The sequence below is a fragment of the Denticeps clupeoides genome, chromosome 20 (genome assembly GCF_900700375.1).
Source record: "Denticeps clupeoides chromosome 20, fDenClu1.1, whole genome shotgun sequence".
In the NCBI taxonomy this organism is placed as follows: Eukaryota; Metazoa; Chordata; class Actinopteri; order Clupeiformes; family Denticipitidae; genus Denticeps; species Denticeps clupeoides.
Window position 1 is genome coordinate 12,478,411 of NC_041726.1, and position 128,198 is coordinate 12,606,608.

General features: G+C 41.9%; 10 protein-coding genes and 1 long non-coding RNA gene across 14 annotated transcripts; 9 read left to right on the forward strand and 2 right to left on the reverse strand.

Moving 5' to 3' along the window:
• The first annotated feature begins 2,860 nt into the window (after nt 1-2,860).
• On the forward strand, nt 2,861-8,522 carry LOC114770116 (C-type lectin domain family 4 member E). Its single transcript, XM_028963768.1, has 6 exons — nt 2,861-3,069; nt 4,068-4,181; nt 5,167-5,328; nt 6,215-6,357; nt 6,487-6,602; nt 7,216-8,522. The coding sequence occupies exons 1-6, from the start codon at nt 2,943-2,945 to the stop codon at nt 7,382-7,384; spliced, it is 831 nt and encodes a 276-aa protein (XP_028819601.1). The 5' UTR covers nt 2,861-2,942; the 3' UTR covers nt 7,385-8,522.
• A 2,445-nt stretch (nt 8,523-10,967) lies between these two features.
• gnb3b (guanine nucleotide binding protein (G protein), beta polypeptide 3b) lies at nt 10,968-16,229 on the forward strand. Its single transcript, XM_028963765.1, has 9 exons — nt 10,968-11,221; nt 12,034-12,138; nt 12,245-12,390; nt 13,218-13,281; nt 13,491-13,647; nt 13,962-14,028; nt 14,112-14,313; nt 14,506-14,722; nt 15,280-16,229. Exons 2-9 carry the CDS (start codon nt 12,082-12,084, stop codon nt 15,384-15,386), a joined length of 1,017 nt encoding a protein of 338 aa, XP_028819598.1. The 5' UTR covers nt 10,968-11,221; nt 12,034-12,081; the 3' UTR covers nt 15,387-16,229.
• Nucleotides 16,230-17,605: 1,376 nt separating this feature from the next.
• On the forward strand, nt 17,606-21,411 carry tpi1a (triosephosphate isomerase 1a). The gene is made up of 7 exons (XM_028963775.1): nt 17,606-17,799; nt 18,627-18,750; nt 18,851-18,935; nt 19,027-19,159; nt 20,182-20,267; nt 20,461-20,548; nt 20,805-21,411. Exons 1-7 carry the CDS (start codon nt 17,688-17,690, stop codon nt 20,921-20,923), a joined length of 747 nt encoding a protein of 248 aa, XP_028819608.1. The 5' UTR covers nt 17,606-17,687; the 3' UTR covers nt 20,924-21,411.
• Nucleotides 21,412-22,712: 1,301 nt separating this feature from the next.
• eno2 (enolase 2) lies at nt 22,713-32,321 on the reverse strand. Its single transcript, XM_028963736.1, has 12 exons — nt 32,183-32,321; nt 30,031-30,116; nt 29,817-29,912; nt 28,908-28,966; nt 27,352-27,421; nt 27,069-27,202; nt 26,038-26,260; nt 25,751-25,948; nt 24,862-25,063; nt 24,616-24,724; nt 24,447-24,505; nt 22,713-23,530 (listed from the first exon to the last, which is right to left on the reverse strand). The coding sequence occupies exons 2-12, from the start codon at nt 30,113-30,115 to the stop codon at nt 23,461-23,463; spliced, it is 1,305 nt and encodes a 434-aa protein (XP_028819569.1). The 5' UTR covers nt 30,116; nt 32,183-32,321; the 3' UTR covers nt 22,713-23,460.
• A 1,290-nt stretch (nt 32,322-33,611) lies between these two features.
• Nucleotides 33,612-34,619, reverse strand: LOC114770137 (uncharacterized). Its single transcript, XR_003743315.1, has 3 exons — nt 34,544-34,619; nt 34,337-34,432; nt 33,612-34,029 (listed from the first exon to the last, which is right to left on the reverse strand). It is a non-coding gene; the product is annotated as an uncharacterized LOC114770137 (long non-coding RNA).
• A 935-nt stretch (nt 34,620-35,554) lies between these two features.
• LOC114770125 (cell division control protein 42 homolog) lies at nt 35,555-42,232 on the forward strand. 2 transcript variants are annotated; one of them, XM_028963779.1, is made up of 6 exons: nt 35,555-35,588; nt 36,591-36,695; nt 38,285-38,357; nt 39,243-39,352; nt 40,833-41,030; nt 41,641-42,232. In XM_028963779.1, the coding sequence occupies exons 1-6, from the start codon at nt 35,562-35,564 to the stop codon at nt 41,728-41,730; spliced, it is 603 nt and encodes a 200-aa protein (XP_028819612.1). In that variant the 5' UTR covers nt 35,555-35,561; the 3' UTR covers nt 41,731-42,232. The 2 variants fall into 2 exon arrangements, with proteins under 2 accessions (XP_028819612.1, XP_028819613.1); XM_028963780.1 differs by lacking the exon at nt 35,555-35,588 and adding an exon at nt 35,683-35,752.
• A 5,067-nt stretch (nt 42,233-47,299) lies between these two features.
• Nucleotides 47,300-66,660, forward strand: chd4a (chromodomain helicase DNA binding protein 4a). Its single transcript, XM_028963671.1, has 41 exons — nt 47,300-47,416; nt 47,526-47,529; nt 48,041-48,188; nt 50,228-50,346; nt 50,780-51,028; nt 51,277-51,395; nt 51,499-51,773; nt 52,247-52,374; nt 52,567-52,696; nt 52,787-52,956; nt 53,130-53,369; nt 55,586-55,789; nt 56,388-56,599; nt 56,949-57,080; nt 57,311-57,410; nt 57,668-57,859; nt 58,176-58,376; nt 58,490-58,627; nt 58,816-58,937; nt 59,368-59,541; nt 59,666-59,807; nt 59,881-60,012; nt 60,398-60,515; nt 60,694-60,818; nt 60,903-60,995; nt 61,096-61,234; nt 61,576-61,745; nt 61,829-62,006; nt 62,114-62,200; nt 62,273-62,364; nt 62,444-62,577; nt 62,666-62,810; nt 63,608-63,776; nt 63,881-63,993; nt 64,063-64,270; nt 64,611-64,670; nt 64,782-64,937; nt 65,025-65,133; nt 65,224-65,356; nt 65,505-65,700; nt 66,026-66,660. Exons 1-41 carry the CDS (start codon nt 47,412-47,414, stop codon nt 66,205-66,207), a joined length of 5,943 nt encoding a protein of 1,980 aa, XP_028819504.1. The 5' UTR covers nt 47,300-47,411; the 3' UTR covers nt 66,208-66,660.
• A 2,918-nt stretch (nt 66,661-69,578) lies between these two features.
• Nucleotides 69,579-78,237, forward strand: hcn3 (hyperpolarization activated cyclic nucleotide-gated potassium channel 3). Its single transcript, XM_028963706.1, has 9 exons — nt 69,579-69,797; nt 70,149-70,672; nt 74,630-74,837; nt 75,091-75,315; nt 75,512-75,673; nt 76,261-76,479; nt 76,714-76,860; nt 76,950-77,190; nt 77,303-78,237. The coding sequence occupies exons 2-9, from the start codon at nt 70,161-70,163 to the stop codon at nt 77,476-77,478; spliced, it is 1,890 nt and encodes a 629-aa protein (XP_028819539.1). The 5' UTR covers nt 69,579-69,797; nt 70,149-70,160; the 3' UTR covers nt 77,479-78,237.
• A 1,050-nt stretch (nt 78,238-79,287) lies between these two features.
• ndufv1 (NADH:ubiquinone oxidoreductase core subunit V1) lies at nt 79,288-85,520 on the forward strand. The gene is made up of 11 exons (XM_028963720.1): nt 79,288-79,360; nt 80,806-80,926; nt 81,018-81,100; nt 81,940-82,110; nt 82,215-82,398; nt 83,363-83,552; nt 83,722-83,934; nt 84,163-84,329; nt 84,509-84,590; nt 84,746-84,891; nt 85,199-85,520. Exons 2-11 carry the CDS (start codon nt 80,807-80,809, stop codon nt 85,274-85,276), a joined length of 1,434 nt encoding a protein of 477 aa, XP_028819553.1. The 5' UTR covers nt 79,288-79,360; nt 80,806; the 3' UTR covers nt 85,277-85,520.
• A 919-nt stretch (nt 85,521-86,439) lies between these two features.
• znf576.2 (zinc finger protein 576, tandem duplicate 2) lies at nt 86,440-90,345 on the forward strand. Its single transcript, XM_028963753.1, has 5 exons — nt 86,440-86,483; nt 87,439-87,585; nt 87,688-87,803; nt 88,322-88,465; nt 88,719-90,345. The coding sequence occupies exons 2-5, from the start codon at nt 87,459-87,461 to the stop codon at nt 89,472-89,474; spliced, it is 1,143 nt and encodes a 380-aa protein (XP_028819586.1). The 5' UTR covers nt 86,440-86,483; nt 87,439-87,458; the 3' UTR covers nt 89,475-90,345.
• Nucleotides 90,346-91,111: 766 nt separating this feature from the next.
• On the forward strand, nt 91,112-119,973 carry kmt2ba (lysine (K)-specific methyltransferase 2Ba). Of its 3 annotated transcripts, none has more exons than XM_028963667.1 (37): nt 91,112-91,461; nt 95,807-95,870; nt 95,999-97,756; nt 97,828-98,018; nt 98,102-98,191; nt 101,687-101,846; nt 103,241-103,454; nt 103,693-103,757; nt 104,720-104,968; nt 105,711-105,802; nt 107,037-107,456; nt 107,906-108,019; nt 108,468-108,614; nt 108,865-108,957; nt 109,139-109,256; nt 109,440-109,553; nt 109,669-109,856; nt 110,464-110,559; nt 110,758-110,868; nt 111,022-111,083; nt 111,453-111,565; nt 111,672-111,736; nt 111,842-111,976; nt 112,073-112,231; nt 112,377-112,494; nt 112,656-112,734; nt 112,827-112,987; nt 113,413-113,565; nt 113,650-115,981; nt 116,371-116,469; nt 116,576-116,694; nt 116,823-116,954; nt 117,056-117,308; nt 117,409-117,516; nt 117,599-117,682; nt 118,013-118,142; nt 118,218-119,973. In XM_028963667.1, the coding sequence occupies exons 1-37, from the start codon at nt 91,159-91,161 to the stop codon at nt 118,491-118,493; spliced, it is 9,165 nt and encodes a 3,054-aa protein (XP_028819500.1). In that variant the 5' UTR covers nt 91,112-91,158; the 3' UTR covers nt 118,494-119,973. The 3 variants fall into 3 exon arrangements, with proteins under 3 accessions (XP_028819500.1, XP_028819502.1, XP_028819501.1); XM_028963669.1 differs by having other exon boundaries at nt 107,346-107,456; XM_028963668.1 differs by having other exon boundaries at nt 97,831-98,018.
• The last annotated feature ends 8,225 nt before the right edge of the window (nt 119,974-128,198 follow it).

Consider the following 128,198-nt stretch of genomic DNA (forward strand, 5'->3'; position numbering starts at 1 on the left):
GATATAGAACGATAGTGAAAGTGTTTAAGACACTCTGAGCAGGTGGGAGAGGGAGTGTTACAGAGCGGAACCACAAATCACCGCTCTTATCCACATCTTTTCCAGTAAGCCGCTCTGTCACCCCGGGCCTGCTGAATAAGGTTACGGTTAAAGTTTAATTGCATTTGTGGCATTGCAGTGTGCATTTGGACTTGTGAAGTTGTGTGTACTGCGGTGCGCACAGCGGAGCCACCGAATGAGAGTAAACTCATCACGCTGAGGAGTACATTTTATCAGCATGTTTATTAACTGATGCTCAAGAACATTTTGATATTTCGAGAAAAATGTCAGAAGCACGTCATCAGGTTAAGGTCACTGAAAGCAGAGATAACATAGGGGATTACTTGGGGAACGTTTCTGCCAAATTTCCTAATTTCTGAGATACATTTTGGCATAATATTTATATTTTTTGTAGCATAATCATGTACCAATCATCCAAACATATCACTTGACCCAACCTTCAACATGCTCCTACATCATGGATATATTATGTTCATTCATTCTAATTATACAAAACCTTACTCAGCTCAAACCTTATCAGAACAAATGTAGAATGAAAACAAAAAAAGCATAATCCAGAAAACCACAGGGTCACAAGTTCAAACCCCACTTACTTACTGTATTACTCCAGACACTGGAGTGTCTCCACAGGGACTGTCCCTGTGACTACTGATCGTAAGTCCCTCTGGTTAAGGGTGTCTGATAAATGCTGTACAGGAAGATCCGGGCTTGATTTAGAAAGGGCAGGTCTGGAAGACTTCAGAACAAGGAGTGAAATGCCACCACCTGTTTGTGGCAAGATGGAACACTGCCGCCTACTGGCAAACACCCATTCATATGTAAACCACAGCAAGGCCTGTCAGGTGGAATTAAAAAGCCGATCATATACAGGTTGTGTAGTGGTTTTTAAAATATGAAAAAATTAAAACATTGAATAAATAACAATAAACATTTGAATTCTTCAGATTTTCCTGAAATAAACACTGATAATGTGACTATTTGCCTGATATTTGTCTCCATCTGCCGTTGTGACTATGCGGCTGCATTTCTGAAGTCTCCCTTTACTTTGAAGGGATGCCAGATGAAGCGATTCTCTGCACATGCTTTAGCAAACTACATTTTTGCATTATAACTGTAATGACCTTTTATTAATTTTTATTTTTTTGTCAGGTGTTCTGCTTGTAAGTTGCAGCTTGTGTATGATGCAGTTTCTGGTGAGAAACTCTGTCTAAAGCCTTTGTCCAAGTGTGGCAAATATAGGGGCCTATATTCACTTTGCACTGAACTTGCTCCTTTATGGTTTTATAGTGATGTGTTTATTTTTACACTTTTCATTTGTAATATTTCACATGGATGATGCAGCACTCGGCTGCTATCTGTAAATTATGTATATAAAACCAAAGACATAGAGGTCCATCTTATGATGAGAGCTGCAGCCAAGCTCATGGTCATCTGGGTTGGAACTGCTGAGCAATAAAAAAAAAGGTCCTGTGTTCATTTGGCCCAAGATCTGACTGCTCAGATCTTCCAGTGTAGGATAGGAGATTCAGGAGATCTTCTGTGGTGGTGAGCGCCATCTACTGGTCTGCTGAAGTAGCAGCACCAGTGCCAGTAGTGGTTCTTCTTCTGCGTTGTGTAATTTTTTTATTTCGTTTCTCGAACCGCAAATGATGAGCTGACACCAAGAGATCTGCTGTGCCACGTGTATTCTCTCACAACTCACGCCATGTGTCCAAGAGAACTGAACAATAACATAAAGTATTTACAATTTATAATTCTGCATACCTGTACAAAAGGGCACATCAGAATATCAAATATCACACATTGCGTCTTTCTGCACCTCTCTACAATATACAGTATTATAAAAACATAAACAAAAATATTCACAAAATAACACATACAAAATATTCTTAATATGTACATAATTTAAAATGAAAAAAGAAATAACTTTTTGCACCCCCCACCTCTCACAACTCACGCCATGTGTCCAAGAGACCTGAACCGGGTCTCCAACCCACTAACCCAAGGGCGCGGCCACATCCAAACAAGTGTCGGGGGGTGATCAAAGTTTTATAACCCACATAACTTTTTACAATAACCATAAATTGAACAAACAAAAATACAGAAACATATTTCACATAACCAGAAACATTAACACACTTCAACATTCTACAATTAATTAAACACCCAGATTGTCATTATAATTCCCTCACCCACACCAGAATACAGTTAACCAAAATAAAAATCTTTAGAAAATAAGAAAATAAAAGATACAAAGCACACATTTAAAGAAATATACTAATAAATCATATCACTCCGGCACACCAGGGATGCCAGTAAACCCACTGGAAATGTGGGAGTCTGTGGAAGAGCATCCATCCCAACCCCTCCATGTCACACCACAACAGGACAACGAGGGTCCTTTTGTAAAAGGCACCTTGGTGTGGCAGGTAAACACACTACTGCCCACTCTGCAACATACTCATTAAATGTATTTACATTCATATTTAGCATGTATGTGTTTGCATGTCTTTTTTTTTTTATTTCACATTTACATATATTTACATTTATAAATGGAAGTAATACTCTGCATGAACTTGAAGACTGGCGTTTTACATCAACTGTAAGAACAAAAGTTAAGCTTTTAGAGGTCGAACATGCTCCTGCACGTGTGTAGCTGTTTTTTTGGTTTGTTTAAAGTTCTGTAACAGGCCGTGTTGGTAATGCTGAACCTTTTGCTCTGAGAGAGAAGTTGCGAAACATCTGGCCAGGATGATCCTATATCAGCCAATGAGAAAGTGTGCAGGCCCTTCCCCCCATCCCCCTGCTCGCCGCAGGAACCCAGTGCGGTAAAAGGGCTCAGCGTTATTCGGGGTCGGGACGACTCTCCGCTGGGGTCCAGCATGTCTCTGTCTGCAGGTGACTCGGACTCGGTCAGGTTCGGGGGGGCGTACAATCGGCTGGACAGTGCTGATCACGATGGAGCTCATCTCACCAGGCCAGATGTGCAGCAGCACCGCAGTGGACGAGGTAAGGCAGAATTACCGAATTAATAAAATGAATTTAAACAGAACCAGTGCTCTTTCACCGTGTAAGGTTCCTTCACAGGTTGCTTGGCAACTTATAACAGCACGTTTTCACAGAGTTCAGGTGATATGGGGTCTCAGATGCCAGGTTATTGGGTATTTTAGCTACTACTGGAGTGACCAATCAGATAATGAGAATGTAACGGCCATTAAAATGTGCCTGTTTTTACCTATGAGCTAAAATGCCCACGTTTGGCCTAAAATCAGAGCAGTATTATCCACTGATGGTGCAATGTTTGATGGATGTTGACCAGAATTGCCCAAAATGTTTATTCAAAGTGATGCCATTAGTTGTGGAAAACCAGTTGCAGAGCATCGCAGTCAATGGTCTGGTAATTGGTTAGGTTTCCTTGTTTTGTTGGTTTATGATCTAGTTGGTGCTGAACTTGCATGATACAATAAGTCCCGACAGCCACCCTTCACAGACTATCTCACTTTACAATCTGAATGAAAGTCAAGGGGGGACGGACTGTAGGTATTCTTATAGGGTGGTAGTAGCCTAGTGGGATAGACATTCGCCTATGAACCAGAAGACCACAGTAAAGTGTCCCTGAGCAAGACACTTAACCCCGATTGTCTCCGGGGGGGACTGTCCCTGCAACTACTGATAGTAACGTCGCCTTGGAAAAGGGCTTCTGGTAAATGCTGGTGGGATCATACCTTATACCAGTTGTTGATGCTGTGTATGCAGCATTCATCAGGAAAATTCAATATTATTCCACATTATAATATTTTCCATTGAACAGCACAACCAATGGGTTTGTGTATTTCTCTGAGAAGCCTTACCATAGGCTACGCAATGGTATTGATGTTTACTGATTTGCCATAATGGTGGCACACAGGGCATACAAGTATTTCATCATCCCACCAGCATGTATTTTATCCAGAAAACGTGAGGTGAAATGATGACAGCTCTCTATTGTCCATTTCTACTTTCTACAGGATTTGTCCTACCATCCCAAAGCATCTCGAGACAACCTTACAAACTGGCCACAGCATGTCTGACCGCCTTCAGCCTCATCCTGCTGCTGACCCTGGTGGTTGTGAGTCTACAGTGTGAGTTGTTCTGAATATTCAGTGGTAATTTGTTGTGTCTTTGCAAGTTCTGAAATGTAAATTCTGAGTATAAATAAAGAGATACCAGGTACATTAGGTACCACGTAGACATTTTCTGTCTGGTAGTGATCTAGTGGGTTAGACACTTGCCTATGAACCAGAAGACTACAAAGTCCCAGGTTTAAACCTCACTTAATGCACCGGTGTCCCTGAGCAAGAAACTTAACCCTGAGTGTCTCAAGGGGGTCTGTCCCTGTAACTACTGATTGTAAGCCGCTCTGGATAATAAGGGTGTCTGATAACTGCAATAAATATGTAATGTAAATATACATTTGAAGAATTGCTTTTAGTTTAGTATGTTTGGTTTATTTGAAGCACAATTTGAGCATCTTTGGATGTGGCTCTACTTACCTGATGAAAATTCATCTTTGCAGACATGTTTGCACATGTAATGTAATTACGAACAGAGCAGAAATGCAGACTCGTGGTGAACTCACCCAATGCAAATAAACCCGCTGGTCGGGTTATCAGGTATAACTTTCTGCAATCAAGTCAATCAAGCTTAAATCGCTGGAACTGGTGAACTCACAATTAACAAAGTTGTACATGAACTTGTGAACTTCCTGATTCTTAAATACCAGGAGAAGACAATGTTCACATGGTCTCTTCCTATAAACATGGCATGCATGAACCCATTTAAATGCATCAAATCTCAAAATGTATATTTCATAAAACATTGAAATATATAATAAAATTGAAAAATTATTTAACCCCAAGACCATATAAAAAGTATAAAAATTGAAAGTTAGCTTTAAAAGGTAGCCAGGTATAGCAATCTTCTCTGTTGTTCCTTTTTATATATAAAAAAAAGCTGTAATTAAAATTTTTTCTTAAGATTTAAGAGAGAAAAAATATGAAAATGACATTTTTTTGCTGATGGTGGGTGGTTTAAATATCTATTTTGTTTTGCTTCCTCTTTTTACAGATAGAAATGTTTCCAAGGACAAGCAGAGCGCTCTTTTCCACAACTCCACTTCTGCTCAGAGTCAAGGGCAGAAGCTGGAGGTGAACGTGACGGCTCTGACTGAGTACATCAAGACGCTGGCGAAACAGAGAGATGAGCTGCAGAAAACAGTCAAGACACTTGGTTGGTAGATGTGATGGAGTGGATCTGGTGTATGTGTGAAATAAGTTGTTTTCATGGTGAAACACTGTGTGATCAAAGGTTCAAAATTCAAGCAACTAAATTACTTTTCGCAACAACCCCCTTAAAAAGCAGAATACACATAATAACAATAGAATAAATACATTCAGAATACTACCAGGACAATACTACCATATCTGTTGGTTTTCATTGATTTTTGCATGGATCGATGTGAGGAGCTTAAGCAAGTTGTGCCCAGGATGAGTGGGGTCCTTGATGATGGTGAGGGTGCTTTTCACACAGTGAGTCTTCCATCTTAGGTGCAGACTCATCTGTAATAATTCTCTCTATAGTACATCTGAAAGTGAAGTGATTGTGAAACACTGCAGCACAGCACACGGTGACACAATGAAATGTGTCCTCTGCATTTAACCATCACTCTTGGTGAGCAGTAGGCAACCATGACAAGCGCCCGGGGAGGAGTGTGTGGGGAAGGTGCTTTGCTCAGTGGCACTTCAGTGGCACATTGGCGGGTTGGGATTCGAACCGGCAACCTTCTGAATGCACAGTCCCTACGTCCCTAACCGCTAGGCCACCACTTCCCCATAACTCCACCACTTTGTCTAAGGTAAAGGTGCTGTGCTTACTTCCACTGAGGTGTTGCCAGGAGATGTATGTGATGGTGACACCAGCTTGGCAGTGGTCTTTGCTCTTTTGGTTATTTCTTATATGTAAATGTATTCTTATTATCTGCAAAAATAATATTAATGTTTGAATCATGGGTGGATTGATGTTGATGGGTGAAAAGTGTATGGAGGAGGGGGAGGGGGACATCTTCGAAAGCTTTGTTCATTGTAATTAGAGTAGGGTCTTTTTTTTTCCATTTTAGAGAGGACCTGCCTTCCTGACTGGCTTCCATTTGAGGACAGCTGTTACTTCATCTCCACCATGAACAGGATCTGGAAGAACAGCCAGGAATTTTGCGCTGAAAGGGGTGGACACCTGGCGATCATACACACTGCAGAGGAACAGGTATGGGAATATGTGTGTCACCAAGACGTGTTTCTTTTGTAATTCGAGTACATTATAATGGAATCATTGTTTATCATCATTTGCTGAGGTGGAGATGTTACAGCATGTGGATTCTCACTTGTTTTGTAGACTTTCATCTGGAACCAGTTAGTTCGAGGCCACTGGAATGCTTACTGGTTTGGGATATCAGACGAAAAACTTGAGGGGTCATGGCAATGGGTAGATGGGACTGAACTGGTTGGTGGGTAAGTGACAAAATGACACATAAACACATACCAGTCTGGTATTTCAAAAGACATTTTAAGAACTTTACTGGCCTGAAAATGAGAAGACCCCACCCCTTCTCTAGTATGATGGACATAGAAGGGTGAAAACGATTTTATCTATCCCTTGATGGTTATCAGCAATTTTTGTATATGAGTAACCATCAGTAAACATACAATTTACTATTAATAGACTATTTACACAAGAGTACGCAGTTTTAAGGTCTTTGCCAAACTAGGTTCTTCTTTTTCTTCTTTTTTTCTCATTTGCTTCTAATAATAAACTATGTTCAAAAAGGAAAAATGTATGATTCTCTCTTCTGCTTTTTATTTAAAATGGTCTCAATGGTTAAAGGGCTTCTTCCTGGATAATATGGAATGTGACAAAACATTGGACAAACTTGTGACTGACATTTTTGGAAAATTGAATGAATGACGGACAGGCTACTATTAGTCAGAAATAGTCTTGGATTGCCTATTATAGCACCGGAGAAATACATGACCTGTTAAGTATATATTTTTGAAAAGCTCCTATGTAGATAAAACAGGGGCTTTAATGAGCTTTAAGATCTGTGCCATGTTCTGTATGTTTTAGGTTCTGGGAGGTGGGTGAACCCAACAATCACATCAATGAGGACTGCGGCTACATTGTGAAGACCCAGGTCCTGAGCCGCAAACCAACAAGCAGCTGGTATGATGCACCATGCAGCATGTCCTTGCCCTTCATCTGTGAGAAAGAGGTCCCATCTAAAACAGCAGTGTAAGCAAAAATAAAATACCTCCAATGCACCAATGCTGCAACGTATTTTGTCTGCCAACATTCCAACATTCAACATTCCTGTTCACAAAATGCTTATTTTTCAGTTCTTGTGTGGACTGTACATAAAGTGAAGGCTGGATGCCCTGTTGTGTCATTTAATTACACAAGGATTTATGTCATATGTAATAAATTGTTCAGGCAGTGTTCCAACTGCATACCATCACATCAATGGATATCAATTGTACATAAAACATCATCTGATAATATTTTTTTTTTATTAATCATGTTGTTAACCTTTTTAATTATATCATAATCATTACTAGATCATTTTGGTTAAGTTAATTGTGTTTGTGCACATAGGATACAGATATACAGTATGTACTAGGCATGGGCAGAGATTTATGCCAGTAGAAACTGAAATTGAACTGAATATATTTTAACCTGAATTGCACACTGAAATTGAATTGTACAAATTGAATCTGAATGTATTAAATTGCATCTGAATTCCAATGAAATTAAAACTGCATTTTACATCCATAAAAATTGTAACGCAAATTCACTTCACCAAATTCAAATTCAGAATTGTGTGACCTGCACAATCCGGGTCCTTGAGAAAAAGCAATCAAGCTCAGACTCCCAATGCAGCTTATTTCCAAGTTGTGAATTTTGATATTAGTAAGTTCTATAAAGGACTATGCATCATATTTTCTATAACCCACTACTGAGGGATGTCACCTTCATGGACAGAATGACCTCCTGAAGATGGGCTGTGCTCCAAACCAAGCTCTCATGATCTCACCTCCTAGACATTTGATTGGCTTACCTTCTCACACCTAGCACATGACCTTGACTTAATGATCCCATTGTGCATTAGGGAGAGAAAATAGTATTTAATTAACCCAGTTCCTACAGTTCAAGTAAATAAATCAATAGCTTGCAACTATAAAACGCAACAACAAATTGAATCCCTTTGCACATAATGTAACAAATCTCTTTGCCAATCATTAGTTCAATTAGTGTGCAATTGGTACAAAGTATAAAAAAATATAAATCTGCCTGAAACTACATTACATGATGGACCAATTAATGAGAGCTTTTAACGTCTGTCCTAATGTTAATTAAAAACATACGTTGGGATGATATAGAAATGTCTCTCTATGACTCCCTCTCTCCATCTCTCAAGATCTTTTCAATCCCTCTTTCAGACCAGCATACTGTATTTTTTTCAAGGTGGTGCTGAGGGTTGAATGAGTTTCAGACCACGTTCTTGCTCCTGCTTCCTGAGCTCGTTATCATGGAACAGGAAGTCGCGTAGCCTGCTTCTGTCACAGTCTGTTAGGCTGGATTAGGTAGAGGTAGATGATCGACAGCCAGAGGTTCCAAAGGAGAATGATGAGTGTTCTGCTTATTGTTTCAGAGAGTAGTGATTGTTCTGTGCTGTGAAAGGTCATGTGACACGGCTATCTTGTCAATATCAATACGTTTTCTTGTCTTCTTGCAGGGGAATGAAAGTATTTCAAAATTTCTTCTGTCCAGCAAAATCAACAAATTTGACATTACGTGTTTCTGCTGTATTGACATGAAACAAGTGTTAAACTTAAAAATACATAAGGAAATCAGAAAAATACTGATTATGATATGTAGAAATATGGAAAGGATTAAGGAGATCATCATTAGGTGTGGGGGCAGGGTGTTTTCACTAACTGATAGAACTGATTGGTTTTCAATGGGATTAAGCACTGTAATTTATTGGTATTCAAAAAAATACAAATTGGACCCGAGGTCACCTCAGTGCAGCCTTAAGAGACAATCATCTCTATGATCAGAATCAGAACCAGGTTTATTGGTCAAGGAAATTAGTTCAGCCATTGGAGTCTCTCAAGCAACAAATGCAATAAATTATATATAACAAAAACATTTTAAAAAATCATACAATTGGCTATATACAATTAAGATCTTATTTATAGGCTTATACAATTTGCAAATTGTAAAGGACATGACACATAGTGCATAAAGTGCAATAGTCAAGAATGTATGAGGAGTGTTGAATGTATGAAATTAGATTAAAGTAGTATTACAGATATGGAGCATGATATAATCAGAGAAACTAATTAGCAGTCATATTGAAACTTTCCTTCCATCTCCTTCATATGCATGCATTGCTAATGTTTAATAAGCATAATTTATTTGAAGGTTTTCAGCACTTGATAACCATCTTTGATGTTCAGTTTCATCTCTTGGTGTACACAGTTACGTTGTACATATTATTATTCTCTTTGGGAATAATAGAATTAATTTCCTGATCTGCTTTTTAAATATGTAATTGAAAAGGTCAGGGGTCAAGCTTTTTCGCCATAATCCATAATTCTTTCCAGAAACCAGGCCTTAATCAAATCCAAAGGTTGCTTGACTGTTGAATACAGTTCCATGGCAACAGCACGTGGGCAGAGAGAGAGAAATGTTGGCTAGTGGCCTCTCCCCGTCTCCACCCCCTTTCCACTTAGACTCCGCCCCAGTGCACATGTCTGCAGTAGCTTGCTGCATGAACCTCTAGCCAGATTACTGTCAGTGAGCATCCTGAACTGCACCGGTCATGGCTGCCTGCATGAGGAATTCATCTCGTCTTCATGAAATCGGTGTAGAACTGTTCCCTCCATACCCACAACCTGTTTCTGCTGCCCCTTCCTGCCACACGTCTTCACTGTGTTTGATGGTGACGCACGTTCGGATTCACCTGCTCTAAATCCTTAACAGGATTGCAGATTCCCCGGATATCCAATTAGATCGTGATTAACTGGGCTCAGCTCATTAGCTCCCACAAACTAATACAACCCCTCCAGCTCAACCCCAACACCGAACAGCCCACAACCCACGACAAAATTTCATTTCGTTATTCCGTTACGACACCAGTGATGTCATAACGAGTTAACATCCTTCACTTCCATTTTCTTTTTTTTTTATTTATTTAGTTTTTATTGACATTCTGTATCAATTGTTACATGTACATCTATCTTAAGTATTAATCACAAAGTATCAACATGAATGCCTGTTCTCCAGAAATAAAGAACATTAAAAACAAAAAAACTGTAGAGGTTTGGTCACTGCTATATATATAACATATTATTGTCTCAGGTTAAGCAAATCAATGTCCGGCCTGTGTGGTGTTATGTAGTCTATCCATTTCTTCCAACGTAAAACAGTTCACTTCTCCATCCTGCATATAACCATTGTGATGTCCATCCACATGGTCCATTGTCCACCAAACACAAGTTTGGTGTAAAAGTCTCTATTATAATCTCCGTTTTAGTGTTTTTCCTTGACTGTCCATCTGAATTCTTGTCTTTAGTGCTTTAGTCTGATATCATACTCAACTGTAGGCCTCCTTGGTATCTACACCATTCCGCTGTACACATCTTACCACATCGTTATTCCCTTCGTCCTTTGCTTTCCTCACCTGCTTGTCTTTTGACCCCATAACCTGCTTTCCTCCTCCAATCGGTTTACCTGCCTCCCTTCGTCTTGCTCTCCTGCTTCCCCTCCTCTCTCTCTCACTCCCTCCCTCCCATCACCTTTTTTCTCTTTCCCTCGCTCCCTCTGTTTCCATCTTTGGGCTTATCCCTTCATCCCTGATCTCCTTCATCCCCTCCAATCCTCATCTGTTCCTCAAAGGAGGACTGGGGAGAGAAAGAGAGAGTTTTTCACAGGTAAACCACAGCCAGTCGGTGGGGAGAAAGCACAGGAGGAAGAGAGGGATAGCGTGACAATCCTGTGGATAGAGGAGTGCAAAACAGCGCTGAAGAGGAAAAAGGACTGGAATTAAAGGCCCACTGTCAGAAGAGAGGTGAGAGATTTAGTTTTTTTTTTTTTTTTTCGGCATTTCACCACACTTCTCTGGCACAGTCATTGTCACGCTGATTTTGTTTGTGCATTGGGTAACCTAACAATATGCAATCGTCAGCAAAAAAGCAATTCAGATCAGTTTGTTTTTTTTGCACATTTCCTTTTTCTGTTATGCCTCCTCAGCATAAGGGGACATTCGTTGGTTCCAGTAGGCTGTAGCTCCTCTAGCAGGAGCCTGAACTTCCTTCATCGAACTCACTGGTGGAGAGTCACCAGGGATGCTGAGTTAGCATCAAAGATGCAGTTAATGTCAAAACTGCTTCGTCCTTGCTTCTGACAACTGTCCCTCCCCCACTTCCCAACACAGTGTCTCTGGTAACTTATATCAATAATTCAACAGATATTATACTTTTTTTTAATTGATATAAATGAACTGCTGCAGATTAGTTTTGTTGGTTACAAACTTCGTCTTCAGCTGGAGGTTTGCAATGTAAAATGTATCAGAGACCATTGAAATGTCTTTTGACATTTTGACACAGTGGCCCATCCATATCAAATTTATAAGCTGCTCTATTTCTCTCTCTCTCTCTCTGATCTAATGGTAAAGAGCAGTCGGTAATCGGATGACAAGAGCTTTGATTTTTAAGGCGTCTGTCCAGGCTCCTGCTGTGGCTTTAACCCTCAACTACGCGCTCCTAATCCCCCTCCTTTTCCCATCACTCGCATCACCTACGGGAACCTTTTTTCTGTTTTCTGACGTTGTGAAGGACCTGCAGAAATATTATCTACCTGGTTTTGTTCTGTCCTGGCCAGCTTGTCTTCAGTAGTTTCTGTGAGTAATCAACCTTACCAGTCATTGCCATGGGTGAAATGGAGCAGATGAAAAAGGAGGCCGATGGCCTGAAGACGCAGATTGAGGTACATGGACATTCTTCACAACTGCACTATTGGAACTAACACGCTAACTTCATGCTGTCAGCGCTACAGCTAACAATATTTAAATATCTTAATTTTAATTTTAAAGGCCGCCCGCAAAGCGGTTGCAGATACCACCATGTCAGCAGCGTCTGCGGCGGTGGCCCCAGCACCTCGGGTCCAGCTGAAGACCAGAAGGACGCTGAAGGGACACCTGGCCAAAATCTATGCCATGCACTGGGCCACAGACAGCAGGTAATGAACTGTGATTCCCCAGATGCATTAAAAAGTCAATCGAAATGAGGTCAAGAGGTCATTTTTGTCCCCATAAAAGATCTAATGTTTCCACAAACTGAGCCATACGTAGTCTTCAAAGAGTTATGAACAATAGAGAACAATGTTCTCTTTGGTTCTGCTTCTTTTAAAAATAGTGTGTAGGACATACTTTTATGTCTCTAATTTCTCTAAAAATGTTTAGAGGAATTAAAATCCAGGCAATTCTATTGTCTTCTAATGTGTTTCAGAGCACATTAGACTTTGCAGTTAATTGACTCTGCTCTGTGCCTTAAGCCATAGGCCTAATCTTGTCTTGACTAGTCTTGAGTTGCCTTACAGGCTTCGGCTAAATTGTGGTCACCCTTTAATGCCAAGTTGGATCAATTTAAAGGCTCAGGTAGACTAGAATAGCTTGAGCAAGCTGCAATTTCTCAAAGAAAAAGGAGAATTCAAATTTATTCTAAAGTGGGAATAAAGGTGCTCAATGTAAAAATGCTATTATTTCTTTCAGTGAAATTATATTCCCAAATTAGTCAACATTGCCCTCACCTCCGCTCATAAAATAGAGTAAAAACATACCAGCCTTTCATGTAGCCCCATGGGTTTGAAAATACCCATGGTGCAGTAGACCAGAATCCTTTTTAACGGATGAGGTTTCCAAAAGACAAGAAACATGCTCCAATATTACAATTCTGAAAATGTATTGTATTGAAAATGTGAAGTAGTATAAATTGTATGTGTTTCACTATACATAAAACTCAGCAAAAATTGAGGTGGAGCTGCCTGTTTTTTTTTTTTTCTCCCAGACTAATGGTCAGTGCCTCACAGGATGGCAAACTCCTCATTTGGGACTCTCATTCTGGTAATAAGGTAATAATCTGCACACAAACCACCATACACTGAAAAAAGTCTAGAAATTACTACTAAGGTCTCATATTAAAATGGGTTAATTGAATAAAATAGAATGCATTTTGTTACATATAAAAGTATAGTATGTATAAGTAAAAAAATTAATTTCAGAAGTGTACATTCAAACAGAATGCAGAATGTTAAGGGCAGTGTCCTTGTTATTCCTGCAGATAAATGCAGTTCCCCTCAAATCATCATGGGTGATGACCTGTTCATACGCCCCTTCTGGAAATCTGGTGGCCAGTGGTGGTCTAGACAACATGTGCACCGTCTACAACCTGAAGACTCCAGTCGTGAAGACTGTAAAAGAGCTGGATGCACACACAGGTATTTGGTTAAATACTTTTGTATCCTAATTATTGGAGAGGGGAATTTCAGAGCCTTACCATATCAATCCATTATCCAACATTACACATTCTCAGTGGCCCCATTTATAAAAGTTGCATGTATCATAAACCAAATACAGAATAGTCCCGATAACAGTTTACCCTAATAACTCTTTATTATATTAAACTTTATTTAATTAATGCAGTGGCTACATGGAATAAATACATGGAATGTTTACATTTGATCCAGAGCCTATTTTTTGTCAAGAGCTTACTATGGATGTCAAAGGTCATGCATTTACTGATGCTTTTCAGGTTATCTGGCCTGTTGCCGTTTCCTGAGTGACAGTGAAATCCTCACGGCCTCTGGTGACACCACCTGGTACGTCGGGTGTAACATGTTCTGTCATTCAGGTTTTTGCAATCTAGCAGTGGCACTTATTTCTCTCTGTGTCTATCCCTCAGTGCTCTGTGGGACATCGAGTCTGGGAAGCAGAAGACAGTCTTTCTGAACCATGTGGGCGATTGCATGTGCCTGTCACTGTCTCCTGACATGAACACATTCATCTCCGGCGCCTGCGACTCCCTTGCCAAGCTCTGGGACGTCAGAGATGGCACCTGTAAGCAGACCTTCCAGGGACACACAAGTGACGTCAATGCCATTTCGGTGAGTCACATGGGCCTCTGACCACTGACCATATTTAAAGGGCACAGGGCACAGGCAAGGTAGCAAGAGGGCTGTAGAAATATAAGCATTCTAGCAACAGTGCAATGACCATAAATTAATTTTTTTTTTAATATTCACAATTTGAAAATAATAGTGTGTACGTACACTAAATCCTGCATTCTCACCCCACAGTTCTTCCACAATGGCAATACTGTGATCACAGGCTCAGACGACTGCACTTGCAAAATGTTTGACCTGCGTGCCGACCAGGAGGTCATTAGTTACCAGGATGCTCAGCTGAACGCTGGCGTGACGTCACTGGCCCTGTCCGTGTCTGGCCGCCTTATGTTTGCTGGATATGATGACTTCAACTGCAACATCTGGGATACACTCAAGGGCGAGAAAGTTGGTTAGTAAAGAAGTTTGGGTATCTTTTTTGAGAACATGAGCGAGTGTCCGAACAATAGATGGGTCAGGTACAGAGGAGAGCCAGTCAGATGTTTTGAATTGATTTAGTCCCAAGAAAGAGTGCTTTGGCCAGGTAAAAGATGACAGTAATCAATCAAACCTCAAATTCTCAAATTCTTACACAACACCATCCATTGGACTTTGTGCCATTAACTGGTGTTTAGTAATATGATATATGATGGCTTAAATATCATATAAAATTTTTAAACAACGACTGTTGTTCTAACAATGTCATCAATCTGAGCTACTCTAATAGGTTATGAGATTAGAATAGAATAAATTAGCCAAGATATCTTGGGAGCTATTTAGTAGGATGCGTCTCCTTATAAAGTATGATTAAGTGGGCTTAAAATTAGATGTACATCTGTCTATAAAACTAAGGTGTTTTAGTACCATTTATCAGTACAGCTATTTCTAGCGCAGTCAGTGCTGTTTATTTGTGGCCTGCATGCAGTGTGTCTCACTCCATATCTTCCTGCTGTCCCTCCCTCCCTTCAGGTGTGCTATCTGGCCACGACAACAGAGTGAGCTGCACTGGGGTGCCTCCTGATGGCATGTGTGTCTGCACCGGATCTTGGGACAGCTTCCTCAAGATCTGGAACTGAGCTGTTCCTCCAGCAACAAGCTGAGCGCAAGGGAGAGGGGGGATGAAGTGGAAGGGAAAGGGGGGTGTGGGCGGAGTCGGAGAGGGGCAGAGATGCGAGTGTGGGAGAGGGTGGTGAAGGAGGCCTTCTCTCCTCCCCCCTCCTCCTCCTCCTCCTCTTCCTCTGGAAGATGAAAGTGAATGGGACTTCTTAAACGCATTTTCATAAGAATGCCACAAAATGATATAAATGCTACAAATATGATGATGACCATCTTTTTAAAAATATTAATATAAAAGTATATCTGAAAATGGTTAATTAAGGATCATTCTATAAAATGATATTTTATTGTATTTAATGTAAAGACGATAGTTTTTTGACAATAAAAATTGAAGAGAATTATGTGGAATAAAAGTTTAGAAATGTATTATATATTTTTTTTTTCTGAGATAAGATTTAAAGCCCAAAACAGATAGCAAAAACACTGTCCAGAATATGTATTTAGGTAATTCATTAGTGCACAGACTGAATATAAAGTGCTGTTTCGAAGCACATGCTCAGTTTAAATGTGCAACTGCAGCACCGCAGGAGACATCTTGGTCCATAATGACGCTGTTGGACAAAACTGGCTGCTGCTTTCCTGTTGGCTAAAATATAGTATATATTTCACTGCCCAGAGGACACTCAGTACTTAAACTAGTCAGCTAATTTTACCCATCGTCCATAACTGATCTGCTCCATACAAGTTCCCCATAAAGGATTCTGTTAATATTTCACAAAAACTGCCTCTCTGTAAAATGCAACGGTTGTAAAAAAAAAAGAAAAAAAGAAATGTTTCTAATAAACATAGAATTCTGCAAACTACACTGGTGTTGATTTATGACCTATATTAATATTAATAAATATTGTTGGTTGTTTTATGTGTTTCATTTGTGATGCTATATGTTCTCAGATGCATATAAGCAGGGCTCAGATCGCATTGCAACTTTTGGGATAGTTCTATTATCTGGTGTCGTTCTACACTATCAAAAAAAGGTCAAAATGTGATGCTGTACCACTGGGTCAGGGCATCTCCAGAAATATAGGTCATCTTGGAAGGTTCCCAGTATGAAGTGTATCAACCAGAGGTGGTCCAGTGAAGAATAACTGGTTAACTGGTGACAGGTTCATAAATCTCTTAAAATACGTAACACTGACGTAACAGTTAATTGTCATCCTGTTTGTCACCATATTTCCAAGTTGTGAAGTACCATCATGAGTTGAACAATTCAAATCTGTGACTCAAAAGTATCAGGGATAATCTAATTGTAAAGCTTATCTATTACTGTTTTCTGTGCACAATGGCACGCTTTGATATTAATTGACTGTCAGCACAAATGTTATTATCAATTAAGTTAAAGGTTCCCTGACATTATTTTTTTTTTGCTTTTATATCGTTCTTAGTGGTCCCCTAATACTGGATCTGAAGTCTCTTTACGAAATTCAGCCTTGGTGCAGAATTACAGCCACTTTTACCCAGTCCCACAATGAGATTAGACAGGCTAGGGGAACTGATATTAATGTTAAATCTGCTCACATAGTGAAATTTTCATGTCAGAGGACATTTATATGAAAGTTTTTTTCTTTTGGTTTATTTAAAGTAGTTGTTGATTATTTTAGATAAAGTATGAATATTTAGTATATTCAGTTTGAATTGTTATACTTGATCATGGCATGGCAGTTATGATTTATCACCAACGCCGTGTCACTTGGCACTTGTGACAATCTATATATTATTGCTGGCCGTGCGAAGCTTTTTGTGTCAAACCTTAAGTAATGTTTGATCTTAATATTATCAAGCGTCTGTTGAGTGTGACGGAGTATTTTGATTCGTAGAGACCTCGCCTCAGGGAATGTCTTGGACCCAGGACACCATCAAAAGCCAACATAGTAAGCAGGAGGTTTTAATGTTGTGGATTAGACAAATCTAAAGAATCTAGGTAATTATTAGCCTTTAATGTATTTAACAGCTTTTGGAACAGCTTTTGTGGAGTTTACGTTCATGATTTGGATCTACCTGCGTTGACCCCCACTAGTGCGCAGCTGTTTACCGAGTCCGGGAGCGAACAAAGTGACGAAACTCTGCTCCTATTGGCTTGTATCTCTCGTTTGGCCCGCCTTTGTGTAGAAAGGAGCCATTCATTAAATGGCACTACACTGCTGCGCCAAATGATTGGTTAGGGTGCCAGGGAAGGGGCGTGGTTTCTGCTCTAGATTCATCGGACCGCTGTACGAGACCGCAGGCGTGTTTTTTCCCGTCAGTTGTAGCTCAACGTTGCGATAATGTCGCCGCGCCGGTTCTTCGTCGGAGGAAATTGGAAGATGAATGGCGACAAAAAGAGTCTCGACGACCTCATCACCACCTTGAACACAGCCGCGCTCCACGACGAAACGGGTAACTTCCACGTCACTTGTTGTGTCCCGGGCTGGTCTACGTGCGGGGACGCGGCCTCTCTCTCATCCGCGCACCGGCGACAATGACATCCTGACATTGGCCATCCGGTGCTCACAATTCACCTGCTGTCAATAGCATATTCTCATTTTAAACATCAGGAAATATATGCAAAGGCTGATATTTTAGTTGTGATTTTTTTTTGCATAAAAACCATCAATATCAAGAAACTTAATATAATATATAATAATATAAACGTATTATCTATCTTTAGCTTAATATAGACGATACACTGTATTTTTTTTTTAAATAATGTTAATATTATGACCTGGTGCTGTTTAGAATGGTGAGACGGAGCTAAAGAAAATGAGATAATAGCAGCATTTATTATTTAGAATATGCATAATGTCATGAAGATGTTGCTCAGGAAGGAGGTGACATAAAAGGGGCAGACCATGCGGAAATACGTTTATTAAATAAACTTCTCTTACCCAAAACCGGTGAAGGTTCGGTGCTCTTCTTCAGTAACAGTCCATCAGCAAACAGGCCGAACCTGAGTGGAACCCCTGCAGCCCTGCCTACAGGCCAATAGAAGGAACAGCAGAAGAGTAGGACCAAAACGAGAGGGGTGTTAGTAACCACAGGTTCAAACCCCACTTATTACCATTGTGTCCCTGACCAAGACCCTTAATCCTGAGTGTCTCCAGGGGGGGACTGTCCCTGTAACTACTGATTGTAAGTCGCTCTGGATAAGGGCGTCTGGTAAATGCCGTAAATGTAAAAACCGCTGGCCTCCTGATACAAGACAGATCGGGTGCTTTTGTCAACAGAGGTGGTGTGTGGAGCCCCGGCAATCTACCTCGACTTTGCCCGATCCAACCTGGACCCCAGAATTGGTGTGGCAGCACAGAACTGCTACAAGGTCACCAAGGGAGCCTTTACTGGAGAAATCAGGTGACCTTTTTTTTTATAAACTATCTTCCCTAGCGACTGTAAGAATCTCGTTTTCTATTTGTTTATGACGCTGCAAATGTTTTTCGCGATCTTTCCCCAGCCCTGCAATGATTAAAGACTGTGGAGTGGACTGGGTGATTCTGGGCCACTCGGAGAGACGTCATGTTTTTGGTGAGAGTGACGAGGTACGTTCACACCTATGCAATTCTGCACAGGAGCCTGTTTGGTCTATGGTGTATGAGTTTTTCTAATTCTGTCGCCTGGACCTGTTTGTAGTTGATTGGTCAGAAACTGGCACATGCTTTGGAAAGTGATCTGAGCGTGATCGCTTGCATTGGTGAAAAGCTGGAAGAGAGGGAGGCAGGGACAACAGAAGAAGTGGTCTATGCACAGACCCAGGTCATTGCGGGTTAGTAAAGTCCAATACTCAATAGTAATAAAAATTACTTCAGCTAATTGAAATTAGTTAAATGAGAAATGAAAATAGTGCAGTAAGTATTTACAGGCTGATTAGGAATTCAAAAACATGTAAATAATTAATATGTGTAAAATTCTGTGTTTTGTGTCAAGTTGCTATCAACATAATGCATTTTATTGACCATTTGTTGACCATTTGACCGAACTGAAAATGCTTTTGTGCCTGCAATACCAAGTGAGGTACAGTGTTACGGAATTTAATTACAATAAAAAAACATTACAGTTACTGGTGTACTGTAATTAAATGACTTATTGAAAGATTGATTACAATTTTAGTTACATCTTATTATAGTATTAAAAACCGTGCCAATATGTTGTAGGATCTTACAGTAAAGTTTGGCAGTAGTCCATGTTTAGTACTGCTGTAAAGTAAACTCTGTCAGGTTACAAAATTTCTAAATGGTTAACAGTTAAGAATATGGAGTAGAAGATAGTGGGTAATGGGGACTGTTACCCACGGGGACTGTCTACGGGGACTGTCCCTGTAACTACTGATTGTAAGTCACTCTGGATAAGGTCATCGGATAAATTCCATAAAAATGAATATATATTCATAATTTACAAAAGTAATCATAAAGTAATCAAATGTAATTAGTTACATTACTTTTTATATAGTAATTGAAATAGTTATACTACTATTATATTTTAAAAAGGGTATGTTGTAATTGTAAAAACATGAGAAGTAATCTTCTTAACACTGCTATATCTTTATAGGGACCTTTAAGTGAATGTGTCTTTTACAATGCATTGTATTCATGTGTTATTTAATGACAGGCTTAATAATTATCTCTAAAAAGTGAAGCAAATTCAGGAACACATTACTGATGGTTCAAATGTTAAAAATGTGGAGAACCAGAGCAGTGTTAAAATGCAACATGTTGATACATTACTTTTTTTATTATAAAATAATTGCTTCTCCAATCTGAGTGAAATTTATTTTAATTTACATTACAGACAATGTAAAGGACTGGAGTAAAGTAGTGTTGGCCTACGAGCCAGTATGGGCTATTGGCACTGGCAAAACAGCTACACCTGAACAGGTAAGATGCATTCTGATTATCAGGTATCAGCATCTGTTAAATGCTGTAAATGTAAATGTAAATATTATTCAGTTAGGAAACAGTGAGAAATGAAATGGTTGATAAAACAGAAGGAGGAAAACTTAATTATGCATTCATAGGCATTTATGATGTTGAGGTAATATTTAGATTTTTTTTTTTTTGTCGTTCCCAGGCTCAGGAGGTGCATGAGAAGCTGAGGGAGTGGATGAGGGCCAACATATCTGAAGCTGTGGCTGATTCTGTGCGCATCATATATGGAGGTAAGAGGAACATTGATGCCTGAGCTTAATTCTTTTTAAGGATAATTCAATAAATTGCACTAAAATAAAAACAAAATGTTCTTTTGCATAGATTTTCTCCATAATTTCCATAATTTTCCTTAATTGCAAGACACAGTTAGAATGTGACCTGTTGTGCTATGCATGTTTTTAGAATTTGATCAATAATATTAATCCAATTGATTTATATATGTTTGGGCCAATGTAAGTTTATTGCTGTCCTTTTGCTCTCTCTAAGGCTCTGTAACTGGGGCAAACTGTAAGGAGCTGGCCGCCCAGTCTGATGTGGATGGCTTCCTGGTGGGTGGGGCTTCCCTCAAACCTGAGTTTGTTAACATCATCAACGCTCGTGCCTAAGATGGAAACTGAGTTCAGGCATGGCACTCGTAGATCGCCACACCCCTTTCACCTCTGACCTCACCTCTGAGTTTTGTGCATGTGCTTTTGTGTGAAGGTCGTCAGTTTCTGTTTCTCCAGAATGGGTCAGGTGAGGTTTTAACACCTAACTTATAGAACTAGTGGCTTTCTCTATTAACAGCCCTGTTATATACATTACAACTGAGGTAAAATCATAGCAGTGTATGCATATTAGCAGGATTTTTATTGTGAAATGCAGGTAATGACTACTGTTCTCATGCACTCAGGCACTTAAATGAAGAGAATTTTAACACATAAGATATTAATACATAAAATGTGACTACTTTCCTTTGCTATACCTTCACTGCTTTTGCATGTTGTTGTAAAGATGCTGAAATGTTTGACCTGATCCCATTGGACAAATCATACTTTTTGAGCAGTTGTGGAAGAGTCCACAACTACTTGAAATAAATGGACTACCAACATCACTTGACTGTTCATTCATTGTCTCTTTCTGTTTCCTTTGGTTAAAATAATATCTTCTTCAACTGGGAATAGAACACATACAGTAGAGTTGGTGGGACACTGGATTTATTTAGACACAAAAACTGACATGCTGCAGGATGCTTTGTCAAATGAAACCAGGCCTGATCTTGATCTTGGAGGGATATACATTTATGTAGAATAGCTGGATGGTCTTCACCTGATCATATGCTTGAAGGGAGTAAAAATGTCAATGATATGTATATCATCACTCTCTCTATAGACAAGCCTTGTGTCGTGTGAGGTATATTAATATGGCCCTATGAGATTATGGCCTGTTACAACCACGTGTCATGGCTGAAGAGATTAATGGATTAATTTTGATTAGAATATTGCTGAAAATATAACAAATAAATGTTTCAGTGTGTCATGTGCGTTTGTGTGATAGTGTTCATTTATATAATTATATGGCTAACTTTATTGTCCTGGAGAACATGGGGATTACTTCATGTAAGTGTTCTATAACTACAGAAACTACAGAAACTACAGAAATGGATGTGCTTGGGTCCCTCTTTTTGGGACCTCTTTGGAGCTCACATTTTCTTCTCCGGACGATCAATTTTCCAGATGCCCCAAACAATCGTAAAGGGGCTTCATCAGAGAAAATGGCTTTACCCCAGTCCTCAGCTTTTTTTTTTTTTACTTTTTGCAGAATATCAGTCTATCCTTGAGTTTTTTCTTGGAGAGAAACATTAGTTGTGGCAATAGCAGCAATATCCTTGCCCGTGAAGCCCTTTTTATGCAACGCAGTGAAAACAGCATGCTTTTCGTTGCAGGTAACCATGTTTAGCAGCGGAAGAACAATGATTTCAAGCATCACCCTCCTTTTAAAGCATCCAGTCTGCTATACCAACTCAGCCAGCATGACAGAATGATCTCAAGCCTTGTGCTCCTCAGCACTCTTACTTGTGTTAATGAGAGAATCACTGAAATGATCTCTGCAGGTCCTTTTATGGCAGGGCTGAAATGTAGTGGAAATATTGTTGGAGGGGGTATTAAGTTCATTTTCATGGCAAAGAGGGACTTTGCAATTCATCTGATCACTCTTCATAACTTTCTGGAAAATATGCAAATTGGCATTATAAATAAATACTGTGCATACACAGTATATGAAAAACAGAATTTGTGTCATTCTCAAAACCTTTGGCCATGAATGTATAAGTATTTATAAAACCTCATAGAAATATGGACATTTTTCTTTTCGCTTTTTCTTTTCACACATCACTATAAATAAACAGACAACCCATGAGTTTCAAGATGAAAATTTTAATTTCAGGCTTCTTCAATTGTTATTACTACTTTTGTACACGGTTATACACTACAGGTAGAGAAAACAATGAAGGAAGGAAGGAAATTGGGGAGGAATGCAAGCATGGAGGAACAGGCGAAAAAACTGCAATCATAGCAACAGCAGGAGGCCGGGGGTCGGTAGAAGTGTGAGGTTAAACGTGACAAAGGAACAACTAGAAAGAATGGAAGGAGATTGTGGAAAGAGATTTAGAGGAGAGAAAGTGCAGTTGTGAGTGTGTGCATGTGCATCACATATGTGTGTGTGTGTGTGTGTGTGTGTGTGTGAGAGAGAGAGAGAGAGAGAGAGAGAGAAAGAGAGAGAGGGTGAGAATATCAGTCAGACTGTAAGCATTTATTTCCAGTCAGGAACACAACCATCACTGTCTCACCGAATCCGTCTCTCTTTGTTATTTTTCTTCCAACACATTTTTGTGCTTCTCAGTTCATATCTACACCCTTTTCACTCCATTCACAGTTTCTGACTTCTGTCGCCGTGTCAGTCTGTCACATCGGTGCGTCTGTCCACTGGGAGTCACCCTGGTGCATATGGCCTACATTGATCCTGTGCATAATTTCTTTTTCTGTCCTCCATGTCTGTCCTATTCTGTGAGGTGTGTAGTGCATATTGTTTATATGTGAAATCTGTCGGTCCTGTGCATACTGTCTGTCTGTCTGTCTGAATGGATCTGTTCAGTGATGCACCATCACAGGGCGCTCGGATTTCGGAAATTGTGGCCAGCGAACCGAGCCTGGTCACCCAACTCCTCCTCAATCCTAAAAAGAACAAAGATGAGATAACACTGATCATGTCCGTGCAATTTGATCTGATGGCACAGATCAAATTATTATCATGTGAATACACAACATGACATGACATCTTCTAAAGCTTCTCACTGACGGTCTCCCAGCAAATGTGACAAATTTACATTTACAGCATTTACCAGACGGCCTTATCCAGAGCGACTTATAATCAGTAGTTACAGGGACAGTCCCACCCTGAAACAAATTAGGGTTAAGTGTCTTGCTCAGGGACACAATGGTAGTAAGTGGGATTTGAACCTGGATCTTCTGGTTCATAGGCTACTAGGCTAGTGGGCTACTACCACCCATTACCCATTTCCACCCATACTACTACCAAACCATTAAAGCCACAGGAACCCGCAAAAAGCCCGATTTGAACACTTGAAGACTGAGGTCAAGTGCTGCGAAAGAAATTTGACGACACAGTGCTGAGTTCAGAATACGTATTTCACGAGCGCATAGAGGAAAGTGCAGTGTAGCAACTGCGCTAATCCGGATTAGCATGAGACGATTAGAACACCACAAGGCATGTTCTTCACCGCCTGACAGAGGGGGGTCGACTAAAGACATTGTTCTTCTGACTAAAGGTCCTGTTTCTTGGGTATCCATGCTCGTAGCTACCAGTGAGGACACCTAAGTCATCCTTTCATCAGTTCAATTTGACCTGTTCATGAAAAAAATTATTATTCGTGCTGACATTGGCATTTGGAAATTTACCTTGAGGGTACCATCTATGCAAACGAGGCGACGCAGATCATTTCAGATAATATTTCTTGCATAAATGCATTGTTATTGTCAAAGCAATTCTAAACTGCTGAACGTATGTGTATGTAGCATGACCTACACTGCTGAGAAATTTATAACGCACATGATAATTTCAGATAATTACCTCATTAACTGATTATATTTGGCCAGCCGCTCAGATCTGCATGGTGCACCAGTTTTAATCTGGAAGACAGAAGAAAATTTACCACGCAGAATGGAAATCCGCCATTCATATTTACATTTTTTGGGATGAATAAAGAGAAGCGTCTGTCTGTCTGTTTGGGGTCGTTTACCTGTCCAGTACAGAGTCCAACAACTAGGTCAGCAATGAAGGTGTCCTCTGTCTCACCAGAACGATGACTGACCATCACACCCCAGCCATTGGCCTGAGCAAGTTTACATCTAACAGAATGCAGGAGAAATTGAGCCAGGTTTTACCAGAACACAAGGGTTCACCAAGGTGGGAAAAACAGCAACTGCTAAGCAAGGATATCCAAGGAATATTCAAGTTTAATATTTAAGATAAAATTGTTTCTTACGCTTGAATGGCTTCGGTGACTGTGCCGATTTGGTTGACCTTGAGAAGCAGGCAGTTGCAGGCCCGTTCCTCAGCAGCCTTCTCTATCCGCCGGGGGTTAGTCACTGTCAAGTCATCCCCAACCACCTGGATCCCCATGGAGGCTGTGAACCTTGACCATCCTGGCCAGTCATCCTGGTCAAAAGGATCCTCAATGGAGACCACTTCAAAACAGAGAAAATAGTGGAAGGAGGTGTCAATCAATATTAAACTATGGTTGTTGAGATTGAAATGATGACCTAAAATTGAATGTTTCTTTATGTGTTAAGAATATAATTTGATATATTTTAATTTAGGTGTCTCCAATTTGATTTTATGCAAATTAGTAGTAATAATTATTTATGAACAAATTTCTAATTAAATGCAGATTATCACCCTTCCCTGATGTAACTAATATGGCACAAATGACCAAGAAGAGGGGGGAGCAAAAGAATCAGTCCAAACAGAACAGTGACTTTGTTCATCAGAGGGCTTGGTTTTGTTTTTCCATGCATAGAAAAGTGCGGGTTAGTTAGTAACATTATTCACTCTCCATCTGTCTATCATGAGCTATATGCCTTATTATGGGATAGATTTAATTCCTAGTGTCTTCATAACTCATTGAAATCTTCATTGGCACTCTAAACTGATTTGCAATCTCTGATTCCTTAACATCTAAAACACGTTTAATTTGAATATTATTTTTTTAGATCATAATAAATTCATATTGTTTATGGAATGAGGGCTTTATAAACTAGTCAGGGGTTTTTAATCAGAATAGTGAATAGTAATTGGACAAATACCCTTAACCTGACACCCAATATAAAATCTTATGCAATGTAAATGTACGAGAGCCTGGAGGCACTGTCTACCTGGATAGTCATTGACAAAGCCTTGGTAGATCTCAGACAGCTCCTCAGCAGTGATGTACCTCTGAGGGTCAGGAGGTGATTTGAAGTCCAGGTCATATTTGCCATCGCGGTAAAACTCTGACGCGGCCACATCCATTCCAACCACTACCTTCTCTGTGAAACCAGCCTTTTCTATAGCTGTCTTCAACAGTTCCAGGGCTGGGAGAGAAAAAAAGAGAAACTGCATAAAAACCCAAACATTTTGACACAATAACAGGTAAAATATGTACAGACACAAGCATTTATACCTTCACTGTTCTCCAGGATATTGGGGGCAAAGCCACCCTCATCTCCCACATTGGTAGCATCTTGACCATACTTGTCTTTAATAACGCCCTTCAGTGTCTGGTAAAGCTCCGCCCCAATACGCAAAGCCTCCCGGAATGACTCCGCCCCAACAGGGAGTACCATGAACTCTTGCATGGCAAGTTTGTTCCCAGCATGAGAACCACCATTTATCACGTTAAAGGCCTGTTGGAGAAAGGAGGGGCAGCAATAGAATGTAAGGAGAGATGTGCATCACATGTTTTTTAATTGTAAGATGCCTGAATGCTGTGCTTGGACAAAACTGGATCAGAAACAAGACATACTTATCAATCAGCTCATAAGTGAATTCAGTCATGGACCCATGCCCTGCTTGACTGAAATAAAACTCTGTTTAAAATCTGTAGTTTACGACTCAGGAATGCCTATCGCTGCCTGAAAGGGCTTCAAATAAAACCAACCTCTGGGTGGTAGTAGCCTAGTGGGTAACACGCACGCCTATGAACCAGAAGACCCAGGTTTAAATCTCACTTACGACCACTGTGTCTCTGAGCAAGACACTTAACCCTAAGTTGCTCCAGGGGGGGGGACTGTCCCTGTAACTACTGATTGTAAGTCGCTCTGGATAAGGGCGTCTGGTAAATGCTCTAAATGTAAATGTAAATGTATTTATTTCAGATGAATAGTGTAGTGAGAGAGCATTTTATTCTGTTGATGAATTATAGCAATTTTTATGTTTAGATATCGAAATTGAACAGATTTACTAATGGACCTGTTTTGCTATGAACAGGACAGCAAAAAAACAACAAAAAAAAAAAACATTTTTTCTGTATGTCTGAGTTATGGTTAAGTCATTATGCAATAATGTTATCGCATTGCATTGTCATTGCGTTATTTTGATATGAATAATTGGTGATTGTATTCACATAGCACTTCTATAATGAAGCAACACAGAGTCATTAACTTGATATAGTAAAATTATAGGAATGGAGACGGATAGTAAAATACACTTCACCGGAACTGGAAGCACTAGCTCTGTATTCCCTGCCAGGTCAGCAATGTGGCGGTACAAGGGGACTTCTTTTTCTGCAGCTCCAGCCTTGCAAATGGCCAGTGAGATGCCCAGAATTGCATTGGCCCCAAACTGAGCTGTGGTAAAAGGGACATGGGGGACAAATCAGATATGCTAATTTAATTAATTAGCATCTATACAATTCACACTCTTTACAATGAAGAAGCTCCATGGTGTTGACAGGAGTCCAGAAAGGGACGGATGAAAAACAGATGATATCACGCACACTTGTTTTCTGTGCCGTCCATCTCGATCATCAGGTTGTCTAGCTTCTCCTGCTCCTCAACACTGATGCCCTAGGCGACAGATACATTTTGACTGTCATTATGGGCTGCACAGATCCAGCTTTCTCAGTTCCGATACGATACCTGGTGTTTGGAAATTGCCTTCTAAATACCAATTCAATAAACTGTCTTACTGTCAGGAGGAGGAGACTGGGATTACTCTGTTATGTTTAAGGAAACATCAGACTTTAATACTTCACTTAAATATTGTTTACTTTACTTGTAAGACAGTTTAACCTCATTCAATGTGTTTTATTATTTTCATGACCATTTATGTTGGTAGATTCTCACTAAAGGCATCAAAACTACAAATGTACACATGTGGAGTTCTGTACTTAACAAAACGTACCTGGCCTCCACAGTCACCGGACCTGAACCCAATCCAGATGGTTTGGGGTGAGCTGGACCATCAAGTGCTAAACACCTCTGGGAACTCCTTCAAGACTGTTGGAGAACCATTTCAGGTGACAACATCTTGAAGCTCACAAGAGTGTGCAAAGCAGTAATCAGAACACCACATGTGTTCATTCATAGTTTTGATGCCTTCAGTGAGAATCTACCAACCTAAATGGTCATGAAAATAAAGAAAACACATTGAATGAGAAGATGTGTCGATATACTGTATGCACTGCTTCAAACTGTCCATTTTTTTTGTTTTGCCGAACATTTTTCTTTGACATTGTGGTTCTGGATGTGCTTTATTAAGTTGGTCGGCTTTTGCTTTGCAGTGCTGCTGCCACCCCTTGAAACACAAACTGCTGGTGGCAGTGGAACATGTGTAGCAAGCATGAAGTACTTCCATACTGATTTTATTGCTGAAAAAACTAGACTTCAACTGAATAGTTATCAATACTCGATGCGGTTGTTTGAATCATTCTCTGACCAGTATCCGATACTCGGATCAGATCAGTGCATTCCTACTGTGGACAGTTTTACAGGCGTTAGCGGACTGATTGATTTGATAATATTATCTGCTAGCAGTTGACAGATCATATTTTTCATTAACCATCAGTACACACAGCATGCAACCATGTACACCCAACATACATATGTTATCAGCATATTAAAGCTATTAGTAACCATGTGCATGTGCTTGTGTCATTCCTCAAATTTGCTAAAGGTACATACATGCACCAGTCTGCCAGAACATTAAAACCACCTGCCATACAGCTTCTGAAACAAATCACATCGAGACATGGGCCTAAAAAGACCTCATAAGTTTCCTGTGGGTATCTGGGACCTTTAAGTTATGAATATCTTGGTAAAGGAGGTCAGAATTTGAACCTAATTCTCACTTGGTGCCAGTCCTTGACAGATGCCATTGCAAGGAATGTTCATCTGTCCATGGCTTTAAAGCTGTGCCTGATCAGTGTATATGGAAGGGATTGGCAACAGATGGGATTAGCAGGTACTGTTCTGTGCCTCACTATGTGAGATGTCCTGGCACCATCACTGTCATGTGACTGCCAAAGCAGAAAAGAGCTTCCTGCCCACTTACGGAGGCCACAAGAGCCGGTGCTAGGGTGTCATTGATGTGACCGACAGCCTTCAGGACACCTGAAGAGAAAAAGGGAAGGAGAATTTTACCATCAAATGTTTTGATGTCCATCAAATTAAAGACCTCACTTAATGAAAGTCAGTGCCTTTGTGCTAAGTCCCTTTCTTCTTCCTTGTGAAGGGCTTGTCTGTTCACTTTTACCCTCATTTCCTGCCTTTTTGGATATTTACCTTCTTTGGTCTGTGTTTGTGTGATTGTCAATTCTGCCATCTACCTTCTGACTCACTGAATGTTACAGAATTCCTCAACTAGGAAGCATAATACCATTTGCACCAGTAAAATAGTTAAACTAATAAGATCTCCATGTATAATGGTACTGGGTGATTCTCTGGAAAATAAAACAAAAAAAATTTCTGTAATAAAAAAAATATTTCTGTAATATTCGCACTTTTACTTAATATTTAAGATGGGTACTCAAGTAATATGGAACATCATTTAATTTCAATGTATTTTAAAAAGTATGGGTTTGGCAGAAAACGATTTCAGAAAACCTCTCACAATGTACAATTTTGACTAATTTCAATGGAATTCAAGGCAATTTATTATTGTAACGCATATATATAGTCTCACCATGTCACAGGAGGGGTTTTAAATAGTTCAGAAGGAGGAATTAGTGAGCTGTCAATCATTAGTCTGTTTTTATAAAAATATCATTAATTTGTCTTCTAGGTGTCTGAAAATAGTAGCTACTATCTTTCCTTGCAGAAACAGAAGTGTTTTTTCATCTATTTATTTACGGAAACCCTGAGGTCGTCCCATGCACAACATCTGTTACAGCAATTTGAAAACCAAGCTCCAATTGGTCAAATTTCAATGACTTTTATTGATAACTAACGTCCAGATGCTCGCCTTTTCCTTTGTAGCGACTCTTGTCTCCATCTCGCAGCTCCAGAGCTTCATAAATGCCTGTGGATGCTCCGCTGGGCACAGCAGCCCTGAAAACACCTGATGGAAATGAAATAATAACAATAATTGACGTCCTTATGACAACGTGTTCTCTTCAGTTTGAAATAGATTAATCACATTCATCTTTTTTGCAAATCTTTTGTATAAATGGATGCACCTTTCTCGGTCCGCAGGTCCACCTCCACCGTGGGGTTTCCCCGCGAGTCCAGGATCTCCCTGGCAATGATGCTGACAATGGACATCCTGTATTAAAGAGAAAAGAGCAGAAAACACTGCAGGTTTCTTATTTTGTATAATGGGCCCCTGAGCACCAGTACCGGGATACTTTTCCTCTCAAAGACCATAATTGTGTGCAGTGAAACTGTATCCAGCGGGAAGAGCTGCAGTCCCTGTGAGATATGGAGCTCTTTGTCTGCAAGCTTGTGAGCTGCCTAATTTTATACCGGATTGCACTCGAGTCGTTCTCTCCCAGGAGATGTTATCATTCTGCATTGAACCAAGTCCAGACTGATTAGGGACAGGGTCCACGTGGTACAATGTTCTGATGACTACCTGGACATTGTCCAGACCACCTTCTAGGGACCCAGCCGTTAAAAACCTGTCTCAGGGTGTAGTATAACCATATTGCAATTCCTCTGAAGACTTAAAAACTGACAAATATCTTGTTTTCATTTTATTATTCATTGTTACTTTTTTTTTTGTTTCCCTGCTGCCCCTAAACAATTATTTAATTATCAGATTTATATTTAAATCAGATTTATATTTAAAAACTACTAATTTGAATGGATTTGAATGTGTAAGGTACATTCCAAGATAAATTTTAGAAATTCCTCCTACAAGAATGAGTGATGTTATTTCTGTATTGATTACATTACAATGGTTCTCAATGAGCACCACCTCTCCAAGTAAAGGCATTAAGATACAGAAATATAGGCCTATTTTTGATTAGTTTAAACAGGGGGCATAATATTCCTAATAAAAAAAAAACGATTTATTATTGACTGTCATTTACTGTCAATACTGCAGTATAATACACAGCAAGTGGGGACATTAACCACACTAAATTAAGTAACTAAATCAGGAATAATGACCACTCTGCTTTTAAGCAAATTTAATGTGTTTATTGCAGTGTACCACTAGAGGGAATCCAAATACCAACATTTTGGGAACTAAGGTTCAAGTGCATTTGTTCTTCTTTTGTTTTTCTTTCATTTTTTTTGCAGGGAAGGGAGTTTTATTGAACTGGGTTCTGAGGTATAATACACAGACAATAGCCAGAGTGCTTTAATGGGTCTTTACTGCCAGAATCTTCCAGGACTGGGCAGAGCCAGAGAAAATCCATCATTAACCACCATCATTTCAGCAACCTTGGCCGGCGACGAGCCCACCGAGCAAAACCTCCTCCCATAAATCCACCAGCAGTCAATCCGCAGTGGACCGAAGCCTGCAGCTACATTATTAAAACAGACGGATGGACAGCGGCGCCGGAGCGGCCCTCTCCACTCGCCCCGCGGCCCCCAAGATGCAGCTGCTGCCGCATCCAACCCCTGCACTTCGGCAGCTTTTACTAGCGTTGCCGTGGGTTACGTAATATAGCAGAGACACGCGTCCTCGCTACCTATGTGGGACTGCAGCAGCACCGCGTCGTCAGCAGAAAACCAGGGGGAAGGAGGCGGTGGTGGTGGGTGGGGGGAGAGGAGGATGAATTATTAAGCTCACTTTTGGCCGAGCAAGACGCCCGTTCTGACAGACGACGGCAGGTATCAAATAAAATAAAAGCCGAGCCTCTGATGTCTGATGGGAGGATGTAACATAATGCAGATGGTGGTGTTTGCAAGAAAAAAAAAAAGGGGGGGACCACAGATTGCACCGAGCATTTCACACACACCAACAGTGACATAACATACTGTCCTACACACATATTAGTGAAAATGCTCTAGGGCACTGCAGTGCACGTACACACACACACACACACACACACACACACACACACACACGTATTCCCTCCTCATTCACACGAGAGACATACTCTCCTCCACACACACTCCTGCTTTTATTGTGAAATGCAACACACACAGCCGCTCGGTGCCGGCTGACGTTGACGGAAGAGTAAATACCTGCACCGTAGCCGCCCGCATTCTGTAGCATCACCTCCACCCACGCCTACGCCCCCCCACCACCACCAACCCAGCACCGTCTCCCAGGACCCTGACAATTCCAGCACAAAATCATGCATCCGACATGAAAAGAAAAGCGAGGAGGAGGAGGAGGGGGGATGAAGGGAGAAGGAATAGATTGGCGAGAGTTACCTGCTGTCCTCGCTGTCGTCAGTGTGTGTGTGTGAGTGTGTGTATGCGTGTGTTGCCTCGGAGGGCAAAGCCAGAGAATGCTGGGGAGAGAGGAAGAGGAGGAGGGAAAAAAACAGAGAGGGGGAGAGGAGAGAGAGAGAGAGAGAGAGAGAGAGAGAGAGAGTGAAACGTGTGACAGAAAGGGGCGGGATGAAAGGGTGAGTCAGAGGAAGATGCTGAGAAACGGGGGAAGAGAGGACGGTGGGGAGGGAGGGAAAGAGGGAGAAGAGAGGAGGGCAGGAGGAGCAGGTCGAGGGGACTGATTAATGAGCGGGAGTGTAAAATGACGGAGGGAGAAAAAGACAGGGTGCCGCATCTTTTACCAAGAAAGACGGGTAAAAATAGAAGTTGAGGGGAGGGCTGGGGGGGAAAGTGGGTCTTTCTGGCGTCCGAGGTCAGAATACAGCACGTGTGGTTACGCAAGATCTCCCTGCAATTCACATCACTGCATCATGTGGCGTATTCCACAAAAAAAGTACGTTCGGTGGTACTTTAGAGGCAAAAACACATGACTCGAACAGAAACCTGTAGAAAATATTGCAAATCAATGAAGAAATATTGATGTAGTCAAACCCGCATTTTCTGATTCGCCAGGTACCTGACTAGTCTGAAGAAGCTGATTTCTGGTTGTATTGCGAAAATGTTCTGATATTAAAGTGACAACATTATAACTGTTGCTGAAAATGGGCATCTCTCTTCATTTACGCTGATTTTCCGTTCATTAACAGCTAATTCTGGCAACCATTGTCATTTACAACACTAACAATGTCTGGACAAGACTGGATGAGGACATTTTTGAATGACTTGTATGGATGCATCTACAAGTTTCGTGTACATGGAAGGATAAGAGTCTCTGTGTGTCTCAGCACAAATGTCCAAAAGCTGGAGGGCAGGAGATGATCTATAATTAAACAGCTATGGGATTTTAATGGGATTACCTTATGGAAGCAGACATAGGGATGTCCTTGGCCCTACAAATGAAAAGACACAATTGCAGATAGTGGGAGGGAGAAACTCCCTGAAAATAAAGGCCAAATTCTGAGAAAATATGTCTTCATATATAAAATGACTTTATCTGAATAAGTTAGGGCCTGGTAAATGCTTAATGTAATTTTAAACCGTGAAATCATTAAATCAATGCCATTTTCATCTTTCTGGGTTCGTCTTTTCTTTCATTTATGCTAATAAAAAGTGCAGTAAAGTGCAAATGAACAATATAATTTCTACCAATATGGCAATAACTTCAAAATATTGTTCCTGACAACATTATTCCTCTTGAGTTCTATTCTTTTGTTTTGGGAATGGATCCCAAATAAAAGACAACATCGCTATTTCCATACACATTTTTAGATTAGGTCATTTATTCGCGCTAGTATGTTACACACGGAGGGCTTCAGTCATGTCTGTGATTGAGTTCATTGTGTTTAGTTCTGCACAGTATTTGGAGGATGCTGCGGCATGCCTCATGGGACTGGATGATGGTATTTTTGTTGTGTGGTGGATGACTGACAGGGAAGCTGTCCACCACCTGTGTCCTCTTGCGTCAATCGTCTCAACCTTCCTCGCGTCTCTTGCCGAGTCTCTTTTCACAGTCTTGGTGCTGATGCCCAAAATAAAGGACTGTAACATCAGAATTTTAGGCGTTGGTCTGAAAAATGTAGCGTTTTTATCTCGTAGGAAGGTGCCTCGATGGGTGAAGTAATCGACGTTGAGCTTTTCTGACAGCCAGGGGAGCTCAGCTTTTCGTCCTGGGGCAGTGGGTGAAGTCAAATGTCTCTGTGGCACAGGGGGCTGCAGGCTGCATGATGCTGTAAACACACAGGAGCAGTGATAGGTCAAGGAGAGTCAAGTCAAGTTCAAATGAAGTCATCAACAGACACTGTTGATGCTAAGGACATTTAACTTTGAGCTGCATCACTTCTAAAAAAAGCTTGATTAAATACTATGGCATTAAATTCAATATATAATAAAATGTAATGAAATATAATATAATATAATGAAACAATGTATGGTTTTCACTTGTGTGCCCCGTGCATGACAGACTTATTTCTTTATTTCATCACATTAAATATTTAAAATGGACAACCCTAATTATATTTTGTTAATTCAACTCACTATGAGCTCTTGTCTCAAAACAGCACATCTGGTTCCAACATATATAAGTTCAGGGGTCTCTCTGCATTGAGATCAAATTAAACACTGTAGACTGACCTGTGTAAAGAAAAGGAATTTTCACTTGATATTGAACATGTGCTCTAAAAATAACCAAATAAACAAAGAGGTTCTAGAATTTTGATAAATAGTCTGACAGTTCACCTGTACCTGCAATGACACCTTCAAATGTAGTCATCAGTTGTTCTTAAACTCATGAATTTCCAGCCTGAAAAAAATGAATTTCACTTTCTGCAGTGACCATAATTAACATTTTTATTTAATATTATTATAGTACTATAGCACTATAGTAAAAATATATTCTAACACTTAGATGCACTTTGTAGCGTAAGTTTAATAATAATTTTGTGTAGGTTGGACCGCTTTATCACTGTTTCTCCTGTTCCTGCCTAAATTGCAGAGCTGCGCACTCCAGCATGGCATCGCTTCAGAGAAGGGGCGTGCTGACAGCTGTTCTGACGGTTAGCGCTCTTTAGCTGGGAGGATGGGGGGGTGAGTCACGCTTGAAGGAAGACTTCTGAGAGACACTGGATCTCCGCCCACTGCGCCGACATCCAAACCGGCCACATATGGAACTGGCCAGATGCTCTCTCTCCATCCCAAGTGACTTTACCTCTATTAGAGGTGAACGTTTGGCTGAAATTACTGACACTTATACCTGCATATTTCTACAGATGTTAATATTTATACAACAGAATCAGTCAGTCATGGTGCAATTGATTTGTAATGCATATGTTAATCATCTCAATCATGCCACACATGGTCATGATGGTCTAAAACATATTTCTAAAGGTATTATTAGCTCAGTATCAAAATACATTATAGCAGATTTTGCAAGTTCCTGTCTGTTATTGAAAATCTTTTTTATTGTGCTGATTGCATAGATAAAATTGAGAGAGATAATGAACTAAAATGTGAAATAAATACAGCTGAATCAATGTTCTTGAGAGTTACATTGACATGATTCATTCATAAATTCATGTATATATTTTTGTGCAATAGTGCACATATTTTCACATGTATGCCAGTGCTTGTAGCTATTTTCATGGTCCATGCTCAAAATGAACACGCCCATGCTTCCTACTGGACCAATGAATGTTTCTGTGGTGCGGCCTTTGCACCAAGCCACGCCCCTTTTGTAAAATGCTCTCGCTGCCGGGACACCCGTATGTATCAACGCCTATTGATAGAAAAGGTGAGTCGTCTTTTTAATGAATGGCCTGCTGAGGGTTAAAACTATTTAAAAAATGATTTATTTCATGAGTTGCATTAATATTTGACTGGTTTTCAAGCCTGTTTGTGTTCAGATGATTTTGCCAGTATTGAGGAACTGCCATTGTTGTCAGTGACCATAATAATGTGAGTTGTATGTCTTAAAAATACAAATATGCAGCTAATTAGTAGATTTATTTTTGTGGTGCAACAAGAGATGATAACTTGATGGAATGCATGTTTCTGCAATGTATTTCTGAACTGTGTAAAGAAATTTGGAGCATCAGTGTTTTCTTATTCAGGAGATTTGGGGGGGAAAACTGACGTTTAGCACACGTTTGCAGGCTTGGAAAATAATAACAGAATAAGTCCTCAAAACAGGTCCTGCATATGCACAGAAACACTATTTCTGTTGTGTAACCATACAGAGTAGAAGTTATACAATGACAGGTACATCATGTTCCAGTTCCTATGTTGGACATCCCATAAAACAGGACTTTTCAGTACCATCATCTGACCTCAATGGTCAACCTAATTTTCATTCTTTAACCTGTTGGACATGTTTATGAAGCATCATGTCTGTGGTATATGATCCACAAATATGCAACTTGATGGTAGATAATAAATTGTGGTTTACAGTGGATATCCACAGTCCACTTAGTGTAAATTATGAAAATAAGCTCAGCCAAGGCTGGGCTCCTGCCTTTTTTTTTACCTTATTAAATATGTTATTAACTTGCATGAAAACACAGCATACAGAAGTCATGTGACAATTGTGTCCTGAATTGTTAAAATCAATTCAGAGGTCACAAGATCCCTGAGCACTTGTACAATAAACACAGTGTGATCATCTGATGGCTCATTGTCTGTGTGGCATTTTTTTTTTTTGCCGTATTTAGCAAACTGCCCATTTGGCCACGGCTTCCATTACGTATACTTCTTCATTCACTTTTCTATCTACTTCCTGCCTTTCCTTTATCACTAGATGCAGACCATAAAGTGTGTTGTGGTTGGTGATGGAGCAGTAGGAAAGACCTGCCTCTTGATCTCATACACAACCAACAAGTTCCCCTCGGAATATGTGCCAACGGTGAGATTGCCAGAAAACAGTCTAAATGATCTATGGCGGCCACATTTTTATTTTATTTAGGTTGGATAGTACAATATGCAATATGCCAGTGGTAGGAGATGCTTCTTGACACTATAAACACTATTTGATCATAGTGTGTTTCTGGACTGATGTATTGTCATTAGTCATCCATCCATTTCCCAAACTCTCTGTGAGACTTATTGCAGGCTAATTGCAGGTTAATGATAAAATTATATTAATAGTGCAGTGATTGGCCAAGTGATGCATTTCACTTTCTGAAGACAAAACTGAAGGGACAATGCCCCAAGGACAAGCAGGAGCTGAAGACAGTTGTAGTAGAGGCCTGGCAGAGAATCACCAGGGATGTAACCCAGTGGCTGGTGATGACTATGCCTTCCAGGCTACAGGCTGTAATTGACTGTAAAGTATTAAAGGTCCACTATCATGAAAATGTCACTTTTTTGATCATATTTAACATTAATAAAAGTTCCTCAAACCTGTCTATGGTCCTGCAGTGGCTAGAAATGGTGGTATGTAGAAAGAGTGCTTTAGCCATTCTGCTTTGCCATGCAGAGAGTGGCAGCTCAGACAGTCGGGTCTGGAATTTGTCCCTTTATGTCGTCATAAGGGGAAAGGTCCAGTTTCTCATGCTTTTTCAGTACAGAATTAGGGGACCATTAAGACCGATATAAAAGCAAAAGAAAACAATTAAAGTCAGGGGACCTTTAAAAAGTTAAAGTTTGATTTATGATTAAATTGTCCCATTACTTTTGGTGTCTTAATAAATAGGGGACACATGTACAAACCGTTTCTGACCTGAAGAAGAGGAAGTTAGTAACAGTATGACCATTGAATAACCTAATCAAATCACAAATAAAAAAACACAGTTCAATAAACACCATATAAACCACTGCTAATCGTCTTTTTCTGTTTCACTGTAGGAAAAAAAATGTAATTATCATATTTACATATTTACATCTGCGTCTCATAGTTCTGCATGCTGACTGTGGGGATGTTACGCATAATGTTTTTGACATTTGGCGTAGTAGCAGTTTGAGGAAAGGTTAGCCTGCATCTTCCCAAAGGAGCAGTCAGCAGGTATTTTTCACTGAGTCAGGTTTCCTTTTCACCGAAGTGAAGAGCGCAGCCTAAATTCTCATGAACAGCTATTTTGGCAGGCATGGCATACATGTACACTTCATATTTGTGCCTTTGTTGAGTACCAAATACACTGAACTAGACGTATTTTATTTAAGGAGGTGAATGCGGTTGTGATAAACCCATATGAAGGCTAATTAATTTGGCCTGTACGGGTTTGCTTAATGCATGAGGACACCGTATATAATCTTACTGTCAGTGAGGTTATGCACAGAGACATCATTCCCCTGAAAAACTGGGTTATGTTTCACAAATGTGAAGTAGGCTAATTGGGATCGGCAGTAAGCGGGAGACGGTCTTCCAGTCAGGAAAATTACCCAAATAGAACAAAACAGAGCACCTGTGCTCTCATGCTGCGCTGGGAAGAAGCTCTAAAGAACCGCATTCTGTTCCCTTCTTCACCTTCATCTGCCTCCCTTTCTCTCTGGCAGGTCTTTGACAACTACGCAGTGACAGTCATGATTGGAGGGGAGCCGTACACCCTCGGCCTGTTCGACACTGCAGGTAGGCCAGAGTCGCGCAGCCCCTGTTGCTTCTTAAATAGCAAATAGCTCCATGAACGGAGGGAATGGAGGAGGATATATAGCAGATATGGAGGGAAATGGAGGAGGATATATAGCAGATATACTGACAGAAGGTTTAGATCGACCAGAATGAGGAAGTAAGGCGCGGTCAATCATCACTACGGGCTGCTCCCGTTTTAAAATTAAATCGTCCGGGTGTTCCAAAGATTTACACACCAACAAAAAGGGCTGGAGGCCTCCATTCCAATTTCTCCAGCACCATGAAAACCAGACCTATAGTTATGTTCTAACATATGCATAACAGCGCAAAGCCTGCCATTATCCCCCAATTTGCACATTTTAGGGAATGTCAGGTAAAAGTCCCAGTGTTCGATGTGACAAACCAATAGTATTATTCTTCACAGTAATCTAAAATACAGTGTTGTATTGCACCATACAGAAACATCGTAAAAAACAACAGCTAAGATTGCAAAAATGCACTTCTTTAAAAAACAATGTAGAGTTAAACACTGCTCAAGCATTTAATCTGAAATCAGTTCTCTAGTTTACTCTCAAGTACACAGGACGTACATATAATATCTAATTTTTCAGAGCATGTGGACCATTTAGTGGAAAATTCAATAGTGCTCCTTGGCTATGCAATTAGCAGCCAGGATCAGCTTTCACATAAACCAATTGTTTTAAATCTTAAAATGGGAAAACTGCTTGGAAAGTGAAGTGAATTGAATCAGCTGAACTCCGAATGGCCCTATTGTCTCCAGAATCATTTAATTCTTATAGGTTAGACTCATTAAACTGAGGAATGCGAAGGCTGAACACATTTCCCATGAGTCATTGTGCGCCTGCACTCTAACACCTTTCTCAGGTCAGGAGGACTACGACAGACTGCGGCCGCTCAGCTATCCACAGACCGACGTTTTCCTCGTGTGCTTCTCCGTTGTGTCACCCTCTTCATTTGAGAACGTTCGGGAAAAGGTGTGGAAGATGGGTTTGGGGATTTTCCTTGCATTTCTCTTGGTCACCCATGTGCATGACTAAGGCCAGTTTTGGTTAAATGGCCTTGTTTTGGCTATGGTGGGCTGATGCCCTAACCTGGGTGAGTCCCAGCCCTGGGTACAACGTTCCAGGAATAAGCAGTGATAGATTGTGAGTTAAGTGGTCTTCTATTGGTTGCTGTTACTTCCTTAAATATAACTCTTACATCAGAAATAGGATAAGGGACCACATTCTATGACACATAAAAATGTCCCCCGGTTTAAATAGGTTCATTTTCAGTAAATCATAATCAAAGTATTGTTCTCAGTAAGCAACTGTTATTTTTTTCGAACTGGTGGACATTATTTTCGAACTGGTGCCAAGTGCAGCACTACATTAAGTGTGGGGCTTGGGCACTAATCTAAGTTGAAAAGTGTCCTCGGGATATAAATACACAGATAAAACAAGATGCATTGACCAGCACAGGTCGAAATAGTTCTGAATTAGGATGTAGTGTGAGTAACATCTGTCATTCATCAGTTATTCATCAGACTTATATAATCATATAATGTGTTCTGGGTGACAGACATAATTACACACCAACAGAAAGTATAATTAGTTTCTAATTATACTAGCAATGGACTCTTTCTTGTTTGTGTAAATCCTGAGTACGCCTTTGAACTTAAGGTAGGGCAGTGGCGGCCTAGCAGGTAAGAAAATGGACCAGTAATCTGAGGGTGGCACTGAGCAAAGCACCGTCCCCACAAACTGCTCCCCGGGTGCCTGTCATGGCTGCCCACTGCTCACCAAGGGTGATGGTTAAATGCAGCAGACACATTTCATTATGTCACTGTATGCTGCTCTTAAGTGTTTCACAATGACGCTTAAGTTTCACTTAAGTGAACAAGCCCCATGCTTAGTGCATAGCAGTCCACTCACCACCAGTTCAGTGATAAAGTCATACAATGTGTCCATAATTATCTACTAATTAAAACAAGAATTAAAAGAACAAAATCAGACAATGTAAAGTGAATGAAAAAGTCATCGACCTACCCTTATCTACAATTAGAGCAAACCTAAAATGTAAATTTGAATTTTGCTTGACTGGAGCATTGCCCAGTGCATACAAATACTGAAGAAAAAAACCTTGGAGTAATAGGAATATAACATATACACAAATATATACTGCACTACCACTGTGTCACTTAACATCTCTGTTGCTCCAAGGTGACAGAAATGTAAGTGAATGTGAACTTAAGTTATTGGCTGGTGGTGGCCTAGCAATTAAGAAGGTTGGAGGTTCAAATCCTAAGCCTTTAAGGTGCCACTGAGGTGCCACTGAGCAGAGCACCATCCCCACACACTGCTCCCCGGGCGCCTGTCATGGCTGCCCACCAAGGGTGATGGTTAAAAGCAGAGGACACATTTCATTGTGTCACCGTGTGCTGTGCTGCAGTGTTTCACTTGTCCTTTATCTCAGTGGGTGCCAGAGATCTCACACCACTGCCCCCGCACTCCGTTCCTGATAGTGGGGACACAGGTGGACCTGCGAGATGACACCAACACAATAGAGAAGCTGGCAAAGAACAAACAGCGGCCCTTGATGCCTGAGACCGGTGACAAGGTTGCACGAGACCTCCGGGCTGTGAAATACGTGGAGTGCTCCGCCCTCACGCAGGTAAGCTAGAATAAGATTATTAAGATTATACCTGCCCTAGAAATGTTTTGTACTAAAAAGGTCTGTGTTCAGAATGAATGAAATACCCACAAAAATGATGTTAGGATTATACAAATCTGTAATTCTGTCAATAATGTGTGCCCTAATTCTAAATTGAACTACTTTTATTACTGGTTCAGAAAATCATAGATTAAATCACAAAAATGATTTTTTTCACATAGGAAGAATTTAATTATTTAATCAGCATTAGAATTAAAGTAAGTTCTGATGTTAACAACTGAGGTTAGGCGTATTTAAAACCCAGATAAAGACTAATATCTATCGACCTATTCTTGAAACCTACTTGTCCAAGTTGCAGTGGTGGGAGGCTGGAGTCAAGATGTCTGTGCCAGCAACACTATTACATGAGGGATAAGGGATTATGTCATTTCAATATTAATTATGTTCATTTTCTCAGAAATTTTATTAGACGATAACAATATTAGCCATCGAAGAGAATCTGGATCCTGGGATTAATCCTGGTATCCGATCACCATCAAATTAATTTCAATTCATTTGTCATTGTGAGCCTTGATCTTGTATATTGCCTTTTTTCTGACATCTCTTTCAGAGGGGTCTCAAGAATGTGTTTGATGAAGCCATCTTGGCTGCTTTGGAGCCCCCGGGAAACAAGCACTCAAGACCATGTTCCCTTTTGTGAAGGAAGATGACAATAGATGAACATTAAACCTATAGAACATGGTAGCAACAAGAGGAGGAATGACGGGAGGGGATGTAAACGAAGTTTATAATATAACAAATAGGCTAAAAAAATATATATGTTTATTAATATAACAAACATGATCATTACATTCAGGAACAGACAAGCATAAGTGCCAAGTGACCTCTCTACTGCCTCTTACAGGCCACCGACTGACTTAACTCCAGCATTACTACTGCTTTAAGGAGCTACTGTGTACTTTTGATGCATTATGTGTATTCTGCCAAATAACAAAATATGGTATTTTCCATATAACATCTCCCACTGACTAAAATCTTAATTACTGTTGAATGTATATTTAAAGAAGGTACATAGTATATGTACTATACTATGTATATGTGCAAAGCATAATGGCAATGTTTATATTGGATATGTTAATATAATTCAGTAATGTATTAATGTATTCAATTTTAGAGAGGCAAGGCACCGTCCCCACACACTGCTCCCGGACACCTTTCATGGCTGCCCGCTGCTCACAAGGGGATGGGTTAAAGGCAGAGGACACATTTTGCTATGTGCACCGTGTGCTGTGCTATGCTGTGTATCTCAATGACTTAAACTTTTACTTAAGATGTAATGCCTAATCTGTCTGTATACAACCTCAAACCTCTAATTGTTTGCATTAAAATGTACTTACAGAGAGAAACCTCTGGGTCCAGGTTTTGGGGATGTAATAAACCCAGTAATAAAAAAGGATTCGGGAAACAGACACTTGGAGGGCTAGAGTGGGTGCTGGGGTTTGAGTGGTCCTCGCAGCCACTATTGGGTTAACTGAAGCCATTCATGAACACTCTGCAAGGCCGATTCTACTTACCTCTTACTACTTACACTTCAATCCAGTGAAAGGTGACTTTACCTAATATAAGAACATAAGCCCCACAGCCACTCTCTAACAAATTTGGAGTCTGTGCAATAAAAAGGTCTCATGGTTGGTTTCTTTACTTATATTAATGAGGACTGCACTAAAGCGGAGCTTCTATTCTCTTTCAAATATAGGCTAAAGGGTCAGAGTTCCTCCTAAACTTGAACAGGTGCACTGAAGGTTCTACCTGCCTCCACTGCCAACAGGAAATTGCCAGCAGGGGGAGTTATACTATTTGTTTTTGAGTGAAGCTCAATCCTCTGACCTACATTCATATCAAATGGATGCCAGCTTCAAACTGCAGTGCAGAGGGAGCATTTAAAAAAAAAAAAAGCAGCAGGTGCTGACTATTGGTAAAAAAAAATGTCTGAATTGGAAACAAAATGAACGTGGGATCCCTTAAAATTATCAGATGTTAAAGATATCGCATGTGTTTATCATTTATGTGCATTGTGACATCATTGACACATGCGTATTTAGTGGTGTAAGACGGAAATAACTGTGTGTAGGTGGTCATTCAGCGCATGAAAGGCGGATCCCATCACCATCCCGGCAGCTACACACGAGCTTTGCACCCACACAAAAATCATTTTCCTCACCTAAAACAATGCTTTGTTGCAGGCTGGGCACAACGTGTGAATTTAATCGAATTTAACAGGTGCAGGACGCATCTCTTATTTCCGGTAGATCTCCACAGTACGGGAAGGCTGTGGTTTTCCATTTATGGGAGTTGTTGCGTCATCAGCATGCTGATAGAGACGAGGATTTTAACTCTTTGTCTGAGAATCTGTTTTCTTACAGCCCTCTTGAGGGAAGAAATTGTGGCTGTCATACACAGCTGAGTATAGTAGTACAAGCCTGATAATTGAACAAAGGATGAGTGGGAGAATTGAGTAGTAAGAAACAGATGCACCGCAGTGTCCATTAGAAAAGGAAAAAAAAATCAATGAAGTATCTGTCAAATCTATCTTGCCATTGTCCCTATGTTGTAAAAAATTAAATAAGCAGAGTGTTACAGTCAACGGCAAAATTCATCTTTTTAAAATGAATTATTTAGCACTGAGGTGTCCTCGAGACAGACGTAAGATGGTTATCAGGTGCGCTATGGATATTAAGGGGCTTGGAGACGTGTGTGACGGCCATCAGTGTACGTCCCGCACGGTCCCTGAGTCACACTGCTTACTGTTTATTACTGAATGGCCATCTGACCTCATTAGAAGTGTGTTGCCATTGGTAACAGCCCGAGGGGGAGGGGAGAGGAAATGGAAATCTGATCGCTCTCTTTTTTCCGCCCCTCTTTCTTTATATATATATATATATACATATGTACTTTTTATTGTTTAACCAAATACCATATCCATATGCTGAATATGCCTTGCATCGCCGGCTGGAATGCATCACAATTCACACACCTCACACATGGCAGGATGTGTTGCGATGTACAAAGAGAGCACACATATTTGCACCTTGGTGAACAAAAACATATACAGCCATGCACACCTTGACTACAGATAGATCAGAGAAGATATTATGGGATGTTCTTTGTTTTGTCACAACGTGTCCTGGGTCAGAATGGCAAGGAAGGGAAAGGAGTGATAAATGTCGACGTGTGTGTGTGTGTGTGTGTGTGTGTATGTGCACACAAAATAGCAGACACCTATGAGAGGGACCAGGGGTATTTGGTCGCCGAGACTAACATTTTGGGTACCGGGACTCAAGTTCACCGGCGTCTGCCAGGTCGCCCATCAAATACACCATGCAGGCAGACAATCTGCATCCCATCATTCAATGGGCAGATCTGGCCAGGTGCTGGTGAACATAACTTCTGTATGGGCATGACGTCAGTCTGGTCACAAAATGAATAGTTAATGAAGCTCAGTGTTGGTGTTGACCGGAGAGTACAGAGGCAGAGTGTACAGTTCAAGTGCACACAGCACGAATTAGCACCCAGGAGCACTCGCTGATTATTATGGGCTGGCGGGGGGAGGGAAGGCGTGTGGTGTGGTTTGTATGTGGGGGGGGAGTGTTAGTCTGACTTATTATGGGATGTCTACGTTGTTCGGTTGGGGGAGGGGTGAAGGCGGGGAAGTGGTGGGGGTGGGGAGGAGAGGGACTGCAAAAGAATATTATGGTCTGTCTCGGGCCTGCCTTTAGCTTCGTGGCTCTTGTGTCTGCACACCAGCGTCATGGATTCTAGGTGCGTGTGTGTCAAAATGCATGTATGTTATGTCTCCATAGGTGAAGCCCGGAATTAAAAGGAACAGTCTACTGGCCAAAGCCCTGCAAAACTAGCTCATCCAGTTCCAAGTGGGAAAGAACAGTGGAGCAAAATGCCTCGTAACGTATGCTGATATCCTGATGTCAGCTCCACCAAATGAACCACTGCTGTCGACTTAACATATTAAACCGGTTTAATATTTAGCACTAATATTAATAGTAGTATTATTATTAGTATCATTTAAATAGTGGGTATAAACGTAGTTGGTTAGTTGTTTAGAATTATTAGAACATTGTATAGCCAGATTCAGCTAATAAATCTGTACATGACAATTGGAATTTTCACTCAAATTTGATCAGTGTAGAAAAATCATACGAGAAGCATAATATTCCCCCCGGGCTCCCTATCAGCATTTCGTTGGTGTCTATCTACCACTCTGCTTGCTTTGTCCGCCGCCCGCTTACTTGCAGACAAATTTCTCTCCAGGATTTCTGGAGAAAAACGCAGACTTCTTTCACTCGCGTTGTTTGGTGGGTTAATCAATAAACTGTTACTGCATCCATATGCTTTGTTCTGTGTATCTGTCGGTCGTGTATGTCAGTTGTCCGTCTAGTCTTTGTACATGTCTCGCAATGTTTTGTCTCTATGGTTACCTTACATGTGACATGTTACATCAAGTCCACATGCAATTCGTTTGCATAGTGAAAGAAAAGGTGTGTATGGTACGGCAAAGGTATGGAAATGTCAGGACAGGACAGAATATTATGGTCTGTATTTTGTCTTGTATGGTAATCTGCCCCCCCTCTCCTGCTTATCTCCATAGCGACACCCTGCACAGGAAGACTATTATGGTCTGTACTTTCTTTTGACTCTGAAATTATATTATGGGATGTTCGCCAAAGCTGTGGGGGAAGGGTGAGTATGAGTTGATCTCCTTGGCAACTCACTCCTATATGCTTTTGATTGGTGGTTAAAGGGTGTTAATCAACACCCCTCCCCCTAACATACACACAGACAACGGTGTCTGCTGCACATGGGAGCAGTGTGTGAGACTGTGTGTGTGTGTGTGTGTGTGTACGTACTGACAGATTCCTGGGCCACGCATGTGCTTCATTTCCGAAGTTCTTTGTCCTGTCTCTCTGCCTTGCTGTGTGAGAGTGAGGACACAGAGACCAAGGAAGACAGTGAGCAGACAAAAAAAAAGAGGCCGAAGTCAGGGAGAGGGGGAGGAGGGAGGAGACAAAGAGGAGGAGATAGACGTGGACAAACTAGTACTGTCAAAAAGTTTGCTGAGTCAGAGGCAATGGTGGGTGAACAGAAAGACTGGACTACATGAAAGGCAGAAGACTGCAGAGAGTTACCAGAAGCAGAACATGACATGCGCACGAGATGCCAGAAAACATACACGTCCATTCCGTCCCTGTTCATAACCAGAAGACAATCATTTAACCACAATGTTACCATATACAGTTGCACCCTTATCACATTCAACTTGCATTAATATGCACCCATCCACTGACGGTTGTCTTGAAGCACGTAAACACAGTCATGGATGATACAAAGATCATTTTAATTTTTCCATGAAGTTTCATGGTCTGAACTTGTCTTTTAACATTGAGCCATAAACACTGTGGAGGGTGCAGTGTCCTTTCAGATTCTTTACACAGGGCCTAAAAGTGAAAGAAGTGAAGCAGATACCGCCGCCAAGCCACCTGCTTCTATTCCAAATGCTTCAGTGTTACTGGTAATCACAATGTCAGAGTGGCCTGTCACTCTCCTCCACCGACAACTTCATATTCCGCCAACGACCAAGGAAGCAGACAGGAAGGCCTGTGCTGCAGCTGGAATAAACCGACTCTCGAAACACTGAGTGTCTGGAACAGCCAATATTCTAAGAACTGACCTTTTCATTCTTCACAATCGTCTAGAGAGAATAAAGTGACCTTCCGGTGTTCTCCCACCAAAGCCCACTTTTGTGCATGCTGTCCAACAGAGTGCGAGTTGGTGTGAGCGGCGCATCATCACACTGTACAGTAGATGAGAAGACTTAAGAGGAAGAGTCATGTGGTGTGGAGTTGCCATGTGACAGCTTTTTTCCCCCGTCTCTCGCTGGCGCTTTTTGGAGTTATGCTTATTGTGGGATGTCAGTGACTATGCTCATTATTATTATGGGATGTTGGGTGGGGGTGGGAGGAGGTGAGCGTTCCCGTGGCAACGGTGGTTGCTAGGGGGGCACTGAGGAATGGGGAAGAGAGTGTATATGTGTATGTGTGTGTGTGTGTGTGTGGGGGGGGGGGTTATTATGGTCTGTACGTTGCAAGGTAACTATGCAGAGTGGGGGAGGGGTGAATGAGTGAGTGTGTGTGGTGCGGCGGCGGGGGGGGTTATTATGGGATGTGTGCCCCCTGATCTCTTTGTGTGTATGCAAGGGGTGTTAGTGAGAGGCAGAGACGGCGACGTCGTATGTAATGCCGGACAATATCCAACGTTACTACGCGCCGGATAATTAATTGCGAGCCTATTTTCACCTCAGCGCAACTGATGAAGTAACTATTTGAAGGGACTATTTAAAAAGTGGAATCTGTTCATTTTAAATAACACGCGTGTTTTTGTTTTTTTTGTTGTTGATTTTTTTTAACAACGGGATCATTCAAGTTACGTGAGTACTGTACATTGTTGGATTTTGAGCGTTGTTAAAAAAAAAGAAACAGGGAGGAGAAGACACTAACTTCAAAGCAATTGTACAAAAACATTGAAAAATGAAATATTAAAAGTGAAATAGAAAAGCAGCCGTAGATGCGTTCGCGGGACGCTTTCTGCGCGTCTTTAGCCGGTAAAGCTAGTTAGCATTGTAGCAGGTTAGCCGACAAATCCAGCTTTCTGGGTTTAGTAAATGAACGCCAGCTAGCCGGATGTATCTTTCAGAACTAATCTATATTTCTCCATCCTTACTAGTTACTTTGTTTTGTTCTCGCTAGCGTTGGTCGGTTTATTAGTCAATAAACAACGCTGGAATGGCGTTAATAAGCTGTACTAGCTACCTGGCTGCTCAGCCTACCCGACAATATTAACTTCCGTTTTCTTTTTTGTTCTTTATTTCATGTATATATTTGCACCCCCTCCGCCTCCTCTCGACACCGGCTCTCTCTCCTCCGCTTCGGCTCGGGCAGACGCGAGGACTGGGAGAGCCGAGACGAAGTCGCCCGAAGTGCGTTTCAGCTGCGCCGCGAGGGGGTCGAGACGCACACGCCGCGATGTCGGGGAGCGAGGACGACAGGGACGATTTCGGCGTGGCCGAGGACCGGTCCATGCTCCAAGGTATGCCATTTTTAACGCGGATTAGCACGATGCTCCCGCTCGCACACTTCGCGGGCGCCGCAAACTTGGGCGCTCGTTTCAAAGTTTCCGAGTGCAGCAGTTCATAAACGAAACAATTCACAATTTCTGATAACTTGCCCCTGCCTATTTGCCAGTTGGTAAGCACTTTTAATGAATGATTTACACGTTTTGCACGTCGACTCATAAATACTTAATTTTGCCAGGTACTTCACAAAGTACTTCTGATCACAATAATAAGAATAATAAGACTATTATTCTTACAAAACGACCATATATAAATGACCAACACCAAATTATGTATTACACACCGTATTCTCGGTGTCATTGCCAGAGTTCGCTAGCGAACTATGCGCATTCATCCATTAGCCCGGTAGTTAGTGGGCTAGCTAAGCTATGCTAGCGATGCTAATGAGATTCATATATATATTTATTTATTCCTCCGATATCGACACAACACTGTAATGTTGCGGTGGTAAAGTTGTTGTTTTTTTAAGAAACGAGCTTTCCGGCATCTTTTCTTTTAGTATTCGCTCCTGTTTTCGGGCAGCCGGGGTGTTTTGTATACAGCGGCCTACCGGTATTTTCGAGTGCGGATGAGGCGATGGGTAGGTGGCTAGCTGGTTAGCCGACTAGTGACGGTAAGTTAGCGACCGCGCCGGAGGGTCGCGTCCAAGCGCTGCTTAGTTTATCCACGGCCCGGCTTGCTTCGGACGGGGCTCTTTTAGTCAGACTCTGAGAGGTTTTTCCTGCTGGGGCTTTTTTTTATTATTTTGAACAGCGCTCTTCGTTTTAGAATTCGGATGTGACGACGTTTATCCGGGCTTCGGAGGGAAGGGAGGAGGGGAAAAAAACAGCCACAGCGAGGGGCTTTCCCCGGGCGTAACAAAGCCGGCCGGCTCGAGTAACTAAAGCATCTTTAACACATTGTGTAGTTATATGGGTATTTTAAGTGTGTGTTAAGTTTTATTTCCCGATATGTTCTAGGGTCGGCAGGCAATTCATAGCATGCTAATGATTGCAGCGCAATATAACAATCTGGCCAATTTGCTATTGCCAGTTACTGTATATTTGTTACGTCTACATCAGCAACGTTGATGTGCATTAAATCGCTTCTACTTGTGACTACTGACCATCTAAAAAGGGCTAATATGCCCCCTCGTTTAGCTATGGAGCTAATGGTGCGCAGTACAAGTCGTGTTTCTTCGCGCGTGTTTTTTTTTTTTTTTTTTTTATCTTCTATTCTATCCCCGGTAGATCCGTACAGGTCCAAGATTTTTTTTTTTAATGTTTTTATTTTTTTAATTTCACACACTTTCCACACACAATTAGATGCACGTTGACTGCGAGCAGTTAACACGATGGACGTAAAATGTCTTCGGTTGCCCACAGTCACGTGACCGGAGATCTTCAGGCCGCTCCGACCTTGAGCCTGCTTCAGTAGCTGCGCGCTATTCGGCTCAAGTGGGCTCGTTGCAAACGCATGGCCACCAAAGGTGTTCGCGGTGTTACTTTCTGACCCCGGTTTCACCCCTCGGTCCATCGCGGTGTTATTTATTTACGAAGTCGGATCGATTTGTTTTATTTTATTCTGGCTCGTCAGTAAAGTTGCAGAAATTGGTCTTGCACCCCTCTACGTCTCGCCATTAAATGGCATCACAGTACTGCTGATTCATTAACACTTGATTTATTGCTGCTCCACAGTACTGTACAGTACCCGAATAAAACATTTCATTTTGTAAAGAGGAAATTTGTCACAAGTGATGTGCATTTTGCACCAAGAACTACCTTCAATTCCGTGTATTTTTTATTTTTTTGCTTGCTATAATAGTAACAATTTAGTCTAATATCAATTCTGTATATCTGATTTGTAGTCTAATGTATCATTGGGGGAACAAGAATATATTGTTGCCGATTTTGTGGGGAAGATTTCATATAATGATGTCCTATTGGGACTCGAGAATTAACACACTTATCATTCTGCTTGAGGTGATGGCTGAGCATTTCCTCTTGCTTTTCAGATGAGGATGATCTGGAGGAGGAAATATCAGAGACTGAAGCACCCAAGGTGAAAAAGAAGAAGAAAGCCAAGAAGAGCAGAGAGAGCAAGGGCAGCAAGAGACAACGGTTACGCCGCGAGGTGCGTGTCTGACAAATATGTTATTGTTGGGATTTTTGCAGTTCATGCTGTCAAAGTGCAATGTAACACGCCCAAGCTTGTCTGTTTTGGTTTCATGTAAAAATACACTTTCTTTTTATCCTTGATTCAATGTTCCCTTTCTCATCATTTTTGGCTTTTTTGCCTCATGAATACTGTAAATTACATCTCATTTTGTCAGCAGGATTGTGCAGATTCATTCGAATGAGCACAAAGCAGTCCTTTTTTGGTTGGTTTGGGATTAGGAATATATATTTAAAGATACAGCAACTTCAGAGTTCACCAGCATGTTGTATTCACTGTTTGAAATACAGTGTGAAATGCACCAGTTGGTCTTGCCGTTGAGCGACGTATATCTATGATATTGGTCCTGTCATCTTACACCAAATCGTATGTGCGTGTTGCGTTCTCTCAGGATCTGCCCATCAGCTCGCCTGAGCCACTGGAAAGGGCTGATGTGGATGAGCTGGATGACGATGGCGGTGGGGGCATCCGCTCCGACAGCGATGGCAGCGACTACACGCCAGGCCGTAAGAAGAAGAAGCGTGCCGCCATCGCCAAAGACAAGAAGAGAAACAGCAGCACCACTGAGCGTGGAGCTTCCTCAGCATCCAAGAGGAAGGAGCCAGAAGAAGAGGATGATGACGATGATGATGACAGCCAGGTAAGAGGACCATCCATAGTGAAATTCCATCTGTTCTGTATTGTAAAGCATAACCATACGTCTCCAGGTTATTTGCTATTTCTTTCGATAAAAAAAAATTATTAACGATTGAACACAGAAGCCACATTGGCCTACCCAGTCAGATTTACACTCAGCAGTATATTCTGGACCGGCAGAACTTTTATTTATTTTATTTTTTTAACTTTTAAATGTGCTGTAGAAGCGCTAAGAGATACTTTTTCCCTCAGGAGCCTAAGACGTCATCTCAACTTTTGGATGATTGGGGTATGGAGGACATTGACCATATCTTCTCTGAGGAGGACTACCGCTCCCTCACCAACTACAAAGCTTTCAGCCAGTTCGTCAGGTATGGAGTCATAAAATCTATTGATGTCTGCTGATTTCAAGCTTCTTAAAATAGTTTTTCTCACCTGTTGTCTTCATTCTTTGGTAACTTGTTTTACTTGTAGACCCTTGATTGCAGCAAAGAACCCTAAGATTGCCGTGTCCAAGATGATGATGGTGCTAGGTGCCAAGTGGCGAGAGTTCAGCACCAACAACCCCCTAAGGGGCTCTGCCACAGCTACCGCTGCGTTGGCTGCCGCAAATGTGGCTGCTGCCGTGGAGAGCATGGTGACCACAGGATCTGATGGGCCTGGGTCCATGTTGGCACCGGCACCTCCTGCTGAACCACAGCCTCCGCCTGCACCGCCCCTTCGAAAGGCTAAGACCAAGGAGGGGAAAGGTGAGTGGTGCTTTCTTTTTCATTAGGATATGGAGAATAGGTTTTAAATCTCTGTAGCAGTAAATTTATTAATATGAGATTTTATGGTGAGAGTGTTATGTACTAATAATAGTCCATGTACAAAGAGTATGATCACTGGCAGTTTTTAGAAACTGCTTCTGTGGATTTGCTACAGATTAATGTTTATAATATAGGTGTGGCTAATCTTATATACACTTGCACTTATAGCTGTGAATCATCCCATGTGGTGGTGGTACGAGTGTAACGTAATGACGCAGTGAATAGGAAAGTGTCAGATACAAGCGACTAATAAAGGCCTAGAAAATTTAATTATTATTAATATGCATTATAGATCTATAACTGTACGAGATGTAGCAACAGGTACTGTGTTTCTAATGAACTGGCCAGCACTAGATTTGTTGCTTTGTCTGATCTCTCCTGTACTCTCCTCTCCCTCATATTTTTTTCAACAGGCCCTAATGCTCGCAGGAAGTCCAAACCCACCCCCAAACCTCAGGATAAGAAGAATGCCAAGACCAAAAAGGTTGCCCCTCTGAAAATCAAACTGGGTGGCTTCAACAGCAAGAGAAAGCGTTCTTCAGTAAGTTTTTTTTTTTTTTTTTGTCTTGTCCTTCTCTGCCTTAATTCTCTTAATCACTTGCACCCTTTTCCTTCACACTCCTTTGCTTTCACACTTCTTCTCACTTCCACTCTTTCATATTTTTTTTTGTCTTGATTGCAGATATGAGATTCACTTTCTCTCTCTCTCTCTCCCCCTCCTCCTCTGCCACAGAGTGAAGAAGATGAAGTGGAGAGTGACTTTGATGATGGCAGCATGAACAGTGTGTCCGTGTCCGACGGCTCCAACAGCCGCAGTAGCCGCTCAAAAAAGAAGCCCAAGAGCACCAAGAAGAAGAAGAAAGGTGAGTCTGACAGTTCCACATACCATCAGTGGGATGGGACTCAAACGTGAATTTATTTAAAATTGCGTGTTGTCTTTACTCTCCTCTTAGTGGATGAAGACGGCGATGGCTATGAGACAGACCACCAGGACTACTGTGAAGTGTGCCAACAGGGTGGAGAAATCATCTTGTGTGACACCTGCCCACGCGCCTACCACATGGTCTGCTTGGACCCTGATATGGAGAAGGCCCCTGAAGGCACCTGGAGCTGCCCACACTGTGTGCGTTTCTATCTCTTTAACAGTATTTAGAACCCAAATTTGTGGGGGAGAAAAAACAATCACTAATTGAACGTAGCAATGTGTCTTATTAAATGAAGTTTGGTTTTTGAATGGGAATGTCTGATTACTACAGATGTAATTAAATATGTTCTCCTAATGTACTGTGTTATCAGGAGAAGGAGGGTATCCAGTGGGAGGCCAGAGAGGAAGCTTCTGACGGCGAGGAGGACAACGATGTGGACCGCGGTGAGGCGGCAGAAGAGGATGACCACCACATGGAGTTTTGCCGTGTGTGCAAGGATGGTGGGGAGCTGCTCTGCTGTGACTCCTGTCCCTCATCTTACCACATCCATTGCCTCAACCCGCCCCTGCCTGAGATCCCCAACGGCGAGTGGATCTGCCCCCGCTGCACGGTAAGTGTAATAATTAGCGTTTAGCATTGAGTTTGGTGGGGGCTGTGGTTATACTGCACCTTCATTTGTAGCAAAACAGTACTTAACAGCGTTGGTTTTGTAAGACTTTAATAGCTTGTTGACCCCTTCATGACCTACCTGCATTCCATTCTTTAGAATTGGGCAACAATATACAAGAGGGACTTCTGCTGGTTAACTACAGCACATACTCTCTATTACTGCTGCTATGCTGCTCATGGAATTTATGAGTAATAATACAGATAGGGCAGTGTATTGGGTAGAATCTAACAATGCAATACACATGTAATGATGTGGTTTAGGGTTCAGTGTATCATGCAATACTGCATGCAAGGTGGTGCATTAAAATGTAGTAGGGTGTTTTCCACACCTACAGGCTTTAGTGCACTTGAATTGAAGTAAACTTCATTTTTTCCGGTGTGAACGCAGTAATCGCACTTCTGTGGAATCAAACTGTCCAATTAGAAAGCAACACTGATTGATTGATTGATTGAAAATTACTGGCAATTAGCAAGACGTCCCCAATAAAGACATGGTTCTGCAGGTGGTGACCACGGAGCACTTCTGAGTTTCTGTGCTTTCTGGTGGTGATCTGGTCACTTTTGAATGATGGCGGTGCTTCACTCTAGTGGCTCAGGTAGCGCAGCTCATCCAGGATGGCACATCAATGCGAGCTGTGGCAAGAAGGTTTACTGTGTCTGTCAGCGTAGTGTCCAGAGCATGGAGGCGCTACCAGAACTATACATCAGGAGACGTGGAGGAGGGCAACAACACAGTAACAGGACCAATAACTCCACCTTTGTGCAAGGAGGAACAGGAGGAGCACTGCCGGAGCAGCAGGCCACAAATGCACAATATGTGTCTGCTCATACGTGAGGGTGACTTCCACAGATGGGGGGTTTTTACTTACTTGCCAGAGAACGCAAAGATTGGCAAATTCGCCACCGCGCCCTGTGCTCTTCACAGATGAAAGCAAGTTCACACTGAGCACATGTGACAGACGTGACAGAGTCTGGAGATGCCAAGGAGAATGTTCTGCGACATCTTCCAGCATGAGCGGTTTGGCAGTGGGTCAGTAATGGTGTGGGGTGGCATTTCTCTAGGGGGCCGCACAGCCCTCCATGTTCTCATCAGAGGTAGCCTGACTGCCATTAGGTACCAAGATGAGATCCTCAGACCCCTTGTGAGACAATATTCTGGTGCCGTTGGCCCTGGGCTCCTCCTAATGCAAGACAATGCTAGACCTCATATGGCTGGAGTGTGACTAAGGCATTGATTCTATGGACTGGCCCGCCCGTTCCCCAGACCTGAATCTGATTGGGCACATCTGGGACATCATGTCTCGCTCAAACCACCAACACCATGTTGGGCCACAGAACGTTCAGGGGTCGGCGGATGCTTTAGTCCAGGTGTTTGAGGAGATCTTCAGGAGACCATCCGCCACCTCACCAGGAGCATGTCCACCTGGAGACCACACACACTACTGAGCCTCGTGTTGACTTGTCTTAAGGACATTTTTCAAAGTTGGATCAGCCTATAGTGTGTGGGTTTTTTTTTTTTTTTTTTTCTCCCCCCCCTCCTTCTTGCCACTTTTTATATTGAGTGTGACTCCAAATCCAGACCTCTGTGTTCACATTCAACTATGTAAAGAACAAAGTATTTAATCATTGAGCAGTGTAATATAAAAATTCTCATGGCAACAGCCAACCCACATAAATTGACTTCAATCATGTTCCTCCAATTTCATGCAAACTTTTGTTATTCCCATGCAGATACAGCTGACTAATTAGTAGAGAGGAAGTTCTCGCATGATTTGAAGCAACATATTTTAGTTCGCTTGGATTTTTCCATGTGTGAAAGGAAACCGAACCAAGAAGGAAATTATAGTGTTCCAAACTAACCAACTGATTTGGAACAAAGCAAATTAGCTAAGGTGTAAAAGCACCCTAATTGTAGATTAATTGATCATTTTGTTAAAAGTCGTACATTTTCATTTTTGTTCTCCCCCCCGCACATGTCTTACACTTCTAGTTACATATAAAGATTTAGATTTTAGCAACATCAGTAAGCAGTCACAGCTCATGCAGTCTTTGAAAAGCAGTAAATAAAGCAGAATGAAATCTAAACTGGTCAACACTCCTTGGATGCTTAGCTTAGCTTTTGGTTCTAACCTGCACTTTCCCCCCTCTTTTTAATAGTGCCCTGGTATGAAGGGTAAAGTGCAGAAAATCCTGACATGGCGATGGGGTGACCCACCTTCCCCAACCCCAGTGCCACGCCCTCTTGACCTCCCAACTGATAGCCCTGATCCTGCACCATTGGCGGGTCGTCCGGAGAGAGAATTTTTTGTCAAGTGGAGCAACATGTCCTACTGGCACTGCTCGTGGGTGTCTGAGCTGCAGGTAAACAAACAAGCATTTTTGTAACAATGTGCATATGTGTTTACACTGGGTTGGTATTATTAATGTATCTCATCATGAAAAGTTTTAAAATACACTTTCACACCTTCGCTGCTGTAAAATGTGACTAGAGTCCTGATCCCCAAACACATGCCATCACATCTTTCCAAATCCTGTTGAACAGTGCCGAAAGGTTTTATATAGTTTTCTGATCATGTGTATAGATATCTGCTGATTAAACTGTTCTGGTTTTTGGGGATTAATTTTTCAAAGTGAATTGAGTGTCATTGTGAAACACTGCAGCACAGCACACGGTGACAACAAAATGCTTTTAACCATCACCCTTGGTGAGCAGTGCGCAGCCATGACAGGCGCCCGGGGAGCAGTGTGGGGAAGGTGCTTTGCTCAGTGGCACCTTGGCGCCTCGGGATTTGAATTGGCAACCTTCTGATTACGGGGCCACTTCAATATTGGTCTAGATTACATATTTGTAAGCAAATGACCAAATTCTCGTGACCATAATGAAGCATTTCAATAGTCAGGTATTTATTTATTTATTTTGAGTTTTAAGAGGTACTATAATCTCAATCTCTAACCCTAGCTGGAGCTCCATTGCCAAGTCATGTTCCGCAACTACCAGCGCAAGAATGACATGGATGAGCCGCCACCCGTGGACTTTGGTGTCGAAGGTGAAGAAGAGAAGAGTGAAAAGAGGAAGAACAAAGACCCCTACTATGCCAAGATGGAGGAAAAGTACTATCGCTTTGGCATCAAAATGGAGTGGATGATTATCCACCGAATCCTCAACCACAGGTGACCACACCCATTCTGCAGAGATATATATATATATATATATATAACACACATACAGAGATGTATACAGTTTTCACATCTATGGCATTTATCAGTCCGTAGTTACAGAGACAGCCCCCCTGCCTTAGGGACACAACGGTAGTAGGTGGGATTTGAACCGGGGTCTTCTGGTTCATAGGAGAGTGCATTAATCACTAGGCTACTACCACCTTGTCAGTGTCAGGGTTTTGGTAATGTCGTAGCATTCATTTATTGATCTGCAATTTCTCTGCTAACTTTCCTACGTTGAGCTTTAATGGAAAGTGTTATTATTGTTCTTTCTTTTACAATTTCTGTGTGGTTTGATCAGTATTGACAAAAAGAGCAACGTTCACTATCTGATTAAGTGGAGGGACCTGCCTTATGACCAGGCCACATGGGAGGCAGAAGACATGGATGTCCCAGAGTATGACACCTATAAGCTTCAGTACTGGAACCACAGGTATTAACTCATTCACACAAGCACACTTGCTGCAATGAGGAAAATACGCAAACACCCATACATACACTCAATCAAGCTTAACAGACGGAAACCGTAGAGTGTTTCTCTAATGGTTCTAAAAAAAGAAAAACCTACAGAACTGTCCTGTGATGTGTTAAGCCTCACAAGATCAACAGTATTTCGACATTTGTTATTGTGGACAGTATTGAAATTCTGTGTGTTTCTTTTAGGGAGCTCATGATGGGTGATGATGGTCGGCCAGGGAAGAAGCTGAAGCTCAGAGGCAAAGTGCGGAAGCTGGAGAGGCCTCCAGAGAACCCAGTGGTCGATGTAAGTGTGCTGTGGTGCATGAGAGTTTGGGTTTAACGCCTTTGACCTTTTATCTCCTGTTTTAAATCCAGCTAAAACCTGGTTGCGGTGGCATCCTGAAAATGGAATGTGTGCACATATCTTGACTATCGTGTTGATTATGACTCACTGTGGCTGACGTATAGAATAGAGAATTTTTTTTTTTTTTTTAAAACAAGGTCACTACAGTTTTACCACTATCTTCAGAAATGTGATGTTTGACTTTTGAATTCTTGCAGCCCACGATAAAGTTTGAACGTCAGCCAGAGTACTTGGACAGCACTGGGGGCACGTTGCACCCATACCAGCTGGAGGGGCTTAACTGGCTGCGCTTCTCCTGGGCTCAGGGCACAGACACCATCCTGGCTGATGAGATGGGTCTGGGAAAGACCGTACAGACTGCTGTATTTCTTTACTCGCTCTATAAAGAGGTTTGTTTAATTCCCCCAATCCGTTTAGCACAAGCAGTCAAGTACAAAGGGATACATCTCTGACTGCTTTCTTATATTCAATTATAAAATGCATGGTTTATTTATTAATTTAATATTTGTAATGTATGGAATTATCATCTTAAAAACACTTGTTAAAGAGAAGTGTCCCTGTGTCTCATAACTTTAGATTCATTGCACTGAAGATGCACTTGTTAGAATGAATTGCAACAAGTGTTTTAAATGCATTCTAATGTTAAGCATAGTGACACAATCTCACGTATAATCTCATTTATTTATTTATTTTTGTCCACCCAAGGGACACTCCAAGGGTCCTTTCCTGGTGGGTGCTCCCCTCTCCACCATTATCAACTGGGAGAGAGAGTTTGAGATGTGGGCGCCTGACATGTATGTCGTCACCTATGTTGGTGACAAGGACAGCCGTGCGGTCATTCGAGAAAACGAGTTCTCCTTTGAGGACAATGCCATCCGTGGTGGCAAGAAAGCCTCCAGGATGAAAGTGAGTAAAACTACAAATCTGTGATCAAATAAATGTATGGTATAACACAGTAAAGATGGTTTAAGAAACAATTCTAGACATTTCATTCCTTTTGGTCTCTTCACCCCTTGCAGAAAGAAGCTTCAGTGAAGTTCCATGTGCTGCTGACCTCATATGAACTGATTACTATTGACATGGCCATTTTGGGCTCAATTGACTGGGCCTGTCTGGTGGTGGATGAAGCCCACAGGCTGAAGAACAATCAGTCGAAGGTGAGAACAATGAAGTTGTTTTGCAGGGCTGCTTCACTCTCTTCTCCTTTCAGCAGAAACAAAACCTCAGTCATGTGGTGGCTTATCTGTTGGCTAGAGGCCTTTGGCTTTGTGTGGTCACTGAGGGCTTGTTGAATATTTTGTTATACCATCAATGCTTAATTGGTCTCCTTCTGTTCTTCCTTCAGTTCTTCAGGGTGCTAAATAACTACTCCCTTCAACACAAGCTGCTGCTGACCGGTACACCTCTACAGAACAACCTGGAAGAGTTGTTTCATTTGCTTAACTTCCTCACGCCAGAGAGATTTAGGTATGTCTCCGAGTCCACCAATCACTTTGATCATGTTGCTTCGTAAGATTCTAGCTGAGCAAGTAACATGTAACGTTTCAGGGCCTATACTCATCTGTTGTCGATTTCTAACTACAATGGATATTTTGGTGGTGGGCCATTCTTCTCAAATTGTCTGTGTTTAAAAAAAATAAATAAATAAAATGAACTATTGTTCAGACAATGTAATAAAGTCTAAATGTTATTTGGGAAAAACAATTTGCTTAACTTTTTTTTTTCTGTTACATATTTTAAATTGTGTCCACTAAATGACATGCAGTCGGTAGTTTTAATTTGAAGTGAGGTCTGTATGAAAGGTGTGTTTTTTGTTTTTTTGTGCATGTGTGTTTTTATATAGATTTAAAAACTTGTCATTACACAAGTGATGTTAGATATTAACTCTCTTTTTCAGTAACCTGGAGGGTTTTCTGGAGGAGTTTGCTGACATTGCTAAAGAGGACCAGATCAAGAAACTGCACGACATGCTGGGACCGCACATGCTCAGGAGACTGAAGGCAGATGTGTTCAAGCACATGCCCTCCAAAACTGAGCTCATTGTTCGAGTGGAGCTTAGCCCTATGCAGAAGTGAGTGGGCTGGATGAAACCAGCCATCAAAAGCATACATATTTATTACTTCTAATGTAAGGTGGGGGGGGGTCAAGAAATTACAAGGTGCCAACTCGTTTTAATGAGTCTCATGTTGCTCCAGGAAATACTACAAGTTTATATTGACACGCAACTTTGAAGCCCTCAACACACGTGGAGGAGGCCACCAGGTGTCTCTGCTGAACGTGGTGATGGACCTGAAGAAATGCTGTAACCACCCCTACCTCTTCCCTACAGCTTCACTGGTATGATCCCATCTGCAGATGTCAGGAAGTCCATTGCGTTGTGCACTCTAAACGCTGTTCTCTTTAAAAACAGGAAGCCCCCAAGATGCCCAATGGGATGTATGATGGCACTGCCCTCACCAAATCATCAGGGAAGCTCCTGCTGTTGCAGAAGATGTTAAGGAAGCTAAAAGAAGGTGGACACAGGGTGCTCATCTTCTCCCAGGTATAGAAACGTCTAGACACCTTACGCTTTCAGGACCTAACATGGTTTACAGAATTAGAACCACCCCATGTAGCCCATGCTATCAAAATGACCCGTCCCCCAACATGTTCCAACCATAAACAGGACTACATTTTGCTGGGTTAATCACCTTTTGTTTTATATTGCGTATTGAAAGTGAAGTGATTTGTAATTCGTCGTGCACACAACAAGATGTGTCTATTTAACCCATTACCCTTACTGAGCAGTGGGCACCCTTACAATCAGCTGATTTACTCAGATTCAGGGTTTTTGGCCAGATTACAGCGTGCATTCTACTTTTCATGAGTTTTGCTTTAGTCTCTTCCTGCGCCATTAAAAGCATGGATTTTGATTTTCTGTCTTTCAGATGACCAAAATGTTGGACCTGCTGGAAGACTTCCTTGAGAATGAGGGCTATAAGTACGAGCGCATTGATGGGGGAATCACTGGAGGAATGAGGCAGGAAGCCATTGATCGCTTTAATGGTAAGAGCCTCGCCACTTCGCAAACATTTAGCCTCTCTGCACGGCTAACTGGCTTTGGTTTCCTTCATTAGCCGTGACTCCCTGCTGGATTGCACGCTGCATGACTGCTTTCTAGCAGGAGTATACGAACGTACTTCCGTTTCCCTAATTAAGGTGTTTTCTCTGCTTGTTTTCTTAGCGCCGGGTGCTCTTCAGTTCGTTTTCCTGCTGTCCACCAGGGCTGGAGGTCTGGGTATTAACCTGGCCACAGCCGACACTGTCATTATTTACGATTCAGACTGGAACCCCCACAATGACATTCAGGTATGTCATATTTGTTTAACAGAATGCCTAGTTTTAGTCATTCCTGGTTTAAAACTTGACCTGATTATTTCTCTCTCTGCACAGGCTTTCAGCAGAGCTCATCGTATCGGACAAAACAGGAAAGTCATGATCTACCGTTTTGTCACCAAGGCCTCTGTCGAGGAGCGCATCACTCAGGTAAGGATTAGAGATGTTGACATGGCTGTGTGGGGTTTTGGAAGGGCCAATACAGCTGGAAAATGAAAGCCCACACTTAAACACGCTTCCTTTGTTTCAGGTTGCAAAGAAGAAGATGATGCTGACCCATTTGGTGGTGCGTCCAGGTCTGGGCTCTAAAACTGGGTCGATGTCCAAGCAGGAACTGGATGACATCTTGAAGTTTGGTACCGAGGAGCTCTTTAAAGATGAAGGAGAAGGTGAGTAGCCAAAATGCTAGTAATCAAAAGCAACAATGTCATCATGCTACTTTCAGTTCTGGGGTATCTTTCCTCCAGTCACTTGTTTCAGGGGCTTTTTATGAAACTTTCAAACTAATTAGTATATAAGTCTAATGCAATACTCTAAAGACAACCTTTCATGGGAAGCGTACCAGCATATTGATTTTAATGCAAATTTAATCATGCATGCTTATTATAACGCATTACTTCTAAAGTGGTGTTCTTATAAGATTTTATTACCTAACCAATGTTCTTTGTAGATCAACTTGTACATTATAATGTATGGGTATATTTTTTGTACTTCCGGTGCATCCTATTAGGAGAAAACAAAGATGAGGACAGCAGCGTGATCCACTATGACGACAAAGCCATAGACCGGCTCCTGGACCGCAACCAGGATGCCACAGATGACACCGAGCTGCAGAGCATGAACGAGTACCTCAGCTCATTCAAGGTTGCCCAATATGTAGTGAAGGATGAAGATGAAGCGGTGAGTCGGGCCCTCATGAATTTAGGGTCAGGTGTGATTAAAAGGAGGGCGGGGTAAAGCGATTCGTCTGTCTGCCTTGGTAGGAGGAGGAGGTGCAGCGTGAGATTATTAAGCAGGAGGAGAGTGTGGACCCAGACTACTGGGAGAAACTCCTGCGCCATCACTATGAGCAGCAGCAAGAGGACCTTGCACGCAACCTGGGCAAGGGCAAACGCATCCGCAAGCAGGTCAACTACAATGATGGGTCCCAAGAGGACAGAGGTAATAAACATTTATTACTCCTAATTACCAAAGCTATGACTATGTTTTCGTTTCATTAGATTGTTGGTCTCCATAAGGTATCTTCAGAATATTTCCTATCTTTGCAGACTGGCAGGATGACCAATCTGACAACCAATCAGATTATTCTGTGGCCTCTGAGGAGGGAGATGAAGACTTCGATGAACGGACAGAAGGTACGAAACCTTGATTTTGGTTTTTGGAGAGAAAATTGACACAGCACTTAATCAACTTGTGCTTTTTTTCAGTGAACTCTCGCAGACCCAACAGGAAGGGACTCCGAAATGACAAAGACAAGCCACTGCCCCCCCTGCTGGCCAGAGTGGGAGGCAACATTGAGGTCAGACTGAAAAAAAAAAAGTGGTGGACAAATCCATTTTATGTAGAAATGGTTCTAACTGTGATTTTTATGCTCCTAGGTTCTGGGTTTCAATGCACGTCAAAGGAAGGCCTTCCTGAATGCAGTGATGCGTTATGGAATGCCACCCCAAGATGCTTTCACCACTCAGTGGCTGGTCCGGGACCTTCGGGGGAAATCTGAGAAGGAGTTCAAGTGAGTTGCATCATAAACTGTTCCAGCTATTTCAGTGGTTTGAGGCTCAGGTTTTGACCTTAATTTTTTATTAAATTTTTTTTCAAAGGGCATATGTTTCGCTGTTCATGAGGCATTTGTGCGAGCCTGGAGCTGATGGGGCTGAAACGTTTGCTGATGGTGTTCCTCGTGAAGGGTTGTCTCGGCAACACGTTCTCACCCGCATTGGTGTTATGTCCCTCATCCGTAAGAAGGTAAAGATTAAACCGTTACTAGGGCTGTATGATATGGCATAAAATTCATTAATTACATTTATCAGATGCCTGGATGCCTGGAGCAACTTAGGGTTAAGTGTCTTGCTCAGGGACACAATGGTAGTAAGCAGGATTTGAACCTGGTTCTTCTGGTTCATAGGCGAGTGTGCTACCCACTAGGCTACTACCACCCCCTTGCGATATATATTTAACTGTAGACTGTAACCGTTTTTGAAAGGGAAACATGTCCATAGCAAAGGCACAGATAAATGATCTGTGCCTTTTACAGATAAATGTTTAAGGAAGATAAATGATCATACAGCATGATCACACTCATAAGGCCGGTGAAATACCAGGTATTTGTATGATGTGAGTGGTGATATAACATTTTTAGGATTTTTCTCTATTCAGCTGTAGTTTACAGGAAACCAAACTGACCAGGGTCATTTACATTTGTGCGCTGCACTTTGCCATGATATTTAAGGCCTTAATTTATAAAAATCTAATGTAAGGCTTTTTAAGGATCCAAAGAAACCTTGCCAAATGCTCTGTGTTCTCGCCCAGTTTCCAAAACCAATGCCTTGTGCTACAAGTAGGTGGGGTTTCGCACAGGTGATGTAACTTTGTCATTTTCTCAAGGAGTGGATATTTCTGCAGTAGGCCGGTATAATCAAAATCTCTCTCATTGGAGAGATTTTGTGCTCACCCAGTACTACTTTGCACTGTGACCCCAAATAATAAAACTGAATTAAAACTACAAAATTTAGAAACCAATTGCTCCACATTCCACTGTTCAGGTCCAGGAATTTGAGCATGTGAATGGCCAGTGGTCCATGCCCTGGATGATCGAGTTGGAGGAGAACAAGAAGGCAGCAGCTGCAGGTTCTGCTTCTCATCCAGACTCCCCAGGAAAGACCCCCTCAACTGGGACACCCGCTGACACGCAGCCAAACACTCCTGCCCCAGGTAAGCTTGCTATAATTGTGGAATCGGCAACAGAAATATTGAACCCTGCTTTCGTGTACTTGAGATGTGACCTTGAGGCGTGAAACTTTTTTTTTATTTTATAGATGATTCCTCTAAATCTGAGGAAGCCAGCAAAGACACTGACAAAGAGAAAGAGCTGAAGGAGGGAGAGGTCGTGAAGCAGAGCAAAGAAATCAACAAGACTGAGGACTCCGAAGTATGTTCTCTTACCATCACATGTTGTGATCTTGCAAGAGTAGGTCTCCAATGTGATGTTTTTCTTCAGGTTATAGCCATTCCTGATGATGATGAGAAGTCACCGTCAGAGCCCAAAGAGAAGATCAACTCCAACACAGAGACCGATAAAGTAGGAGGCACAGAAGAGGAGAAGAAGGATGTAGAGAAGGGCGAGGACTCTGGTGAAGCAGGCAAGGCTTCAGCCGAAATAAAGCCAGAATCGTCTGAGGCTAAAGGGGAAGATTCAGAGGCTAAAGGTGAACGCTTGCCCAAGTACAGCAGATGCAGGGTGGTTGGAAATTTTTATTTTAATTTATTTCCAACCAGAGGACTGAAATTGTTTTATCATTATTTTAATTGCATTATTAATTAACTATGCTTGCATAACTAACACTGCACTTCAGTTTGTTTTTAAAACCCAACATGCTGTGAATTTGCTTCATTGTTTCAGATACAAACACAAGTCTCCTAGCTATAGGTCATTTCTTTTAAGCAAACTTTCTATTTGATATAATTTTCTCATCCTTCTGTGTTGTATATGTTTTCCAATGAAACTAAACGTTCAGTAGAATTAAAAATTCTTTCTATGATTTGCAGAGGACAAAAAAGAAGACAAGGTTGAGAAGATGGACACGAGTCCTCCAGAGGATAAGAAAGGTATCAGTTTAATCCACTTCCTATTTTATAAACAACTTTAGGATGCTGCATTTACAAAAGTTAATATCCTGGTGAGTGTACGATTACTGACCTTGTTTCTTCATGTTTCAGACCTGAAGGATGAGAAGGAAGGGGCAAAGACAGTAGAGCCGGCCAAGTTGCAAAATGGAGAGAGCACAAAAGATGGCGCAGCTGCAGGGGCCAGTGAGGAGAAGAAGAAAGCTAAGACCCGCTTCATGTTCAACATCGCTGACGGAGGTTTTACAGGTGAGGTGGTCAAAATGTTGCAGTTGGAAGCAACCTACTTTCCCCTCCCTCCTTCCATACTCCAACCATTTTCTCTCTTCTCTTCAGAGCTTCACTCTTTGTGGCAGAACGAGGAGCGTGCCGCCACAGTCACCAAGAAAACCAATGAAATATGGCATCGTCGCCATGACTACTGGTTATTGGCTGGCATCATACAGTATCCTCTCACCTTTGTTACAACGTGCAGCAAGAGGTGTTCTGCTTGTCAATTTCAGTAGTTTTGACCCTTAATTCAGATGCTCTGTAGACACGGCTACGCTCGCTGGCAGGATATTCAGAATGACGTGAAGTTTGCTATTCTAAACGAGCCTTTCAAAGGTGAGATGAACCGTGGCAACTTCCTGGAGATCAAAAACAAGTTCTTGGCCAGGAGATTTAAGGTGCGTAATTTAAAAACAATATATCTCTTTAAGAATGTCATGGGCTTTTTACTAGAGAAATATTGTCACCGTTTCTGTTGTTGTGACCTCTTGGTAAAACTGAATAAGTCACAAAATCTGTTAAAACGTTGTTCCCGCTCTCCTCCAGCTGCTGGAGCAGGCGCTGGTGATTGAGGAGCAGCTCAGGCGGGCGGCATACCTGAACATGTCAGAGGATCCCTCCCACCCCTCTATGGCCCTGAACACCCGCTTCAGTGAGGTGGAGTGTCTGGCCGAGTCCCACCAGCACCTCAGCAAGGAGTCCATGTCTGGCAACAAGCCTGCAAATGCAGTACTGCACAAAGGTAATTAGTCACACACACACACACACACACACACACGCATGGCTAATTTTCAGAAGTTAAATATTTCTGCTTTGGTGAATAATTTCAGTCTGCATATCTTCTACAGATCTGGGCTACCACCCAATATCAGCATTTACAACTAAAATGTAATGAATAAAGCTTATGCAAAGCCTACCTTTGTTGCATGATTACAAAAAATGACTTTTATTACTTTATTTACAATGTTATGCTTTTAAGAGTGTAAGTCACTCTGGTGTTTTTTATATTGCAATTCATGTATTGACTGTACTTTGCTCATAGTTGCCATATTCCTGTTGCTTTTCAGTCCTGAAGCAGTTGGAGGAACTCCTCAGCGACATGAAAGCAGATGTCACCCGTCTCCCGGCAACCATTGCCAGGATACCTCCTGTTGCTGTAAGGCTACAGATGTCAGAGAGGAACATACTGAGCCGTCTGGCTAGTAGGGGCCCGGACACACAGTCTCAGCAGGTGCAGAAGACCATCTGACCCCAAGTGTCAAAACCACCAGACTTTATACATAAGTGTTCAAAAGTTCTTAAAATTTTTTCCCTCCCGCTATTAGCTCTTCTGTAAATTTGAATTTCTAATCAAGTTATTGCTTACCAAATGTGACCTGTGTGTCACACTTTTTTTTTTTTTTTTTTTTCTTGTTATGGGGGGATTACCGGATTTCCTACATTTTCTGCAATATGTTCTCAATGGTGTCGCGACAGTACTTTGCTTTTAATCTTGCCATTTTGAACCCAATCACCTCCCACATTCCTGATTGGCTCCTGAGAAGACATTTTGCCTTAGCTTGACACCACGGCCATTTCTATATGGACATGCAGTGTTTCTATTGGCCAAAGCCAGAAAGCTGAAGAAACCCCAATTTTCTTTTATTAGTATTATTATTATTATTATTGATATAATGTTATTATGATGTTTTTGTTTTTTTTTTTCGACCTAAAATTAAAAAGTTACAATAACCCTCTGGTATTCATTATTTTTATTATTATTTGTGCTCATTCCATTCCTTCAACTGAAATGTATGACTGAAAACTATTTATATATTTGTTTTTATTATTAATGGTTTCTGAGTCCCCCATTTTACACATTTTGTGAAAATGGTCAAGTGATACTGTGTTAAACAGAACAATCAGTAAACCTAAGAACAGAGGATCTGTAAACCACCTACTGACTGTACAAACTCTCCTATGGCCACAGTTTGATTCCAGGTTACTCTCATTGTGTCCCTAACTGTCCCTGTTACTAATGGTTGTAAAATACTCTGGTTAAGAGCATCAGTGTGGAGGAATGTCTGCAGTCCGGAGGCTTTTGGAACCCAAGAAGGTTATGGGTAAATGTGAATGAATGCAACCAAAGGACTGGAAGGATTTTTTTTTTTTTAAGTATTATTATTATGTTCAAATCCATCTAGTATCTGTGTAAAAGCAAGTGTGCTCCATGGAAGACACACTTTTTAATATGGGTTTGTCACAAATGTCTTGTAGAGTCCATGTCATCTCCGAACTATTTTGAAGTCAACACGAGGACTGACTGACAATGTTAAGGATGTGGTTGTAGTGTTATGGCTTATTGGTGAAAATAGCTTGTTTCGTTTGTTTGGTGCTAAAGTTAATCAACTGGTTGTCATGGCAGGCATGACTGGGCCGGTTCCAAGGGCTCCAAGAGCATCAGCTGACTGCATTGGGGTCACATGATTTTGAGCAGTTATATATATATATAATTTTTTTTTTTTTTAACTGATTACTGATCTTCATTTCAGTGTAGGGTGCAAATTTTCCATAGAAATACCCCAAACTCTACAACTGCATCACACAGATGCTCAGTTGAGGTCTATGGAGTTCAAAGGATATAAGGGTACATAATCCTGGTGAAAACACCTGGATGGGTTTTTTCTTCTTCTTTCTTCAGTCATCTAGTATCACAATTTGGTTCTCAAACAGCCTAGGGGTAACACACTCGTCTATGAACCAGAAGACCCAGGTTCAAATCCCACTTACTACCATTGTGTCCCTGAGCAAGTCACTTAACCCTAAGTTGCTCCAGGGGGACTGTCCCCTGTAACTACTGATTGTAAGTCGCTCTGGATAAGGACGTCTGATAAATGCTGTAAATGTAAAACATTCTTTTGGTTCTCAAGGTCCTTTTGTGAAAAATGGAGTTAAACCTTGTTGTGGCCCCTTTTTAACAGACTGCAATGAATTAATAAGCTCAACTGATGAGTCAATTATACCAGCATAGTAAAGCCTCTCACATAACACCTTTCACTTACTTTTTAATTATTCAGCACCTTTATCTGCGTCTATCTGGGATGCCCTAAATAAAACATGTTGACTTTGTCTGAAAGAGGCAGACAAGTTCTAACAAGTTTCAACTCGGGGATAGTTCTACTTTACAGAGATGTGCATTTGTTATTTGAAGGCAGGGTTACAGCGTGTTCATCATAATGAACTTCAACTCCTTTTAATTGGGAAAAATGTATTAAAGGTAATTCGCCAGGCAGTTTGCACAAACCTCCTAGTAGGACAACCATCTCCGCAGCAATTCCCCAACCAGGCCTATATGGTAGAGTGGCCAGATGGCAGCCCTCTTAGAGTTTGCCAAAATGCACCTGAAGGACTCTCAGGCCATGAGAAACAAACTTCTCTGGCCTGGTGAGACAAAATATGAACTCTTTGGTATAAACGCCAAGGGGTCAGGTTTGGAGGAAACCAGGCACCGGTCATCACCAGACCAGTACCATCCCCACAGTGAAGCATGGTGGTGGCAGCATCATGCTGTGGGAATGTTATTCTGCTGCAGGAACTGGGAGACTAGTCAGGATGGAGGGAAAGATGATTACAGCAACGTACCACGACGTTTCACCTTTCATCAGAACAACGACCAATCACGTTGCCATTATTGGGTGTTGTATGTAGAATGCTGAGGAAAAAATGCATTAAACACATTTGGAATAAGGTTGTAAAATAACAAAATGTGGACAAAGTCATGCGTTGTGAATACTTTCTGGATGCACAGTACATACATTTGTTGCAACGTTCTTATGCATTAAGATGTAACTGTTGTACTAGTGAGAAGTGGCAGGTGTCTGATGCATTCGCAGGAATTTCTTACAAATGTGCTTTTTGTCTTTTTTTTAACTAGATAATGGCTCCGATAACATTTTACTATTTACTATGCGTCTCACCTTCCGCCATGACCGAGGCTAATGCGTCGCACCTTAATTAAACCCTGACGCCTCCTGCGGCTCTTCAGTGAGCGAGTCATGTTCCTCCCGCACAGATCGGCTGCTGTCCAGCCGAGGTTGCAGAGAAGGAGCTGGCCATGTCCACAAACCGCGCCAAGACAGTAGTGGCGTTTATAAATGTATTAATTTAGCATGCTCTCAGAGTGCAATTCCCATCTCCGTGTCTGTTTTTATGCGAAAATGTTCCCTGCCACGTGTTGCCATGTGTGCCCCAAAGCGCTCCACTCAACCTGTGGTCTGAAACTATCCCAAAGAGTTAATAGTCATTAAAATTGTTCATATGTCTTTTTGTTCATAAGCCGATCGCCTAATTTCAGTTTTTATTAATTTTGTTTTGCGTAATGTTGGGTTGTTTTGTATGTTTTTTGTATTATCGCAACCTTTATTTTTTCAATGACTTGAAGGTAATGACTAGGCAAAGTGAACATCTTATCTTAACGACATGAGACGAGACGACATAAGAAATTAGAAGATACACAAACTTTCAAGTGGGCGAATTGGGGGCGAGAAACCTGCGTGTCTGGCAACCTTCCATCCGGCCATACGTACGGCAGGTAAGGCGCAGTCCGCGACGCATGCGCAGACCCGCCTGCTCCGCCCCACCGCGGTTACATCCAGGTGTGACGGGTGGGGTGCTGGGTGCCGTTTATACCTGTTTACACCCGCGGGGCGGACAGAGACATGAACGGCGCGCACGTCCAGCGGCCGGAGATTAAAGTTTACGAACTGAAAGCGAGCGGTGGAGCGATGTTTTCCGTGTTGGCTCTCGGAACGCGAGTGCGCCGCTGAAGCGTGTCTGCGCCATCAAGCTGTCCCATGCGAGGTTTGATCACCTTTTTTTAAAATTCCTGTTTCTTAAACTATATGGAAGGGCACGTGATCTTCAGAATTTGCCAATTCAGCACGAATCACGACAACTGAGAATAACCTGTAGGATCCAACGCCTGATGACCTTCTGATGAACTCTGATTACAACCCATGTCTGCTTTTTAAGTCTTTATTTATAGAGCCAATTTAACAATGGTCGTTTGCACAAAGCGTCTGCACAGATTTCTGGGACTGGACATTCTAACCTCTTGAAGCTGTTGAAGCTACCAGTTTGATTCCAGTTTGGTCTCCAGATGTCTGGGCAGAATTGAAAGTGCTTGGATTCTAAACGGCTCCTTGAATTCAGCACCGGTGCATCATGGATGGAGAGGGGCAACGGTGCGGCGAGGACCATCCAACGCAAAATGGGGAACCAAAGCTACGCACGCGGAGCGGCTTCTCGTTTGCCACATGGCGTTCTTCTTCCCAGGCCTCCATTCGAAGCGAACGCAGCGGAGGAGAGGTCAGTAAGAGACTGTTGTCTTTGGTGAATGCCAGCCACCAGCGCCAAGCAGCACAGTCCAGCTCTAAAGTGATAGAAGCTTTAGACAGCTTGGAAACCTCAGCGAACGCCATGGTGGCGTCGACGCCCAGCTCTTACAACGAAAAGGGCCTCGGCGAAGCCGCGGGGGCCCAGGAAGAACCGGAGATGCGGGAGCAGGCCCGGCCCGTTGATGTCGGCTACCTTCAGAAACACTTCAGCACGCTGCTCCAGCCTGGAGTGAACAAGTTTTCCCTGCGCATGTATGGCAGTGCCAAAGGGGTGGCTGCAGAGCAGGAGCGGGTCAAGTCTTTCGGGGTCTGGATCATCCATCCCTACAGCGACTTCAGGTAACTTGGTGGTGTCCGAGCTCACCTAAAACCGGTGAGATATACCGTGACAACTACTAATTACATTTAATTAGTGGAGTATGTTCATGGACATTAAGTACTGAATTTTTCTAATAACGCTGCTACTTAAACTGACACGATCTGAGCAGGTTTAGGCCAAGTAGTGATGGGGAATAGTGATTATATTATCATAATGTATTCAGAATATATAGATTTTTTTAATTACTTAATTAATGCTTGTTGAACATACAATGTGGAATTAATTTTCTTATACTGCAGCATGTGTATTAAAATCATTCTTTATATGCCCTGAAACAGTTTCTAAAAGCACAAAACGCATTACTTCGTGTGGGTTCAATGGGTGCAAGAGACATTTTTCAACCTGATATTCCTTGCATCCTCTATGTATGCAAGGTTATGTTAAAATAATGTGGTTGTGGGTTGCATCAATAGTGTAATATGGCACTCCATATTCTGATCGGTGACTGGTGACAAACCCTTTTTAGGGGATGGATGACAATTTTTATTATGAATGGAAACTCAGTCACAAAAGCTCTACAGCATAGTTCTCAAACAAGAAATTCCGAGGACTATTTCTCTCAATCCGCCGAATCCCCTGGCAGTGTAGGCTGGTGTTTCACCATATCAATCTTAAACCCTTAAAACCCCTAGGACTAAATTTCTCGAATATGAATATTAATTTACTGTACAACTCTTGTAGTAACTGAGTTGTTGCTGGGGAGCTGTCCGTGGTGCTGATCCTAGGGTTTGGACATGCAGCACTGGTATACAGTAAATCTTGAAACCTCCCACAAGAATTCCATGTCATTCTGAAGAAACACAGCATGGCTATTTGTGGGCAAAACTATACTGTACTATAACCTTTTAATTTCTAATTACAATCTCCATAAAGGTGCACAGTGGCAACAGTGTAGCCCACTTGCTCTTCTTTTACAGTCTTATCATGTAGTACAAACGAGCTTTGAAAAGCGTCTTAAAAACTGTGGTGTAGGTCCATTTTACATATAGGAGGTTATATGAACATTATTTATAATTGACTGTGGTCCACTGTAATTAATGTTCCAGTGAAACTTACAGCAGGTGGGGATATTATGAACAATAACTTCACTGCATTTAAACACTGTATTAGCTGTATTTGAACTATAATCCAGCACAGGAGTCAGAATGAAGGATTTTCAGATTGAAAGCAAGGTCCTCACACTTCCTGACCATCAAAGTTTCTTTTAGTTTCTTGATATGTATATATGCAGTTTTGGAGAAAACAAGAAAGCACAGTACTGCAGCCTGCTGTAGTAATTCATTCAGCAGGACAAACGTCTTCCTTTGGAAGACGAGGCATTTACACCATGTTAATGACCTTTAAAAAAACCCAATTGTTTTTTTGTTTTGTTTGGTTCCCGGAGACGATTGCTTGAGGAGTATCTGGTTACCCTCTTCCTCATGCCCTCTTATCAAGTTACGGGACCAGTGAGTCCCTTAACCAAACTTCTCTTTCAAGGGAAAACCACAGAGTGGCAGATTGGAGTGTTGTAGACAATCTGCATTAAGTGGATGAAGGGATTGCATCTTTTTATGAGGGGAGAAGATGATCTGGATTAGCCTATGCATTTGTCACAACACAATAATGGCACATTTGAAATATTGCAAACCTTCCTTGTTTAACATGTGGACATGTCTGTTAACAGTATTAGATCAATTACATCAAATGGGTTTTTGAATATTTCATATATGTTCAACCCGGCTAGACCTCAAGGTTAATCCATGATGACACTCATGGTCAGTATTTGCAAAATACATGTGGCAGAAAACCCCCCTGTCAGATTTACCCCAATTGTGCAGAAGGTGCAGCAGGGTAATGCAGGCGTCCGTTACGGAGAACACCGTGCTATGGCCGGAAGCCTTACAACTGGAGCGATGACCGCATGCACTAATCTGTCTGTGATGGATTAGTGCCTTAGCCTGTCCTTCAGGTTCTGCACTGTCACTGTGCTTGATGTCCCAACAGATTTCAGCACCTATTGTTCAGAATTGCCTGATGATATGCCCAATAAATATTATTAAATATGATCTGTCACATCTATTCTGACAGAGCTACCACACTAAATCATGACAATAGAACTAAACATACATTTTCATTGATAAGGAGCCAATTGTTTGATCATGATTAGCCTTATTTAGTTTTATTTTAGCATTTTGTTATATTGCCCAGCCCCACTACCTAGTACACTGTACAGTGTGCTGCTATCTGTTATAATGAAAGGTTAACTGCAGTCAGGCAGGTGGTTGCAAATGTATAAAGACATTTGGACAAAATGCAGAGAAAACTCAACAGTGTGAGTGTCCATTGGCTTTTAAACATTATGGAATTAAATGAAATACTAATGATGCCACAAATAATACATTTGCACAATTTATTTCCAGAAATGCATTTTCCATCCATATGTTGCTATAAATCAGTGAACGTCAGTACAAATGGACCTGAGCACTTGAACTCAAACGCTCTCCTCTTACCTGAGCAGTCAGTTAATAATGAGGCCAGTTTTTTCTTTTCTTTCTCACAGGGGTCATGTGTCACGGTGGCCATGCTGCATGGTGTATAATTAAGACAAGTGCTGGTTCATGTTTAAGCCCAGAGTCGGCGTTCAGAATGAGCCTCCAGCTTGACTGATAGCACTCCGGAAAATAAAGACTGTGGAAAGAAACTTCAAACCGTGCCACACAAATGGATGACCATGAATGCATATACTGCATATAGTGTCAACGTACTGTAGTCCTTTGGGCAGATGTATACTGTTTTAACAAGCAACATCAAGGTTAATTTGGTTTATTCTTGACAAAAACTATTTGTGAGGCGGGAACGTACAGGTCCTGTCTTCACGTTGCGCTCCCACCAAACATAACCACATAATATATTTACAACATGCACCACATTGTCAAAAGGTGTACACACTTTTTACACTGTTGTCTGACCAAATCAGCATACAAGTCTCTAAAGCCAGGGGCTAATGACTAGCTGAAGAATGTGATGTCATGTGATTGAGGGTTAAAGATTTTGGAGCACATTAGTACCAATGACGTTTCTGCCAAAGAGCTTGATAACATCAGTCCATTTAAGACGGGTCAGTGGAGAGTGAGGCGTTGAAATGTGAGTTACCTTGGCTTTGGGTCGTTGTGTTTCACAAAGCTACAATTTTGCTACAATCACCCTATTAACAACCAGCAATGGGTGTTAATGTGCAGGATTGTTCATGTGATGAGTGTATAATGAAAAGTATGTCATTTTAAGACCACAGTTGATGGCATGACCGCAGAAATGTGCATTTTGCCTTGAATCCACCTCAAGGACATTGCATAAGAACAGTTGGATCAGATCTGAACTTTCATCTCAAACATTAAGATAATGTTGGTAGGAGTGATTGCAAAAAAAAATACCCTTATGTGGTTCTGTCATGTCAGATCTGTGTTCTAATTAACTGAACAATCTTGCATTATTGCTTAATTGCTAATTGCAGATACAGATCAGATCAGTACATACATTAATATTGAAGTAAGTAATAGAAGGAAATGACAGGAAGAGGATTTTAAACAGTTTATTTTAGTGGCTATAAACCTCTTAAGCTGTTCTAATTGAGGCTACCTATCTGGTGCATGTTCGATGGATTCTATTGCTTCACTGCGTTGCACATTTATAATAAATGAATTGGCTCTGATAGCAGAATATTTTATTTGAAACTCTTCCAGAATGTGTAACATATCAGACTTTCTCTGTTGATCAATTTCGGTTCTACGTTCCTGGTTTTCTAGCTTTTTTGGTAATATTTGTTTCCCCACTGAATTTGCAGAACATTAAGTTTAAAGTGACATAATGTTTTTGACAACTGTGTTACCTCATGTTTTAAGACTAAAAAATTAGGCTTATTTTGCCAATTTACACAGGTTTTATTGGGACCTGCTTATGCTTTGTCTCATGATGGGTAACCTGGTCATCTTGCCATGGGGCATTACCTTCTTTGAAGACCAGAACACCCTGCCCTGGATCACATTCAACGTGGCTTCAGACACAATTTTCCTGCTGGATTTGATCTTTAACTTCCGCACCGGAATTCTGGAGGATGAAGGCTCTCACATCATCCTGGATCCAAAGGTTGTACTAACCAACACTTTTTTTTTTTTTTTTTAATTTAGGTACATATTTTTATTACTAAATTAATGCTCTAACTATATGGAACAAAGACATTTGGGTGGGTTATAGGTAGTGGAATGCTATGGTCCAAGTCAAGTGGCCACAGGTTACAACAAAAATAATGTTTTCAATCTGAAACAGATGGTGCACTATTATTAAGTGGGTTTATATGACATTACAGCAGATTTTAGGACTATTTGTATGTGGTCCACAGGTGATACGCCAGCGCTACTTACGCGGCTGGTTCCTGGTGGACTTCATTTCCTCCATACCGGTGGACTACTTCTTCCTGGTGGTGGACTTGGAGGCACGGCTGGAGTCGGCAGAGGTGTACCGGACGGCCCGGGCGCTGCGTATTGTGCGCTTCACCAAGATACTTAGCCTGTTGCGCCTGTTGCGCCTCTCCAGACTCATCCGCTACATCCACCAATGGGAGGAGGTGAGGCATGGCAGACATGACTGGATGGAGTACATTCTACACTCATTTTATCCATAAAAGATGGTCTAGGCCATGAAATGTTGTAATATGATTGATTTTTTTTACTAACAAAGTTTTAGTACCTTTTAGACTCAAAAAGAACCCAAAGAAGAACCTTGAGTAAAGTTTGATAAACTTACTGTAATCCAATGGGCAGATCTTCCACATGACGTATGACCTGGCGAGCGCAGTGGTGCGTATCGTGAACCTGATCGGCATGATGCTGCTATTGTGTCACTGGAACGGCTGTCTACAGTTCATGGTGCCCATGCTGCAGGACTTTCCTCCACATTGCTGGGTGGCCAAGAACAACATGGTGGTAAGCAAAACGATTTCAACTGAATCTGAAAGATCAGTCATGTAGCAAATTCATTTTATTGCAACTCCGCATGAAGTTACCAGGTGAGGGAGATGGAATTGGAAGTGGAGCGCCAGTTCAACCAGCTGCAGCTCAGGCAGCAGTCCCCTTTGCCATCCTTTATCTGATTATATGCAGTGCACATATTATAGGTCCTTTCCCCAAGTGGAGTCCATGGCAGGAGCAGGAAATTGGCATCACCGATTAGGCATGGGTGGTATTTTGAGCTGAGGGGCTGGGACTGGTTTGGGAGTTTAGGGTGGAGCTTGCAAATTGTGGTTGGGATGACAGAAATAATTACACACAGAACAGAAATGGTCATTAGTTTGACTCACCTATGTAAGTACCAAACATTTTATAAGATATGAATCCTGAGGGTGTCTTTGTCCTTACACTGGTGAACAGGCCCCTCTTAATAACAATAATCTTTATAGTAACAAATAAAAGTATTGCCCAGATCGTCTGGAAGGTCCTGTCCAGGGTTTGAGGGATCTGTGATTATTTTCCCTGCCCTTTTCCGGGTTTTTGAGAGAATGTTTGTCTTTCAGAACACTACCTGGGATGTGCAGTACTCCTACGCACTCTTCATGGCGATGAGCCACATGCTCTGCATCGGCTACGGTGCTCAGGCTCCAGAGGCCATGACGGACGTGTGGCTGATGATGCTCAGCATGATAGTGGGTGCCACCTGCTACGCCATGTTTTTGGGCCATGCCACCAACCTTGTGCAGTCCCTTGATGCCTCCCGGAGACAGTATCAGGAGAAGGTGTGCAAATGTGATACATGCATAGGATGCACATGTCATCCTTTGAATTTTGTTGATACTACAGTACTACCCGACAGTCTAAAATGACCAAATCTCGTAAGAATTATTCTTATACCACTTAGATTTCACATTAGGATGTGAGTGTGTTGTTTTTCATGGCCTCTTCACAAAAAAAAAAAACAACAACATACGAGTGAGTGAGTGATGGATGGATGCTGTTCCCTTTGTCTGCAGTATAAGCAAGTGGAGCAATACATGGCATTCCACAAACTCCCAGCTGATATGAGGCAGAGAATACACGATTACTACGAGCACCGCTTCCAGGGCAAAATGTTTGACGAAGACAACATCCTGGGAGAGCTCAGCGATCCACTCAAAGAGGTCCGAGTTCAGTTTCATCTGATTATACCTCTAATATTTTTTCTATTGATGTGGATTTCTCAATGGCCTTCCTCTTCACTTCCATTTAGGAAATAGTTAGCTACAACTGCCGCCTTCTTTTGGCTAACATGCCACTCTTCGCCAGCGCTGACCCACACTTCGTGACCATGGTGCTGACCAAGCTGCGTTTTGAGGTCTTCCTCCCAGGCGACATAATCATTCGCGAGGGGACGCTCGGCCGTAAGATGTACTTCATTCAGCATGGCTGTGTCAGCGTCATCACCCACAACAATAGGGAGAAGCAGCTGAGTGATGGTTCTTACTTTGGAGGTGAGCTTTAGAACTACCACCTATATTGGTGCAACATGGAGCCCCATTAAAATGGAAGTGCAATAAATTGTTATGATGAAACCAACTATTTCCGTCCCATTCTGCCTTTCAGAGATTTGTCTGCTGACACGGGGACGACGCACAGCCAGCGTCAGGGCCGACACCTACTGCCGCCTGTATTCTCTGAGTGTTGAAAGTTTCAATGAGGTTCTGGAGGAGAACCCCATGATGCGAAGGGCCTTCGAGAGTGTGGCCGTGGATCGCATGGACCGCGAGGGCCTGCAGTGAACCAGTTTTTTAAGGACATGAAAACAGAAAGATATGTGATAGAAACAGTTTGTTTAGGTGAATGTGGAAATCTTATGTGCTGTTTGTTTGAATACATTTTGGAACATTGTTATGCACAACCAAATTTCAGATTTACTGCAATGAGGTGTTCTGAACCCCAGGAGCACGTAAAATGTGTATAGAAATGTGTACATTCAGTATAAAGTGTATGAATGAGGTAAGCATATTTATAAAACTAAAATTACATGACTATACTAGCTTAACATGGTTTTATTTGGCACTATTTTCCAACTGGCGCTTTGTGCTTCCTCATTAGAAAAAATTAACACCAACAAAAAGGGTAGTTAATGTAGTCCTAATATTCAAAATAAGATTTAAGTATAATAAATACGTGCACATAAAGAAATACATGTATTTAAAGTGCTTGCTTAATTTATTATAAAACCCTTCCTGTTTTTATAATATACTGGTTTTTAGTAGAAAATAACCAAAAGCACTGATTAGGCTTCTCCATTCATGGTAATGTTGTTTTGAGACATTTACATTAAATTTTCTCAATATGATTATTTTTGTTCTGACTTACAAACAAGGTGGTCTGTCTTTCCAAAAAGGTACATTTCTTTTTGATAATATGAACTCTCTGTTTCTGCCAACTAGAATCAGTTCTTCATGTTGTTTCAATAAGCAAAAGTCTGTACATATATTTAAATGTTTCAGTGGCTAATTTACTTCAATTAAAGGGAAGGATGCTTTGCGCAATATCATGCCAATTCATTTTTTTCTTGAAGTGTGGTGAATTTTTTCCTTAAACTTTCTATAATATGCAAATTTAGTCAAAGTATTATTATTAAAAGACATTAATAATAATGTCTTTATGTACAAGACATACAGGACCATAGCGGCTTCTGTCTTTAGAACAGCCTCAGCTATTTTGCATCATGGATTCAAACAAAGTGCTGGAAAAGTTCCACAGGGATCTGTGCTGACTAAATTTTTTGTATAAAAATCGATATTTGATGTCCCTGTATCGATACAGTAATAGCACGTAAAATATCACTATATATTGCTCTATCGATATTTTCCAACACACCTGGTGATAACAATAACCAAATAGCCATACCTCCAACATGGGTACAAGACCAAGCGACTACTGTAGTTTGCCAAAGGCCAACTACGTTGTAATGTTGTAATAATACAAAATAATGTGTCTGCAACCCAGACAGGGCTGCATTTCTGCAAATGGACATTTGACCAAGATTAATCATGTCCTCAATGCAGAAAAGGAAAAAAAACAGATAATTATCCATCATCAGGTAGGTGTACCAAATGTATTATGCAGCAGGGCCGATTTCATTATGAACTATTTGACTGCAAGTAAAGATGTGGAACTCCCAGAGCCCTGACCTCATTGTCATCGAGTCTGCCTGGGATTACATTTTTATTGGAAGTTGTTAGCTGTCTGGGAACTTCCAGCCGAGGAACTTGAAAAATGTTTTACTGTTCTGAAGGCAAAGGTTGGTCACACCAAATAGTGATTTGATTTAGATTTCTCTTCTGTTCATTCAATACATTTTGAAAGCATTTCTTGGTTAACTCAAACGTAATCTTGCAAAAGACAACCATCTACTTTCATTTAGATACAACTTGGATTTCAAAGCGTCGTCAATAACAATATCCAAACCCAAGATATATAATATGAAACAAAAGATTTTAAAAACTGATCTCTGTACTGTAATTACTTGTAATTACTATTACATGTTCGCTTCTGACGGAACAAGAAATAAACGCCGAGAAGCTGGTGAACCGGAACCGGTTTCCGGTTCGGAGGTAGTTCCACATCCGGCAGGGTTTTGTAAGCGGAGGGTCGGGGAGACGCAGCGAGGTAAGCGGCCACTTTCAAAGCGGTCAGTGAGTTCGGTGTTAGGGTCCGGGGTCTGGGGTCCGGGGTCCGGGTCTGGACTTTTTAATGCCGACCACCCGCTGAATAGCTGCTCTCTGAATTAGCACCCGAGCTAACAGCTCAATGTCGCCGTGCAGCCGAGCGGCTGTGGAGGTCACCGGGCGCTACGGGCTGTCCGGTCGGTCCAGTCGGGGCCAACTTGTCGTTTGACGTCAGCTATGGCCACAGTTCTGTTTCGTGCGTGCCAGGTTTTGTAAAGCGCGAGGAAATACAGTGATTATTTGCCGACGGACGTTTGTTATGACGTCATGACGTTTCGACACGGCCCAAATATTACCCCCAGTAGCGTGACACTGTAAACAATCAAAATAAATGAGATAAATCCTCCAGAGTTTGGTATTCAATAACCATTTTGGTTGTGTAAACACATAAGATTGATAGATGGATACGTTTTTGATACCAAGGTAAAATCTGAATTATTATCTTTGTTGATAATAATTCACTCGCAGGCACCTTTATTAACAATATCTAATACCTCAATTATTATGTACACCTACATAATTGGAAGGGTACAGATACAGACAGTAGACCACTGTTGCTGTATTCTGGTTTATTGTCTGGGCTGGTTCTAGATATATATTTAATACACATTCATTTCACACATTAACATCGGTGTGTACGCATCAACAGCCGAGCATTCGATTCATTAAATGTTCACCTCTTGTGCATCTGGTGCTTTCAGCATCAATCGCAAGAAGTCTCTCCCATTATAATAAAACCAATCCAGAGAAAATTAATTCTGAAATAAACAGGCTCTTATTAAACTGCCTAAGGTAATATCATTTATTTCTCATAATAAGTAAATAAAGAAATCGGTTTAGAGATGTTCAGGGCAGTGTTGAAGCTTGGTCTGCCCAGTTTCTAATTCTGCTTTGCATATAAAAATGGTGTGGGTGGGCACGCGTTCAAGCACATTCAATTAAAAGCAGACCCCAGGAATGCTTCGCTTCTACTGCAGACACTCTGGAGTAGAATTGCCATTTTAGTAAGTCCATTATAAAATTTGGATTCAAAGTACAGGGTGGGCCATTTATATGGACACACCTAAATAAAATGGGAATGGTTGGTGATATTAACATCCTGTGATATGTATAAAGAGTGCTTTGGCCATTCTGCTTCACCGTTCAGAGAGCGGTTGGATCTGGAATTTGTCCCCTTATGATATCATAAGGGGAAAGGTTTCCTCCCCTTTATCGTGCTTTGTCCGCCCAGAGAATTTCCCACCCCTCCCCTAAAACATTAACTCCACTTAAAAGAGGACCAATAAGACTTACACAAAAGCAAAAATGTAATGTAAATGCCAAATGCCGTAAATGTAAATGTAATGTCAGGGGACCTTTAAGTAATTGTGTCTTATTTTGAACTAGGATGCTGTCTTTCTCTCGTGTGCTGGTTGGCAGCGCCGTTCGTGCTCCAACTGCTGCTATAGCGGTCAGTCAGTGCGGAACCACGTCCATCACTCGCTTCAACAGCACTGCCGCACAGCAGGTTAGTCAGAGACAACCGCATTCGGAGCACATACATTCGTATTTAAAATTCTGTATAGATTCAATTAAGAGAAACTTTTTTTCTTCCCTAGGACAAGCCTAAAAAGACTAAATTTGGCCCTCTTGCAGACCAGGATAGAATATTTACCAACCTGTATGGTCGACATGACTGGAGGTAAGGACTCGAATTCCTGTTCCTTTGGGTTTTTTTTTTTCTTCTTCTTTCTTTTCTTTTTTTAATGTAATTAAAATCAAGGGCATTTTTTAAAACTGGTTAGGTAAGGTGTCCTCAGGATTTCCATACACTGCCAGTGAAAAGTTTGGACATACGTAGACTTCGACAGAGCCGTTTTGAAGAAACATATTTACTATTTGTTGTATCAGGAGAAAGTGAAGTGTGTTTGATTATTGTTCTTTCAGAGTTGCCTCTTTTTTACCTTCATGGCTGCTTTGATCACTATTGTCATAATTAAAAGCCACTTTATGAGCTGCTTATTATTATGAGCGAATTATAAGAAGGTGATCAGCATAAACCTTCAGGACTGTTGGAAATCGTGTCCATCGTCTAACTTAAGGTGGTGGAGCGAAGTGTTAAATGCTGCTATCGTAGCAAAAGCGCCCTGCTTTGGAGAGAAACAAATGTTCAACTTTTTGCCTTATTTGCTACGTAACTTGTTTTGTGTTCATTAGACCCATAAATGAGTAGGTGGGTCTGGTAGAAGAAAAGCAATGAACAACCGCTTGGTGGTTTTCTGTATCTTGACGAAAAGAAACCAACTTCCCTTATTGTTGGTGTGTAATTATTTTTAACGCACTTTACACCACAGCACAGCACAATCTTTAATGATTTTCTTTATAAACCGTTTAAAATGAGAGGAGACTGATGATTGACAGCTCTCACTCACGCTTCTTATCTTGAAGGTATTTGCTTGGAGCCAGTTTGAAAATAGGGCCTTCAGTCTGATGATCTCTACATGATTAATACAATGCTGATCACAGTGATGTCCTTTCCAGGCTGAAGGGTGCTCTGAGTCGGGGGGACTGGTACAAAACTAAAGAGATCCTGCTAAAGGGGGTTGACTGGATTCTCAATGAGATCAAAGTCTCTGGACTGCGTGGCAGGGGTGGAGCAGGCTTCCCCACTGGCATGAAATGGGGCTTTATGAACAAGCCCAGCGATGGCAGGTCAGTAAAAGTCTCAGCTTTATAAACTACAGTATTACACATATGCATGTCATTTGAATTTACTCCTGTATTTATGTAATAATGCATGTCTACATATATTTCAGACCAAAGTACCTGGTTGTAAATGCAGATGAGGGCGAGCCAGGCACGTGTAAAGACAGAGAGATCATGCGCAACGACCCCCACAAGCTGGTAGAGGGCTGCCTGATTGCTGGAAGAGCCATGGGTGCTCGTGCTGCCTACATCTACATCCGTGGAGAGTTCTACAATGAGTCCTCCAACTTACAGGTAGAACAAATCATGGGACGTAGCTATTGGATGCTAAGCAGCTATAGTTATATAAATTTTTCACTAGTCTTTTTAATTTATTTATATTATAACTTTAATATCTTCAATAGTGGGTCATGATGCATTTCACCTCATGTTGTTCTGGTATAACTGTGCATGTGACAAATAAAAATCTTGAATATATGGTTGATGTATCCACCATTGTCCTGTTAACTACTTATAATAGTAGCTTAACTAGTCATAATATGGTCTTATGGTCCATATTACCATAAGACATGCCATGAAAATTTGATTTTGAGAAATTATTTAACATTAGTACGAGTTCCCCTAGCCTGTCTATGGTCCTGCAGTGGTTGAGGGGCAGTAGCGGTTAAGGAAGCGGCCCCATAATTCGAATTCTGGTCCGCCAAGGTGCCACTGAGCAAAGCACCAAACCCACACACTGCTTCCCGGGGTGCCAGTCATAGCTACCCAGTGCTCACTAAGGGTGATGGTTAAATGCAGAGGACACATTTCATTGTGTCACCGTGTGTCGTGCTGTGTATCACGATGACAATCATTTTACTTCATTCAGCGATATCTATAAAGAGTGCTAGTCTGCTTCACTGTCCAGAGAGCAGTAGCTCAGATGGTAGCTCAGTAGCTTCAGGGGAAAGATTACACATGTCTGTGGCAAACATTGTTGTTGGTGAATGGTGTTGATTATGTCATTTACGTGAGTGCCCATTCACTTGAGTGCAACTCTCCTCCTTGTCCCGCCGAAACGGCGCATTCTCATTGCGGGACTGGCTTAAAGTGGCTGTAATTCTGCAAAAAGGATACAATATTAGGGGACCACTGATATAAATGCAAAAAAAATTGTCAGGCGACCTTTACCTAGTTATCATAGCTTCTGTTGCAATAATATGCCTTTTATTTCATAAGCCACTGTGGTGCAATGTCTTAATATGATTTTTCTGTATAGGTGGCCATTAATGAAGCCTATGCGGCTGGGCTGATTGGACAGAATGCATGCTGTTCAGGCTACGACTTTGATGTGTATGTGGCCCGCGGTGCAGGAGCCTACATCTGCGGAGAAGAGACTGCTTTAATTGAGTCCATTGAGGGCAAGCAGGGCAAACCAAGACTGAAGCCCCCTTTCCCAGCTGACGTTGGTGAGAAACTGGGATTTAAATCCTGCGTTCAGGGACGGGACGTGTACAGTTATATTAGAAAATAATAGGAAGTTGCCAAATGAAATCTTTCATGTATTAATTAAAATAAGCAAATGCTATCAATTTCAAATTTCTGGATTGAAATAAGTTTTTTGTTATTTTGTGTAAGGCGTCTTTGGTTGCCCAACAACGGTTGCTAATGTGGAGACTGTTTCCGTGGCGCCTGCAATCTGCCGCCGCGGTGGCTCGTGGTTTGCAACTTTCGGACGCGAAAGGAATTCTGGAACAAAGCTGTTTAATATTTCTGGTCATGTCAACACCCCATGCACCGTAGAGGAGGAGATGTCGATTCCTCTCAAGGAGCTGATTGAAAGACATGCAGGTACCTATGCATTTTAATGTCTTGGTTATTCTTCAGTCTGTTCAGGGCCTGTTCTGTGCTCTCTAATTCGCAATACATGTTAGAATTTGCTGAATGATCATTTTAGGAATTTGGTTGGACTAGAAACTATAAATAAGAATTGATGGACTTTATATGGTGCTGTATTGTGATTATTTGTTCTGTGAGTAGTAAGTATGCCCCACTTTTTTTCTTTTTTCCTTTCTTCAGGTGGGGTCCGTGGCGGTTGGGATAACCTCCTCTGTGTGATCCCTGGGGGCTCGTCTACGCCACTCATCCCCCGGAGTGTGTGTGACGATGTGTTGATGGACTTTGATGGGCTCATCCAGGCCCAGACTGGCCTGGGCACGGCAGCTCTTATTGTCATGGATAAATCTGTAAGTGAGGATGACGTAGCACAGGAGAGTCTTCTTTGGGGTGGGGGGTTCTATATAAAATACAGATTTACAAATTTTTTTGCTTTTCTCAGAAATCTACGTATCTATTGTTTTGGTAAAAATATTAATTGTATAAGAGTCAAACAGGCTGGTGAGGTGTGGAACCCTTGTTGTTGCAGACAGATGTTATCAGAGCCATCGCTCGTCTGATCGAGTTCTACAAGCATGAGAGCTGTGGGCAGTGCACCCCTTGCAGAGAAGGTGTGTTTTTTTGTTTTATTTTCTCCAGATTCTACAGAAACTAATTATCTATGAGTAGTTCCGTGCAGATTTACAATTTACATATTGATGAATAACCTTATTGTTTTATTGATTTTAAAAATTTTACAATGCCTGTTTTTTTTCCTTTTATTCAGGAGTGGACTGGATGAACAAGATGATGTGGAGGTTTGTGAAAGGCGATGCTCGAGAGGCAGAGATTGATATGATCTGGGAGATAAGTAAGCAGATTGAGGGTCACACCATCTGTGCCCTGGGCGACGGAGCTGCCTGGCCAGTGCAGGTACAATGCATATTCGACACGTGCTTGCAGAAAATGGACAGGCAGTAAAAGTTTTACTTCACATAAAAACTTATCTGAAGAGCATCTACTCAACATATATCCTTAAAAACCTATGGGTTTGATTAAAACATCCATTGTTTCTTATCTTGGGGGGAAAAAACCAATGAAATCACCCATTGCAGTCTACAAAAAGCAGAACAAAGTTACTCAGATTCAGGTTTTGGGAACAAGTGCTATACATTGTACTGAAGGTGCTACTAATGCAAATGTCAAATTAACCCCATCCCTCTTTTAACGTACGTTCCAGGGCTTGATCCGCCATTTCCGCCCAATTATGGAAAGCCGAATTGCAGAGTTCAGACAGATGAAGCAGGCCACAGCCTAAACCATCATTCTACTGACTTTCAGCCTCTGAAACATTTGACAGCCCCACCTCACCACTCTTCCTATTTAAGAAGGAGCATTTATTGCTCACCTTGTTGCCTGCAGTGTGTATCGACTTGTCTGAAAGAAATCACCATCCTGTCAAGACTGGCAATTGTCATTTTGAAAATATATTATATATATATAGTATTAAATAAAATTGTCCATTAAGACAGTGAATAAATAAAATGATTGGTGTTTGATTATCTTTTATTTTTTTATCATAACTACATTCTGACATTTTAGTTTTAAATTTGCCATTAAACATTGACACTGAATTTGTTAATACACCACAAAGTCATTTGCAATGTCTAAGCATCTGTGTATTACCTTACTAAAATAAATCTGCTAAGAGCAGATTGTTAGACAGCGTTGAACATTTCTCAAACTATTATTATTTATATGATACTTAGTATAAGAACCTTAACCGGTTAAGGAAGCGGCCCTGTAATCAGCAGGTTGCCGGTTCGAATCCCGGTCCGCCAAGGTACCACTGAGGTGCCACTGAGCAAAGCACCGTCCCCACACACTGCTCCCCGGGCGCCTGTCATGGCTGCCCACTGCTCACTCAGGGTGATGGGTTAAATGCAGAGGACAAATTTCACTGTGTGCACCGTGTGCTGTGCTGCTGTGTATCACATGTGACAATCACTTCACTTAACTTATGTAATGATAACAACATTCCTTCTAATTAAATGTAATTAAAACTATCTCCTTTAGTTCCAACATGTTTTCATATTTAAGTATAAAATAATTCTTTTGGGTGAGTGAGCACTGAATGAATATTTTGGTGCATTCCATAAACAGTGTTGGGTACACTGGCTTTACTACGAGCTAGGTGGCGCTCCAGCGCTTCCTGGTGCTTCTCGCTTGCCAGTGTTGCCAGAGATCGGATAGAGAAACCGGCAAATACCTGTCCTGGCTTTTAATGTTTTATGGACTGGCACTCCGCGTTGGGGGAGAGGAGTCGATGGCTCACTGTGACTCTGACTGGCAAACGCCACCAGCCACAAATACAACACATCCCTTGGATGCGCATGTGTTTAAGCGAAGGAGTAACAAGAACACCGGCGCGTAAAATACGCGAACCTGGCAGCAAGCTCCCCTCTCACGTGACCAGGGTCAGCCTCCCGGCCTGCCCGACTTCATTTCATTGGCTGCTTCGAAAGGTGAGGAACGGCCGACTGTTTCGGCGTACTTGTTCCAGAGTCCTGCAAAAAAAACAACAATAATAATAATAATAAAAGACAATCCGCTTTCGTCGGTATTGCGCCGCGTTCTGCTCGCAGACAAGATTGTTGCGCGAGTTGCGTGTTTTATACGTGGCCGGCGACGAAAGGTATTCATTTCTTTTTACTGCCGTTCCGCCGTTATTTGAATTGGCCCTCGTTTTGTTCGCCTTCGAGGATAAGCTAACACGACCTAGCTAAAGTTTTGAGTGCGGATAACCAGCTCTGCTTGTAATATTTCTATATTAGTTTGATCCGTGAATTTGATGCGGTGTGGCGACCAAGGCATGTAATATGTAATATATACCCCAGAAGAGCGTGTAACTGGATTACCAGCGAGATATATTTACCAGGTCCTGCTGCTAGTTGCTAGCTAACTAGCTAGCTGTCTGACGCGATCTCAGCGTTAGTTTGTATTTCATGCATCTTCCAGACTGAGAGTCCGCAAACATGGCCGCTGTGGACACTGCGCATTGCCTTTATTTTACTTTTGATTACTTGCTTGCTAATTGAAGCCTAAAGCACGATCTCAAGTGGCCACATGTCACGGATTATTTTGAACATGCACGTTTATGTCGGATCTTCCTTTTGCAAAAAAAAACAGCGTAAAACTGTTTCAGCCAAAGTAACGAAGCTTTGCAATACACCACGAAGCCCATCCAGAAGTTCATTTGTTGTTTTTGTTATAACTGAATCTCTAATTTCTGTAATAGTTATTTAAATAATGAAGTATGTCCTTTCAGGAATTAGTAATAGGGCAGTTGGTGTACTATGTTTCAGTAACTAGCATTAAAAATGTTTCGCGTTACATCTGCTCATTTATAACAACCATTAAAAATGTAATCTTTGTGATTGTGTTGATTTAAGCCTCTGAACGTGAGTTGTTTTATTCCAGCTCGATGCGTTGCGCTCCCGATGGCTTCAGATGTGCAAATGGACGTGGACATGTTGAATCTGGAACAGGTGGTGGTTGGGGACGGGGTGATGGACGCAGGCGAAGACATTAAAACAGAGATAAAGCCCCCACCCAGCATACAGACTTGTGAGTAAATTTTTTCCCCCTCTAATCTGTCGTTTAGTCTGTCCGTGTTCTTTAATATGCCCCCTCACGTCTTCGCTTTCTTGTTATGTTTTTAACTCGTAGACCAGCATGACAGTCTACAGTGTTTCCAGTGCTTCATCACCTTCTGCAACTCAAAGGCCAAGGAGCGTCATATGAGGAAGAGTCATCGCGAGGAGTACAAACAGCAGCTTCAGCAGGTACCAACTACCGGGTCCCTACAGTCGGGGAAGAACCTGGAAAAGAGAAATTTCCAGGCCTTGAAAAGATTCAAAATACAAAATAAAAAAATTACATATATCTGATTGACACATGAATGTATAACGGAGTACATAGTTCCTGTAAGACTGCTTAAGAAACATTTTTTTTTCTACTTTTACAACTACAACTGCAATGTTTAAAACCAGCGGTGGTATCTTTGCTGGCTGTACGCAGTGAACCATGTCACGTGGTGCTGTGTACGGTGCTTCCATATTCCAGCACCTCCGCAGCAGCTTGTCATGTACATTACAGCAGATGATCTACGGCCAACCATGATGGAGCCCATTAGGAAGAAACACTGATAAGCTTTTACTTTAACTATTTTCATGAAAATTTGACACTGAATTTTTTTTTGAAAAATTATTAAGAACCCTGTGTCTAAACACACAGGTCTTTTTAGGTGAATTTTTGCCAAATGTCTTTGCCAAATGTGAATTGCTTTATCCTTACCTTGCAGACAGACACCCTGTTCACCTGCTATGTGTGTGACCGCACCTTCCCTTCTTCGGAGGAGCTCACCCAACACCAGGCCTCGCACAGTACTGAGGACAAGCCTTTCCGATGCCCACATTGCAAGGGCAGTTTCCGCACCTTCTCTGAGGTAGTACATAAGAATAGGCTGGAGACCTGAGGTTTTAACAACAGCTCCTATGGTTTTTTCGCTAACACAGAAGCGATTCGACAAAAGCGTGCCATGATTTGAATACGCTTTATACTTCTGACTTGGTAGCAAATTGGGACCCAGAAAAATGTGTGATTTAATTATTTGCATTTTTAATAGATTGACATTCCAAAAAAACAGACTACAAGGGTGAAATGGATGATGGTTGTTCATGCCTGTGCTCATTCCACAGTTAACCGACCACCGTCGCAACTTGTGCGCCGAGCGCCACTGTGTGTGTAAGGATTGCGGTATTCTGTTCCGTGGCCCTGCCAAGCTTCGCACCCACCGACTGGCCCACCATTCCCAGCCGGTGGATGAACAAGCCGAAGCAGACGACGAGACCAAGACGTACCGCTGTGCCAAGTGCCAGCGTGGCTTCCAGACAGAAGCGGAGCTTGTGCAGCACCAGGAGAACCACGCTGGTGATGAGAACTGCAATGGCAAGCCACCGGTCAAGAAGCGTGGGCGACCACCAAAAAAGGCCAATGTGGCAGCCACTGTTTCTGAGCCAGAAAATAGTGAGAAGAAGGAGGAAGAGGCCAAGGAAAATTCAGGAGAGGAGGAGATCAAAGAGGAAGAAGCAGCCGGGGAAAAGAAGCCAGCCGAGCCTAAGGAAGGGAAACGCAGAGGCCGTCCGCCAAAGCAGCAAGAGGAGGTCCAGATTCCCTGTCCCATTGCAGACTGTAAGCTGACTTTCTCCAGCCTGTCCTCGCTCCGCTCCCACAAGAAAGAAATGCACGGCCGGCCGCCTCCCCCGCGGAAGCCCCATGCCTGCACAGAGTGCACGGAGAGCTACGCTCAGCCAGAGCAGCTCCAGGCCCACATGGCACGAGCCCACGGCTCCAACCGCCACACCTGCCCCACCTGCGGCAAGAGCTTTGGTCGCGAAAGTAACCTGAAGGCGCATCAGAAAACCCACAGTGATGGGGAGGGGGCAAAGGGGTAATGTTTGTTAGGCTGGGAGGGGAAGTAAAAGTCGTTGATCTGGTTGTATACATGGCTTGAGGTGTGGATGCTGGGTTTGGGACTTTTAAATAGACTTTGTGTTTCAGTGGTCAATATGGCAGGACTTTAGTGAGTGAATAGTGAGGTGGGACTTGGCAGGATGCGATTAACCCAAACGTACCTAAATTGGGAGTGAAATCATTGACAAACCACTGGTCCAATAGTCATTCAGGATATTTTAATAATGTTTTTTTTTCTATTAATATAATAATTTGGGTTGGAACAAATACTGTAAATTCAAAACATCCTACATTGAGTGTAAAATATAGGAATCTCAGATTAAAAACAGTTTCACTTATTTTACCGTTTTTATTTCACATAATTGGTGCATTGCATTATTTGTGTGCACTTCATTTTTAAGAAAGTAGAAATAGTCCGATTTTTTTTTTTTTCATGTATCTTCTAACACAAGTGATTTTTTTTTTTTTCCCTTCTGAAGGTGCTGTAAATCACAGGAAGAGGATGTGTTTTAAACACAGTTTCTCTTGTTGGAAATCAAAGAAAACATGAATGTTTTTTTTTTTTTTTAAAGCGAACCATGAAAATGTAGATTTCATTGGTTTTCACATAAATCTGTTCAGAATTGTGATTGTGCTACAGTGTACTTCTGGTTCCTGTATTTATGAAATTAAAATTCATATTATAAATGTATGCGAAATACGTAAACTTTTGTTGTTTGTGTGAGACTTATACTTCATAAACCTTGCTGATTAAACATGGTAGAAATAGTATGTGGTTTATCAGAAGAGTGACTTAATTGTCCATATATTTCTATTTTTGCCCAATATAACAAATAAATTGGATGAAGGATATTGTCATTTGATCAATTTACCAATACACTCATTGCATAATCACGGCTCACTGAAAATTGCATCTACATGTAAAGTTTATATTTAGCAGAACAAGACTTATTAGCATATTAACATGTTCATTATTAGGGAGTAGCGCTTCTTTTTATGATTCTGTGAAATCGATCATTATCGTATTTGTTACTACGGTTATCCTATCGGTAGTTCTCTAGAATAATCATAATTTAAAATTAACGTATTGTACGGTTTTCTTTTTCAGTCCGGAACAATATAAATGAACATATAAACTCTTGTATTCTGTTTACTGATAATAAGTTGTTTGCAAAAAACAATTAAAAAATATATATTCAGACACCTTCAACCTACCTGTTTCACATATTTTATGTCTAAAAACATAAAATTGTAATATTTGGTTATGTTTGCAATATTTGCATATTGGTTCCACTTTTGCATTATTGAGGTCTGTAGCAGTCGCAAAAGCATTTCACATATCATACCGTGTATGACTGTGTACGTGACAAATAAAATTTGGATTTATACTTTTTTAGATGTTGAAATTGACAAAAAGAACACAGTAATCGTGGGGTGGCGATGTTACGATGAACCATGATAGTAATGCACAGTAAATTAATTTGCACAGTAAATTAAATTAATTCGCCGATGGTGACCCTGGCACTTATTCCCAAATTCTGTCGCTTTAAGGGGACATAAACTCCGTTTCCCACAATGCCCCGCGCCCCCTCGTCTATCTCGCGCCTTTCCATCTTGTTTCACCCACCCCGAGCTTCGCCAGTGTCGTCGTCGTCGTGGTAAATAATGGCGGCGGTGGGAGGCGGATTTTCAGCCTCCGCTGCGGCCGGAGGCGTCGCCGCTTCGAGCTCAGTCCGCTGCCGCTTCCCGGGGCGCCCGTGCCCGTCCCGCAGCCAGCTGCGCTCGGAGAGGCGCCTGCACGTCGCTCGCCTGCGGAGCGGGGACCGTGAAGCGGCGGGGAAGGGGCCCGGGCCCGTGAGCCTCGGACTCGCGCTGAAAGAGGACCCGTCGCTGGTGCGCCTGCTTCGGATCGCGGAGAAGCACCGGCGACAGCGGGAGGCGGGATTCTGTTCCAGCGGGAGCGAGGAGGTGAGCGGGTTTTTATCTTTTTAGGTTTATAAGCGGGCGGAGACGAACAGCCATCATGAAGGGACCGTCACAACGACAAAACCCAACTCCTCTCCGCACGGATACGGGTTTATCTGGGCCTTTTCCCCGGCATGTGTGGGTTGTACTCGGGGGCTTGTTTTTTTTTTACTTTTTAACGCGTGTTGTAAAGGCTGTTCGTACGGAGCTACGCGATGTTTTTTCTGTAATCCTGGTTACTGGTGTCAGTGACGGTCCCTCCCGTTCCAGCAGTGTTGTCGGCTCGTGTTAATAATTAGGCATCTTTTGCGCGGGGCCTGGAAGAAATACTGAAACGGAGGGCAGTTTTGGGGCTTCGAGAAGTTTGTGAAGATGCGCTTCGTAATAAACTCGTGGAAGTTGCTCTTGCCCGGGGGAAAAAAACGAGCCGGCAGAAGTTCCTGCGGAAATTCTCGCAGCTGAGTTTTAGCCGCTAATTGAACAAGAATGGAGATTCGGGAGATTTGCTGAACCTTTTCGTTTCTGCCGGGTTGTCGGCCGAATTTCCCGCTCTTCCGACTAAAGTTCTTCTTCTTCTTTTTTTTTTTTTTTTTTTTTTTTTTTATAAATTAAGTCTAGAATGTTTTGCATTCGGCCCGGTCACCGGAAGGAACAGCGCCGCTGTTAAATAAAAGCGCAAACAGGTCTGGCGTCAGATGACTAGACTCGGATTCGTGTGTTTTTAAAAAAAAAAAAAATCCTATGCATGGTATCGGCAAGGATCTCACGATACGATACGTATCATGTATCTTATCAGCCACAACCGCTCAGTTGGCAGTGCGTTAGACTGAAGATCTGTAGGTGTCTGGTTCAGTCCCAATGCTAGTTGCACATTGTCTATTGGGCCAGTGGTGGCCGAGGTTTAAGGAAGTTTAAATCGGAAGGTTGCCACTGAGCAGGGCACTGTCACCACACGCTGCTCCGGGCACCCGTCATGGTTGCCGGTTCGAATCCCGATCTGCCAAGGGGCCACTGAGCAGGGCACTGTCCCCACACACTGCTCCCCGGGTGCCTGTCATGGCTGCCCACTGCTCACCAAGGGTGATGGTTAAAAGCGGAGGACACATTTTGTTGTGTCACCGTGTGCTGTCGTGCTGTGTTTCACAATGACAGTCGCTTCACTTTCACTTCGCTTGGGTCATGATATAATCATAGTCCGGCTTATTGTGATACTGTACATATTGCGATATTCTAGTTTGCTGAAAATGTAAAAACAGCTGAAATACAAGATGGCGTGTACGATCATATTATTACATTAATAACTCAGTCAATGCAACATAACTCAGAACTGGACTAAATTTGTGTACAAAAATATCAATATAAAATGTCCCTGTATCAATACAATATCACCACTTAAAATATCACTATATATAGCTGTATTGATATTTTCCTAATGTATTGAATGCATGAATGTGCTCTGTTGACCGACTGCGAATCAGGAGGAGAAGTGTAGGCGGGAACCTGTGGGGTTGCAGTAAGTGAAGCTCATCCTGCAGACACCTTGATTGCTCCCCCCTCTACTTTTATCACCGCTTTATTTATTTTTTAATTGTTGCAAATGGTGCACGCTTCCCCGCTCGGGGAAATCAACAGTGAGCATCTGCAGCGCAGCCTGAACCATCAGCAAGCAGACAGTCCGGTGGTTTTCTGCAGATCAGTCCACTTAGCGCCTGTGTTGATGCAACGAATGACTTCACAGAGCCCAGGCTGATGCAATAGGAAAATACAGGCAGCAATGTGGTCCTGTATAAGAGCTGACTGTGCTGCAAGGTGCCTGACTGTTGCACGATGCACGATGCTCTCGTTGTAGAAGCCGAAGCGTACCGAGGTAAGTAATGAATGTGCAGTCTTGAGGGTGGAACAGTACTTTACTTTCTCAAAATGAAGAATGCATGTTGAAACTGGGTAATTTGCAGTTTATCAGACACGATATGTACAATCACCTTTACGGTCACGGGCTTCATGATGCAGCATTTTCTATTTATAGACATACACATGTGCAGAGCTATTATGTTTATTACAATCTAAAAAGTCTCATGTTTTATGAAGATTAATTTAATAATATAGTGTCAGTAATGTGCAGGAATGTGTTTTATATTTTATAATGCTGTCAGTTTTAGGGCATCCAGCTAGATGGTCTCCTCAACCTGTTGTAGAACGTGAGAAGCTTGTTTGCTGGTTAATGTTTCCATGGCGTGCTGAGATTAGCCGTCTGTTGAAGAGATTTGCAACACCTTCAGGGTATAAGGGATTTAAGAACCCGCCCCCTTCTCCTTCAAAAATGGAACTCAAACATAAATAAATAAATATGACATATTGAACATTTTGGAGTTCCATAGTCAAACGGGAAAGAGGGAACTTTTCTGTAGATGGTGCATCATGTTCAGTCTGCTTTCATTAACATGCTTTCCCCTTCGCCAATCCCAGACCTCAAAATCAGTGAAGGAAATTGTACAAATGGAAACTGGGTAAAGCGTAGTAATTTGCTGTGGCTTTTATTCCTTAATGACAAGAGTGGTAGTGGTGATAAAGCGGTTATAACGCTCCTTTATGGTTTGCTCACGATAAGTGATCTGATCACCTTCAGCCAAAATATTTTTGCGGTATTGTGGTATGTCTTTTGGAAATTTTAATTTGGTTAGGTTAATGCAGCACAACATTTTCATAAAACGAATTATACTGTCAAAAATGTGCTGAAAATAAGATTCAGATTTATTCAGTATCTTTCAAGTTCGTGTGAACAGCAATAAACACACACACACTGCTACTAGTACTAAGAATAATGCTTCAGTGGTTATAGATCTATATGCATAACGAGAGAGATTTCACACCTAAATAAGAATAAAACACTTAATTGCGCCTAGACGAACAAGGCATGGAGAAGTTTGGGGTTTTTTTTTTTTAGAGGAGGCTTATTCTGTTTGGAGTCAGATTTTAACTTAATGCTTTATTTAGGCTTTTTGGAAATTCCAGTTCAGTAGCTTAGCATGACTTCTCAAACCAACCAGGTAACGCTGTGCTGTGAGTGGAGAAATAAATACATCTTCTGCTTGTGGAACCAGATGCTATATCATGAAACTGGTTTATATTGTGAGGAGTTTCTAGCCTGGTACAGTCAGCTCTAGGCGCGGTTGTCCCCTCATGCTCCGCCATGCTGCTGGCTTTAACATGAGCATGAATCTGGGACAGCATTGAATTGGAGTGGGCTTGGTTCTATTTAGGTCAGTCAGCTTGTGCACGTTTGTTGCACTTGCGAACTGTAATTTTTAACTGGGTTTACTAGGGCTGCAATCATCTAATAATTTTGTATACTTTTTAAAAATGACTATTGATAGTGTGCTATGCAACATGAAAGGCCTCTTAAAACGAGCTAAAAACCTTTGGTTTATTGGCTACAGAATTAAGTCCATTTAATCAACCTTTCTGTGAAACATTCATGATGTACATGAAAAAAAACTATGAAACTTAGCCTATTTGTCCTTAGTTTTATTTAAAAAAGGAAAAAGGGGTGTACCCCCTGCTATCGCCCATCTGAGCATAAAGAGAAAAAGTAAAGGTACAACATAGTAAAAAGAAAATAAATAAACAATGTTTGTCTTTGCGCAATGTTATGTGCAAAATAGAGATGTCTTAGAGCATGTGTGTGCAATGCATGTGCAATGCATGTGCAAGCCTGCGCCGCTGTGATGTACTGTGGGAAAGAAAAAAACATTGATTTGTGCAACAAATGCTATAAACTCACCCAAAAGTAAATCTTTTGAAGTGAAGTGATTGTCACTTGTGATACACAGCAGCACAGCACATGGTGCACACAGTGAAATTTGTCCTCTACATTTAACCCATCACCCTGAGTGAGCAGTGGGCAGCCATGACAGGCGCCGGGGGAGCATTGTGTGGGGACGGTGCTTTGCTTAGTGGCACCTTGGTGCCTCGGGATTCCTTCTGACCACTAGGCCACCACTGCCCCAAAAACTTGTGGAGATGCTGGGGATTGAACCCAGGACCTCATACATCTATACATCTACAATATGTGGGAGATTTGGGCAACTTTCGTTTAGATTGAGCTGGTTTTTTATTATTATTTTTTTCCATGATCATCATTTCAATGCCTAGCTCTCGTAACACAGGCTACAAATCAGTTAGCAATCAAAAATACGACATCTTGTAGAAACTTAAATGCAAAGAATTTACCTTGAATATTTTTTTTATTAGAATAATTAGTTGCTCGGATAGTCATTTCAGCCTTTGAGTTTACTAAACAGTTTTAAAAAATCATAGTGTTTAATCCATGCATATGTTCCTCACACAGGAGGACAGTTTTCCAGGTTTTCTGGCAGAGAGCAAAAGGTTCCTACGCTCAGGACGGAGTGAAAGTAAGTGTTTTATTTTGTATTTGTATGTATAAAACAACTTGTGTGTGATTTGAATGAGGACTGCATCTGCATGGGTATAACGACTTGTTCGTTTACTAGGCCTGGTCTCATTGTATTTTGTGTTTTAGGCAGTCTACTAAAACCTGAATCATCAAGCCAAGAAAAGCCTCCACCTGCTCCAGATCTTACAGCACTAGTGGACAAGGACCTCACCACTACACAAAAAAAGGAACTGAAGCCACTTTATGGGAAGATAGTAAAGAAAGCTGGAAGAGCACTTCAAAATGTCCCTTCAGTGGTTACAACAGGGGAGCAGGAGACCACCTCTTCATCAGAAAGTGAGCTGAAGCCCCTTTTTGGGAAGATTGTTAAGAGAGGTGAAAAGACGGAAGATGTCCCTTCTGCCAAGGTCAAGTCTCAGGGCAAAGCATCAGTTAAGCCTAAACTCATTGTGAAATTTCTTCTAAAAAAATCGACCAAAAAAGGGAGCCGGCAACAGGCTCTGGAAAACCTTCAAGGGATCGAGGACTCTTCCAAAGACAGACTGCCACTGGGACGGCAGACTCCTGGTTTGAAGGCTAAGATCAAGCAGGACGTTGGTGGTGGCAAAACCAAAAGCCAGACGAGACAAGAGCAAGAAAGCGAGGCAAAAGAAGTCCTGCCACAAAAGAGACAGCCGAAGGTCTTTTGGACCCAAACTCGTGTAAAAGGTAAAGGTCGGGGTCAAACGCACAGGAAGGCATTGAAAAGCAGAAGGCGTGTGAGCCAGAATGAGAAATCGGACGGTGCAAGCAATGAGAATGTGGTCCCAGTCTCCCAGAGAAGGAACACAAGGAATGCTCTGTGGGCGTCACAGAGGCGAAGGACCAAAAACGTCCTCGCTTCCAAGCAAGGGGTAGCTGTTTCTCCAAAACCTGTAGGCAGGCAGAGGAGGACATTGAGAGACACCGGTGCCTCACCTGAAGCTGCGGCTGAAGGTGGAGTCGAGGCAGGCCAGGAGCCTGCAGTCCCTTCACAAGAAGGGACATCAACAGACCCATCTCTCCAAACGAATAAAAGGTCATTGAATTTCAAGATGAAATGTCAGCATCCTTCGATTGGATACAGGAGGAGACCTATAGATGAAAAACACACGCACTTACCCGGAAGGCCGGTTCAGCATAGACGAGCTCGGCGCAAGATGGTCTTCTACAGCATTGAGTCAGATGGTCCTGCGCCATCTTCGAGCATCAACCTTCACCATGGTGATGGAACGGACAAACCTGTGGTCAGTGCTCGCTCTTCCAGGGTTATCAAGACACCAAAGAGGTTCATGGATGATGAGCGCATGTCCCACCTGACCTCCGCTAAGAAAGCTCTTCAGAACAAGACATCCAAAGACCACCAGGAGGACTATGTCAGTACGTCAGATGGTATGAATTCTTCTCGAATGCAGAGTTTAGATGTGGACCAAAAGCCATTTGGCCAGAAGGCATCTGGAAACAAGAGAGGATTACCAGAACTTGAACAAACAATAGATGAGGGTGATGGTTTTGGTACAGCAGATTCTACATTTAGTGACACCCAAGAGAAACAGTTGGTTCTAAGCCAGAGCTCAAGCCACTTGCAGATTTATGAAAATCTAAAGAAACTAACCTCAAACCTGGCTCAGAAGAGAGTGCAGAAGGTTTCGTCTGGAGAATCATTCGATCCAACTGTGGAAACTGAGAAGGGGACCGATGATACTGGTGACTCAGAAGGACCTGTGAAGAAGAGGCGGAGGTCCAAGCTGAAGGTGGAGGAGATACCTTCCCCTGGCGTGTTACGGAAGCTGGCTGTACAGCTTACACACCTGTCTCCTTCACTCCCAGGGGCAGATGAGGACAATGCTTCAATCCAGGCGAAAAGTGAGTGTACTTTTTTTTTTTTTTTAAATTCTCAACAAACCAGATTCTCATTTAGTCTTGTTCAATCCTAGTAGAGAGCGAGACACCTGTGGGAACCGGTGATGACCTGTGCCAGGAGGATCACGGTGACCGAGTTCTGGTGGAACAGGATGGCTGTTCCCACCGCATTTCTCTGTCCAGCAAGCGCATGTTCCATCTCCTTAAAAGGGCAAAAGTCCAGCTCATTAAAATCGATCAACAGAAGCAGCTCAAATCCTCCCAGGTATTGTGATTACTGTGCCGGGTGATTAATTCAATATTGGTCCTTTCAGGTGACCATTTTAAATGAAATTCTCTGTATTCCAGTTGCTCTCTGGTACAGTGAAGCTGAGAGGTGGGTTGGAAACGGCGATGACTAGTCCGAGGAGGATCCCTGGCAAAGAAGATGCTGTCCAGGTGAGCTTTGTTCTATGGACTAAAGAAATCAGACTGCAACCTGCGATCTGCCAATCTGAGATCCTAAAGGTCCCATGACATGAAAATTTCCCTTTGTGAAATTATTTAACATTACTATTGTCCTGCAGCTGCTAGAAATGGCGCTAGGTGTAAAGAGTGCTTTGAAGTGAAGTGATTGTCACATGTGATACACAGCAGCACAGCACACGGAGAACACAGTGAAATTTGTCCTCTGCATTTAACCCATCACCTTGAGTGAGCAGTGGGCACCCATGAAAAGCTCCCGGGGAGCAGTGTGTGGGGACGGTGCTTTGCTCAGTGTCACCTTCGAACCGGCAACCTTCTGATTACGGGGCTGCTTCCTTAACCACTAGGCCACCACTGCCCCCTTAGGTGTAAAGAGTGCTTTGGCCATTCTGTTTCGCCGTTCAGAGAGCGGCAGCTCAGATGGTCTGATCTGGAATTTCTACCCTTATGTAATCATAAGGAGAATGGTTACCTTATGTTTCTCATGCTTTGCCCACCCAAAATAAGTTTGCACCCCTGCCTTAAAAATGCTTCCATTGTCAGTCAGGGCTTGCAAACATGCGAAGCGTTGCAGTTGCTCGGTTTAAAATGAGTACAAATGTATATATGTTTTGTTCCATCACGTGAGATTTTTATTTTTTCTGGAAAACTGCCGACACCCTGTGTTCCAAAAATTGTCGTTGGTGAATGGTGTTGATGACATTATTTCTGCCAATGCCCCCTGACTTCTATAGGTCGCTCTCCTCCTCATCCCACCACTCTCCTCTTCATTAGCATTTAAAGCTACAAACACCAAAGCACTGCATCCTGGAGAAATATCTCATTTTGGCTAAAAGTGGCTGTAATTCTGCGCCAAGGCTGAATTTTTATAGATTATAGGTTTTATAGATTATTAAGATACTATATTATGGGATCACTAATGCCTATATAAAATGCGATTTTGTACAGAATTAAACCAAGATGGATATTTGCAATTTTACTTGTCCTAGCATTTAAGATGTTCCACATTATCTGAGTACCCATCATTTAATTTCCATGTATTTAAAGAAACAAAATTTGAAATGCTGTTACCTCTCATAAAAGTTCAATGAAATTCAAGGCAAATTATCATAACCCAGACATTCAAAGTTCAGTTTATATGTTATATTGATTAGTGCATCAGAATTAATTAAATATTCATACTATGCACCACATTTTAACTCCTAGTACTGGCTATCATATGTTAAATTTATCAGCATTCGTGTAGCTTTTAGACCAGTGACATTGTTGTCCTCTGCATCACACTGTCTTAGTCATTTTAGTTGCATATATTGGTATTGCATTATATATAAACTAGAAGTGGTCATAGATTACAGTGAGATTAATCTAGATTAATTTTCTTAATCTTGTAATTAATCTAGAGTAAGAAAAAATCTACATTAATCTAGATTAAAATTGCTCATTTGAATCTGCCGAAGGCATTTAGAATATGTGTGCTACCCAAATAATGACTAAAAGTACGTTTTTGAGAATGGGTTTCTCAAGCCAGGTGGCGCATTAGACCAGGGGCTCATCTCCTGTTTCCAAAATGCATCACAAACTGCTTGAGAAAGCTGTTCTACTATGATAATTGGTGATGAAAATAAATTATGTTCAATAAGATGTACTTGTGTTTACCAACTGTTTATTCAGTTAAATAGCTGCATCCATGTTACCACGTCACGTTTGATGTGGTCATTGCACAGTTCAAAGACTCGTTCTCACCCCCCCCCCCCCCCCCCCCCCCCCAGTGCAATTTGGCTAGGTATACATCCGCACTAAAATATCAAGGTGAAAGTCATCATAGTGTAGCGCTGCTTCTTCTGCGTTGTGTAATTTTTTGATTTTGATTCTTGAACCACAAATGATAAGCTGACACCCAAGAGATTTTCTGTGCAAAGTGTATTCTGTACAAAAAGCAAGGTCGCGTCAGAACATCGCATCTTTCTGCACCTCTCTCTACAATATATAGTATTAAAAGAACATAAAAAAATATTCACAAAATAACACACATGCAAAATATGTACATAAATTAAAATGAAATAAATAACCTTTTGCACACAAACCCCACGCACCTCTCACAGCTCACGCCATGTGTCCAAGAGACCTGAACCGTGTCTCAAAAACAAAATAAAAGTCTTGAGGAAATAAGAAATTAAAAGACACAAGAAAGAAGAAATATACTTATAAATCTAGTGTAACCATATAGCTCCGGCACAAGAGTTTGCGTAGTATAGACCCAGCTCCCAACCCAACTTTGTGAATAGATTAACAGAGATATTTTTTTATCGCCCAATAAGAGTCTCACGTTAACGCAGCACATTTTAATCGCCCGATAAGAGTCTCACGTTAACACAGCACGTTAACGCTGATAACGGCCCACCGCTAATATAAACATAATTTTGTTTTGCCCAGTTTTCACACCCATTATACATTGAAATATTTGGTGCAATAGTTTTATGGTGAGACTCGTTTTCTGTGTCCTGTGCATCACATGGTGAGTTTTCAAATTGCTTGTAGGGCTTTGGTCTGAATTTAGTACACACTACATACATGTCACACTTAGTTCTGACCACTAGTTATTTGGATAAAGAAACTGTTATCAAAATGTCCCATGCATCACACAGAGAATCATCCAAAAACAACAAAAAAAATTATAATATCATGGGACCTTTCAACTGATTTGAGGTTTATGATGTATAGTTAATAGGACAGTAAATTGATTTAAATTTATAGCTGATGTAAATGAATCCTTATTAATTCTTAAACTCAAACTTTGCTTCAGATGATGTGGCAAAAGATGCATCAACTGATCCCATGTCTGTTTACAATGAATTCTGTGACTGCACTAATACACTGCTCAAGAAAAAAGGAACACAAAAATAAGACATCCTAGATTTTTTTATACACAGTTTTTGTCTGATTTTGTTGTCAGCACATTCAACTATCAATGTAAATCAAATGTATCAACCCATGGGGGTCTGGATTTGGAGTCACACTCAAAATTAAAACACTACAGGCTGATCCAACTTTGACGTAATGTCCTTAAAACAAGTAAAAATGAGAGCTCGCATTGATGTGCCATCCTGGATGAGCTGCGCTACCTGAGCCACAAAACATCAGCCAGAAAGCATAGGAACTGAGAAGTGGTCTATGGTCACCACCTGCAGGACCGCGCCTTTTTTGGGGATGTCTTGCTAATTGTGATTGACTTATATTGTGTTTAAGTGTTTCTATCTATCTATATCTATCTATCTATATCGATCGATCTATCGATCGATCTATCGATCGATCTATCAAAAAAAAAAAAATGTATTATTTTTTTTTAATTTTCATTAAGCTTTTGTTGTTAGCGGCTTGGTTGTACATAATACAATACAGTGTAATTCATGACCAGTATCTGAAAAATGTTCTTTCCACTGTATATTTTACGGTGCCGTTGCTTTACAGCAGGCCCACCCACTTGGCGGCCCACGGATTAAGCATGTATGCCGCGCTGCAGCAGTGGCCCTGGGCCAGCCTCGTGCTCTGGTGCCAGATGACATCCCACGTCTTAGTGCTCTTCCACTGCATGAGAGAGAGGGCATATCACAGTCACCTGCGGAAGAAGGTACATGAAATTCTTAAACAGCCTTTCTTTTAATTAAAGAAAATTGTACACTTATTTTACACTTACCCTGTAGTTGGACCATGATGCAAACATCATGGTCCAACTAAATACTAGTTTTCTTTTTAAATGGCAAATAGTGAATCAGGGCCAAACTAAGCACTGTGTTTAACCACAGTGTAGTCAAATGGCAAACTTGCTGAAGCTGTAGCCTCATGGCTGCTTTCTTGTGATTTTTAATCTTTGTGTAGTGCTCCTCCTACTTTTTGACCCTTGTACTGAGCACAGAAGGTCTACTGGCTGGTTTTCTTTTTTCTTTCTTTCTCTAACTAGCAGTAAAGGATGTGTGTAGAAATCCCATCAATAATGAAACGCCCATATGCAGGCACTGGCCCTGCTGCATTTTAGTCTAAAGAATATCTGGACACAACTTTGGATGAACAGTAGTGGTGGATAGCACTTGATAGCATATAGCTTTACCACAAATGCATTGCTTTTATATTACTATGAATATTCTTCAGTTTCCCTTGCTCCTCTGTTTTTTTCTTCTTTAAATCCCTTATGATTGGTTGCACCAACAAGGACTAAATTAATCAGCATTTAAAACCAGTTTTATCTAGTTAGCAAAAGCAATAGAAATTTTAAAGCAATGGTTACCGCACCACATAATATTCTAACAATGAATTGAACATTAAATTAAGTTCTCTCCTTTCTATAAGATTAGAGAACTAACACCAGAGAAAGAATGATACTTGAGAAGTCACTGGACAGTGTTTTGGTCAGTGGATATGCTATGTATTTCTCTCACTTTTATTAACAGCATGGGGAATGAGAACCAGAAGGGCGTGAGTGACATAATTATTTCTAGATGATGATAATTTGCCACGCCCTTATCTACCTTGCACATAAGGAGTGTTATCAGAATTAAACCGATACAAACAAGAATGGATTGCTTGGCAGTTCTGTCTTTTCGAAGGGGAGGAATTAACTAACCGCTCGGCCGTTTTCCAGACAATGAACTGCTACCATGTTTTTGTGAAAACCATTAAAAGTTTATTTATTTATTTATTTATTTTATTCGCCTTGGTCACAAACAAAATCACATGCTACCACACATCATTTTTTTAAAGCTTGGACTAGTGAACCTGGCGTTCAGAGACACCCCCCACACGATTGGTCCAAAAACATCCCCTTGTATTTTTAGTTTAGCCAAAATGCCACTGATGGCCTGCTGGTTCTTATTCTGACTGTTATTTGTTTGTTGTAAGCAATAAAGCACCTTTCTATTGAGAATAGATTGCTTTTTTTCGTGCCTGGTGCCCTGTTGGTGCAACCCAGCCGCCTTTTTCTTACCTTTTTATTTTCATCTCCCTTTCCTGTTGCTGTTCTGCTGGCAGATGAAGGTGAGGTTTCTGACCCAGAGAGCCTGTCGTCTCAGAACCTGCAGCCCGTCCGCGTTCGGCGGCCGCCAATGTACAACAGCAGAGGCAACCGCTCGCGTCGATGCCTTCGCTGCAAGGGCTGTGTGCAGGAGGAGGACTGCGGCCGGTGCATAAACTGCCTGGATAAGCCCAAGTTCGGCGGGCCGAACACGAAGCGCCAGTGCTGCATGTGAGTTCAGTAACGTCCTTGGATTTGGCTCGTTATTCACCTTGTTTCTTGTATTGCATTGTGTTAAAGCTTTGAACGTTTAGTCATATCAGCTCTTGAAATACAGAGTCTGCCTGAAAAGTGAACAGCAACAGAGAAATCTGATACTTCAGGCCTCTTCTGCCTGAATGTGAATCCAATATTTTAAGATGCTCTAGTATGGTTTTGCTGGCAACATGATGTTCTCTGTGCCTCACAGCTACAAAAGATGCTCCCGAATTGAGCAGAAAAAAGCCATGCGTCAAGGGTTCAAATTCTACAGAGGTACGACTGTTTTCGCATTTCAGTTTTCTCATTCAGACATTTAGATATTTGATCACGTGATTACTGCACATTATTTTAGACTAGGGACGTCTGTGGTGTTCATTGCGTTTATACCGCAATTCTACGGCATTTTTAAATTGTCATCACGTAAAGTTAGTTGCACTGCATAGCCAAAATGTTGAACAGTGGTGATGTCATTGTAATTTCTACAATTTGTATATTTAATACAATGTAGTTTCCCCCCCAAGGAAATGTAATTAAATATTAACTTGAGTAAAATGATTGCTCTAAAATGATTCCTAACAGCTTTTCTCCCTTTTTGTAAATAAGAATATTGTGCAGCTCTCACCTTGAGTCCAGCCTTGTTCAACGTTTTATATGAAAAATGAGTGTTTATTTGGCATTTGATATTATTTGGGTGGATTTCTGCGCCACACTGTGTGCATTTGCAGGAAAACATTGAGGGGAGTGAATTTGTGCATTTGAGCATGGCAGCCGTGTGGCTCCATTTGAAAATAAAACTCAAAAATCTGCTTTAAAGTCGCAGCTAACAGCGTTCATTGCTTTCATGGTGTCTTGGGAACGGTGTCAGCCTTTCACGTGTTTCTGTGTAGCACCACCTTTTGTATTTCTCTCTGAAACTGCATCTCCACCAGCTGCTCCTCTGCGGCAGACCACAGATTGTCCAACCATATAAAACCGAAGCGGCACAACAGACCATTAGACTGGTGGAATTCAACCAGGCTGAAGTCAGCTAATGCGAATATCTGGTCTATGGGAGTCTGAAGGTTAATATTGTCCAGTGCTGTTGCTCGTTTAACATGTGACTTTAACACATTTGTGATCAGTTGCAGAGCACAGAGGATCTTTAGTTGTGGAATACGTAGCACAAGTGGTGCTGCATGTGCAATCCAGCAGTAAATTTTGTTTTCCATCATGCCCCCCTGTGTGTTTCTCCTCAGTCCAGGTGAGGGGTCGCCGGCGCTTGTCCGCCAGCGGCGACATCTCCACGGACGACGAGGACGAGGAGGCAGAAGGAGGCGAGGTGGATGCAGACCCCTCTAATTCCCAGAGTCCCACCTCCACCAGGACACTGCTACGGAGGCGGGTCACACCACGTCGCTATAGTGACCTGCTGGAGTCGCACTCTGACACAGACTCATCAGACATTCTTGTGGGCCGAAAGAGCACTACTACCACACCCGGTCACGGTAATGTCACATCAGCCTTTGACTGGTTCTTTTGTGAATATGCTGGTATTGCAGATCATTCAGTGACTGTGCTAACGGGTCACCTGGTGCTGTTTTTATTCTGATTAGAATTATACAAAAAGAGAAACTTTCCATGGAAAAAATGCATTTTAGTCCAATATAGTCTTCAAAAAAAGACATCCTCGAGGGATTTATTTATTTTATTTTTTTCTCAATCCACTTTATTTGGATATGAAATTTTAATAACACAATTCCTCAAAATTATTCTTTGGTTATAAATGTTACACATGTTAAATATGAAATTAAGGCTGTCAGTTGGTTATAATTCATTATTCACACATTTTGTAATTAATCCTGTTTAGTGTATATTTAAAATTCAGACAAATGTAGGAAAGAGGGTCAGACACAAAGATGATCTGGTCTTTCTATTTACTTGAATCAACAAAACACTTTGCCGACTCTGATTGTAAATAAATTTGAAAGAAAATTTGAAAGAAAATTGTTTTTATCTGGTCGCACCCGATTTACACTCCCTGCACCCCTGAACAAAAGATGCACCCCAGGCACACAGAACAAATCTCAAGCACGTGGCACCCGTCTTTGAGCATCTCAGCTGCACTGTCGGCCCATCATCTCAATCGGCCTCAAAATGTTGTCGTATATGTATATATTGTATTATTTATAATTAATAGCAAATTGCATAAAAGTGATGTGGTAATTGCTTGTCATTTGTGCCAAACAGACCCTGCCAGTACGTTGTCTGGAGAACCCAGTGATGCAACAAAGTCCAGGAGACCTGGCTTTTCCAGGTTTGGTCGTCGGCGATTTGACAAGGTAAAATTTCCCAAACTGCATGTGTTTTGCTTGCGACATGCTTCCAATGCCACATGGCTGTCTGTAACTAATCTGTTTGCTAATTACAGGTTTAACCAGCCTAAGCTGAACTTTGTGTATTTTTGAGCAGCTTGTTACTTTGCATTTGCATCTTATATCTGCAGCAAAATGTTTAATCCCTACATATTAGTTCAATAAAGCAATTGCACTGCATTGTATTTAAAAACAAAGGTGTTTAAACCTCTTATGCTTGACTTCTTATGAGCTTACTTATACCATGTGAAAGTGAAGTGATTGTCATTGTGAAACAGCACAGCACACGTTGGCACAACGAAATGTGTCCTCTGCTTTTAACAACATCAACAACATTTTATTTCTTATATAGCCCATAATCACACACAGTATTTCTCAATGGGCTTTTAACCATCACCCTTGGTGAGCAGTGGCCAGCCATGACAGGTGCCCAGAGAGCAGTGAGTGGGGACGTTGATTCGCTCAGTGGCACCTTGACTACTTGGGATTCAAAACGGCAACCTTCTGATTATGAGGCGGCTTCCTTAAACGCTAGGCCACCACTGCCCCCTTTTATGTGTATTAATTGCACTTCATTCTGTATCTGCGACAGTACTTAGTAGCCATCTTATGTTTAACTCTTACATTGGAGAAGTTTTAGGTAGAGCCCTCAGCTTTTTGTGGTAGCATGTGCTTTGGGTTCATCTTTTAAACAAGCCATTCTAATTCTTTCTCTAACTGTAGTAATTACAACCGCATTTTTGGATATATTTCTTTAAACCAGAGTCTTTTTTTTTTTTACATGGTACTTTCAGGCTTGGCCTGGTGGTGGTGGTGGAGACAACTGTTTTCTCTCAAGTTCATAATTTTCCATTTCTTATCTACGTTTGTCAGTCTCGTGCCTCACCTTCTTTCTCCTCGCAGCACCTTCCTGTTCAGCTTGAAGCTTGGAATTATTATTTTTTATTTTTTTTAAATAATAGCAGGCTCCAATAAATATTACTTAATAAATATTACATTGCTGCTGTAATAAATCCATAATCAAAACTTAACAATAGATTTCCATTTTGGTTTATTGGGGCCTGTTATTATGTGAACATTGTTTTGGCTTTAACCCTGGCCTTCCCCTACCCCCTTCCCCATCCTTCCTCCCACCCCGCCCCCAACTCTTCCTCCCCTTCTGCATACCTCACTTCAGTCTTCACCCCCCTCACATGCACAGGGGCCGAAGACCATGGAGGCGAGTGCAACAGCGCCCCCTTCGCTCTGCAGCTCCCTCCCCACCACCACAGCAGTCAGCCAGTCCCTTAAACTCCACTTCCGGCTGCAGCTGCGGCTGGAGCGCCTCCCACCCTGTGTGGTGCAGGCGGCCGAGGCCGGCCTATGGACACAGGTGGAGTCCTTCCTCCACCAAAATAAGGACGACCACAAGGAGTGTAACAAGGAGGAGGGGGAGATGCCGAAAGAGCTGAAGGTGGGCACACAAGGCGCTGCCTCCAGTGCTCATCTCCCCTGTCTTCCTCATTCCCAGAGCTCCATGGAGCACACGCAGCCAAGCCTCCTGGCTGCACTGGCCAACGGCTTCCCACACCAAGGGGCGCAGAGCCGGCAGCCAGCGCACAGGATCCGAGTCGACTTCAAGGCAAGTTATTGTATAATTTTATCATGTTTTTTTTTTTATTATTATTATTATTATTTTTTTTTTTTTTTTAATTTAACAAAATACATAAAGTGCACAGGTCAAATTATATAGTTACATGTGTATAGAATTGGAATTAGCCTACATTTTAAAATGCAAACCTTCCTGTTTACTATGATCACCTGCTTCTTTGCTTCTATTGGATTTAATACTGAAGGGCCATTTTAATTGTTCACTTTGTTTCCATTATTAATCCCTGTAGATAATTCTGAATATACTAACACATGTAGTTTAAAAAGTGCCTCCTGTGTGACTAGAGAGAGGGATGTAATTAATCTGTGATTTTTAGATGGACCGGAAGTAGTAAATGTGCCTGTTTAGGAAGTGATGAAATTTGAATGATGTCCTTGATCAGCATGATTGGCTAAAAAAATTTTAAATTTTCCCATCAGGAAGAGTGCAGCATCCAGAATGTGTGGCTGATGGGAGGTCTGAGCATTCTGACCTCAGTACCCATTACATCTCCATGTGTGTGTCTCCTCTGTGGCAGCAAAGGACAGCATGAGGTCTGTACCTCTCACTCACTCACTCACTCACAGATCAATCCGGCAAGGTGACTGAGAGCAGTCCGGCAGAAGCAAAAAGGCCAAACTGGCCCCCCAGGGGGGAAGTTGTGGCCTAGTGGTTAAAGCGGCCCCGTAATCAGAAGGTTGCCGGTTAGGATCCCAATCCGCCAAGGTGCCACTGAGGAAAGCACCGTCCCCACACACTGCTCCCCTGGCACCTGTCATGGCTGCCCACTGCTCATTAAGAGTGATTGTGAAAATCAGAGGACACATTTCGTTGTGTCACCATGGGCTGTGCTGTGTATCACAATGACAATCGCTTCACTTTCACACTCACACACACATCAATACAGTGAAAATGTCTATTTTAAACATATGCTTGACTTTAAAATTAGTTTGTATGCTTTATTTAATGCTTTGACTTCTCTGTTCATGTTTTGGTCTACAGATGATCTACTGCCAGATCTGCTGTGAGCCCTTCCACACCTTTTGCCTGATGGCTGAAGAGCGCCCCCAGGGGGAGAACAAGGAGAACTGGTGCTGCAGACGCTGCAAATTCTGCAATGTTTGTGGGCGCAAGAGCAAGCACTCAAAGGTGCATGTGATATCAATTGATTTACTTATGTGTATGGGTATTTACATAAACTACAAAAATCACTACTGACCTTTTAATTTGCATAAATAATTGTAAATCTGAGTTCTCTTGCTCATCCAACATCACCTGTCTTTTTCACTTAGTCTTTTAACCTGACTGGTTACCGTGTGTATGCATAGAGTTGTATACATTTATAAATTACCAATCCATGTACCAATGTTTTATGTATTTATTTTATTTTTTTAAACAGCCTGTGCTGCAGTGCAAACGATGTTTGTTTTGCTACCACCCATCATGTTTAGGACCCACCTACCCTCAACCTGTCAGATGCAACATACCCTGGGTGAGTACACTTTCTCCACAGTATTCTGATCATCACTGATTCAGCCTCTTAAAGCACGAGATCATTAAACACTTGTTCATGGATAGAAATGAGCAGGTAGCGGAATTATTGTGAAGCAAATGATTGAGCGTGCATTCGTGAGTGTGTTTTGTGAGACATGCTGCGTTTGCGGTCTGTGCAGATCTGCATGACATGCATACGATGTAAGAGCTGCGGTGTTACTCCAGGAAAATCCTCAGACATGGCCTGGAACCACACACAGGACCTCTGCCCTGACTGCAGCATGCTGCAAAAGAAAGGTCGAATCTTCTTGGAATGTACAGATTTGTTCTGTGATAAAATACTGAAATAAATTAATGTATTTAATGCATTTTTGATGCATCAACGTGTTTAATTGTTTGTAAAATTAAATCTAGAAGTTTGAAATTATTTCATAATCCAAAAGAGGGTGATAGCAAAATTGTGCTGCTCTTTCCCCATAGGTCACTTTTGCACCATTTGCTTGAAGTGTTACGATGAAGAAGACTATGACAGCCAGATGATCCAGTGTGCTAACTGTGCCCACTGGGTTCATGCAAAGTGTGAGGGGCTTTTGAGTGAGTGGTCTTCAGGGCTCTCTTGTTTTAAATTTTTTTTTTTTTTTTTTAAAGTATTCATAAACAGACATTTTTTTTTTTTTGGTTCTAACTCCTCTTACCTTTTTTCCTTCAGATGATCAGTATGAGATCCTGTCCAACTTGCCTGAGGACAGTGTGGTGTACACCTGTAAGCCGTGCAGTCAGTCAAGGCAGAGCTTGTGGAGGGAAGGGGTGCAGATGGAGCTGAACTCGAGACTTGGAACAGTTCTGGCATCTCTGCTCAGCTCCAACCTCACCCGGCACCTGCTTGTCTGTGCTGAGGTACCGACATGACAGTACCATTCAAGTTTGTGGTCTCTTAGAAACTGCAGCACAGCACATGGTGCACACAGTGAAATGTTTCCTCTGCGTTTAACCATCACCCTAAGTGACTTGGGAGCCGTGTGTGGGGATGGTACTTTGATCACGGGGAGCTTAGTGGCACCTTGCCATTTTGGGCTTTGAACCTCCAAATTTCTTTACCACCTCCACAGTCATTGACAATGTATGAAATAAAGTAGCTGCACCCTGCTTTGCTGCCCACTTGTTCTGATATTGCTAGTGTGAAGAACAGTTTTATTACTTTAATCAGTGTAACTGTGTTCAGCTGTAATATACAGTGCATCCGGAAAGTATTCACAGCACATCACTTTTTCCACATTTTGTTATGTTACAGCTTTAGTAATAATTTTTTTCCCCCTCACAATTTTACACAAAACATATTTTAATGACTGTGAAAAAAGTTTACTTGAGGTTTCCACAGCTTTTGCTCAGTACTTTGTCGATGCAATTTTGGCAGCACTTAAAAGCATTTTGAATAAAAATAATATAAAATTTGTGTATGAAATGTATGTGTATGTAGTATTCATTTCTTTTTTCCTCAATGTAGTGTGAGTCTCATCCCGATCGGGTCCTGGAGCAGCAGTCGGTCTGTGACCTGACTTTTGTCAATCAGAAGTTTGAACAGGGACTCTACAGCTCACTGGTAAGACCATTTCCTTTGTGGCACATTGCTGACCTGCTTTTCGACCTGTAGACCATTGTGTTTGCAGAATCGGATATAACATTGCTTTTATTTGACCTCCAGATGTATCAGAGATGTACAGTATATCTTCCATTTCTCACATGTGACTTCAGTCAACAGTTGTTCTAAATCCACATCCTATTCTGTATATACCATCAGACATCATTTATGGAGGATGTCTCTATGGTGATAACGAAGCATCTGAAAGAAGAGGAGTTCCTCCTGGAGGAACACCAACGTACAGAGCAGGCCAAGTCATACTATATGAAGGTGAGATGCTCTGCCGTACTTGGGTTCAAAAGCTCTCGGTGAAGAAGTTAAGGACTTTCATCCTTTTAATGAACAGAATTGTGTGTTTTTAACATCATGCTTCTACATACAGCAGCAGTGTATTTTCCTTACTATATTAATTTTTCCAATCAGGTCCTGAAAGAAGCATTCAAGTGGCTCAAAGTGGGGGAAATTCACACCAAAGAATTCCCACGGTGTGTGGTTTTATTCACATGAATGCATTATGTATGTTTGTCTAGCCACCGCCAACCCTTTCACTCACTTTTGCTCATGTATTGTCATTTAATGTGCTTTAATGTGTTGTCTTTAATTCACACATTGAATTTTAATATTATATTTTATAAATCTGTACACTTTATTCTGTAGCCATATTATCTCTAATCATTGTAAAATGTATATAGTGGACGTGACTGCTGTGTTTTATACATATGCACATATACATTTATATTTATGTAAATATATAAATCATTTGTTCTTCTTTTTTTTGTGTGTGTGCCTTAATGGGTTTTAAGACCATCAATTAATGCTTTATGTAATCTTGGCTCCTGTTTGTGTCCTTGCAGTGAAATGCTCCCAGATGCAGTCCTCCCCCCTTCATCTGAGCACAGTTATGCCAAGTGGCTTGAACGGGAGGGTGGCAGAATGACCTTAGGTGAAATCCACACCAATTCAAAAGGTACTACAAACCAATAGAATCCTCTGCTCAAATGTCATTGACCTTTGAACTCGACTGTAGCTTGTATCTTGTTTTGCATTAAACACTAAAGCAGTTTTGAATGCAGGCAGCTTAAAGGGCGGTGATAGGCAGTGTGCCCTCTGTCAGAAGTTTGGAGATGCCAAGCCAAATGTGAGTCTTCTATTATCAGAGATTCTAATTAAACATGATGAGTGTGACTATATGCAACAAACCAGTAAATACTAACTTGAATTTTATTATTATTGTTCCTTTAAGGATGCAGGCAGGTTACTGTACCTTGGACAGGATGAGTGGGCACATATCAACTGCTGCTTGTGGTCTGCAGAAGTCCTGGAAGACAAAGGCGCTCTAATGCATGTGCACAGTGCTGTCACTAGGGGGCGTTTCATGGTGAGAGTCGTCTCCTCCACCTTCTGGGTCCTGCTGCTTAACATCTACACGTCTCTGCATTACACAGCATAGTGAATATTTTTTACATTTTTTCAGCGCTGTGAACGTTGTGGCTACGCTGGTGCAACCGTGGGCTGTTGTCTCAGTTCCTGTCAGAGTAATTATCACTTCATGTGTGCCCGGGCCCGTGACTGTGTCTTCCAAATAGATAGAAAGGTTTACTGTCACAAACACCGCTATCTCATCCATGCCAAGGTGAGTGTCTTTAACTTGATTTCAATTTAATTTAAATGCAATATAGTATTATAATTTTGATTAAGTGTAATAAAGTTAGAATAGTATAATGCAGTGTAAAAAAAACAAACAAACACTAATGAGATTATAATTGGCTCTTATGTAGACAGTATCTGGAAATGGATTTGAAGTTCTCCGTCGGGTCTACGTGGACTTTGAAGGAATCAACTTGCGTAGGAAGTTCCTGACAGGCCTGGAGCCGGAATCTATAAATGTGGTGATAGGTGAGGTTTTTGGACTGAAAATAACTTTGATGCTGTGGGCCGTTTTCATTAACATTCCAAAATGAAAACGATTAAATAGATGAATGGTTTCTGAACGTGGTCCTTCATGGCAGTGATTCCTTAAAAAAAAATTTTTTCCCTTCCCGTCTCTCCATTTTCAGGTTCCTTGCAAATCCATAAACTAGGATTTCTGACAAGTGTGTCAGCAAATTCAGGAAAACTGTTTCCTATAGGTTACCAGTAAGTACTTATCCAGTTGTAAAAAAAGAATAACAAGCCCCCCCAGTTAAATATTTCAGTAAGAGTAGGATTTATCCTGTGTCTCTTTTCAGGAGTTCCCGGTGGTACTGGAGCACTGTTGATCCTCAGAAGCGGTGCAGGTATACCTGTAAAGTTACTGAAGTCCGGCCATCACCTTCCAAGAAGTCTTCAGTGGACAGCCAAGTCCAGGGACAGAACCGTACTATCATTCACAGTCCCAATCCCCACAAAGGTTTGCATTTATAGCATTTATCAGACGCCCTTATCCAGAGCGACTTACAATCAGTAGTTACAGAGACAGTCCCCCTGGAGCAACTTGGGGTTAAGTGTCTTGCTAAGGGACACAATGGTAGTAAGTGGGATTCGAACTCGGGTCTTCTGGTTCATAGGCGATTGTGTTACCCACTAGGCTACTACCACCTCCTTTGCCTACCTACATATTTTATTAAAAAAAAGGAATCAGCAATTTGTTTGACCCTTTATTACACCCTGTGGTGTTATATCGAGAATTAAGCATTGTATTGTGTTCTACCAAGATTGCAGGACCAGGACAATAAAAAAATTTGGGCTACAAAACTTTTATAATGCACAATAAATTTTTTTGGAATATTGCTATTTAAGGATGTTATTTATTAAGAGGAATTATTTTTATATCAGTAGACAGATCAGAGGATGAACCAATTTCCCGTACGGTTGAGGCGACACCCAATACACCATCTCCCAATTCCAAACAAGATCCTGGGCACCGAACCGCAGGTTATCATGCCAGGAAACCAGTGGGAGGGTCATCTAGACCCCTGCCTTCCCCAGGTAAGCTGCTCATGTCTGGCTTGTAGGATCCATCTTGGGAATACAGATCTGGCCTTATTTAATAATCATGCTCCAATCTTTCAGGGAACATGGGATTGAAATCCCACCACATCCTGACTGTCAGTGACCTGGACGAGACTCGGCGCCCGCGTCGACTATGCAGTACCACTCGGCTCACCTCTCCTCCCAAACTTCTATCTTCTGGGCCGCTAGCACCGCGTCCGGCAGCCGCTCGGCATCCTAGGTGTCTCCCGTTCAGCAACTCTCTCTCACCAGTCAGCGCTTCTGAACCCCCTCGGAGGGGAAGCTGCAATTCCCAGTCCATTTCTCCTCCCCATGCTACCTCAGGACTGTCTCCCCTGCCGAGGGTTCATTCCGGCCCTCCCGCCACCCTCCCAATGTCACCGAGGGCACAGCAGCCTTTCATGACCACCCAGCCACAGTCTGCAGAGTGTGCCTCTCCTAAAGGGCAGGACGCTTTGTTGACCCCTAACAGGTCGCCAATTGAGCGGAGCTATGATGATCCAATTCCTCTAATCCCAGACCAGGATGTTCCCTCAGCTCAGTTTGGTGCGGACACGGAGGAGGCCGTTGCGTCTGTGCTGAATGCAAAACTGGACTTTGATGAGGAGCTCCTGAACGAGACTGTAGATTTACACTGTAGAACAAGTGGGACTCTTGAAGTTTCTGAAGGAAATGTTCATCATATGGACTCACCAGCAGCAACCAGAGGTATAACATGCCCTCATGGGGACACACATAAAGTAGAGATCAGTGACTCTGAAGATGATATGGACCATTACATAAAGTTCTCACAAACTGTGGTTGTGTGTGAACCGTCCAGTGACCCAGCACAAGCAGGGCTCCCTCACCACTGTAACTCAGGGACCATCTCGCAGCTGGACGGAGCAGACAATGGCTCTGAGAGCGAAGCTGGAGAAGATGATGCTCAGGGAAAAGGAACGGCTCGCCAGAATCTGGATGAAGAGCCGTTGCTGGGTGACCCATGCAACGGGAAGCCGTCGTCGGGATCCGGGGAACTGAACTCTGCTTCTGAAGCTGAGGGATCGGTGCTGCAAGGGACCAAAGAGATGGAGATGCAAGATCTAACTTTGGCACCCGTGGTCTTCGACACGATCACTGATCTGGTGCAGGAGGAGGTCCCACTGGACGGCGAACAGCCGGCAGGGGCCGAAGACAACATCTTACTCGACCGGGCTTCTTTCGTGTCCGCAGATGATGGTACTGTGGTCTGTTTGAACGGCCCCGCCCAGAGCAGCCTAGACAATAGAGACTCGTCATCAACTGACTCGACGGGAATGGAGGAGGACGTGGCCACTCCCGTCACCACGCCTACACTCGCCGTCGCATCCGAAAAGCCCAGCGTCACCATCCCCCCGAAGGTCCACATCATTAAAATGCCGCCCACAAAAAAAACCAGGACCACATTTTTCCCGCACATTCAACCGCAGAATAAAATAATTAGGCTGTCGGTGCCGGTTAATACCACAGTGCCGGTCTCCGTGCCAGTCAGTCACGCCAACACTTCATCTGCCTTTACCTTACGCACCATACCACTGAAAACCTCCGCCCCATGTTTGGTCAATGGATTCGGTCCTTTGCCCTCGAATCAAGGTGCAAAGGTTCGCCCGATTGCAATTCGTCTCGCAGCTCCCAAAGCCACGTCGAACCAGCAGTCGGCAAACGTGACACATGCTGCTGCCGCCGCGGCTTGTGGTGGCCTTCCAGCACCGCAGATCCTGTTGGTGAATCGACTGGGACAGATCCTTGTGAGAGACCCAAAGAACAATACTTATCAGCGGCCCAACATGTCGCCACCCTATAACAACATAAGTCAGATCGCCAAGGTCATCCACAGTGGGCACATGCTGCCCCGGCAGGTCCCAAAGATTCTAATGACCCCAGTGACGCTGCAGCAGACCGGGGCAGCTCAGAGTCGGGCCGCCACTACTCATCTCATCTCTTACACCAACAGCGGCAGCAACAGAATCGCGTCCGCTGCTAACGTTTGGGTACGGCAAGCGCCGGTGGCAAATTCAGACAATGCAGCTCTGAAAATGGGTGGCGTTAAAATAAAGAATGTCACCAAAGCGTCCTCGCCACTGACCGGATGTAGCCAGGAAGGCATGGCTCAGGCCATAATCGACAAAGCGATGGCCAGTCATCGTAACGCTCCCACTGGGCCGAGCCCATCTCTTCAGCAACCTCTCTTCAACAAGCGGACTTCCCCAGAGCACATTGCTGCTCTGCCTGCCATCTTGTCTCGGTCACACCCCCAGGTGCGGGTCAAAAGGGTGTCCTCTGCCTCCGAACGGGTGGGAGTGAAAAAATGCAAGGCCGACTTTGTGGAACAACCACCGCTGCCGCCACAACCTACTTCTGAAGCTGATCTCAGGTCAGTAGAGCTGTAAATTAAACAAAAGGTCTGGAAAAAAACAAATTTTTAGTCTGTAATTATTTCTGACAGGCAGAAAATGAACATTGTTCATTGTTCAGGTTGTCCATTTTCTGTTCATGGATTAAGACTAATCCTAGACTTAATGAAAGGAAAACATAATTGAAAATCTTTTTTAGTCCAGGATTTAGTAGCTGAACGTGAACCAGAACACACTTTCACAGCTAGTGCCTCATTTAGACAGTGCATGACTTTCATCTTCACCCGCGTTTGTGCTGAACACTGCAATGCGCAAAATAAAGTTCTGAAGGTACAGAATGTTGAAATGTGTGTTCATTTTACAGGTTTTTATTCATATAAATCAGCATCTTCTCTTCCTGTTTTTCTAGGTATAGTGGTGTTCGAATGAAAACCCCAACTGTAAAGGGCATCCTAGACCTCGACCAGCAAAATCTCAGTGCTGAACAGCAGTTACTTGAGAGCAAAAGGTCATTGTTTTTATCTATTTATTATTTATTAACATTTTATTATAGCCTAATGGTTTGATTCAGAATGTAAATGTGGCTAAAGCCTTGATTCCTTCTATCTGTATAGGGTTATACAAAAGGAATTCAGACCTGTTGTCCCTGAAAATGTCAGCAGCGGCCAAGAGAAACCGCATGTGTGGGTTAGCTCTCGACACGGCGACCTCACTGACTGGGGGCCGTATTCAGGTAGGTCAGCCCTCACCTTGTGCTCACATTACCAACGACATTGCAAAAGCAAAATGCCGCCTGTACTGTCAATGCATACAAAGGACAAAGTATTAATGGTCCGACTGGTTGGCTGGTTTTATTTGAAGGGTTAAGTTCAGACGACGAGTCCACACCACCTAAACAGACCAATGAAAAGTCCGTTTCCAAGGACCAGCCCCACTTGCGCTTTGAGATCACCAGCGACGATGGCTTCAGTGTGGAGGCGGACAGTATAGAAGGTCTGAATTCTTATCAATTCTTTTCAAAGCGGTACATGTGTAAGGGCCATGGTACTTCAGCCAATCTAAATAGTTTTCTTTTTTCTTTTATTTATTAACAGTGGCATGGCGGGCGGTCATTGATGCCGTTCAGGAGGCCCGATCAGGCTGTCACCTGAAACAGCTGCCCCTGGGTATAGTCAGTGGTGCAAGGATGCTGGGCGTCCTCCACGATGCTGTCATGTACCTGCTGGAACAGCTAGAGGGCGCTGCCCAGTGCCAGCAGCACCGCTTCCGCTTCCATCTGCACGAGAAGCATGAAGAGGAGCTGCCTGTTAACCCCAATGGCTGTGCCCGCGCTGAAATCTACGAGCGGTAAGATGCGCAGCCAGTAATAGTTAGTATACCATGTAATATGCACTGTTCTCTAAATAAGTTTTTTAAAAAAAAATTTAAATATAAAACTCTTTTGCAGGAAATCAACCTTCGACATGTTTAACTTCCTGGCCTCTCAGCATAGGAAACTCCCTGATATGACACCATGTGATGAGGAGGAGGATGACATGACCCTGAAGTCAACCAGGTATTTTCAACACTGGAACATTTGGGGACCTTATTTAGTACGGGGTAGATGGTTTTACACACAACGTCATGTACATCCACAGACGAGCAACTAGTACAGAGCTGCCGATGGCCATGCGTTTCAGACACCTGGAGAAGGCGTCGAAAGAAGCTGTGGGAGTTTACAGGTATTTACCTCTTTATGGAGATGGAGTGACAGACTTCATTTGTTGTCCACAGTCATGAAGCCCTGATTGGGCTGATTCACTAGTACTCTGTATACTGCAGCACACTTGCAGGGATGAGAAAATACTAATTCACTGTAAAATAAAAAAAGATTGTGATCGCACGGTTTCTACAAACAGTGCAGTGTACAGGAAATGAAATATGGCCAAGGAAGAAATGCCTGTACAGTTCCTGACTGCTGCAAAATCCTCTAGTTGTCTGTAAAGCATTCATCGTCTTATCTCTTAACTGAGGCGATTTTCCTGAACTAGTAACTACCTTTCGCTTCCCAGGTCCTTAATCCATGGCCGCGGTTTGTTCTGCAAGAGGAACATTGAGGCTGGAGAGATGGTGATTGAGTACGCTGGCAACGTCATCCGCTCTGTTCTGACGGACAAACGCGAGAAATACTACGACGGCAAGGTGGGCTCTGGATCCAGGGTTATTTGCCCCAGTAGTCCTATCTCCCTTAACTTGTGTCTTACTCTCCACTTTCAGGGCATTGGCTGCTATATGTTCCGCATTGACGACTTTGACGTGGTAGACGCGACCATGCACGGCAATGCGGCCCGTTTCATCAACCATTCCTGCGAGCCCAACTGCTACTCGCGCGTCATCCATGTTGAGGGCCAGAAGCACATAGTCATCTTCGCCCTGCGCAAGATCTACCGCGGCGAGGAACTCACCTACGATTACAAATTTCCCATAGAAGACGCCAGCAACAAACTGGGGTGCAACTGCGGCGCCCGTCGCTGCCGTCGCTTCCTTAACTAAGGAGCTTGTCGTGAAAAGGGAAGTGTTGGATAGCTGTGGTCCTCCCTGACTGCAAGTCGTGGTGCTTGAGGCAAAGTATTCAACAGACGTGTTACAGTAGAGCTGGTATGAAACTCCATTACCTTTGATGAAGCAGTGTTTTCTGGATATGGCTTCATTAGGTAACACCAGCATGTGGGTTTTTTTTTTTTTTTTTTTTTTTTATAAAACACAACAATGACCTTGGGTTTAGGCAGTATCAGCAAGTTCAGGGTCCACTCAGCTCAATTTATTTATTTGAAAACTGACTTGACCGTATTATTTCTCATGCAGCGTTAACTTGGGTCCCCATTTTTGATATATGGACTGTTCTGGTCATACTATCTGATGTTTTGCTTGTGTTCTTTACCTTCTCCAGAAAAGCCCTTATAGCAGCGTTGTAACCCTGTGTTCTCGAATGCTTTGTAATTTTAATTTCTGCTCGTCTCGTTTCCTGTGTAGAGTGTCGTGTTTTCTTTACAGGCAGTCATTCTGAAATCCTATGGATTGTAAACCTGAGACTAAAAGCTAACCCAGAGCTCAAACATAGGTTTGAGCGTGATGGGTACCTGTAGTAGTGCAACTACTGAATTGGAAAGGGCCTGCAGTAGGGTTCCCGAATTAGCACCTTATCCAAGACGTGTTGAAATGTAGATGTATATAGCAAAAATAATAATAATAATTAATAAAATGCAAATTTGTAGAGCAGCTATATTTTTATTGTGAAGTTCTGGATGATGACCGTTGACTGCTTCTGGTGATGTGTGTTCAAATTTTTATTTTACAGAAGTGCTTAAGCTATCCAAGGTTTTTTAAGAGTGCCCCCCCCAAATCTCCTGCTGTACAGGCCCTTCTTGAAGAATTTGGACACAACTTATGATCGCAGTAGCTTTCAACTTTGATCTTTGTACAGAATTTTGTTTATGCCAGAAGTCTATGTCTTTCTGAAGGAACTCTTTTTAGGTTTCTGAGTGAAATAGTGAGCTGAATTCCCTACAAATGTTTTAAAAGTACTTTTTTTATGTATATTAATGTATATTCATTCATTTGAAATTCAAATTTAAAATCCTCCAGATCGGTCCCAAAATCCTTCATTTGTCAAGTGTTCATTCGTATCTGGAGTGTGTTGACCAAGTCATATTATGAACTAAACCCGCATAAGATTTACATGGATTTCTCACCCGGCATTTTAAACCACAGTGGCCACTTCATCTCCCGTTTTGAGGGTCATCTACCTCACCTGTGAGAAGAGTCGAACGTCAGTCTCAGTTTCAACTTGTTCAACTTGTGTTTTTTTTTTTTTTTTTAATGGTGTTCCGACGCTTAATCCATGATTACATGAAGACATTCTCCCACTGAAGTGTACATAGTGTTGTACAAATGTTTCTAATCCTGTTCAGTTTTTTTATGCTTTTTTATTTTTATTTATAATACAATCCTAATAAAGATGTTGATGTTTGAAGATGCGGACTGTGACGTACCTACTGAAACTGTAAAGCCATACAAATGAATTACGTGTAGTGTGTAGAAAAGTGTGAACAAATATAATCCTTAACATTGCCATTTCAGTTCAGTGAAAACTACAACTCTGCTTTAGACTGCTGAGTGCATATTATTTACATCCTACACATTTAATCATATAAAAATGCCTCAAAAGCTGCCATATTATTTATCAATTGCTACCATGCCATTGAAAGCCTGTCCAAAGAAAATGTCTTTGAATTTTAAATACAATTTATGGACCACAACTTTTCACGAAGCATCTACTGTTATCTCATTTTAATTTACGTTTGCACCAATATTGTGCTGATTCTTGGTGGCACACTTAACTCTGACCTTTTAGAATTAGAATAATAACCTTGAAGTTAGCGCTGTATTTTCTTGATTTAGCTGAAGAGCACAGCATTGTAGTACGTTCTCCTAAATAATTACTGAATAGATAACTGAAGTGACAATCATGAATAGGAAGAATGTGGATGTGTGATGTGTTCGTTTTGACTATATGCAGATTCCTTAGCCTAATGTTTGTACAGCAGCATAGACTTTTTTTAAGGTTTGGAATTTTGACTGATAACATTTTAGACCTCTCCCAACAGTCTAGGATATCCTTAATTTCATTCTTGTCAGAACACATTTGACTAAGACACGTTAAATATCTCAAATGTAATTACAGATTAAACCATGATTTGATTTAAATATATGGCTTTTTTTTTTTTTCCCTTTTTTTTTTTTTTTTTTTTTTTTTTTTTTTAAAGGAGCGAGAGACTACAGCACCCACCACACGTTACAAGACAAATACTAAATAAAATATATACTATCATGAATCAGCTTTTTTGAAGAACAATCCATAAATATTCAGATTTCCAACAGATGCTATTTAATTCCCAGCATGTCCTTATGGACCCTTTTTTTCATACTGGTATTGTGCTGAAACTAGATTTTTTTTCTAGTTTCTTAGTTGAAAAGCCACCAATAATCAGTGGGCAAAATGAATGACTGGTGTGATCTTAACTATCTGAATATCTTAGAGACTTTAATTCATTATTTCAAATGCACACACACTTCACTCGCTTTCTGCATTGAGCTTTTATACTGAACAGCTTGGTTAGTGGTAATGCAAAGAACATAAAAGGTACGGCCGCACGGGAAGCAGCGTGTTGGGACGGTGCTTTCCTCAGTGGCACCTTGGTGCTTCAGGATTCAAACCGGCAACCTGTAAAAAAAAAAAGTGATGGTATATTATGAGTGGTATGCATGGTATATTTTCAGTATAGGGCTGATTATGAACAACCTATGAGCGTTTGCTGTCTTCACTGCTGCTCTTGCCGTTTGTAGGTCCATTGTACTTGTATGTAACGATGAAGGTTACAAGTCTACAAACGGATGTTGTTGAAATTGATAGAGCTTGTAATTCCATCTAATACTGATATTCAGAGCAATAAAAAAAATATTGAAAGATGGCATTGCTTTATGCCATACTGGTACACAAACCATTACTAGCTTTTGTTAAAATAAAAGAGAAAAGAAAATGTCTGCAGTTTGCAAAGGTTTGAACTGCATAGACCTTTGAGATAGTGTGTGTGTGTGTGTGGGGTGAAGGGGTGGATTGTTACCCACTCTCATGTGATTCCTCAGAGGAGGCCAGTGACCCCCTATCATTTGTTAGTGGAACATTCTGGGAAATCTGGGACAGAACTTTGGACAGCTAAATGATAAATTGCTAAATTATCCTGCCAATGCTGTGAGGAACCTTAAAAATAGTATAGTATCAAAACTATAAATAAATATATTGTATACATATATAATAAATATAATGTATACAACTACATTTTATTTGAATGAGATCTTTGAAACCAGTTTGTACCAGTAGCATCAACCCTGGCACCTCCTCTGCAGTGGCATAACATGATAGTGACATGTTGTATTTTTTTAACCAGTACATTTGAAACTACAAAATGAAACATTTGTGGAACTGGATATCAGTTACTTTATTGTAATGATTTTATTTCAGTCTTCTACTGTGCATATTTTCATATTTATACAGACAGACAGGTCAATAAAAGCACTTCAAAGCTCTTCATCTCTAACCTTCATATACAGTGACACTATTGTTGTTTATTCTGAAAATAGGATTCTTGGCATTAAATAATCTGACTTTATAATAAAATTAAAAACTTGCAAATATAGCAGAGAAGGTTTTACATTCTTATAAGAGGAAGCTAAATTTCCTTCAGGATAATCTATCTGTCTGTATCTAAATGTACATAATTGTTACAAATTTGTCCATATGTTTGAAAGATGTTAATAAATACCCCATTTGGATTGTAATTTTGTGTTTTCTTTTATTATTGTTGTAAATATTGCCTCCATGTCAGAACATATCCATGGTGTCTAAACAGCTTTTTTGCACCAAGCAAAAACTGCTGCTCATTGCAATTTTTTCCCAGCTCTAAGCAATCCTCAGTAACCCCAGTGGACTTGCCCTACACAAGCAGATTTGTGTTTATTAGACAACATCCAGTCGCTTTTTTTTGTTAGCCTCTGTGTGTACAGAGTTTGCATGCTCTCCCCATGTGGGTTTCCTCTGGGTCCTCCAGTTTCCTTCTGTCATCCAAAGGCATGTACCCCACATGGACTCTGAATTGTCCGTAGGTGTAAGGGTGTGTCCCGGAATGGGCTTCGGAAGCTGCAATCCCATGTAAGAGTGAGTGACAGAAATAAATGCACCGATGGTTTTAAATTTATTCAGTTGTCTGTGAGAGTTTATTTACTTTGGGACAGTAGAAAAGAGAAAGCTCGTAATCACTACAACAGCTACAACCCCTATAACTGATGAGACGTGCCTTGTGTCAGGCTGGGACAATACCATCACCAATGGGGTGATGGTATTTGTGTATTTTTTTCCATCTAAATATGTCGGAAAGGTGGAAGTCTAGACAAAAAGGGAATACTGGCATATGGTGTTTTAAATGAGCCAGACTTTCATTGTTAGTAAAAGCACAGCTCATTTGCGCTTTTTTCCTTTTTACTAAAATAAATGAAACACAAATTTGTTTGTGTTACTTAAGTTTATGATGAATTATGTTAAAATGGGTTTCATGTGCCAGGCCATACTTGCCCTCATACCTACAAAGTCACGAGTGTGAACCTGGGCCCTGGCGTTTGTTACCCACTCCTGGAATCAGGTCTGGGGTTCGGGTTTGCAGGCAAGGGCCTGCTTGCCAGGTGACCCACATAGCCCTGCCGGGTAATGTGAGCTAAGACTGTGGGGTCACCACCCCCAGGATGAGTGATGGGTCACAGGTGGGATGCCACCCAAGTGGCAGGCATTTGAACCAAGGGCCTCAGGAAAAGGCACTGCTTTTACATTTACATTTACCTTTACAGCATTTATCAGATTATCATATCCAGAGCGACTTACAATCAGTATATACCGCCCCTGGAGACACTCAGGGTTAAGTGTCTTGCTGAGGGTCTTCTGGTTCTGGTTCAGAGGCGAGTGTATTACCCACTAGGCTACTACTACCCCTTTTAGATACATGGAACATTACTTCGTTGCCAGGTAAGGAGCTGGGACTGCCTGAAAAGGTGCAACAGTACCGGCTAGATAGAGGACTCACTTCTACACACAGCAGAACCAAATTTATTGAAAGGGGGACATGTCTCTCCCGCTCTTGAGTTCCAGCAGGTGGCTGGTGGACGTGGAGATACTAATTCCCGAGCCGCAGGCAGGCAGCAGAGTTTAAGTCCGTTCCAGTGGACAAGAAGGATGCCTCAATCGGCTTAGAGATGCAGAAGGTGAAAACTCTTGACTGTTATTTGTGCAGATGCACCATACAGCAGTCTTGGAGACGGTGGACAGGGTACTTCAGAAGGTGCTCCACAGGCTTAATAGAAATGTGGAGTGGTGAATCTGTGTGATTCTGAGTATTCTTAGTTATTGAATGTCTGTGCAATTCATTTACTGGCCATAACAAACACCAGACAAAAGCTCATTACTGTACTTGTTTCCAGAGCTTCCTAGCTCCAAGGAGGGGAAGGTGCTACCCTGCTCAAGCTGTTCTGAGCAAGAATGGGGATGTACTGACCAACCGCAACCGTGTGATGGTGCATGAAAGAATGACTTTCCAGTCTACATGTGCTTTGTGGATTTGGAGAAGGCATACAACATGTGCTTTGGAAGGTTCTGCAGGAATCTAAACCCCTATCCTCACCTATGGTCATAAACAAGATAGTGGATATACTGTAGGTGCACAAAATTAGGTTTCTTCACCGGGTGGCTGGTGTAAGGGACGTCTGGTCTGACCAGTTCAGCCTGCTGACACCTTATCTGGACAAGCAGGTGAAAACTAAACTGAAAATGGTGGTATTAGCCTAGAAGTCAGAACACCACAAAGTCACAGGTTCAAAACCCACTTACTACCATTGTGTCACTGCGTAAGACACTTTACCAGAAGGACTGGTAATGAAACAATTTGGTAATGAAACAATTTAACCGATGTCCTTGTCTCTCACAGGGTGACTCTGGTGGTCCCCTGGTCTGCAGTGGAGAGCTTCAGGGCGTGATATCCTGGGGTTATGACTGTGCTGAGATCGGCCACCCCAGGGTCTATGCCAGAGTGTGTTGCTACAATAACTGGATCAGAAGCATCATGAGCAGCATCTAAAGCCCTCACATGAATCGGGTGGCGGTATTTTGAGCAGTAACGACCTGTTGCATTGTCCATTTATGTAGACTGTTTTGTACACACCATAACAGGGCACACTAGCAGATGTACCTGATAAAGTGGTCAACACAGAATTCTCAAATGTCTAGCAAGTATACAGCTTCAACTTTATGCCAAATGATATGAAATGGTGTACATTTTTACTTTACTTTACTTTTATCCAAAGCGACTTACAAGAGGAAGACGCCAGCAATTCTCATTCGGTTTCTACAGATTTTGAGTTTACAAAACGAAGAGCCCTGATAAAGCCTAACTTGACAGAAAAAGAACATGCTCGGAAATTGTGCTAGACGAAAAAAATATATACACTTATATTTTGTGTAGTGTGTGTGCATGTGTTAGTGTTAGACTCTTCTGAAATACTTTCTGAACAAGTGGGTTTTCAACTGCTTCTTAAAGGTGGTGGTAGTCTCGGCTAGCCAGGGACAACAACGGAGAACAGAGTTGATTGGGATCAGAAGAGGGAATTTTCAGTCTCATTTCATTTGCAGATCTGAGAGGGCGTGCAGGAGTGTAGCTGGCTAGTAGTGTGTTGATATAAGAGGGTGCACGTCCATTTACAGCCCTGTATGGAGCATCAAGGATTTAAACTCTATGCGAGCAGCTACCGGGAGCCAGTGGATAGAGGTGAGAAGAGGCATGACATGGGTATGTTTCAGCTGGTTGAAGATGAGGCGGGCTGCCACATTTTGGACCATCTGGAGTGGTTTTATGGTGACTGCAGAGGCTCCAGCCAGGAGAGAGTTACAATAGTAGAGTTTAGAGATGACCATTACCTAGCCTGTTGTGAAAGAAAAGGCCTAATCTTCCAAATGTCGTAGAGAGTAAACCTGCAGGATCGCAGCAATGTGATGGTTCAGACTCATTTTGTCGTAAATCCAAACTCCAAGGCTTTTTGCAGATGCTGTGGGTGTTAACAGCGAGCCAATTAGAATTGAGAGGTTTTGCTGAGGGGAGTTGTTGCCCGGAAAGATCAGAATCTTAGGTTTGGATAGGTTCAGTTGGAGGTGCCACTCAGACATTCATGCCGATATGTCCGAGAGACAGGCCAAGATTTTTGTCGCAATAGTGGCATCTTCTGGTGGGAAAGACAAATAGAGCTGGGTATCATCAGCGTAAGAGTGATAAGAGAAGCCATGTGATGATGTGATGGATGATGTGACCAAGTGAGCGAGTGTATATTGAGAATAGAAGGGGGCCAAGGACAGAGCCTTGTGGAACCCCTGTGGTTACCCTAGAGAGGACAGATGTCTCACCTCCCCATGATACCTTGAAAGACCTGTCTTGAGGATAAGAGGTGAACCAATTTAGTACGGTTCCTGTAATTCCTAACACACTCTGGCATAGACCCTGGGGTGTACATCTTAAGGTTGAAACATAAATCTAACTACGGCTGTGGGAATGTAAACAGCGGACAGCAGGTGTGGAGACCTTCACTTCTGCCAGAGCGGTTGTAAGTGACCACACATAAATGCATTAGACATGGTGAATTCTACACATGGTGTTGTGCTGCAGTGTTTCATAATCACTTCACTATTATGTGATATTTAGAATAAGTGGCATATTTGCAAGTGAAGTTAAGCAGAGACACAATATAAAGGGTAAGAGGAATAAGGGATCATATGAGACCCATCACCCCAAATTAGTGTGTGTTGAAATGACGACTCCTAAGGGCAAAGCCTGCTATTGCCAGGGCATGACAATGCTATTTTACAATACAAAGGGCTTGTCCATCTTCCATCGGTGTTCATTTTGCACTCCAGTATCAGCACCCATCCTCCAACCTGAGGTTCACCACAATGTCAATGAATAGACACTTTTTCTGTGACACAACCCAGGAAAATTGTTTTGTGACATAATGAGTAATGAGCTTGGATTGCAATATTACCAATCCATGAAATGTGCTTTATTTGGAAGCACCCAACGCCTTCTCCTTTCGACAGGTGTGAGACTTCAGCCCAGCAGCAGCAGTAAGCAGTCCCACCGAGGACCTCACGTTCCCTTCCCGAGTACACAAAGACGCTGAAGTTAGCTCATTATTCACAGCTCCTTATACAAATTGTCTGTTCCACCTTAAACACTGCAGGCTTTTATACTAGTTGTTTTACTTGGAAACGTCCATATTCATCATCAGGGCAGCAAAAACTAAAAAATTGACAATGCCTGTGATGCCACCGCCCATGTCGCTCGTCCATGTCGCCCATATCAAAAACTGCCACTGACTGTTTTACATTATATTGTCACTTGTGTACTGTGGACCAGCTTCGCTTTTAGAAGGTTTCCTTCCATGGACCATGGTAATGCACAGTTCAGTACCAAACCTGCACTGACACCTTTTGTGACAAAAGAAGTTTGGGTGGTATCTATCTGGTAAATGTCTGATAAAGCTCATTGAGCCCATTGTAATTCTGAACCATATTTCTACAGCAAAAAGTATGCATATTATATGGGAAATTGTTAAGAATTAACCATTGTCCATTGTGACTATATAAAACTATTTATATAAAACTAAGTGTAGTTTTTTGGAAATAGCTACATTGTACAGCCGACTGGTAATTTAAACCAGGCTGTACGTGTACTTGCACTCCAAATCTTTGATTTTTCTGCTTCCTCATCCATGAGCCAATAGGTTGTCCTGTCCTTGGGTGGGTGTGAAGAGAGGAACACTTTGTCTGCATTAGGACCGAAGGGCCTTTAATGGGATCACACACCTCTGCCGTAAATGCAGTTAGGTGATGCAGAGGGAGGGGATGTGGAAGAGCGGGATGAAGGGAACAAAGGAGGAGTGTGCGAGTGAGTGGGGGCCACTAAACGAAGGTGACTGTCAATTCAGCATGCATTTCCGACGACCTCCAATGACCCCAACTCCCTCTCTCAGCACTTTGCTGCTCTGCACTCCTCCACTCATTTACAAATTCACGCATGTCACCTACACTGGCAATGCCAGGACTTTAGAGTATAAAGCTTAACTTTACTAATTTATTAAGTTGTATCTAACTGTAATAATCTAGTTATCAAATATGCAGCAAAATGTCTAACTGGCAAACAAAAAGCCTGTTCATCGTTACACGCCCTTAAATGTATTTATTTATACAAATACATTAATAAGAGGGAATTCCATCTACTAATTACTTCATTTGCAGCAACACTGCATTAAGTGTCTTTACTATTGAAGCATTAGTCCATTAGTCCAAACGAGACTCAGTATTTCAGTGGTTTTCCATTGGTCTTTGGGACCCAACAGACCGGCAATTGAACTCGGCAAAATGTGTGAAGGAAATGTTGCTGATTCCCAGTCAGTGCTCTGTGTTCCAGATGAAATGCGGTGGTCTATGGTGGACCACCACAGCACCACAAAAGTTGTCGGCTGTCCGGTGTCCTGCCGTCTGGAGCGACTGCAGGCGTTTCTCAAGTTTGCATCATACCGCAGGAAATGCATCATTATCTTCCCCACACCAGC

Coding starts and splice junctions, on each gene's coding strand:
- LOC114770116 (XM_028963768.1), top strand. CDS start 2,943: ATGTCTCTGTCTGCAGGTGACTCGGACTCGGTCAGGTTCGGGGGGGCG. Junction 3,070..4,067: donor GCAGCACCGCAGTGGACGAG/GTAAGGCAGAAT, acceptor TACTTTCTACAG/GATTTGTCCTACCATCCCAA. Junction 6,603..7,215: donor GGGACTGAACTGGTTGGTGG/GTAAGTGACAAA, acceptor TGTATGTTTTAG/GTTCTGGGAGGTGGGTGAAC.
- gnb3b (XM_028963765.1), top strand. CDS start 12,082: ATGGGTGAAATGGAGCAGATGAAAAAGGAGGCCGATGGCCTGAAGACG. Junction 14,314..14,505: donor GTGACGTCAATGCCATTTCG/GTGAGTCACATG, acceptor CTCACCCCACAG/TTCTTCCACAATGGCAATAC. Junction 14,723..15,279: donor ACTCAAGGGCGAGAAAGTTG/GTTAGTAAAGAA, acceptor CCCTCCCTTCAG/GTGTGCTATCTGGCCACGAC.
- tpi1a (XM_028963775.1), top strand. CDS start 17,688: ATGTCGCCGCGCCGGTTCTTCGTCGGAGGAAATTGGAAGATGAATGGC. Junction 17,800..18,626: donor CGCGCTCCACGACGAAACGG/GTAACTTCCACG, acceptor TTTTGTCAACAG/AGGTGGTGTGTGGAGCCCCG. Junction 18,936..19,026: donor TTTTTGGTGAGAGTGACGAG/GTACGTTCACAC, acceptor ACCTGTTTGTAG/TTGATTGGTCAGAAACTGGC.
- eno2 (XM_028963736.1), bottom strand. CDS start 30,115: ATGTCCATTGTCAGCATCATTGCCAGGGAGATCCTGGACTCGCGGGGA. Junction 25,949..26,037: donor TATCCTGGAGAACAGTGAAG/GTATAAATGCTT, acceptor TTTCTCTCCCAG/CCCTGGAACTGTTGAAGACA. Junction 25,064..25,750: donor CTTTGTCAATGACTATCCAG/GTAGACAGTGCC, acceptor TCTGTTTTGAAG/TGGTCTCCATTGAGGATCCT.
- LOC114770125 (XM_028963779.1), top strand. CDS start 35,562: ATGTATCAACGCCTATTGATAGAAAAG. Junction 36,696..38,284: donor CCTCGGAATATGTGCCAACG/GTGAGATTGCCA, acceptor TCTCTCTGGCAG/GTCTTTGACAACTACGCAGT. Junction 41,031..41,640: donor AGTGCTCCGCCCTCACGCAG/GTAAGCTAGAAT, acceptor CATCTCTTTCAG/AGGGGTCTCAAGAATGTGTT.
- chd4a (XM_028963671.1), top strand. Junction 58,628..58,815: donor TGAAGAACAATCAGTCGAAG/GTGAGAACAATG, acceptor TTCTTCCTTCAG/TTCTTCAGGGTGCTAAATAA. Junction 58,938..59,367: donor CTCACGCCAGAGAGATTTAG/GTATGTCTCCGA, acceptor TCTCTTTTTCAG/TAACCTGGAGGGTTTTCTGG.
- hcn3 (XM_028963706.1), top strand. CDS start 70,161: ATGGATGGAGAGGGGCAACGGTGCGGCGAGGACCATCCAACGCAAAAT. Junction 75,316..75,511: donor ACATCCACCAATGGGAGGAG/GTGAGGCATGGC, acceptor TCCAATGGGCAG/ATCTTCCACATGACGTATGA. Junction 76,480..76,713: donor GGAGACAGTATCAGGAGAAG/GTGTGCAAATGT, acceptor CTTTGTCTGCAG/TATAAGCAAGTGGAGCAATA.
- ndufv1 (XM_028963720.1), top strand. CDS start 80,807: ATGCTGTCTTTCTCTCGTGTGCTGGTTGGCAGCGCCGTTCGTGCTCCA. Junction 82,399..83,362: donor ATGAGTCCTCCAACTTACAG/GTAGAACAAATC, acceptor TTTTCTGTATAG/GTGGCCATTAATGAAGCCTA. Junction 84,330..84,508: donor TTATTGTCATGGATAAATCT/GTAAGTGAGGAT, acceptor TTGTTGTTGCAG/ACAGATGTTATCAGAGCCAT.
- znf576.2 (XM_028963753.1), top strand. CDS start 87,459: ATGGCTTCAGATGTGCAAATGGACGTGGACATGTTGAATCTGGAACAG. Junction 87,586..87,687: donor CCCACCCAGCATACAGACTT/GTGAGTAAATTT, acceptor TTTAACTCGTAG/ACCAGCATGACAGTCTACAG. Junction 88,466..88,718: donor GTTTCCGCACCTTCTCTGAG/GTAGTACATAAG, acceptor CTCATTCCACAG/TTAACCGACCACCGTCGCAA.
- kmt2ba (XM_028963667.1), top strand. CDS start 91,159: ATGGCGGCGGTGGGAGGCGGATTTTCAGCCTCCGCTGCGGCCGGAGGC. Junction 101,847..103,240: donor ACAGTCACCTGCGGAAGAAG/GTACATGAAATT, acceptor TTCTGCTGGCAG/ATGAAGGTGAGGTTTCTGAC. Junction 103,455..103,692: donor ACGAAGCGCCAGTGCTGCAT/GTGAGTTCAGTA, acceptor TGTGCCTCACAG/CTACAAAAGATGCTCCCGAA.